The sequence below is a fragment of the Anabas testudineus genome, chromosome 22 (genome assembly GCF_900324465.2).
Source record: "Anabas testudineus chromosome 22, fAnaTes1.2, whole genome shotgun sequence".
Taxonomy (NCBI): Eukaryota; Metazoa; Chordata; class Actinopteri; order Anabantiformes; family Anabantidae; genus Anabas; species Anabas testudineus.
Window position 1 is genome coordinate 8,490,620 of NC_046630.1, and position 144,179 is coordinate 8,634,798.

Genomic DNA, 144,179 nt, shown 5'->3' on the forward strand with positions numbered 1-144,179 from the left:
TTGTTAAATAAATAAATAAATCAACAGGCCATATTTAAACAAACCGTGTTTGGAGAGAAAATAAATTCTACGAATTAATAATAATAATAATAATAATAATAATAATAATAATAATAATAATAATGATAATCTACGGTCTACTAATAATATTAAAGGGCAAATAAAGGCGTAGTTTATTTTTAGGCCGAGCTTAAAAATAAAAGAAAACAATAAGGCCACATGAGAATAAAAATTATATACTGTATATGTACAGTCGAATTTAAAGTACAATCCGAGCCAGGGTGATTCGTTCAGTGCATTAAATATAAATTATAAATGCGTTCTATAGCTCATTATTATTATTATTATTATTATTATTATTATTATTATTATTATTATTATTATGGAACCTTCCCCACATCTTTCGATTCTCAGATCAGATGTCAGCAGTGCACCTAATAAAAAAATAAAATAAAAAATAACACTGAATAAAAGTACATTTAAAGCCGCAAATCCAAACAGAGCCGAAGTTTCAAGTTGTACGTGAAGGCCAGAGAATATTTCAGCCGAAGCGATCTTGTCATTTCTGGTTTAAGGCTATGACTGGGATGGCCGCGGGCAAACACAGGCAAAGAGATAGAGAAGAGAGAGAGAGGGGAGATAGCCTATCAAAGCCCCTGTGTGTGTGTGTGTGTGTGTGTGTGTGTGTGTGTGTGTGTGTGTGTGTGTGTGTGTGTGTGTGTGTGTGTGCGTGCTCCTGCACGGCGCTTCCACGGGAGACCGACAGGCGGCGCTGCAAAACGGCAGAAGCGAGCAGCTCAGTCACGCAGAGGGCCAGACATGGTTCTCACTGCAGGAGCAATTACACTGGGGACAAATCCATGCTCTATTGTTTGAACGCCAGGGACAGAGTGAGGGGTGAATCTACCTTAACTGTAACTAACTCTCTGTCCACTTATTCCCTTATTTATTTATTAATTTATTTACAGAGGCGGAAATGTCAGAAAAAAATAATTCACATTTTATTGTTACTTTTAAAAAATAGCAACTTGGAAGATTGTTAAGAAACCTAAAAATAAAATAAGTGTTAATCAGAAAGTGCAATTTATGTTGTTTTTATTCTGCTATTTTTTATCTTCAGTGTTTCAAACCTGAAGGCCACAGCTACACCCTCCTTTTATTTACCATCACTTCACTGCTGATAGTTTATGCTAATAATCTAATCTAAAACTAAGATGGCCTGGTGTTGAATTTACTGTGCAATTTGTACTCTTCTTTTTTTTTTTTTTATCATTTGGAGGACACATTTGTGTGCCCAAATAAATTGCAGTAGGAAGATATTTCAACCATAATTTGTAATTGTCATTTTAAGAGAGTAGTCAATAACCAACGGTCTGTTGAAAACAAGCTATTGCAAACACAGTACTGGAAAAAGTAAGAAGTTAGCTCTCAATTCAATAAAATCCTAAAAAAGAGCATGCAGCACCTTACCAAAACAATGATTTGATAATAGTAATAATAAAGGTAATAATGGTATTGATATTAAAATAGGAACATGAATAAAAACAGATTGTAACACACTTAATCACACAAAAATCTAACAAAAATCAAAAATGAAATATTTATTACAGCATTTGTGACTGAACACCTTTTAAACATTACGTCACAGTCCTCATACAAGTATTTAATGTATTTTTGACAAAGCTTAAGGGAGACGGCATCTTATCATCTAGTGAGGAACACGTGCTGAAAAAGGAAGGAATTCATGGACATACAATATCAATGCCACAGCAGATCTGAAACTAGCAAAAACATTCTTTTTCAATTGAGGTAAACACATAGAATATCTAACATGAAACAATTAATAGACTGAACTCTGTACGAAGTTTGTTACAATATTCTCTCAGCTTTTTTTTTCCCCAAAAGCATGAGTTCATAATTTAAGTTTTTTTTTTTTCATTTTTTTTTTGTTGTCATTATTTATTTTTTTTAGTTTTAGGGTTTTTTGGTGCATCAACCATCAAATGCTTCTCCAGTGCCACAGAATCAACGTTTGTGTCAGTATCGTCCATATGGCAAGTGTGTTGATCCGCAGGTAAAGAAGCGGCGCAGGATGTTGCTTTTCCACTGTTAAGCTTCCTTCAACAGGCTCTTACCAATGAGAGTCCAGGGTACAAAAAAATAAAATAATATTAAAATAAAAATGTATAAAACCAACACAATCCAGTGCTTGGGCAATTCAAACGAAGAACTTTTTTTTTTCCTTTAAAACCTACAGGGCAACATTCATTCATGAACCAAAAACAAAAAAAAAGAAGAAGAGGGGCATGACAAATGTTCAAACTGAATCTTCTGGAGAGATCCGGTGTCATTTAGCAGCCTTTTCCCATCATGCCCTGTTCTTATGTGGGGGGACATGACCTGATTGCCCTCTATGGTTTGGAGCCTTTTTGAGATGTTCCATCTTCTTATTGTTTTTTTATCCTTTTTTTTTCTTTTGTAGTGCTGTGCTGCGAGACAGTTTCTCCTCCAGGAAGGAGCACACACAGTGTGAGAGAGAAAATGTTAACCTTTAATTCTAAAACTAGTTCAGGAAACATAAACCATGTGATCAACAAAAACAAAAAAACAAAAACAAAAACAAAAACAAAAACAAAAAAAAAATGCACAAGTTTTAACTTGTCTATACTTTTTATACTACAGTAGTTATAACTCTTGGAGTCTTTCTGTTGTTTCTTTTTTAAATCTTCCAGAGTGATTTTTATTTTCGAAGCGTTTGTCACATGAAAGTGTACTGAGTGTGTTTATGATGATGTATGAGCATGAGTGTGTGTGTGTGTGTGTGTGTGTGTGTTCGTCGAGCGTGTGCGTCAGTCCGTTCTTTGCACACATGTACTGTACGTCAAAACATCCTCTGTTGATCTATACCAAAAGCCCAAGACTTTACTAAGTGTTCTTGTCAGCTTGGTCCTCCGTTTGGATGAAAGTAACAAAATTGACAAGTAAAAAAAAAGCATCACAGCTCATCTGGAATTCTGTTTCTTTAGTGTCAAATTCTGGTCAAAAGGGTTCACTATTTATTCTTAAAAATAGTCTCAAAATAGGATTTATTGTGGGCTGCTATTTTCTTTTTTTATTGTTTTCTCGTAGTAGCTGCTGTTGTCGTGGTAGCAAAGTTCCCTTATACTATTGGGCATGGATGTCCAGGCCTTGTCCTCCAGTACTTGGGTCAATGGGAGTGAGCAAAGGGGGTCTCTGTGCAGACATGGCCATTCCTGGGTGCGACGAGGGTCCTCCGTGCATCAGCATGGCGTGGTGAGGGTGGTGGCTGTGGGGGTAATTGGGAAGGTACGCGTGGAGCGGGGGTCCGTGACGAAGCTGGGAGGGGTGAGAGGTCATCTGATGAGGGTTGTAAGTGGGTGGGGCCATGCTCATGCCCATAGGACCACTCTGAGGTACGTACTCCCCTGGCACGCCTGGCAGACCTGAGAGAAATACAGAACGGGAGAAGCCAGTCAATAAAACAATGTCTGGCTCTGGCTTTGACAAGCCCCTTTCTTCATTAACGGGCCTTAATTTAATTTAAACTGAACATCAGCAACAATGAGCCGAGTGGGTTTTATGACACTGTGCCTGTGACTGCAGCACCTTCAGCTTTTACATGTAAAGAGAGACATTATTACACCGGGTTATTTTAGGCTATGGTGAGTGGTTTACAATGCCCAGTAGCGTTGTGGTCAGGTCTCAGGTTGGAAAATGATCCTCAGTCATCCACAGACGCTCTTGTCCTGGAGGATGTGAGGCAAACCAAGCAGCCATATTGATGCGCAGAAGTGCTAATACTTTTACAAGTGGAACAGTCAATTCCCCTGCTGACTTTAGTGACAAACTGAATAGGCATTCTCTCATGGGGACATGCTCCTGTGAACATATTTGATTTAGAATCCCTTAAAGAAGTTATTAAATATTTTAGGACTCAGCTGTATCAGCAAGACAGCGGGTATTAAAGGCTCGGTTCCACCCCTGAATGAAAGCGTTTTAAGAAAAACAAAGTACTGTTTTTTGATGCATAGAGTGGGGATTTCGGAGCTAAAGTAGAAAAGATTAGGAAACAGCAGCAAGACAGGGTAACAAAGATAAAAGGAAGTAGAGAAAGAAAGGAAAGGAAAAGGAGGTGGGGTAGGTTGATGTCCCTTAAGGTGGACTCCACTTTATATGTGTAGAGACCTCAGCATGCTGGCATGTCTCATACTGTGACAGGACCCAGGTCACAGAGCTGGCTCAGCAGTGCCACTGTTTAGCTTTTCACACAGCTGTTTGTTGTAATCAGAAAGAAAAAAAGCAAGATGTGGGGGGTTGTTACTGGAGCCTGGGCCTGAAGTATAGGAACATGGCTGGTGTGGAGGCTTGGACCTTAGGGAGATACAAGTGAGAGCAGGGGGTCCTGCTGGAGCCAGGGGGCCTGGTTCTGGGATTGGGTCTGGGCTGGCCTGCTTTGTAATGTGAACCCCTGGGGGATTAGAAGCTGTAATAGGAGGGGAGAGGTCACTGCAAGGTCACTAGGCCTGCTAACTCTCTGCATTCCTGCACCTTAGTACATTGCAATTAAGAAATTACACTGGAGGGCCCCGGTGAGGGGGAAAAGGAGGAGGACAGAAAGGAGAGAGGAAAAGAGAGACAGCAAAGGCCGAGATTAATGACCGGTCTCATTGGTTGAAAGCTGTGCAATTTTCTAATACTCCATTTCCATGTCAGTTCATTTGAAATGCACATGTTTGTCAGAACAGGTCTCTTAAAACCTCACTACTGGGGTCATAAAATAAATAAATCATTCGGGGTTATGATGGGTGCCCTCACCTCCACGTAACCTAGAGCAGCCCCCTGTTAAAAAGGCCCAGCAGATGTTTTTGACACTGTAAGCTGCTAATCTCCAGTCTCGTAAGCTGCAGTCATTCTGTTAAGTAGATCTGAGACCCCCCCTCCTTTATTAACAAGAGTGGTAAAACCATCTGAAGACAATAACCGAGGACAGACTGGGCCTCTCTCTCTCTCTCTCTCTCTCTCTCTCTCTCTTTCTCCATCACTGCATGCCTGCCTCCCTGGCTGTCTGTGCACTTGTGTTATGGCACAGCAGTCCTGCTCAATGGCTGGCCATAATTAAGTACCAAATATACCATATTGTGTGGCTGTGTAATCAAATCAAGAGAGGATAATATTCCTCTGTATTAAGCTATTAATGTAATTGGTCATGAAGCATAAAGTATGTTACGTAATTAAATAGTCTCAAAATTATATAGCCCTATATTAAGAATTAGCCAACCTGAGCAAATGTTGTCTCTGTGTGGCTGTTTTAGGGAACATTGCTTCCTGATTTTTCTTTTTTTTTTTTTTTTCTGCTGCCATTAGCAAAGACGGAAGAGGATGGCAGAAAACGAGTGAGAGACAGAGGGAAGCAGAGGAAGAGCGAGAGAGAGAGAGAGAGGGGAAGCAAGGGCTAGAGGGGTGAAATGATCTCTGTCGGCAGAATTGCTGCTGTGACCCTTTGGAAAATCCAGTCTCCATTTCCATATAAAGGGTTCTTTTAATCAAGGTAAGTGTTATTATACTGTGCCTCATTGGGCAAGGGAGTTTAGGTGTTAAATAAAATCTCTTCTGCCCTGCTGCCTTTGGGATGTGATATGTCTTGATTTTTCAAATGTCAGCACTGTGGCACTAGCAGGAGGCGGAATGACCAGCTTAATCAGGCTGCTGCCATTTAGCTGTATAGAGATTGTGTGTGTGTGTGTGTGTGAGAAAGAGAGGCAACCAGAAAGCCAGTGACACAGAGGCGCTGCATCTGTATGTGTGAAAGAGATCCCCTCCTTTTAGAGGCAGCCATGCTTCTGTCTACAACCTTATAAATTTAAGTCAATGTCTCCCTGCTCTTGTCTGCGAGTCTTAGGTCAGGCTAGTCGGCGGCGGCCCCCACCCCACCTTAAATCGTCTCCCTCCAGTAAAAAATAATCAAAACACACAGCCCCCCCACGCTCATTCCTCCCTTTACACAGCTCAAACCAAACCCCCAGTGAAGGATTGGCCATGTCACCCATGGCCCGTATATCTCGCTCAGGGACTGTAATGTACTGCAGTGTTCCCGTCTTTGCATATAAGATAATTTGGGCATCAATCCTTCCGCAGACAGATTTATGTCACTCGGAGGACAGTTTCACTTCTCCTTCTTTATCGCTTCACTGGAGCCTGCTTAATTTCTCCCCGTCAGCCCCTTCCCCAGGAGATGTTATTTTTTCCCTAAATGTCCAACATTTGCATTGGCTGTCCAGGATGGGGAGAGCGATGGCACTGTTGTGATAAATAAATTTGTGCATGCCATGCCAGGTTGTTTCTTCCCCTCCTTCTTCTGTTGTCGTTCCTGTTGTCTGGCGCCACAAGTCGGGTCCTCTCTGTCCCAGGACAGTTCCCCATTTTTCCCAAGACTTCAATTCATCCAACCGGCCGCCCCCATTTGCCTTAAAGCATATTGCTAAACCATCTCTGCATGCAAGCCCATAGTTGTTGATGGTCGGGAGTGGGAGCTTGTTGTTAAATTATGGTCAGGGTAAGATGGTGTAGAGGTGGTGTAAGGGAATTGTGGGTAAAAAAAAATAAACCCCACAGTCCCAAAGTGTAAAATAAAAGGAAAATAGCCCAGTACTTACTTCCCCCTTTTTCTTTTGCTTTACAAGATGGAGGTTACATGTAGTGCCATTGCCCATCCATGCCCATATTCATCCCCATTCCACTCATAGGCCCTAGAAAGAAGAGATAAATGCCAGAAAAGGGTCAGCAGGAGTATGAAATCACAGAGTCCAGAGGAGAGCCACTAATAGAGAAGATGAATTTGGTTAGCTTTAGATGGGGAAATGACAAGAGTGGGAGAAAAAGAAGATGTGAAGAAGTGTCATGTTTTTACAGTATTGTGAATTGCATTCCACAAATCCACAAATCCCTTTTTTATGGTCGCTTGTGAGGGATTTTCCAGATGCACTAGATTAGGAAAAAACAAGCAAGGCAGGCAGCAGACAGTCTGGGGAACGGTGAGAGGGTTTTTAAAGAGAAGTGATTTTGTGGTTGTGCAGCACTTGTTAGTATTAGGTTTAGGTGACAGACTTGGGGACCTGCTCCATGCTGAGCAGACCAAATCTCATGCTATAGGTAAAAGGATCAGTGTCGATCATCTCTGCAGAATCTGAGGATGAAACTGGTGTCTAATAAAGAAGGCATGACGGAGAGACAGGAGGCCGACAGACTTACCAGCTGGTCGGATCCCCATGTGTTGCTGACCATCCAGAACGAAGCTGCCCATTGGCTGGCCCTCTGGACTGTATGCTGCTCCTTGGCTCACTGAAGGATCAAGAAGAAAACCTGATTGTAGTCAAAACGTGGACATGAAAAAGGGAGGGAAGGGGAGAAGAAGAGAAAACACACCAGACAATCAGCAATTGTCCCAGCTCCAGCCCAAACATACTGTAAGACATTGTGCTCATGTTTGTGGACCGCATTGACTGACGCGTGGCATGCAAACACGCATACAGTAGGTCTTCATGCATTGCATGCAAGCACACACACACACGCGCGCACACGAGCATCCAGTGTCATTCAAAGCCGTACTCACAGGAGATACATTGTTCTCTGACTGAGACAAGAAAGCATGCAGTCTGACAGGATGAGAGGAATTTTAGCCATAGCAGGCGATTTACCCAGTCAGTTCTGTAGACAGCGTAGTTCCCCTTAAACACAGCATACTATGCTAAACACGCTGATTATCTAAACCTGCCAAATCCTTCAATATTATGAACGATTTATCTGAACAACTGTCTTGATATAGAAGATAAAGTAGCGATTGATTTGCTCAGTTGTATCTCATTCTGTTTATTATTAGCCCTAATGAACTGATGCATTTCAGAGCAGTGTATTCTAGCAATAAAACAGTATTATCTTGGATAATCTGTAATTCGGAAGAATTAGGAAGAGCTTTTAGTCATGCTATTTTTGAGACTGTTGATTGGCACACATTGGTTGCATGCTGTCAAATATCCCACACAAAAGCGCTGCAACTGTAGAAAGAGTCGCCCACATTTGAAAGTGCATCTAATTTTAATCATGGCTCATGTTCGTTTGAACAATCTCCACCCCGGTGTGTAGAGACCTTTTCAAGACATGGAGCTTGCTAATCAACAAAAACAGCTTTTCCCTCCCTGAGACAAATTACTTGGCTTCTTTTCCGTAATGCCATAGTCAATGAAGCTTAGGGTGACTGAATCATTCCACGGGATCGCACAGGCATGTTTACTACTCAGGTTCTGCTGCTTATAATCTGACCACAATACATATGGAAAATGAATGTGTTATCAATTAATCTTATTTATAATGCTATGAAGCTTTCGATAATCAGTTTTAAAGAAATGCAAATCTCTCCCTGCATAAACATCAGATCTAATTTAATCAAGGCATCATGAAAAACCCATTCTCCCTCTTAAGTGCTGATTTTAATGACTGAAAATATTCCTTTTAGGACTGTTAAACTGAAAATTTGACTATGTAGCAGTCATGAAATTTGAAATGCACCAAATGACTATTTAAGATAAAACCTCTGAACAGTGATAAAGTAAAAGCACAACAGAAAAACAAAGGGGAACCCCCCCCCCCCAACACTGTACTGTGAAAAAATTAAAAACTAAACGGTCTTAAAAAAAAAAAAAAAAAAGGAGATAACTCATAAACTGCTGCTAGCATTTCTGGCACTCCTTTTGTGTCCAATTAGTAATTCACAGAGAGAGTGCTAATATACCTCTCTCTCCACTTAGAATGGGAAATCTCCTATTAGAGTCAATCAGCAAACGGCCCGCACGACTGCTGAACACATCTCATTGAGAAAATGGAAAGAGGGGAAGAAGGGAGGGAGAGGAAGAGGAAGAGGAGGCAGTAGAAAGCAATTTTGGGGGGAGTGTATGTAAGGCAGACCTTTAGGCATGATGTGCATGCCAGTAAAGAATCTGGAAAAGGGTGCCTTCATGCTGAGGAAGTAAAGGAAGAGAAGCAGGACTCTACTGTATGCCGGCTGGGTCATACTTTTATGTATTCATTTTTTTTTACCTGCTCGATTTGACTGGTCAATCATGGGCTGTACTATTCTTCTCCTGGCGTTAATGAACCTGGCAGAGAGAGAGAGAGAAAAGAGAGAGAGAGAGACAGAGGGAAGAGAAAAACAAACGTTAAATCACCCTGCATTCACACACAGTAAAGATTCATCACAAGCAACCACAAAGACAAAACAGTTTTGCATGACTTAATGGCAACATTAGCCACTGAGTCCTTGAGAGAGGCGCTCACAACAAAAACAGCAACAAACAAAAGGGCAATTGTGTGCTGACTTGGGAACCCAGTGAGGGATACTTTTAATGTTCCTTATGATCTATTCCCCCCTCTTTTAATAAAGCTTTTGATTATGTTTGGTTGCTATGGGCACCAGGGAGACATTCCTCAAGTATTAAGTGCAGCTTGGTCACAGAAGAACCCTCATCGTGGCACATCTCTTTCTCCCGCTCTCCTTCTGTCTTTCTTAGCTGCACGTAGCGCGCACCGACTTTATGTAGTGTACATTATCCCGTCAGCTCTTTCTCCAAAACAATGCTGTTTTTTGCAGCGTTATCAGCCATTGGAATTTCAAAGTAGGCTTTAAGTTAGCAAAGTGCAGGATACAAATGGTTCCTTTCAGTACTCGCCACCGCTCCACCCCCACCTCCACCATTCCCCTCTGTGGGACCCCTACTCTGGCTGCATTGTAGGGGGTTCTGCTCCCCTTCCAGCTGTCTAGAAATGAGGACCAGGCATGGGCCACTCCGTGCTTTCACAAGGTATTGTTATGTCAGCGAGCCCATCAATTAGGCTGTCTGAAGTTTTATCACCACCACAGCAGCAAATAAGTGCAGCTCCACAAAGCCTCCCCAGCCGGCCTCGGCCCTGTGGCTTTTCCAGTGTAGAGCCGGAGGTCATCTGGAGGTGACTGCCAGCCAGGGGCAACCTTTTTAACCTGGAATGGGATGCCTTGTAGGCTGTGTCAAACGCAAGCTGGACACTCAGGCCAAGCAAGCTCTTTACCCTTCTCTCTCTCTTCCTCCTTTAACCCTCTTGCTCTCGTGCTCCGTCTTTCTCTCGTTCACTTTCACATACTAAAAATGTAATGTGGACTTAGCACTACAGGTACTACCATGTGGTTTATATTAAAGAGAGGTTTCAAATCACACTGGAGCTGTCCAGCATGGAGTCCTTTGCTGGTACCAAAAAAGCACAGAAAGGGGAAAAAAAGGCTCCACCGCCCTCTTCTAACATACAGGCCACAGCACCATCAGTACGGCTAAAGAACTGGTCATTAGAAGGAAGGGAGAGCTGGAACCAATTTGGCCTCCTAATCCCCCATGAAGCCCTGATACCTGCCCTTACCTTCTCCAATGAATTTAAACGCCTGTAATCTGCCCGGCTCAAAGTGACATGGTTAAACATACAAAATGCACGGTTGGGAAAAGAGAGATGCGGTGCTCATTTGCCAGAGGGCATCCAGAGTGCAGGTACGCTGGGGTGCCGTAGGCCCCTGAGAGAAAAAGATGAAACACATCCATATGAGACTAAGAAAGAGTGAAAGAGGAGGAAGGACGGTGGGGTACGTGAACTGGAGTGTTGGATTGGAAATTATAAGATTGCAATGCATGATTTGAGATTTAAAGGACGACTGAGGATAAAGTTTTATTACCTGTGAACGCATTTTTTTGGTAGAACAAAGGGGACAAAGCACTCACTTAAATAGCTATGTTGTGAGAAATGCCTGCAGTGTTTGAGAGGGAAAGACGCTTCCAGCATCAAAACCAGCTGAGCAGGTAAACAGTAAGACATTCCTGATATTACACTCCGTCTTTATGCTCAAAGTTCAAGACTGCTAAAATATACGTCCTCCCTTTCTAGATGCACCAAGGGGCTCAAAATCACAACCATGTGAATTCTTACCTATTTTGGGACATAACCATAAACACATAATATTAGGAATGTTCTTCTGCAGGTGCTAAATTTGCCCATATGGTTTCCAGTGACTGAAGCGAGTGCTGAGGATTATGTTGTATGATCAAAGTGCGGTCTTTTTCTCTGAATGTTTCTTTTGAAACAATGTTCTCCTGCCTGTGTTTTGCAGGTTTTTAAAGGAAATGTATAAGATAAAGTATATAGGAAAATGTTCAGCTATCAGTGTGTTTGCGCTCTTTGAAATAACAATTTTTAGCATGAAAGCAGCTCATTGTTGTATAAACAAACATATGGATATTCAAATATTTTCCCTTCAAGCGGCTCCTGAGATGGACCTGCTTTTTGTCAACATCCCCTATTGGCTAACCACCGCCATATCACACACTCACCCACACACACACAAAGGATCTGTTTTTGTACGCTACACAAGTTGCCACAGTAACCGAGAGGCGATGCGGTGCACTGAAGAGAGTGGGGGGTGACCAAGGGCACCTCTTGTGGCCTTAGAGCACCTTTTATCAGTCTGAGTAAAGCCAATTGAGATTATCAGAGCCATGCCTGATAACACTGTTTTCCCTCGACCCGTGAGCTGCTAATGGTGTGTGCTCAGAACAACACAGCTAGGAATCCTCCAGAGATGAAGGCGAGTCAGCTTGGATAGACAGATAGATGGATGGATCTAAGGACCCAAGGATCTGAGAGAGGCACAGAGGTTGACCACAGGGATTCAGAATTCCCAACCACTCGCTAAAACATACATGTGTGCTGTAAATCCACACACACATCGACACCATGGACACGACCACAACCACCGTCAGTGTGTGTCTGTAGGTTAACCAGAACACAGGAGACTCACAGGGGACACTAGCTAAAAACCTCCAACCCAAAGCCCATGTTTTATTATCTACATCTGGAGGTCTAGCTTATTATGGCCTGCCTCTGCTCAGTGTAAGAGCACAGAAACACCAACACACACACACACACACACACACACAGTACACAGGGTACCTCTCAGCATGGGAACTCTATGCTGTCTTCAAACAAATAATTAAAGGGAAGGTTAGAGGGTCGTGTAGAGGTCATTCCTTGGGATACAGTTCAGAATGTGCGGGCTTTAGCTCAGGAGAAAGTGGACTGGGGAGCAGTTTTCCACCACTGTTCAAGTAATTTGTTCTAGCCAATAACTCTTAAACACATTTTCAAGTTGCATATCAAAAACTGCTCTTGCACCTATACACATGCTTTGGAGCCTGCATGTGAACATGTATGCACGTGTCAGTCAATATGTGTGTATGTGCATGTCAGTGAATTCTTCACACTCTACTGCCAATTGGCATACAGTAGCACTTCCTGCGGACATGCCCTGAAAAAGGTGTCACACGTGCACACAAACACCTGTGTATGCACAGACACAGCATGCAGCTAAGAAGGCAGCTCCGTTATTATATAGAGTGATAAGTTTACTAGTGCTCCGAGTGTCGTGGTTGTGCATGTTGCAGAGAACAATAACAGACACATATGAACGCTGGAGCCAGGACAGCAGGAGTTCACTTGACATGGAGTCTCTGCAAGGCTGGATCCACAGTGCATCCCACAGTCTACTCTTATTTGTTGACAAATTCTATGAAAGGTTACTAAAGTTTTGGCAATGAAATCATAGTGAACCAGTCTGTCTGACTCAGTGCCTGTAGTTACTTTTCTTTTCTTGCTTCCTCATCTCAATCTGTCATAAAGGCCTTGTTTCTGGTTAACTGACTTGCAGCCACACCTGGTAACTTGCTCCTGTTGTCAGCATTCCTTCCCTGACAAATAGTCATGCCAAACCACCCTAGCCTGGAGCACAGCCAAGAGAGAGTGCGAGAGAGTACGAGGGACTTAAGACGAGACAGAGAGCGAGCTTCGCTTCATGGCGGGTCAGGTGCTGTTGAGATTGGAGGGAACCCGAGCCAATCAGGAGTGGGGTCACTTGTTTGACGAGTTTGTGATGAAAGAAAGAAACTGAGCCTGAGCCAGAGTGAGACACGAGAAAAATGCTAAAGAAATACTTATCATGTCGTCTCCAAGAAATGAGCACCAAACTGTGCCAAATGTAGATTCGTGCAGAGAGACTGTGGCTTTGAGATTGTGAGACAGAAATCGTTGACAGCTTATTGTTTCCGTGGCTGACCTACACGTTCCCATTTTGACAACTCATATGCCAAGGACAGGAGTGGAAGTTTCCATTTGTCAGTCCAATTTGTGGCCCCTTGTCTGTCTTTGCAGGAAGATTAGATGCAACACAATCTGAACAAGAACGTGCTAAAGTCAGTCCCTGATCACTGCAAACATGACTGTCCTCTGGTTCCTATTAAAACTCATTGCTTCCATACTTCCACTTCAGACAGAAATAAAGATTCCAAACCCCCAGCGACTGAGTCACAACTTACTAGAATCAAAGGAGGAAGGCTTTAGTTTGCTCCTCTCCGCCAAGAATGGAATGATACATAGAAAGGAGTAAAAACACTCAATGTCCTTTGACTGGGAAGTGCATGCAAATTAACCCCATGAGGAAGGGTGTTTAGTATAAGCAAACACTCATTATGGTCTGGTCGCACACTGGTCACACAGTGGGGCAGTCTGCTACTGAATCTCAACACTGATCTACTGTAGTGTCAGCAACATTGACTGAATCAGATCACAGGGGTCTTAACTGCCCACCGTAACCATTTACACATAGCTTGCCATCCGACTGAAACTACAGTATCAGTGGATTTTTTATAAACTACCACAAAGGGGTTTTTGACAAGCTCCACTCGTCCAGAATGGTGATAAAAGAGCGAGGAACCTTCCTCAAGCTCATCGTATAAGAGAGTTTCCCTATTTCTTTTCCTCATTCCCTTCTTTAAGTTAAAACAGGAGTCAAGAGACATAAGCCGGGCGAACATTACCTCAGCCCCGTGTTTGATTTACTGCAGATGTGAAACGGAGCGAGGCAAGATCGTTTTTTAGGAACGTCAGAGAGGGCCCACGTTTAGGGCAGCCACTGTGTTTACATAGTTTTACCTCTGTCTCTCTCTCCCTCATCCACAGTGCTTCCATTCCCCCCTCCACACTCCTTTGTCTGCCTCTCAAAGGGGAACTGTTTCACCTCTCCTCCATGGACTTTCACTGACCTGTTTTTCTTTCCCTTTTTATTACTCCGCTCATTGCCCTTTTGTGGCACCCCCCCCCCCCCCCCCCCAGCCCTATATGAGTAACATTTGCATTGCTCTGTCAGTCTAGCTGCAGAAGTCATTCCTCTCTGAAACCCAGGGAGTACGAGTCATTAAGACTCGAGTGGAAAATCAGACAAAGAATTATATATTTGTGTTGCAAACTGACACGATTTAACGAGCAGCTAATTAAAATAAATCAATAGCACTGCGGCATGCTTGCTCTGTGTCTGTCTCTCTTTTTTCGACCTGATTTTCTGGCAGCACCAAAGAGGTGGAATACTGCAGTGTGAAGCGTAATGCTATGCTAGTGATGGTTTTATCCTTAAAATGAGGCTTTAGCTACCGCCTGTGCATTATGATGAATATGCGAGAACTCAATGGCTCATCACAAAACAGTAAAGCCCTATAATTAAGCCCTATCATTTGAATGATATAAATATAATAGCAATAACCCCAGATATAACTGTACAAACAGCATAAGAAACAAACACTGACATCTCTCCCACTATTTACCCTTCAACTAATACTTTTTGCCTCTCTCTCCTGTCCAGCGAGGGCATGTCACCCTTGGGCCTTGCAGTCCAGCAGCCTGACCCCTACATGGCGGGCTGTGCGGCCCCAGCTGTTGACTGTCCATCAAACACCTCCAGAGCAACGTTGGGCCAGGAAGACCACGCTTGTTGCCCCTTTGATCTGGCAAGCAGCAGCTGCTGCTCCACACAGCAGCACTTTGTTCCCCTGTCTCCTCACCACACTCTGTCCTGCAGCACAAAAACACCAGATCCGATGCAGAAGTGGAGGGGAGAGAAAGGAGAAGAGGGAAATTTGTGGGGGTTATGGAGGGGGAGAGATAAAAACAAAAAACTTGCCCATTCTTTCCTTCCTACAACATCAACAAGCTCTGACAACGGCAGCGGGGGTTTTTCTTGGCCCGGACACAGCTTTCAGGCATCTCCTTCTTGACGCTTCACCCTCCCTTCTTTTTTAGAGATATGATAGTTATTGTTCAAATCAGCCAGGGTGAATGGAATGGACCGAGGCCAAGCCTGCCCCAGGCGTCAACACACCTGTATGAAAGAGACCTTATTGTAGCAACCCAGCATGGCTAACCTGCCTAGCTCTACCAGTTTTCTGATGTTTAAGAGGTAGGGTGGAATAATCTCTTCTTTCTCTTTCTTTCTCTTTCTCCCAGACAGTCTCGTAATTTTTCCCATCATTAGCCTCTCTTTCCTCAGAGGCTGGCACCTTTGCCCTGGAATGTTTTTTACTTACTTAACACTATTATTTTTGATTATCACCATTAGACAGGGGGATTAAGGAAAGAGGTGATCCACACCTCCCTTGTTAGCAAGACCTCGCTTCTCTTACTCTTGCACCCTCTCCCTTAAGACAACACCTTATTAACGTGCATAGGTGCACAAAAGGTATTCTCTGCCTGCCCGGGAGCTAGGGGACCAACAACTGTGTTTTCTGTTTTCCAAAAAAAAAAAAAAAAAAAAAAAAACACCTGAAAACATTCAACATGTGTCAGCATTAGCCCTCGTCAAAAGGTCCGGCACACAGCGCACGACAGAGGTTGTCAGCGCTGGAAGGTAACGCTCATTTCTCATAAGCCAGCTTCTCACCTTTTGGGTGGGTGAGCGGTTCCTGCTTTCATGCAGGGCCAGGAAGAAATAGAACAGAGATGTGCTGGCAGGCTGGCGTACACACACAGACGCTCAGGAGATGCACAGAGGAGAGAGGGGAAGAATAGAAGCAAATAAAAGCAGGGATGAATCCAGCACTATCATTACTGTGGTCTACCCATCACCTCTCCTGAGATGAGAGGGTGTGCTTACAAGATCACCCCATTTTCTCAGTTGGGAAGAATGCCACCCCCATTGCCCAGGCTTCCCATTTTCCCACAATGCCAGGCTTGTTGGGCTCCTTTGTGTGTCTCAGCAGGAAAGGCAGGTATAATCTTCGTTTCCATCCACTTCTCACTGCTATCATATAAATGTGTGACTTTTTAGCCTCTGTGTCTCACTCCTGCACTATCTTTCCATCTCTATTTCTTTCACCCTCTCTTTGTCTCTTGCTCTATCGTCTTCTGCTCCCTTTCATTCTCAATCCTTTTTTCCCTCTCTGCCTGGTAATCGAGTGAGAGATTCCGCGACTCTGTGACTCCCCCTTATTGTCAGATATCAAACAGGGCGGCTTTGTGGATTACCAGGGGAAGCTGATAATGACATGATAGAGGCGTGATATTTCAAACAAAATTGAGTGTCAATTGCCTGCATCGTCTAGGCAATACGAGTGTCTGCATTGCAGCAGCCAGGCAGGAAATAAGGCCAATCTATTTCCTTTGCTTTGTATCAAACGTTTCTCTGCTCCCTCCCTTATAACAATATAATGGGTTCAGCTCAAAGAGAAGAAGAAGGAGCCTGCCAACAGGGGCTTCAACAGTTATGTCTTTAAGCAACACACATAACATGCTTGGATACATCACATGCATGTTCCGTACATGTACACACACTCAGAAAGCTTTGCCAATAGGAGGCTGAACGGAGAAAGTGCCCTCGTTTTATAACCCTGCCCCCCTAAAAGATATGCACATGCCCACTGTTCTTCCCACTTTTTCTGTTCACACACTGCTGTAATATTCACTAGGAATTGAGGCCAATGGAAATACAGCAGCTCGGGTGATTTAAATGTGACATCTAAACCTAGTGAGTTTAGGAGACACTGCACTACTGGGGAGTACAGAAGTCATTGTGAGTGTGACTGTAGCTGTGTGTGTGCGTTTGAAACAGGGTCCTCGCTCGTTTTTTACGTCCCACTCGGATGTTACCATCTTCCTATCATTGTGTCTCTGGCTTGTAAGTCAGTCTTTCCACCGAGCGCGTTTCCATGATGTCTGAGTGAGTGTGTTTGTGTTTTGGCACAAGTTAGTGACTGCGAGAGTCATTGGTCAAATGCTGTCAGTTCGCCTCTAACTTCCCTATTTAATAATTAATCTGAGTTTCAATTGCACATAATCGCTTTGACATACATAAGTGCAAACACACAGGCATACAAACACACATGTGTAGGCACGGTCAGAAGCAGAGTTTAGGGCTAAGAAAAAAAACAGCAGCAGGCTGGAGATATAAATAGCCGCTGTTTGTGGAAGGGACTGCTGGCAGAAGCTGCAGTGACACTGTGGAGCAGACCACAGGGACTCTGATGTGTCTGGTGGCCTGAAGCGTGCCCATTGCCTCTCAGATCAGCTCTACCACTGACTGTGTACAGCTTCAACTGGCCTCCTTTATATGTGACAGCCTGAAACAAATACAACAATTTCTGTGTCTCAAAGAAGCCACAATCAATTTAGTCTAAACTGTAGAATACTGCCCTTCAATTTAAATCTGTGAACTGAACTCATAAACAGTTCTTCCCATGGAGGGTCAAGCAACAAATCCTTTAAATACAAACAAACATTTTTTAAAGATTAAGGTAAAACATCTCTTATTATTTATTATTGCAGCTCTCACGTCATACCTTTTGCACAAGCTGGAGAAAGTCTCCCATCCGGTATAACAATAAAAAGATATTTCTTCGGTGAGGGTGTGGGGGTGGTAGGTTGGGGGGCACCCTCTGTTCCCGCCAGAGAAAAGGCATTCCCACCACACATGCTCACAGAAATTCCCAATTGAAACATCACCATCAGTAATGGGAGGGATAAATATTCATAAGGCTGAGAAAAGAGGAACCCCAGATTAGGATAATATACTCCTCATTGTTCTCCAGCTCTTCTTCTGTATCTCTGCATCTTGTTATGCATGTAATAGCGCTGGCTAATAGTGGTTAATTCCTCCAGGTACCTCTGATAACTTCATCAAAGAGCGTGTGTGTTTCTGTGAGCTTAGAGAGAATGTGGCAACAAGCTCAACCATTTATTTCTCACCTCTCCCAAATTGCAAATTACCAGGTTTAAAATCTGCAAGATTTTGGGCCATGTTCCAATTAAGATTGGATTGTTTTTGTGGAAAGGGCCTGTGACTCCCTCCCCCTCATCATCCTGTCTCTTTTCTGTTGGCACAACTATACCGATATCTCATCCATAACAGGCCTGAACTAGGGCACCGCATGGCTTAAACAAACAAAGGGCTATATTGATTTATAGTGTCTTCCATGATGGGCTTATTGGCCTGCACCTCAAAGCCACAGAGGGCGCCAGGCCATGAATCATAGCTCCAGAAAACACACACACACAACAGGTAAGAGTAATACATTGGACTGTTAAGGATGTGATTAGATCATATTTAACAGTCACTCGGGGTGTGTTGTGTCTTAATAGAGTGAGTGGGAGGGAGGTCAGTGAATGTGACTGTGACCCCACAAAAACAAAGTAAAGACAGAAGAGCATGCTTATTTACATGATGTTACTGTATATAAACAGGACAGAGGGAATTCAAAGTGTGAAAGAAGGAGGTAAATAAAGACAGGGAGTAAGAGAAAGACTGAGAGAACGAGCATGCCTGGACAGAGAGAAAATACCTTGTAGAGGTTCACAGGGTTTAAAGAGCTCAGCTAAAGAAGGAGTTCTGTCTTCTCTGGCTTCAACACACACAGGCACACACACCCTCAAGGCCATTCTGTTACACCTGGTCACCTTTATCCTTTTTTAGTCCCCCACACCCCTCATTCCAAACACATACACCGTGCACACAAACACACAACATTCAGCCATTCAAAACGCAGCACCACCTAGACACACACAGCAGCCACCCTGTGGCTAACGCACAGCTCCTCTGGCTATCTCCCTCAGCAGATAAAACTCATTATTCCAAATCTACTCTGTCAGGTTGTCTGATCCTCTGGGGCCTCAGTTCAAATCTCCCCCTCTTCCCTTTTTTTTCCTCTCGTTCTCCCTCTTTCTCTCTGTGTATCTGTCTCGCTGCCGCTCTTTTTGGTCACAAGCCACAAAAAGACCAAGAATTTGTGCCAACTGACCTCCAGAGCAAAAACTGTAGTGACTGTCCATAAAGACACATATAGCGCAGCAGCAGCAGCTGAAGCACGTGGCTTTTTCCTTTGAGAACACGACAATTCCAAACAATTACCAGACCTAAAGTTAGATTTGTCTTTAAAGGCACCACTACAATACAAATGAAACACATAAAAATGCAGTGTTCAAGCCTGGTACTTGAAAAACTTTGGAAAATCACAAAGAAATGCATGACATCATCTATCATACAATCCAAAGGACTTTTGCACCGATTCAAATGCCTAGTCCCTACGTTGGCACTTGGCACTGGCACCAATGTTGGGGTTTAGAGCTAAATAACATGCCAATATCCCAGGCTTTCCAGCCTCACACCATGAAAGCCCATGCAGAACCCATTCGCCCCAATGAGCTCTAAAGGCAAATGGAAGCTCATAAACAGAGGCTTGACTGTATAGACTTTGCATTTTATATTTCAGCACTTTCCTCTTTTATGAGCCAGACACCCCAATAACAAGGGGAGAAAAGGAGGGATGAGCAAGGTGGGAGGAAGGCAGGGAGAGAGAGCAAGAGAGTAAGGATGTTAGGAAAGAAGACGATGGCAAAAAAGAGCAGAAGAAGAATAAGCATGAGGTACAGGTTGGGAGAGGAGACAGAAGAGAACTGGGGACACAAATCTTGCTGCTATTCTAGTATGTGACATCTTCGCTCGTTTGTGGCTGCTCATTAACAAACAATACTGCTGTGAAATTGGTTTAATGACAAAGTAATAAAATTGCTATTCTGCTCACAGATGGCCTCAGGCACAGGGAGATTCTGGCAGGCTTACTGCGGCTGCCCATGTGCATTAAGCTGCTTGTTCATGAAAACAGCATCCTACGCTTTCTTTCTCACTATCACCAACCCCTTTTTTTTTTTCTTTTTAACTTCTTTCTCTTCCTGCAAATGAAATAAAATTAACCTACTTTCCTCCCTTGTATTCTCCTTGAATTCTCAATCTCTCACATTCTCACCCTCTTGCTCTTCCTCCAAGGGTCTCTCTCTAGTGTATTCTCTTTCTCGCTCTCTCTCTCTCCATCTCTCTCCAGTTCTCACCCCTAGTACAGAAATTACCATCTTAAAATAAAAAAAAGGAGGCTCGCCCACGCAAACGCGGCTCGACTTCATTTCAAACGCAGAGCCCTTGTTATTAAACGACCCACCAATAAAACCATGCCATTGAGGAATAAAAGAGCCAAAAGGAGCAGAGAAGTACAAAGACCTCCCTCCTCCCATCTCTCTGCATCTCTCCTCTAATGCTTTCTCTGTAATGCCTCTTTCAGCTCTTTGCCTCTCTATCTTGCCATGTCTGGCTTCGTTCTCCTTGCGTGCCTCCTGTGCTGGGAGAATTCCACAGCCTTGGAGAGTCTTGAGTCTGTAATGGGAAAACAAGTAAAAAAGCATTCATTTTTGGTGCGAGATGGCCCAGCAGTGCCAGTTTTATTAAAGCACTACCTGGTTTTCCATAACTCGAGACTCACACAGAGGTGGGCACTGGAGTGCTCCATGGACACGGTGGGTGTCCATGCCATGCCAGGACCCAATGTTCCCCCAGTGCCTGATAACGTGGGAGTGGGCCCTGTTAATCACACTGAGCATTTCAACAGGGCTCATGTACTCACACACAGCACATATACTGCGAGTGCACACATAAACACATTAGCATCAGCTGTTTAAGACTCCCATGGCTTTGCCTGTGAGTACAGCATGTGTCTAGATTGCACCGTGAACAGATATTTGGATCTGTAACAACTGCAGAACAAAATGAAAAAAAAGGAACCTACTACAACGGGGAGTCTCTTCTATTTTACTCTGCCAATAATGAAAATATGCTTTTCCAAATGTGTTTTTGCCTCCAAAACAGATAAAATAACAATATTATTACAGCACTCAGAAAGCAGCCAGATCAAATGAACTTAGCGGGTAGGGGGTGTTGGTAGGGGGGCTGGCACTTGGGATCTGACAACAGAGTCAATTCTGCTAATTAACTGCCAATTAGCGGTCCCTAAATGAGAGGGATCATGATGTGTGTGTTGGCAGTGCCCTGATAGTCTCTCTCTCCCTCTCTCGCTCTCTCTCTCACTCAGAACTACATATACACTAATGCAGGCACACAAAGACACACCAGAGAGATACGTACACAAGCACACACACACACACACACACACACACAGCCGCAACCTCTCCACACCCCAGCTGTATATCTAGAAAGCTAGGGGCGTAAGATGGCCACTGCTGGGACTCCCTGGTTGCAGCCAAAAAAAGGCCTGACATTTCCATCTGGGTCAAAGTTAGACAGATAACCAGCAACTTCAGTCAACAAGCCCACCAATGTGGCAGAGAGGGAGACACAGACACGTATGGAAGAGGCAGTGATTTAGATTTAGAGGAGAGTAAAAGAGGGAAAAGAGACCCCAAAACCCTTTGTGTGAGATTCATGAGACTTAAATACGTTGGAAGAAAGTGGAAAAAAGACAGGCTGTGCCAGTTTCATAACTTTATGTTACATTTGGAAAATATTAGTTATTAGTTTGCATTTCACAATGGCTTTGCCCGCCAAACCAAGAGATCATAAAAATCATAAAAACACAATGTTTCTGAGTGTCTCGCTGGACAGAGAAAAGGGGGGCGGAAAACGCAGCGTTAAGTGGAGGAACAAATTTGGCTTTGGGTTTTTCCTTTCTTGTTCTCGTATGCTACAAATAAATGTGCTTTACTGTTCAGAAAATTCTGCATGTGAACCTGCAGTGCGGCTTCTAAGCACCTCTGTTGGGTGATTTAAACTCTGAGAAGTCCGGAGGCATCCACAAAGGCGAGCGATAGAGGAAAAGTAAAGGATATGAATTGCAATGGGGAGCATGCTGTGAAGAGAACGGCAGCGCAGTCATAGAGAATATGCCAGGTGAACTCGGTTTATCTGTATGCTGTGCTAAAGCAGAATGTAATCTGGGAGTAGAAGCTGGATTCTAAGTAGAAATACAAGTTGTTAAGCTACACTAGTGTAATGACTGATGAAAACATTTACATATAGTAAGATGAAGAAATACAAATTGAATGGAATCATTGTCTGTTATCAGTGGGATTTTCAAAATAAGAGATAAAACAAAATCAATTAGTGTGCCATGCCCTGCCCCTGCATGGCTGGAGAGACTGAGCCTATTTCATCTCTTCAGTGGGCACAGGCCGTTTGGCGCCGTCGTCTGGCGGATATCCTTCCCTTATCATGTGACCTGTGCTCCGACTAGGGGCAAAGGTTGGCTGCGATCCGCCCTGGTGTCTTAATAACTCACTCATTGTATTCCTTTCTGCCCCTAATTAGAGCCTCTCCCCTGTGTGTGCACGTGTGTGTATTTGTCTGTGCATGTATTCCCCCCTGGGCTGTAGAGAGGAGGCAGAGAAGTAAAAAATAGAGTGTGGCTTAGTGCCCTCTTTATTGTTATTAGTGCTCCAGTGGCACAGCAGTCAGTCATCATAGATGCCAAGTCCTGACATATTCGCTCTCCGACTTGCTCTGCCTCTGTGCTCTCTCTCTGCCATGGAAATGACCAACTGGCTGCCTGTGAGATGAGGGAATAATGAGGGGACAATTTCCTTCCTTTTTTTTTTTTAGATGCTGTTTCTCTCAGTCATCTGTCATCGGCATCATCTCTCAAGCCCATGTAATAGCTCTGCGTGCATGTGGTTATATGCTTGAATGTGTGTGTGTGTGTGTGTGTGTGTGTGTGCATTACTGCGGTGGTAAATAACGGCAGGATAGTTGCTGTGTGTGTTTATGGCAGTGAGCGAGGGCACATCATGCTGGGTCTGACACAGAGACATGAAAGGATTCGGTCAGGCCCCATTTAGCCCAGACTGATAGCAGGACACCAGAAGCTGCTGAGACAGGCAAATAAACCGCTAGATACTGTAAACTGTAAATGCTTTTCTAGCGTATATATAGATTGGAGTCTGCCTTTTCACCTACTTCACTATCCCTGAATGTCATGTCTGACATGGCCCTCACCTTTTCCCACAATCTTAAACAAATGTAATTACATGTCAGACCACTCCCCGATTCTGTTAGTATGACGCCACTTGTCTGAAATGGGAGCAGAGCAAACACGCTACCTAAATGAGAACCAAGAGTGCCCTGACACCCTCTCCACACATGCTCCCTGACACATCTCTGAGAGAGCATAGTGCCCGATAAGCAATAATATACATAATGTGTATGTGCATATATACACAGAGGGTAATATTAACATTAGGTCTGTGGCACCGTCTGCTCAACACCAGCACACAGAGTTAGTGGACTTTAACCTTTTCCTTTGTTCTTTATTAACATCTGACAGCTAATTGGGTGCAGGCTACAAACAGGTGAGGCTGCTAGCAAATGATACAAACAACACATAGAACCTGCAGTGTCTCCTGAGAGACAAACCGTTTCTGCGCAGCTGAAAGTGGCCCACTATCGGTTTTGTTTTCTGTATGTACAGGTGAGCCGCAGGTAAACATAAAGGAGGTGTCTGTTGAAGGATATCGCTTGGCAAGTTGCGATGGGGCAAAAGGGGAGAGAGCAAGATGCACTGTCTATTGACTATCACACAGAGCACCCTTGTGCCCTCGCTGGGCTGCGATTGTGCCGGCGGACAAAGCCCTGATTCAGCACATCCTTTCCCCGAGGGAGAGGTCTGGAAATCGAAGACGGCGACCATCCCCTCCATTTCCCCCCACTTATCCTCTGCTTCTGTCTCGCCCTCCCTCTGTCTCTATCTCCCTCTCTTTGCCCAGTAACGTGGTTGCGGCCATGCATCAAAGGGAAACTACAGAACAATGCAAGGGGCCAGCCAGGAATTTGAAGAGCTTTTTATAAAAACAGGATTTTTATATGGCAGAGGTCTGTCATATCCTGGGTGGACTACCTCAGTAGCCAGAGGAAACAGAAACTAACAAGTGAATTAAAAAAAAATCATTTAACTGTAACTGTCTCACCTGGTTAAGAACTACAGGGAGAAAGAGCTTTCAATTTCAGCATCCTCTCTCTCTCTCTCTCTCTCTCTCTCTCTCTCTCTCTCTCTCTCTCTCACTGTAAAATAGCCAAAGCGGCAGCATCCAAAAGGCAAGTTGACAACACTCCGAATGTACCAGAGATAGACCAGCAGAGTGTAAGCCTCTCTAATGACTTTATTTGTGAAAATCGATTCCTGGTGTTTTTGTTAACACAGCTGGTGTAACATTAATACACAGCTCCATGACCACCTACGTGTATGTGTGTGTGTGTGGAAACAGGGTTCAGGAGGATAAGATTCTTTCAGACCCCTTTATAAATGGATCTGAGGCATTTCAGTGCCGGTCTTGGATTTCATGGCCTCTGAGAAGGCAGGGACTCTTCCTCTATCTATCTCTGTCTCAGTCTCTGCCTATTTCACTTGCTCCCTCTTCTCCCAGGTTTGCAGACTATTTCTGCATTAATCACCATGACACAGGCAAGGCAACTCAATTTTCTGCTCCTGTAGGTAAGGTGCATGGCGTCCCGAAACGGTGGCACGAGGCATGAAACAGGCAAGCGGGGGCTAATCTTTGGTTACTGGTGTAATTGAAATGCTATCCACACTGTAGGGTGCATTAAAGTCTGATAACAGTGGTTCCTGTGGCCAATTTAAGTAGCTTGACTTCCCTTGGCTAGAAGGAAATAAAGCAAAGGGTGAGAGACACAGAGAGACAGAGAGACAGAGAGAGAGAGTATGTCAGGATGGAGGGGAGGGCGGGGGGGGGGGGGGGGGGGGGACTGATAGATAAGGCCAACAAACCAGGCTAATTCTCCAGGCATGTTTCTCATTGTGATCCAGGAAAAATGAGAAAAAAATGAATCATGGAACCAAAAAATCAATTGACCCTCGGGTGGCTTGTCAGGCTGCGAGCCTGATAAACCTAAAAGCTTCGTTAATGTCGGCCTGCCTGTACCCAACAGATAGAGCACTTTGTAAATGAACCCGCTTTGATAAATATATTAAGGAAAGCTGTGAATAAAAGGCACAGACTTGTCATTTGTAAATAGAACCCCCGCTACATGGAATTAGAATGATAAAATGGGGTTCCATATAATTAAGTTTGTGTAAGACCTGAAATCCGTGCAAATACCTTCCCTGAATTTTGAAAGGAAGCTGTCAGTTCAATTAATCTGAACATCACCCTGAGAATGTACTGAACAAAATTAAGCTGCAGATAAAACCTGGGCTAGTATTTTGATAAGTAATTCCTGTATCATTTCTTTGCTTCTGTGATCATTTTATTTAATCCACCACCCCCAGTTATGTGCTAAGCCATCTACAAAGGCCCTGCTGGCCAGACCACCAAAACCTTAATCCACCATATAGCTTGTGTAAAACGGGGAGGGGGTGGAAGGCAGTTTTGCCTTTTGTGGGGGCACCGGTGGCGCTGCTAGGTATGGTTTTGGATGAAGGGGTGGGGTGGGTGTGGGGGCTGTAGGGGTAGCTTATGATCTCTGCCTTTCTCCCTTAAATATATCCCACTGAATACATGTGCATCAAACCACAAAGACCACTGACTTAGCCGCGGAACACTTTGCCGATAACACTGGCACATCCCACTAGCTTAAATATAATAATGTTACAAAGGTTGTCTGTGTGCATCTCTGCGTGTTTACCTCTGTGTGTGTGTCTGTTTGTGATGGGGGTGGGGGGGGGCTGTACATAAACGGTTTTCACACTTTAGGAGCATTAGTTGTCTTGCTTAGCGAGGAGAGGCGGGCGAAGGCTTTTGAAAATGAAAGTCAGAGCGATGCTGGTGGCGGAGATTGGACGAGCAGAAATCTTGACTCACCAGTTGTTTACTTGTAAGATGGTGAGACCTGTGTCTTGGGCTAGCTGCTTCTTCTGCTCTTCAGAAGGATATGGGTGCTGAAGGAGCAAACAGAGAGAGAAACACACACATGAGCATCTTGTTGAATACGTACAGATAAACACAAATATTCACACTTGTACATTTCATTAATAGACGCACTGAAAAGGCAACCCATGTTCCAAGTCATGTTCCTGGCTGCTGCCTATTACTGTATGTATCCAATATGTTCCCGTGCTTGTTGTATTGTGCAACCCAAGACTGCACCTTTTCATGACCTCCACCCCACCCTGCCCCTCCCCTGCACAGTATAGACATTCAGAGCAAGTACCATGTATCCATGTATCCACCCACCCAGCCACACACACACACACACACACACACACACACACAACCCAGAAACCTGTCAGAGCAAGCCAAACAAGTTTTCAAAACTGTCAACTGTGATAAACCCCCCTCCCTCCCTATTCCCAACTCACCTACGCACAAACAACATATAGTCTACACACCGAACATATGCACTGCACACTTTAAACCACACACACAAAAAGACAAAACAAAACAAAAACAAAACATGAGCACTGGGCGAACAAGACTTTCCAGTAGACCCAATGCAGATATTGTGGTGTCTGAGGATCCTTTTATAACACCAAGCAATAGAATCAGTGGGTGAAGATTTGTAGTGAATACATTTATCCTTCCTTGAATGTCTGACATATATCCTGGTGGTGGCTCTTTCATAGAGAGCAGCTGAATACACACTAATGCTAAAAGAACAGAATGCTGTGAAATCTCCTCAACAGCTTTGCCAAGATTTTTACCTGAAAATGTAATTCTGCGACCGGGGCTGCAATGATACTATTTGTGTCAGGTCCAATCTAGAGAACATGGGCTGATATAAATGGCAGACCTTGGGCTGCCTTGCTCCCCCTGGGCCTTGCTATGAAGCATGACAAAACAACAGTGATCGCTGGTGACAGATGTCTTTAAGGGCCAGATTAGGAGTCGGAGCGCACGCAAACGAAACAAATGAGACACTATGTGTTTCATTCAGCCGCTGCAGACAGAGAGCATGCATGCACACAGAGCTGCACATACACCTGCACACAAGTATGTGCAAACAGAGAATGCACACAGAGACATACAAATATTCGCAGACATGACACCTACAAATCAAAACACACAAGAATTCCTTTTAAAGGCTGACACTTAAATCCTCCTCTACTTTCAGGTGGTTTCAAGCTCCATTAACAAACATTTTCCCCCTTCAAGAAAAGCACCTCTAGCATCACACCATATACCTCTTTTATTCTGCCATGGTAAGCGAGAAAGCACAATTCATGGAGCTGGTGAAGCCTTGGTTTGGTTTGAGTTAATTAAATTCAATTTTAACTTGAAACGATAACAGTTGCTCAAGAACTATTTTCTCATTTACTGCTGAAATAATTAATACGAGTGAGGTTTCATATCAGCAGAGAGGAGGACTTGTCCTTTCAGGTAGTATTGTCTGTCTAAATGCAGCCTATTTTAATTAAAGGAGAGATGGAAAAGATGGTTTGAGGAATGTGCTTAGTTAATAACAAACAAGGCTGAGATTGAACAAATAATGTGTCCTGGGTGCAGAGAAGGATTAATCTCATTTGTACTTCTGTATGTAGCCCCTTTTAATATGCTAAAATCATTAACAAAGGAAAGATGATAATGCTTGCATAGAAATAAATTTTTTGATTGCCAGGTGCTGACATTTTCTTGGCTAGCATTGACAGACTATCTCTGTGTGTATAAGTGTGCGCTTATGAATGTGTGTGTAAACATGCACAAAGGAATGCACAGTGTGCCCTAAGAACAGATATACATGTCTATACTTCATGTATGTTTGTGTATGCCTGCTTTGGATAATAACATGTAAAAAGAGTGCAAAATCCTTTCCCTCCCCCTTAAACACCTGGGCTTCCTCATTAGCTGTGACCTCGGTCGTGATCAAAACATGCTCGCAAATGTATCAGAACACAAACTCCCTCCTACTCTACTTTTTTTTTTGAACACACACTAGACAACCATATACACAAATGCGCAAGCACATACACAAATCGAGATGTAGCTAAAGATAATGTTGTGGTGGTGTGGGGAGAGGAGCGGCCTAGATTGGAAATGGGAGTGGGTCATTTACATTGTATTAAGGCTTCCTCAGCCTCTCAGGCCCAGACCTGGTCATCAATCGCCTACTGTCAGCCAGAGTGCGCTCTAGTCTGGTGATGAATACGCCGGCCAGCGGCATAGCTTGTCCAGCAGCCACTGCGTAATGAATGGTTTGAACAAACAAGAAAGATGTCTCATCAAGGAGAGTGGGGACGTTAAAACCCTTCTCGCGCACAAAATCCCTGAGTAAGGAGATTTACTTTGACCACATAGACACGGCACAAAAAAATCCTATTTTGCTCAGCACATACCCCACTCAGCTCTTGCTCATTCCTCTGCTCCTTGCCTCCCTGTGTCAGACTACATCCTTGAGACTTGCACGCACTTGTATATATGCAGAGCCAAACACACACATGTAAACATATACAATGTATGTCATGACATTTCTTCATTCTCTTGTCAACTTTATATTGCACTTTTCTTGGTAAGCCCCCTTCCTCACACACACACACACACACACACACACACCTACACTCACACACGTTTTTATGGCTGCAACTGCAGACCACCCACACTTTACATTGTGCCAGCTTTCCTTTAAGCATGCTGCTCTGCTACACAGTATAGCCTGTGGTGGCAATGTTAACACACACATGTACACAGACATGAGAAGTGAGCCAGTATGGTGGGCCTGGTGGTTACAAGGCTACAGCAGCCGTGAAATTGGAGAACAGCTATTTAGACCTCTGTATAACCTTTTGAAGTTAATTGCCTCAGTAAAAAAATATATGTTCATAAATCACCTAATGGACAAATGTGAGATAAATAGTTGAATAAATATCAAAGAAAAAATATAATGTCAGTTTGAATGTCTTTTCATCCTGGAGATGTCCTTCTGTAATCTCAGGAGACTGTATGACATGGTTATTTAATGGGTGAAACACAAACACAGAGAAGGATCAAACACAGTATTGATAATCTCCCTACCAGCTTTGGATCAGCTCAATATGTTCAGTAACAAACACCATGCAGGGCCAATATCCTTAAAAGAGGATTGACCACAAAACGTAAAACAGCCAGTCTATAAATAATTAGAGCCAGAAATGAGCTGCTTCAATTTGCTGTCTGGGCAGCGTGCATCTCCGATCGAAAACAGCTCTGTTAATTATGCTACAGCCTGTTAATAGCAGTGCACTATGCTGACGCACGTATGTCGTCCAATTCCTGCAGTCTGACCTGAAAAAGCACAAACATCAACACAAACAGAGGCACACACACATACAGGTGGATCAGATTCTGTCAGTTGTTCAGAAAGGAACTGTGTGTGTATGTGTGTGTGTGTGTGTGTGTGTGTGTGTGTAACCGACTGCTGGCTAAATTACAGGGTGTGATGTGCTCGGTGCTCTCTGATAGTGCTGGATGTAATGGCCCCTGTGGTTGTTGAACATTACAAGCTGAGGTAGCTCCATCATCTGCTGTGCATGGTCCTTAAACCCCCCCTGAGCCTAGCTTGGCATTTCACCATATACAATAACCACATCTATTGCTGGGCCACTCTGACATCACACCACATCTCTTGCCCACACTAGCTCCTATCTAATCATTCAACATCCAGTTTGCTATATATCAGCTGTGTCAGCAGCTCCTGACACTTATTTGTTGTCAAATCCCACAGCCCGATCATTATCCCAGCTGCTCTGTTCGACCCCCACCGTTTTTCCCACTCTGCCCCTTTCCCCTTCACCCACTAAACGTGCAGCCCCCTGGCCTGAGACTGAGCCTGGTAGACCTCATTGATGAATGACATCATCAGTGCCTGACATGAGTTATCATGGCAGGTCACAAGGTTGCAGTGGGTTGCAAATCTACTTCCACGCTAACGATTTCCAGGAAATTACAGACCACTGGCTGTTTACCCACCAAGGATTTGGTGATGATGATTGGTGTGATGTAGCCTCATCTGTGTTGTCTGTTGGACGTGGTAATTATATACTCTGCACCTAAACTTTTCATACATTAAAAGTGTTTGTTTATTAATTTCTAGGGTAATGTCATAAAAGTATTGATAGATAAACAGAAGTAATTCCATGTAATGATTTTTCACAGTGATTTATTAATGGTTGACAGCATTTGATGGGGGTTATTGTGAGTTTGTGTCTAGTTTTACAGCAACAATGTAACCCAGTATTACCTTTCATATATGAATACCTCACATTGATTGGAATCTGATTTGTTTTTAATCAAGTGACAGGAGGGTGATAATAATATTCACTGTCAGAAATAAATGCAATCAAATATAGGAATGACATTTTAATATGGATTCTGCATTGAGCTCGGGTGAGATTGGCACATTTTAAATATCAAGTTGCTGTTGTTAATAATGTTACAATTGGCTTCTTTGACAAATGACAATGAGATTGAATGCATATCGGCATTACTGGGAGATCAAACAGATATGCCAAACAAATCCAAATCCAGTTTTTGAATCTATCACAAATGTTTACTATGCATAGAGACACATCAGGCTTTTTAGTTGCAGTTTTTCTGACAGATTTTGTGATTTAAATTGAAGGATACAGTTAATTAATTCCTTACATCTGTAGACATCAAAAAGATCTGTATTTGACATTTTCAAAAATAGCTCAAATGTATTAGATTAATGATAACCAAGTTAATTTTGACTGAATTATATTACTGATCATGACTGAATGCCTGCTTTATTCTCATAACTAAGTGAGCTCAAACTAAGGTTTGCCAGCAATGTTCTTTGGAAGCGTGTGTGTAAACAAAAGTTACAAGGAATGTTGTTCTTCTTCTGTTGTTATCTTCAGTTCTTTCTCCATTTTTATTTCTATGCTCAACTGTATCTCTATGGCCATTGCTCTATCCTTCCCTCTACCCCTCTTTCTTTGTGTGTTTTGGGCAGGTGGAGGTGGGAGGAAGAAGTGGGTGTTTAGGATCTTTGTTTTATTTCACTAGAAACTGCACTGCTTCCTGACAACAGTCTGAAACAGGCAAAAGCACCACATGACTCAATGACTCAACCACGCTGCTCTGTCTCTCTCTCTCAATTGCACACACACACGTACACACAGACACGCTTCCACACACACTCAGATACAGCCAACTTATAAACAGAACTCACATGATGCCAACCTACAAACCGCACGCACTGCATGCCAACCTCTGATAACAGCAAATGAAAATACATCCATATCTACACCTCACACAATCTGCATTCAGAACATACCACTACACTTCTGTCTCTCACTTCAGAGGCCAGAGCTTCCACAATAACTGTGAGGGCTCTCATCGCTCTGCCCTCTGACAATAAAACAGTGATGACTGCAAATACAAGGTGGAGTGGCGAGGCCCGCGGCATCTATTATAGCGCAAAAGGGCCCCCAGTCTGTCTGTCTGCTTGCCTTTCTGACTGGCTGGTTGGTTGGCAATGCATCAGTACCACTGTTGCTGCTGCTGCCATGGCCCCCCACAACAATTGCTGGCTGGGCTCCTGAAGCCAGCTCCTGGACCCCAGCCAGCAGCCTGTTTGCTCTACACCATTAATTTATGTTCACTGGAGATGGTGCAAGGTTGTAGAGAAGCTCTACAGTATAACTGCCCTATTCGTCTGCCAAGCTACAGTAACAATAAAGTGGGTGAGGGGAGTCAGAAGGAGGGAGAGGGTGAAAAGGAGCCCTGGAGGATATGCACGATATAGGCATCTGATTGTACCAATCTCCATGAGGCTAAATAGCAATCACTCCCACACAATCCCAATGCACCTCTAGACTTAGCGCATCGACCTAGGAAAAGAGAAAGATATTTTAGGGGATCGTTTCCAAATGCTATCATGCATAATGAAGTGATAAGATATCACTTTCATCCAATAAAGAAAATAATACAGACAAATTGTGTTCTTTATCTAAGCTGTAATCTACAAAAGATGCTCAAACAAGGTTAAACTGAGCTCAACCCATAGATCTATCGGAGTTTGCCAATAGTTATATACACAAACTGCATGTGTGCTGTGAACCTGGTCTAATTTGTGGCCCGCAGCCATTGAGATGTGCCTATTTAATCATCAGATCCAGTTCATGGCTTCTTTTTCCACCACACAGCTACCCCTCCATGTTTAAGAGGAGGAATACGATCCCTCTATCCTTACGGAGGGGGTTTGGCCTCCTCTCAGTTTCTTCTTCTTTTTTGGTTTCCACTGATCTATCCTTCTCCCGCCATACTCCATAGACCCCAGCAGCTATCCCTTTCTCGCTATCTCACTACAAACTAACCCGTCTGGCCTCGTCTTGCATCCTCTTCACTCCACCTCTCCTCTTCTCCTCTCCTCTCATCTCATCCCCCACTTTCAAAGTTTCCGCTCAAGCTTTAAGCCAGGTCCTAGAGGGCAAGAATTTGGCCTGGTTTTTCAGACCAGTCTGCTGACTTTGTTGTGGTAACTGCCTGCTCAGGGGCACCCAGCTCTGTTCTGCTCTGCTCTCCAGTTTGCCTGATGTCAACACACAGTCATGCTCAGTACTTGCTCTCAAGAAATCTTTAAAACATCTTGTAGCAGTGATTACAGCTAAGTCGAACGATCATCCTCCTACAGAGAATTTTGTTCCTATAAAATTTCAATAACTTTAAATTTAATAAAATCTTTGGTAGCTAAGCAATCTTCTGTTTTTTAATCCTCTATGTAACTAGAATCTTACCGTTGCAAGGGAACCTACACTTATTTTTTTAATCTCTATTATTTAAATGATTGCTGGAAATTAATTACTAAAACTACCTGCTTAATCCTAGAACAAATACACATGTTCCATATGAAACAGGTCTAAATTATTAGATTATCCAGGAATGTTGAGCTACTGTAAAGAAATGCAGGGAAATCACACAGGCCAGTGACAAGACAGTAAAGCACTTACAACCTAGAGCCTGTTGATAAAGTCTGCTGGGCAAAGAACTTAATATTAACATACAGGGTCTCTAAGTTTATCCCCTTTCTCTATTGTGTTCTTTCAACTTTGTTTAACTTCCTAAGTCAAAGTAAAGTGGGGCTGATCTTAAATTGAAATACTAACAGATTAATTTGTGAAGAAAGGACAGAGTGAGTGAGAGAAAACGGGTGTTTGTTCGCTCCTTAAATAGGAGCTTCTGAGAGTTTCCACTTGACGGTTATCCCTTTCATTGTGCATTAACTTAATGAGCATAAGTATTCAAATACACAACCAGGACCTCTTTTAGCTCTCTCCCTCTCTCTCTCTCTAGTCTTTCCCTCTGTCTCTTTAAGACTCCACATTCTCGAGAGAAAGGCCAGTATGTTCTAATAGCAAGCCTCAGGACACAACAACAAGAGCAGAACCACTTACAGAGGACAAACAAGAAACCCTCGGGGCCAGCTATGGAATGTCAAGCCAATTTAGAAGATATCATAGGACATTTGTAATGTCAATTTTTGTTTTCAGGTCAAAAATCAAAGGCAAACATGGTTGGTAACATTTGTCCATTACAGTGCAGGCAGGAACACCCCCTCCCCCGCCGAAAAACAGCTGCAGGGGACACTTCCTGTTTGCTAATGATGCTAAATGTGTCCAAGTCAACCATGTCAAATGTTCTCTCTCTCTGAATGGACAGCTGGGGTGGAAAGAAACATTTTCTCTGCTCTCCTCTACTTCCTCCCTTTTTCACTATCCCCAGCCAGTCTTGGGCCAATGGCACACTTCAGATCCTGACCATGTCAGAATGAGCAGAGTTGATTGTAACCATGGGTGCATTCATCCGAGATCACAAGTACATCAATGGAACAAAGCCAACCAAGCCCTGATCAGTCACCGCCCTATCCCTACCTGTTGTGTCTGATCTCTCTTTCCGAATACTGCTTTTACGTCTCAGTAATGCACATCTTCTGAGCTCTCCTTTCATCTATGGGTTTATGAGTCAAGAAGATATCTCCTGTCATTGCTCAACACCCAAGGGCGGCTGGCTGCATGAGGATGTGTGGACAGACGAATGCCCTGAGGATCTTTCACTTTCTTAATGTTCCTCAAAGGAGAGTCGACATGTGATTGGAGTTAAAATGTCTTTATGAAGTGCTGCCAAAAGGAAGCGAGAAGAGAAGAGAAGAGAAGAGAAGAGAAGAGAAGAGAAGAGAAGAGAAGAGAAGAGAAGAGAAGAGAAGAGAAGAGAAGACACAACCAGCTTTTAGGTTCATAGCAGCAACCCTTTAAGTGCATTCTTCCATCCACTCCCTCTCTCTCCTTGTAGTGCTCTTAGGCTCAATCCTGCCCGGGGGCCGAGGTGACCTTTGACCTGGCTGGCCTGCCTAGCTACAGCCCTCTCGTTTGTTAGGAGCTTTATCCACTGACAAAGCAGGCAGGAAGTTGGCAGCCACCCAGCAGCCCCATGGGAGGATGACCATCAGCTAGCTCAGCTTACCGCTTATTACAGGATAGTGGGGAGCATGTGTGTTTGTGTGTGTGTCTGTCTGCGCATTGGCGTGTGTGCCCTTGCCCTTGCATATACTGTATATGTGCATGCATCAGTGTTTGTAAACATGCCCGTGCATGTGCATCTGCAGGCTGGTTTGGCTCTAGCTGCATATGTGCGTTTGAAGCACGTGCAGAAGAGCGACAAAATCAGAAATGTGACCGACCCCATTTGGTGCCAGCAATTTTTACTGTGCTAGCTAATGACACGCAAAGAAATAGCCTGGAAGCTACAAACGCCCCTGTCTCCAAGCTAACCCGATCAGCTACGCATGTTAGCAACAATCAGGCAACCTTCCAGCCACTGGACTCAGGGGACCCCAGCACACTTTACTCTCGCTCTCTCTGTCTCTCTGCTCTTTTTTCTCCTCCTCCTCTCTACAGCCTGCTCATCAGAGCGCTCAGAACAGCTCACTAAAACATTATATCATAAGACACTCCAGTTTCATTCTCGCCACTCCATAAAAGTCAGGTAATTCATACTTCATTTATATACCTTCCCATTAATAAAGCTGATGAACTTTTACTCCTTAAATCTAATGGGCCATTTTGCCGTGACTGCCAGCGCTTGCCGTTTTCTGTGTAAGCCTCTCCTCTTCCTTCTACTCGAGTACGAGTGCTTTGGAGACGGCTAATCCACAGTCACTCAGCCACCGCTCACGTACAGTGTTTTATGGGTGAAGAGAGCAAGAGAGGGTTTTGGGAGATTTTCGAGGCTTTTGACTGACCCCCTGCCACAGACAAGCAGTGACATGTACCGTATGCTGGATTTGTCGTTCTCTCTCTCACTTTTTTTTTCCTCTTTCCCTCTACCTCTCTCTATCTGGGTGCAACACAAGGTTATTGACCTCTGGGCCTAAAGCAAGGCATGATGGCTCCCCAGCTTGGAGGCTGTTGACAAGCGTCTGTGTTCTTTTCAACAACTCGTTGAACCGCCCCCCCACCCCTTCCCTTCTCAGGAATGTAACACAACCGCTCACTGAGGTAACCCAAGCTCCTCCCCTCTCCCATCCTTCATTTACAGAAAGAAAAAGAGACAGAGAAAAAGAGTGAGAGCTAGACCAACTGGGGGTGTTATACAGCTGTCCCCCATCTTCCCATCTAACGCTCGCTCCCTCTCTCATTCTCTTGCTCTCCTTAGATTTGCTTCAAGCTCACTGCCTTCAGAATAATTAATGATGCAATTGAGCCGAAGAGAGGACTCTGACCAGCAGGGGCTGTTCCTGAATGCCTGCATAGCCTTTCTATGGAGAACCGGAAAATAGAAATAGAGAGAGACAAGGAGAGATAGATCGGCAGAGGAAGAGAAAGACATAAAACAGTCAGACAGTGAGAGAAAAAGATTGTTAATAGTCTGTTCCCTTACAAGCCTTAACCCAGTCTTGCTCGCATCCCCTCTAGTCTAATCCTCCACCCCCATCCCCCTCTTCTCTTCTCCATCCTGATGGTGGGATTGGGGGGCCTGACCTGTCTGGTGATTGATGGTAATGTCTCAGGAAGTCATTTTCCCCGACAGCACCCCGCCGCCTTTCACCAGGCCTGGTGCAGAGGTGAGCCCATCACATGGATGCTTTTAACTCTTTGTTCACTTTCCGCCAGGTCTCTCCGTACCGTCTATCTCACACTCTCCCATCCCATCTCTTCACCACCTTCTATGCTCCACACCGATGAGCCCTCCACCTCTCCACTCTACTCTATGAGAAAGTTGATTGTGCAACAGACAAAGCAAGGATAAAAAAAACAGTGACAACAAGTATATAGAAAAAAAACTTCAAGTGGATCTGCCAAGTGGCCTCTAATTCAGGTTGCTGGGGATGTATCCACACAACTCCATTACTGTCAGCGCTTACCACCTCCATTATGGCAATTAGGACATGATTCCAACACAAGGAATGCTTTGCTATGCTCTAGAATTGCTAACATCTGCCGTGTCTCTGCTCCATGTGTCAGTGTGGAGTTGTCTTTTCTTAAACACACATCTTCTTACAGTCACACTGTCTCCTGTTTTTTCCTCCTGTTTTTTCAACACTGCTCTCCACATTTATTTTCTTAATTCGACTCAAACTGTGCCTTAAAGAGATCCCTCTCTGTTTGAGTCCAAATAACCTAAAATGATCCGTGAAGAGCCTCGCGGTTCCCGTTTTCAATAGGCTTCATTAGTTTTTAATATCTAGCCAAGAAAAGGAGGGGAAAATGGCATGGAGATAATCAATGGAAAGGGGCTGGTAGCCTATTAATCTCCCCCAAAGGATTGTGGGTTAATACACGCTCTTGCATAGGCAAACATGGCTGTGTGATGAACACATCTGTCTGCCTGGATGGGCTACTTAATGAAACAGCCAGCGTTTGGCTGCTGAGATGGATGTTGTTCCCCCAGTGAAAAATGAGTTCTCTCTCCCACTATGCTGAGGCAGAGCTACACATGATAGAGCTCCATTCAATTCACTGGAGACCTGGCTGTGTCCCCATGAGAGGGAAACCTAAACAATGAGGGTGCAGGGCAGGACAAGCAACGCATGGCCACTAGAGCAAGTTGTCATGGAGATCATATCAGGGAATCCTAATGTGAACAAGAGTCTGTCTGATCTGGGAAGGAGAGACGACAGAGACAGACTAAAGAGGAGCAGTACAGTGGATAGATAAAGAAGACCAAAGGAGGCTAGGGATGAAGACTAAGCCACTTGGGATAGATAAGCAGGCTCAATATGTTTGAATGACAGTGTTTGTTAGACTGTCTGTGTGTGAAAACTTTGGTGTGTATATATATCAGGTTGTATGTATGTGTGTCCATGCATGTGCAAGTGTTTTTGCCTATGTGCCAAGACACGTATACATATTTCTGTGTCTGTGTGTTTGTGGTCTGACAGTGTCAGAGGTGACCCCTGGTCAGGGAGTCCTGTAACAGGAGCTCACCTCCGGTTCTCTGAGCTCTCCTCTCACTGTGCTAAACAGCCACCTGAAGACAGGATTAGCCATTGTGACCCAGCCCCAGAGGTAACCGAGATACACCTCCGGGGACAGACATGAAACACACACTGTCACGTGTTTTAGAGATACAGCCAGGTGGAGATAGACACAGGGAAAGACAGAGGGGTTTCTTTTAAAAAGAAAAAAGCTGTAAAATGGAAAAAAGGACAGGACAGGTGGTGGGGGGATTGAGAGTGCAAACAGGACACTTATAAGAGGATGACTGCAAGCAGGATACAGTATAATGTTGAGCGAGCTAAGGTGAAGATGTCAGCGGTGTTTACTGTTGTCTAGTGAAAACAAAGTATAGGAGCATAAGAGGATTGGACGACCTAACCCTGCGCCTTGGGGTAGCTGAGATTTGTGCCTATATAGAAATTGATGCCTGTCATCCTGTCTATGACTCAACTCTGACAGTATGCAGGCATGTGTGTTTCTGTGTGCACTTACAAGTGCGTGTGCTGTGACAAATGAGCAGTGCTTAATTTGCAGCTGATTATGCGGGCTGTGGGTGCCCTAAACCCCTTTGAACTTGTAATTGCCCCTGGTTTCAGTAATGAACATTAAGGAGGATTCAGAAATGTGTGGCTAATTACACATTTCCCCCCCTCTCCCTTTTCATTTTTTCATCTTTATGCGAGATGAGAAAGAGGAAAAGGAGGAGCAGGAGTAGTAGTAGGAGGATGAGAGCCAAGGAGGAGGTTCTGGGTTGGGAGGCATACACTGCTGTTGTCGCCCTCTTTATCTAAATAATTGTACAAGCTGGTTTATGGGCTTTAGAGAGGTGCTTTGTGTGTCAGTTGCTGCAGCCCTGGGGATATGGGGGACTAGCTTTCCCAGCGATCAATATTCAGAGAGATTCACATCTGGAGCCAACGTCTGCTCTGCTTAGATTTGGATTTATATATTTATTTTTCCTTTTATTTGATTTCTTCCCCTTTGGTTCTCCTTTTCCTATATCCATCTGCTTTTTCTTATTGGGGTATGGTGATGCTATTTTCGATACAGGGTTTGTTATCTATCTCACATGCTCATATGTGTAGCCTTGGATGATCTTTGGTTGATGTGGCTGCGCTGAAATTCAGAGGTCTGAAGCAAACTAGGTCTTCTCTATGTGGACAGCAGGCCCTAACAACACACGGCTCAATATATACTGTATGCTAGGCAGAACTGCTTGAGCAATGGAGCATCTTGCGTAAATGGCTGCAGTGCAGGGAGGGTCCACTGTGGCTACTGGAGGGGGAGAGTGGGGGAAAGGAACAACAAATTGACCCGCTCAGCCTCTGTCTTTGATGTGGACTCGGCTCTCACTTGAAAATCAGTCCATATGTTTCAACAGGGAAAGGGAGAGGATATCAATCGGGGAAAAAAGAAAAGGTGAGGAAGTGGGGGGAAGAGGTGAGAACAAGAGACATGGCTCCCAGTTATAAGGACCCCACTGTGAAGAAATCCCACTGCATGCCCCTGCACTGAGCGCTGGGCAAAACAAAAAGCATGCATTTGAGAAGAGTATGGGGAGGGAGGGGAGAAAAATCACACAAAATGGCAGCAGTGGGATTTGATGCAGTCAGGGTCCCATGACAAACCAAACAGTGAAACACAAGGTCTGTTTTTGATTTCTACTCCATCCCTCAACCTTTTCTCTTTCCTTGCCTCCCTCCCTTCTTTAGCTTGGTTTGCTGTTTCCACGCTCGTGCTGCTCCTTTTCCCTTTCGCATTTTCTTCTCTTGGTGTGAGATGAATATCAAAGCAATGCTGGGGCAGCTTGGAGGCCTGCAGCAGAATCTCATTGGCCTCCATGGTCCCCTGCATGCAGCAGCCACCATTCTAGCAGCTCTTGCCACAACCCCACAATCAGCTGTGGGGGGATGAGGCTAGCCTGGTGGGTGGAACCCCTGGAAGGGTAAGGGGTAATTTAAGAAAACTAGCTTTAGGAGTTGAAACCAAAATCTAAATCTCTTATACATTTTGTTATAAGTAAGATAACCCCTAAAAGTGTAGAAAAGGGAATACGGAACAGAATCAGCAGCAAAGATCTTAATAGCCCTGGTTTTCCACCAGGGGCATGTATGCTATCACAGACAACCTTGGGGGGATCCTTATTACACATGATGTCATTCAGCCCTATGTCCCATAGAGTCACCTCTCCAAGTCGTACCCAGTGGATCAGTGTTATGACTATACCAGCTGTGGATTACACTGCTGTGCTGAATGCAGGGAAATGTGCTGGGGCTGGAGCCTACTCTCAGTGGAGCATGAGTCTCCTCAGTTTTGTGCATTTGTGATCTGTGAGTTTATAAATCTAACTGCCCTCCAAAGACCTCACTATGTTTGTAGTCTGCTATGGTCAGAGCATGTGCAATTACCTCTGCAGGGGTCAGTCAAACTGCACTGCTGCACTCTTTCTCTTCCACAAGGACACCTATGTGATAAAACCTAATTTAAAACATTTTAGGGAAAACTCTCCTATGTTATTCCTTTGTTGTTGTCCTGCTAGAGAATATGTTGTGCGGTTCTTTTGCAGCTTAATCACCTCCGTGCAGTGGGAACGTCTCATAAACAGTCTCTAACCAAACAAACTTTAAACAACCTGCATTAAAATGCAAACAGTAGGACTGAAAATGTAAAAATGGGGAAACAGGTAGAGGGAAATGTGCTGGGGTTATGCAGGTATTCCTGCATTTAAATTTAAACTATAACATTGTGCTTATGTTAAGGTTAATCAAGTCTAATGAAAAGTAAAAACAACACATCTGCATAGCGCTTTGTGTACACAAGGTTAATATGCCCTGATTTATATGTGAGAAGATTCAACATGAAGTTGAAACTTGGATGTATAACTATGACAGATCAGGATTAGGGGGCAAAGTATAAAGGTCTGATGTCGGAGCATGAAACGAATTAGGGCTTATTAAATTCTGATGCAGCACTAAAGCTCTGCTGTCAATTACAACTATGCCAAAGCTCACTGTAAATATGTAAACAAGAGTTTTGTCACTACTGTGAATGCTTTTTCATTTCAATGGCATGGCTAATTTGATGCATCCAGTCATAAAATTATACAACCTGTGAAAATAGGAAGCCACTCAAACTCAAGCAAGTTTTCTGCTCTCTGCTTCTACCACGTTGACATGTAGGGAAGGAGGTGAAATCCTTGAGTAAAATTAAATCATTGAATGAGTTCTCACTGTACTGTCTTTGCTCGTGTGACTGTCCATGCTGTTTTATCTCCTTTGCAGTGGCCTGGCTGGGTACGAACAGATGGCAGACTGAGGTGGCTTGTGTCTGTTTACCAGGGTCACTGAGCAGCCAACATTAGAACACAGTGACTAGACAATAGCTAGGCAGCAAACCTCAACACCCCCCCTCCCTCCCCAAAAGATCTAATTCACAGTCATTATCAGTGACTTTCAAAAACTCCTGTGCTTAACGTCACCAAACTACCCTGTCATATTGTCACTAATGTATGTTTTGTAAACACACACAAAGCAATGGGTATTGTCCCAAAAGTAACATGATGACTCTTTTTCCTGTGTCTCCCACTAATAGTCACGCATGTGGGCAGCGGCAGTGAACCAAACTGTCGCCTGGGTTGCTACGGGTGACTGAGGAGCTGACTTTTGGGCTCCGAGGCAAACGAGCACATGACAGATTAGTGTGTGGGCCTCCTCCAGGCTTCCACCTCTGTGACCCTTAGGAGCCCCCACCATACCCCCCTTTACCCTCGCTTTTGCCCCTAAACCCACTCCCAGTTTCTCCTTTGTCTCCCTTTCTTCATGCAAACTTACACAACAACCCTAGGAGGTGAAAAGCAAACAGATTTTGAATCTGCATCACAGAAACACAAATGTTACTTCTTTATAATATTTCTGGTTTCTGTTTTTTTTTTTTTTTTAATTTTGTTATATGCAATGTTAATTCTGAACACAAATACGCGAAGAAGCCAAACAAATCAACAATGTGATTACAGTAGGTAAACAGTGAGTTAACAAAGCATCAGTACTTTTTTTTTTTTTTACAAAGTAGCGTGTATACTAAAAAGATAATGTAGGCACTTGCAAATATGGAATAAACAGCTTTCAGCAGTTCAATGTAAAAGGAGGAAGGGCTTGGTATTTCAAACTGTTTGCAGATGTGTGTCTCCACCAGTTAAATGCAGCTTGTACTAGAACAACACACAAGGATTAGAAGGACTAGAGAAGCTTAAACAAAACTGGGGATACTACAGGACTGACTGTTTAGTCTACGCAAACAACATGCCCTCTCTTTTTTGAGGGATGGACTTGTATGTACATTTGTTTATCATATGGGACAAACATCCGTTGCCAAGGTTTGGCCTTGCTTGCGCCCATGTCTTGTGAATGACCCTCGCTGGTCGCTTTTATTTGCGTCTATAAAGAGCAGTTGAGAGAGCAGCTCCCATAGGAGGACTCGACCTGACGATGACACCCTGTTGTCATGGAGACTAATGCTATGTTGGGTTTGGATTGGGAGTGGAGGGGGGATAGCCACTGTCACTAGTGTATCTAATGATGTTTATCCTCACAAAGTGTGACGTGCCCTCACTCTTGTTAACGCCTGTATTAACAGGGTTCATGTAGCCATATTGGCATCGACTGAGTTCTGCTGTGATACAATACTCAAGCTGTTATGTTTTGTACTATATTTAAATATCACCAATCACACATAATCATTTTTCATCTGAACACTTTGCTACTGCTCACAGTCAAAGGACTTTCCAAATGACCAAGGGATATATTACTTCCTTTTCAAGGAACCCAGGGGACCAATACACCTGGCTTAGCAGCTTAACAGCATTTCCCGAAACACACAAGCCAAAGGGTGGCCCAGCACAAAACCTGAGACGCTTGATGCTTGAGAGGACTACCTACTTACTCATCTGACTAACTACTCTCCTTCACTCAATCCCTCATTCCTTGTAGCTCACACATTTACACGTGCACAAACTCAACTGGGCTGGTTTGCTCCTGAGGTCCCCTATTTATTTTCATAGGTGTTTGAGGGTTTACACTAGTCAAAAGACAAGGCCGGAGCCCAGAGTGGTATCTTTGTATCTGAGTGCTTCCTGTTTTCATTGCAAGGCCGACCCTTGTCTTTACAGGGGTGAGTAAAGGCTAGCAGGGGGATAGCAGGGGTTGAGAGGGAAGGAAAGCCAGGGGCGCCAAGGGGCTAATTGTAGATTTTAGAGTTTACTTTTGCCAAACAAAAGGGCATCACCTTTTGCGACAATAATAAGAAAAAAAAAACTCCTCTTTCTTTCCACTACGATACATTTCTAATCAACTTTATCTTTGTCCTCTGAATTCTGTAATCCACGCTACTAAAGTGCAGTAGAACATTTTACCCCTAACAGTGAAGTTTACCTTTCTGATAACATAATCTCCCCGTAGTATTGAAAAGCTTATACCAACAGTCTGGGATTTCCCTTCCCCTAATATGGCTGGAAGACATCCAGAAACTCATGGTAGGGAGACGGGTATTAGAGAGAGAAAGAGTAGGAGGGAGATAGGCGTGAGTGGAGAGATGGTCTGACCCTCTCCTGCCAGCTAACACCAGCTGATCTGTGTAGCTATTTGCCAATTGCATATGTGGCATTTCAGGTTGCCGGCTCACATTCTCTCTTGTGCATGTGCGTATGGTGTCAACATAAATAGGGCAATGCTGTCATTGCTTCACAACAGATTACCAGTGGAACCTTTGTATATTTTGCGAGATTGTCAGGGTACCAAAAACTGTGTCTTCTGCACACTGGAAACATTGTGTGGCTGATGGGACTGAATGAAATGAGATTACTTTAAGATGGTCCTGAAGAAAACCACCTTGTGATTTCTCCCAAGAGAGTGTGAGGCCAGGGCAAAGCCAGGGAGGGTGTGAGGGGAGAAAGAGAGGGCAATTTTGTTATACTGAATCCAAAAGCCAACAGTTGTTACTATTGGCCTGTGTTGTTTTTCTGTGTGTGAAGGGGGGTCCTATCCTTTTGAGCCTTTCAGAAGATGTGACAATGGCTGGATGTTGAGAACATATGTAGAGAGACCCCTGTGGCTCATGGAAGAGGAGCTCCATGCTGGCCCCGCAGTTTGAGAAAATACAAGGCCGCTCCTTTCACTCCTCACCCCTCAGTTAATGAATGCGTGAATGGCAGAATGCCGCTATAGGCCATTCAGGGGCCAAAGTCCCCAAGAATTCACCCTTGCACAAATGCATCCAGCAATGGCAAATACATTTGCTTAACAAATTAAAAGAAAGGAGAATGGCTATTGGGTGTGTGTGTGTGTGTGTGTGTGTGTGTGTGTGTGTGTGTGTGTGTGTGTGTGTCAGAGAGAGAGAGAGACAGAGAGAGTGAGAGAGTTTATGGGTGGGAGAATTGGATGGTGAGAAGAGAAGGGGGGATAATTAAATTAGTCCTCTTCCTCAGTAGAGCAATGAAGGCAGGTTAAAAGGGAGGGATTATTATTTGTACAAGACTAGCTAGGGTTTTATACAAAAGAAACAAATAAAGATTAGAGAGAACATCTACAAGCAGGGGATGTGATAAAGAAGAGGGTCGGAGAAAAAGAGGGCCTTGAAAGCTCCTCTGTGTCTGAATTAACCAGCTTTTTGAAAAATGTCCCTATGTCGAACGCTGGGCTTTGCCCCACCACTTCTCCTCCACTCTTTCAATTCATTTAGAAAACAACTCTAAAAGAAAATTGTTGGCAACTATTCCAAAAGTTCTGTATATATAATTCAATCTTTCTCTCTGCGTGTGGTGCCAAAGGGCTGAAGCTGAGGTTTTCACTGAGAAACCAAATGCCAAACTATGGGGACATTTTGAGTCTGAACTTGCATACGGTATGTTTATGTATTTTTATACATGCATATATGAACATACAGTAAATTCCACTTAAATTAAACATTATGGCTTCTTTGTTTGTCTGCTTCATACACAAACATTCTAATCCAAGAAAAGACTCCAAAAAGGAAAAAGACCTAAAGCAGAAAAATGATTTACCTAAGTTTTGCCATGCTCCCGCCCTCAGTGTGAGAGTAAAGCTTGGTTTGTACCATTTGTTGAGAGGTCTCCAGTCAGAAAGTGATGGAGCTGTGAACAGCTGTGAAGTCATTTTGATAATGATGAGAATAATAAGCATGCAGAGTGGCGTGGTGGAGCCGCTAAGGCCTGCGAGGCTCAGGGCTTTGCTGTTGCAGCTTCACTGCTCCTGAATAGATAAAAGTGATTAAAGCACTCCTGATTATCCCTGACCAATATGTAATGGATTTACAGCCCTTTCAATTAGGTCGTATTTGCTGGCCACTCATTACTTGGGCTTTTGGTTAGATAATCAGGGTACAGGGGCTTTGGGCAGGGAGTGGGCACTGTTAGGTGGAGGGGGAAGGGAGGGAAAAAGGGTGTGCGGGGGCACCTGACCCTCTTCTCAAATGTTCAGAGGCTTCATGAGGCTGAAGCTCGGAACTAAGTCTCTCTACTTTCTCTTTTTATTCTTTTACTTCTCCCTTCCCCCTACATTGTCCCTTCATCTCTGGGACAGGGAGCCACATGCTCAGGGAGCAGCTTATGTGTCCTAGCGTGGACATCTATTTCTGAAATCTGACCTGTGTAACAAAAATCAATACAGCCTGATGTTCTGATAATGTCTTGACATTAGTGAAGGTGGGGGGACATGTATTCACTTCGGTCTACTTGACACACACACACAGAAAGGCAGAAATCAGCTAATTAATAAAAAAGTACTCTGAAAAATGTAGTTTGAATTACGGTGTCATTTGAATATTTCATTATTTTCTTTTATCCATATAGCATCAAAGTAAAATGAATTAGCCAGTGTCAGAGTTGTTTAACAATTTCCTCTCACATACGGAGAAATGCTTTTGAGTAATCAGGTACAACCATATAAAGATGTGTTTTACACCAAACCTTTTGCACACCTTTCTAGTTCTCCAGTAACTGCCACTACTTCTCTCAATTTGCTCCAGAAAAGCATTCTTCTTCAGGCCAAACAAACAGTGCATCTCATATCGGAGTGAATGTCATTATTACTGTGGCATGTCCCTCTTGCTCACAGTGTGCTGAGTAGAGTAAACAGTCCAAATTGATTAGATTGACCTGGTCACTGTGTCCCCCTGACAGGTGGCTGACAGGTGAGCATCACAATGCTGCCATCACTCACGACCTCAACAACAACTGTGTGACAGCTGAGTGTGTGTGTGTGCGTTCGCATGGCTATCATTGTGAGGACCAGCCTGAATTTTAAACCTTTGGAGTGAGGACATTTTTACAAAGTGACAACATTTTAGCTGGTCCTCACAAAGAGAAGGGTGTTTAAGGAGCCTATTACGGGGTTAGGACTAGGTTTCAGGGTTAGGGATTCAGGTGTGTCCTCACACTGACTGCCGTACAAAAATGTATGTGTGTGTGTGTTTGTGTGTGTGTGTGCAAAAAGCATATGCATGGTGTTTCTGTGTTTGTATCTGACTTGTTTTCATATGTCTGTATCTCTGAAAAGTAATGGCTGTGCTTACTGTGAGATGCTGGAACAGCCACGCCCTCATGATGTTAGTGGCCACCTTGGGGAAAATGCCACGCTTTTTCTGCCTCTTCTTATCCTTGTCTGGATCATCGTCATCCCCTGTTCCAGGCGATGCAACGCTGTTGTCTAAGCCATCTCCTAGACGGAAACCAAACCCAGGGTTAAATAACATCCCAGAGCAGACCACTGACTCAGAATACGATAAAACAAGAGTCGAAACACAAGTACAGACAGTGAGAGCTGAGTTTAGGGCTTATGAAACATGGATAAATGGTCAAATACCACAGATAACCATGAAGAAATTTAAAAGGACTGCACTAAGACAGAAAGAACTGCAACAGCAAAGCTAGAGCTGTGGAGTGAAGATATGGAGGTAGAGGATATAAATGGCCTTAGATGAAGGCCTGTGCAGATAGTGAGGGGTTCATAGAGATTTAGCAGGGTAGTTTTATACCCCACAGCAATAGAGAAGAGAATGATGGTTAATGACTCCAAAGTTAGAGCTGGACACTGAAACACTGGCTTCCAATTCTATAGTAGGAGAAAAGAACAGGAAAGGAAAAAGTGGAGCAAAATGACAACAAAAGGGCATGAAGCCTTTAAGTACAGTAGAGGCTTGGACTCACGTCATTAATTCAATTAAATGTGCATGCTTGATATAATGCAGGGGAGTGCCAAAGGGGACAGGAAGAGTTATGCAGAAATGTACAGTAATATGCCGACAGTCATGAATTCTTGTTGCGTGTACAGAAACATACTCACATACAAACAAAACTCAAAGTACTTGATAATTCACAGCATCCAGTTGAGACTCGTGAGTATTAAAGTAGGGATGTAATTTAGGGATGTTGCACGTTCGTGCAATCATAATGGACTCATCTGCTCCCCCACCCCACCACAAACCCTGACTCTCTTAGTCCTCCCACTCCCTTCCCTCAGAGCAACCCCCCCCCCCCCTCCCATCCCAATGTCCATCAGCGTTTGATTTCAAGAGGAAAACATGCACACACTGAGGCATAATTTCTCCTTTAAATCGAAGTTTCCATCGTTGTCCCTTGCCTTTTTCTTGTTCCTCTTCCCCGGCATTAATTGTGCATTAGCAAAAATGATTTACTTTTAACAGTCATAGTTATTTTTTCTTGCCCCGGGGCACAAATGCCTTGAAAGCCTTCCTTGAGGGCATCTAAATTATGTATCTGAAAAACTCCTCCACTAAGGCAGAGAAGGACCCTGACGTTCTCAAAATTCAGACTTGCATGTCCTCTTGTTTTTGGGGAGGCATCAATCACAAGCACCTTTACAAGCCTTAATCTTGCATAAATATTTGAACTAATAACATTAAAAAGGGGGAAAGAAAAAGGATCCGACTGGAGGCGTAATCAAATGCAAAATAAATGAAGAATACAAGGACAGCAGGGGCCTCCACTTCTAACTATTTTCTGCACTTTCTTTTTCCTCACCCTTTTTCCCCCTCTCTCTTTTTTTCTCCTCTCTCTGTCTTTCTCTTCTGTCTGTGCACAGTGTTTTCCTTCCACATCATTAGTGCAGAGCCACACGAAAGACGAAAACAGAGAAGTGCCGACTTTGCGCTCCCTGTGTGAAGTTGAAGAAGCAACAACCCTCCTGAAGGACATATGGGAATGGGGATGCAGACTAGGGGTGTTGTAATTGTAGAATGGGCATTCATTAGTGGCAAAAGCCGTAAATCCCAGGCTAAGTACGAATCCTTGTTCAGGAAAGCCTAAAACAATAAACTTTGGCCTAGCATAGCCTACCCTGACTGTGAGGGGCTTCCTGAGAAATGCGACCCAGACGGAAGTCGAGTCTAACTCCCCCAGTTTGTTTTCCAAACTTCAATAACAACACAACCAGTGAGCTGTGAATCTTAACCACCCTGCCCTTGTTTCTCTGCTTTTGAGCTTCACTGAATAATGTTGATACGCAGTTTGGTTGTTTATTTGTGTACCGCTAGGTTTTGTGTTGATTTTCCAGCTACTCTCCAAATCCCTCTCCTGCTGTGAGCAGTCAGGCTCATCCAATGGAACCACACAGTGGCCAAAAGGCTGGCAGATTAATTTTATTGACGTTTCCATTTTCACTGCAATGCGATAGCCTCCCCCCTGGCCAGGGCTAGAGCGACCCGTGCGTATTTACAGACTGACCTGTCACTTCATTACCCAGCATGCTTGCTGCCTCATGCCCCAGCCCACAAGGGTGAAACCGGACTCCGAGGCTTTCAGCTCCTCTCTCTCACATGCATGTGGACAGCATCATTTACCGATCAGATTGTGGCTTTAAGCATTCATTTTAATACAGTATGGTTAATAGTTGTTTTTGGCTTACTATATACAGAAGATGAGGAAATATGTGTTTTCTAATTTTAGAATCAAAGAAAATCAAGCACGGACAAGAGGTGAAAAGACAGACAGAAACAAAGAAAGAAGAAGAGGAACGCGAAGAAGCAGGCGGGAGGAAAAAAAAAAAAAGAATAAAGAAGACTCAACTTGCACAACCTCATTACATCTAAAGGAGAGCTGGTGCTTTGCATCCACCCCCACTCCTTTCTTATGAGTGAGAGAAGGAACGCTGCAGGGCAAATTGTCCCAAACGCTAATGGCTTCTGACTGTTCCCTGGCAACTCTGCCATTCTAACCTGTGTGGATGTGCACTCTGAAAAAAATATGAGGAAAGAAAAAAAAAAGTGCAGGGCAGAGCGAGGGAAGCGTCCCATCATCTGGCCATGTGACACAGATGGGGGTTGGCTATTAGGAGGCAGCCGAAAGGCCTAGGGGAGACGAGGTGCTGGAGTGTAGCCCCAGGCACTTTTGGAAAAGCAGCGCCCTTGGAGACAGAAAAAAGACAGCCCCCTACTCCCCCCACCCTCTTTCTGTCTTCCCTCACTCTTTCTTCCTCTCTCCTTCTCCCTCTTCCACTCTATCAATATCTTGACTCAAAGTGCTTGCAACGAAAGTTTTGCATATGTTTTTATGCACACGGAAACTGACAAATCAGCCAAGATGGAAGACAATGACCAGATGCAACGAGGGGGAGAGAGTTAACAAACACGCAAGCAAACAAACGAGCAAGTCCAACAGCACAATATGCTCACACATTCCTTCTCTCATCACCAGTGGGTGGTTATTAAAAATGCATTCAGATATATCTCCCTGTGAGTAAATTGGTCTCAGGGCTGAGCTCATTAACGTGTTGGGAAAGGACTGTAAACACACTGCAACTCTACTTATCTAATGTTGGCACATTCAGGGTCGCTCCAGGATTTCTTACACAAAAAAAAGCTTTAGCACAAAGTGTCCCACAGTCTCTGCCGAGCATAAGCCATATTTCAGGGGAGTCCAAATGACTGAGATCATGCTTCATGTCTGGAAGGCACCATGCCCCTCAGGGAACCACTAAGGTCTAGTCAGCCCTGGAAGAATTATGGATATCATCACATTCTGATATATCCATGCATAAACAAACGACTTGTCAATAGCTAGAATAAAATTCAAACCCAGTCATGGTTAGTTATAAAATAAGACTCCAGATGTTTTGGTCCCTGTACTAATAATACACATACTGAGATTTCAGATGTATGTGTTTTATTCTAAAGGCTGTGCAGTGATTTTACACTGGGAGGCCCCGGCATTTGTTTCAGGGTAATGAAGCAAGAGTGTAGAGGCAGTGGCTTATGGAAGCTATGGTTAAAGTGACTAATTACAACAGACCCCCCACGCCCCTTGTCAGCCCAAACTAGTCAGGCATGTTCACCCAAGCTTACCCAAATGAAGAGAGGCAAGAAACTCATGAGAGTTAGAAGAGGAGTAGAATTAGAACAGAAGCTAAGAGGTTTATTGTAGCAGGAGATTCTTTGGCCTTCTTTACCTCAGCACACCATAGTGACTGGACCCTCCAACCTTCCCTCCAACACCCTCCTATTACACCACCGCTAGCCCTGCAGGCTTGGCCGCAGAGAATGAAGAGAAAAGAAGAGGGGGATTTAGAGCCTTCCTTTTCCCCCTTTTTCTCTTCAACTTTTCAGCCAGCATAAGCGGCGTTTAGCACATTCAGTACCCCAAATGGTAGCGAATGAGAGAAGCAGTGGGGGCTCCTCTTTTGTCCGTCTGGTTACCCCTTTTATTTACTCTGGATTTAGGAAGGGGTCTTTGCCGGCTCCGGGACCACATGCTCTTGAAGCACACACAATCTCCCCCATATACACACATACTCAAACACGTAGAGGCTCTATTCACACTATTGGAATGGCCGGCCCTCTGTTGCTCTATACTAACTGGGGATTACAGGTCTTCTGGCTATAACCGCATGCTAGCAATATGCTCCACAGTCACATAACATAGAACACAGATGAGTGCTAACAAGTGGAACATAATCCCTTTAATGATAAAACACAAGCTCAAGCATCCAATTTCTAACAGTAAGTAACCGATCAGTGATTACGTGTGTTTGGGAAACTGGATGTGTGGCTATACACCATATGGTTTACTGTGCTTGTTTAGAACCATACAGTAGATGAGGGTTTTTTTTTTACCATGGCTGCACCACTGCAGCCAGTATTTTCACGCTGATTATTTCCTGATCTGTGCTTAAACAAGCAGCAGCCCCTTGCACTGGACCATAAAACAACAGCTTAGTAAACAGAAAGCATGCTGACAAATTGGTAGCACTCAGGCCAGAGTCATTAACAGCCCTAAAATCTGTCAGAGCAATTACAACAAACTCTCTCCTTCGGCAAGTCTCTCTGCCAAACTCAGATGTCACTACCTGCCTCCTGTTTACTACCTCCTGTTACCACCAGGACACTGGCTAAAGGTGAAGAAGAAAAGACTACTACTTTTCCCTCACTCCTCCAACAGCCATGACACCCCAGAGACATGAGGACAAACCTCCATCTCAAACACAGCTGTATCTGCATCCTGGGTGCTACGACTGAGTGGTTCCTTTTGCATGAGAAGTAATGTGTAGTTGTCTCCCCCCAAAAACACATCATTAAGTGTTCCCTTAAATGAAGTGGAATAAGAGCTTCTAATTAGATGGGTTTTTTCTATGTGTGGGGAAGCGAGGCAGTCAGGCAGTAAGAAAAACAGGGAGTGAAGGAAGGAAGGAGGTGGGGGGTGGTTGCTCAACAACTCCTGTACCTCTTCTTCTTCCTCCCTTCTCCGCCCCTTCTCCAAGCCCCCTAACCCTGCCATCAGGCAGATATCTCTCTGTCATCCATGGAATGCTGGAGATAACTATCGCCTCTCCACCGATACAAGGCCTCTCTCCTCTAACAGGCTCAGCGTTGACCCCACTGTGCACATCTCTACCATAGAGGGTGAGGTTGAAGTGGAAGGAGCACAGTCAAAGAGAGGGGAGGGGTAAGGGTGTAGGGTTGGAAGTAAAACTTGTTTTTAAGAGCCAGTTAGGCTATTTTACCTTTTAACTCAAAATAGGGGCTGGAGCACAGCCACCCTCCCCTTTCAGCTTCTCCCCTGGAGCCAAAGGTCCAGAAGGGAGAGGGAGGAATGGGGCAGGCTGGCTGGTTACTGCCTTTTCTCCAGAGTCACTGCCTAGAACACTTTTGATGTTTTCAAGATTATCATCTGCCAAGAATCTATAATTTAGCACTGGGTGCACAAAGTATGGACATTATCAAAAGCTTTGGACTGAACTAATTACTAAAGCAATTAACCCGCTACCTGCAACAACAATGATCTTGTTACATCATAAATTGAGACTTTGAAAGTCACAAAATGATTGCACAAACCTCCTGGGATCTTGAGTTTTCGAACACCTTCCCCCAGTTTCATACATATCTATGTGAACCAAAGTGCTTTTACACATATGTGGAGTATGTTTAAAAGAATGTGCGCGGAGACAAGACACTGTCATCTAAAGGGGGCTTCATTTGAATAGGAAAAAAAGAGCAGGAGAAAAGAGATGGAATTAAGATGTATAAAAGAAAGGAGGGAGGCTGTTGCAGATGTCAGGACCCAATTTGCATTAATGGCAAAGGGCTAAATTGCAGGGGATGGGGGAGCTACCCTCCACCCCCCTCGCCCCGCTCTTTTTTTGGGGGGAACTAAAAGAGAGTTGTGATGCCCATGACTGCCCCTCACTCAGCAGACAGGGATCAGTGGCTAATGAAGGGCTTTTGGTCTCCACCAGACATTTCACACTCTCTGCCTCCCTGACAACTCCACCCCGCTCCCCCTGCACTCCAACACCGCAGTAGAAACTGCTGCTGCTCTTCCCTGAGATTCCAAGTCCAATAGAGTTAATTGGTCTCACAGGTAATTTCAGGTTCATCTCGTTTCTTAATAAACAAATGTATGTACCTGCCAATGTAACAGTTAAAACCTTGTCTCTCTATATTAAGTCTTTGTTCTTCTTTCTTTCCTTAGTAGATTTAGTACAATGAAGCTATTTGTAGTGATTATGTGTGTGCTTATTGACACTATTCCCTCCAAATTCTCAGGCTTGATGCTGCACACTTGCACACTTCCTGCTCTAAATATTATTAAGTACTTGGAATAATATTGTAGAGAATGCAGAAACTAAAGAGACAGGATAGTGTAAAAGAAAACAAAGAGATGAAAGGTATGCATAGGCATCATATGGATTTATGTGCTAGTGAAGAAATAAAATAATCCCTGCCAGGAAGTATAGAATATCAAAGTAGCAGCTGTATGCAGGTTGCCAGTGTGTTATCAGTGATTCAGAACAGTTTATGCTGTTTGAGGCAATGTATGATAACAACATCAGCAGTGATTCCTCACATTCAATTACAACGTAAAACCAAACAAACATCTTTCAATAGAAAGAGAGAAAGATGACTTGGATTCATTACAGGCATTTTTGCCACACCTGATGGACAGTAGCATCAAAGTAGAGTTGAATAGCAATGTGGGTTTCTACGGAGAGCTGGAAGGTTGGTACAGTAAATGCATTAAAAGGTTTATAAATCAACAAGTCAACCATCAGATTGTAGCCTCTGCTCAGCAGCTCTCTCATCAGCCAAATGCCATGAAGTTTTTTTTTTTGCTCCTCACTCGCTTTTTTTTTTTTTTTCCACACAAATGTCCTGGAGGCAGGGAACAAAGCGAGCAGAACTGATTACTGCGCCGTTGCCCCGCTCCGCCAGTCTAAACTCTGTTTGGCTTCCTAATGAGCTCACTAAAAACCCAATTCATCACCCATAACCCCTTCTCAACCTGCCTTGAAATCCCCCATTATGGGGAGTCAAGGATAGTCCGTTTACAGGCTTTGGGTTGGGGTCAGGGGCTGTGAGAGGTGCATGGCAGTGGTCGTGCGGCCAAGGTTACTTTGACACGAGGGATATGTCCTATGTGGCTTGTCAATTCGGGAGTATCTGAAGGTGCTCAGTATACAATATAAATCTTCTTTTGGCCAGCATTTCTCTTTGATTGTCCTACTCCATTGAGTTTATAAACAAAAAAATTGTTTTTACTGTTTGGTGGGCTGATTTTTATGCCCCACACCAAGCTCCCCGATCCCATCTATGCCCCCCTATTTCACAACACCAGCGGTGTCCCAGCCTGAGCACAGGAATGTCCGGCTTGATGGCTGCAGCAGCGGGAATGTCCCGTTCCAGTCAGCCTTCGCACCAGAGATTTCAAGTTTTAATACCCCTTCGTCCCATCCCCGCAAAGACAGGAATTTGGTGGGAAGGGAATGTAGCAGGATGGGGGAGGAGGGTGGGTGTGAGTGAAATACAGTTGGTGTATTAAGAATGGTGTACAGGGCAAGGGTAGAGGGAAATATAAAAAGCAGAGAATATTGTAGATACATGACAAACAGCTCAGGTGGAAAACTGGAGGGAGAAAAGAAAAAGAAAATATCATGACAAGGATGTAGAAGGTAGGATTTTAAGGGTCAGAAATGGAGAGGCGGTGGAGGATGACAGCAAACTCCCACAGTTCCTCATTACATGGAATTGAAATGATCCTCCTGACACCTGAGCTGTAACCAAGAGATTACAGAATTGATGAATCCTTGGTTTAAAATGCAGCTGTTTTATTCTGCTTTAGTAATTAATTCTTTTTCCGATAGTGTATTGATTAAGCGTAGCCCCTGATAAAGTTCAAACTGAGAGAGATCCCTCCAGGGCTTTGGCTTGGCCTGCTCTAGAGAGTCAATGAAAACTTCCTCCCTGCACCTGCATCTCTCTCTGTCAGCGCAGTTTACCCTCATAAATTAGTCAGATCTGTGAGGAGTGTGGATCTTGCTTAGATGATACTTGCTATGTCTACCCACTTGCTGCTATTTTCTATCACTAAATGCAGACGCCTCAAATGACAAGTCTACGTTACACTAAACATTCATTTGAGAATTTGTTTTGTGTCCATTCTAAAATAATACATGTGGATGCAGCTCTCTCACCTTGCAGCTGATTCCTTCACTTCCTCCTCCCTCCTCCCTCACTCCCATGGCATACAGATTGAGAGCATCTCTTTTCACAAAACCATTCTTTCATTCTTTTTTACTGCTACATTTTTCCATAAACCTGTGAGTGAGAGTCTGATCAACAGAGGGTAGAGCAGGTCTCTCCGGGGAGCCAACTAGCAGAGAAATCAGATACAGCTTTACAAGAGAGTCAGACGCTCATGTCTTGTCAAGACCCCTCACCTACCAGCTTCTTTACAAGTCAATAACCAGGCCCTGGTGTCCTCCACTGGGCCTTGGCACACATTCGGCTCTTTCTATAGGAATCAGAGGCAAGGGGAGCTCACAGCTGATTCCATAGTTAGGGCTACATTATTCTGTCTGATATCATAAGGCATATCTCTGTTGCTATAAAGATCCAAACCCATAAACAAATATGTTTCCACAGGACACTACAATTATTCCCAGTATACAACCTGGACTCCTCTGACATTCATGTAATGCAAAGTGACAAATAACTGGTGACCCCGTCAAGACAGAAGAGCCAGTTAAAAGCCTTTTTCAATATTAAGAACTAATGAAAGATTGAATGGATTATGAAGGTAGAAGGGAAAAATATAATTAGAAGGTGGAAGTAGTACTTAATACATTTACTCGAGACTATTTCCTTTCGTTAATGGGAGTGCAGTATGCAGAGAGAGGGTTTTGACGAGGCTAGTATTGACTGTCCGCCCTGCTCCTTAAGGTAAATCCAGCAGGTCATTTCATTAAAGCCCAATTCCATGGCGCTAATTTTGATTTTAGGAGCTTGACAGCTGTTGGCAGTGGAAATTGCTATGGCAGGAACATTGGGAGAGGAGCCTATTACTGCTGTGAAAAATACAAATTGCACAGCCTGGGTTCAAATTACTGCCACTCTGCCTCGCTGACCCACCAACATTCGTATTTCATCACACTCGTGGACCTTATCTTTTGATCAGCTGCATGAAAAGGGATGAAAAGAACATCAAGAGCAATCTATTTTAGAATAAGGATACAATTTCACAAAATACAGAGAAACATATACATATACAGTAATTCGATTCAAACGTTTCCTAAAGGTCCAGCTGAATGATGACATACAGTTGTTTCTATTTACTGGCCAGTCATTAACATTGTTGCTGTTAGTTGGGCTAGGAGTGCGATGGACCTCACTCCCAGTGTGAACGCTTAATCGGCTCATCTTGCAAATTAATATGCAGCATTAAACTTCTAGAAGGAAGAAAAAAGCTCATCCTCTGATGCTATTAATTAGGAGTGCTCTATAGCTCTCAGCTTTTTGAAGCTCTCCATCTCTCCATCTCCTTTTGTTTCTCTCTCTCTTTCTTTCTCTCTCTCTTTTTTTTTTTTTTTTTTTTTTTTTGTAGGCCTTCATTATTGACTTTTCAATTTTCCTCTCACATCCACCCCCTGCACTAGCAGTAGCTCCAGTATCTCTGCAGCAGTGCCCAGCCCAACAATACCCCCAAGCCCACTCTTCGAGACGCTGGCTGGGGAGCCCTGAGAGCTGGGCCAGCCCTACAGCTCCCACTAGCCCACCACTCACTCCCCACGAGACCAAAATCAAAGAGAGAGGCCCTTAAAATATAACCATGGGTATAATGAGGGTGCTCTAAAGAACAATAAGCATATACACCAAAGGAAAGAAGAGTGTGGGAGTACAAAAGAAAGAAAGAGAAAACTATAGGAATGCTGGTCTAAAAGTGGTCTTGAGAAGTGCACAACAGAGAATGGATACTGAATGATACTGTGCTGTGGGAGAGGGGCCAAAGGGCCACAGCCAGTGGTGATGGTAGCCGGGGCCACGCATCTATCGAACCATGTATCTGAACCCAAAACAACCAGGGGGTCTGCCGCATGCCTCTAGAGCCAAAGGGAGCACGACTAATTTCTGCACAACAATAGGCTTGGATGGGCGCCCACACAATGGCAGGTGCTTTGAATAGCAACAGGGCCCTTGCAGCTGGGATCTTCTCCTCTCTCACTCCGAGGGCTTGGGCTGTGGCTTGTGTAACCTTTGATTTTCAACTGGGCTTCCTTTTGACTCGTAAAGGATGAAAATGATCTCATGGGCCAAAAATGGCCAAAAGAGTAAAAGACAGCCAGTCCTGTGAGGCACAATTCAATTCTTTGTTTTTTACATGTTATTTACCTCTAATGTCTACTTCTCCCTTGGTCTCTCTCCTATTCCTTTGCTTTCCCCAGTCTTTTCACTCCTTAAATCCTCACTCTCTTTCCATTTACCAGCTCTCCTCCGCTCTCTTTAGCTCGCCTCATTTTTTTTCCACCTCATTCTCATTTTTTTCATTGACTGTTGTTATTTTCTGTGGTGGTTGTGTTTGTTGTGCTGCTGCTAGGCTGTCCTGTAGGCCATGAGGCAGTATTAAAGGCAGTTTTCCCCACACCTTAAGAGCATTCTTTCCAGGGTCACAAGGTCAGGCTTCACAGATGTCTCCTGCAGACACTCAGTTGTCTAAGGACTGGATCCCTGGGAGTAAGCATTTGTACTAAACAATGAAGCTTTTCCCCCTCACTTTGGAAATTGTTAAATGTTTTTTTATTCCTTTTTTGTCTTGCTTTTTTCTATCTCTCTGATTTCATTGTTTTATTTTTGAATGAAGATATAAAGTAAGTGCAATTTTTCCAAGGTGGAGGTTTTTGTGTTTAGATAATGAAAGAAAGCACTGGTTATCGCAAGATGGTGATAAGTGGTGTTTTCTGGCTGCTTTCATTCTTTTAAACACTCCCTGTCTCCCTAAGTTTCCTCCAATTGTTCTAATGGGGCCTTAGTCATCCTTGCCTGATGGCAGAGGGAAAGATGCTTTAAAAGGTCTTTTTCTTTGCTTACTATGTGTTGCCAGGAGAAAAAAATGAAAACATGTAGAAACTGTCCTGAAATCCACTAAGAGATTGATAGAAAATACCACTGAGTAAGCAGGACAGAGGCCAAACAGAGTAAACCTAAATGAACATAAAGACAATATTTGAACTAGAACTTCTCTGTGTAGCCTCAATCTTAACACAAAATGTGGAGAAGAGAATTCCTGAGCCAAACAGCTTTCATTAAAGGGAAATCAGCTTCTGCTTTTTTAGGGGGCGGAGCGTGACACTGGTAAAAGGGGAAACGATTGCAGCATTTAACATGCAAGTTCTGCCTCAGAACATGGAAAAATGTGTAATTGGAACAACATTTTCAAAATCCAGGCACTGAGCTATCCTTGAATATCTTACTCCTTTTCATCTTGCTTTCCCTTGTTCCTTTTTCTCTTCCTGCGTTTGATATGGTGTTCTTGCTTCCCACTCCAAACATCTCCTCTGTATTCTGCAAATTGATAACCCTCTAAATGAATTATGGTAAATGCATAATGAAGGTTTTCTCAGCTTCAGCCCTGCAGCCAGCCAGGATGGAGCATCTCGTTTGGCATGTTTGATTCGTTTTGTTGCGCATTTAGCCCCAGTGTTCCTTCAGAGTGTTCACTGCTTGGGGCATGTAAATAAGAAATTATCCTTGCTGACTAACATGGCTAATACCTCCTCTGGGGTAATCAAAAATTATTAGACGCTTGCTTCCAATAAACATTAGGGCTTATGGCACAAACCACTGTCAAATCACTCACCTCCGCCTGCTCCCTAAAAAGCCATAAAATGGGTGAACAAAAGTGATCAGGTGTGGAAAAAGCACTCTGGCTACATGGAAACTGAGAGACCACGGGACTGCTATGCCTAAAAAAGCAGCCCTTGGCTTTAAGAGTCATTAAAGCATGTACTAGAGTGGGAATCAGACTAGAAAATAAGCTTATCTTGCATAATGCCCTCAAAAGCTTTGCATAAACGTGAAAGATGTGCGCGTGAAAATCAACAGCAGAGAGCAAGAACTTGGATTGTAACACACTTCCTTTATCATCCTCCCACTCTCTTGGACGGTGGCAGCATGGTTAAAGCACTACCTGTAGGGTATTGTTGCTCTGCTCTGTTCCAAATATGCTTCAGTGTGTAAACCCCAGTTAACACAAGAGAAAAACCACACAGCAAGTGAACAAGCTACGGCTGGCCTTGCTAAGCCACTCTACTCAACCATGTGCTGTCTTTTGGGAGGGACCGTTGCTGTGATGTGGGGTTCGGACATTAGGGGGAGGAGTATTGGGAGGGTGGGGGTGGTAGAAGAGATTAAAGAGCCAGGGGAGGCAGAAGAAAGGAAAGAAAGTAAAAGAGCACAAGGCCCATTGGTCAAACACAAAGGGGGAGAGAGGGAAAGGACATTTGAAGTCAGGGTTAAACTCCAAATAAGCACACCTTAAACGGGCCTGTGTAAGCTGGCAGTCAGGGTTTTTGGAGTTTCCCTGCAGGTGTGCCTTTGACAGACTTGGCCTCCATAACCTCTCTCTGATCTAAAATGGGGCCCGGGGTTGGACACAGAAGAAACTGGTGGCATCTTGCTGCCTCTGCCTTCCATTCGATGTCTATTACATTCGCACACACGCGCGCACGCTTACACTCTCTGTAAACACACACAAACACCCTGCCAGACAAGGGGAAAACAAATCTGGTGAGGACTAGAGCAATTGGATTATCACCTCTTAAGGGTGACTTCTTGGCTGACCCCCTTCAGGCTAGCCTGTTGAAACAAGACAGAAAATTTCCTGGGAAAACATTCTCCTTTAAAGAACCAAAGCACTGTCATCCTTGTGAAAATACAGCAGCAGCAGCATTAATGGACGTGGAAATGCCCTTTGGGGCACGCGCTCAAATCCCTTTTAACCATATTACATCAGACCCCTGTGCACTCCTCATCATCACCACATGCACTGGAGTAATCAGAAATGGAACATGGGTGTGTAAACCCACTGTATAATGAACTGATACAAAAGCGCTGCACTCTGTCTTTGTTTTTGGTCCCAAGCATTTGGGTATAAAGAGTAAAAGTCACTCCCCTCCTTTTCTGTAGTTCTATCTTGATTGCCTCCATGCAACAGTTTCCTTTCTGCTTTTTAATAACGCACAACTAACTCCTGCTAAACTGTCCTTCATCTCCTTCTCAGAAAAAGAAAAGAAGGAGAAAAGCTTTCCCTCAAGCTTTCCCTTAATGGCGAAAATGACATTCTCCTCAGCTGCTGTCAGAATAATCTGGGTAATATGTTCCCTATGTTCTCCAAACATTAGTTTGCACATTATGCCGATCCAGTTAATGCGTCTTTCCTGCTATGTAGGGACCCAATTCCTGGCCAAGCTAGGCCAGGCTGCATTGGGCCAGGTCACACTAAGGGGCCTGTTCATGATTATAGACCAGAGGGACCAGGCCCCAGCCAGGGCCTGAGGCAGAGGGGAAAGGGAGAAAGAGAGAAGGAGTAGAAAGGAGACAACAGAGTGAAGACAGCTTAGTGTGGATAGAGGGACAGAGTGGTGGTGATGTTGTGGGTAGAGGATTGTCACAGGAAGTGGGGCAGACCCTACTGACTGTCCGCATCCTTTTACAGTTCCTTTTCTTTTACTGTTTTCATGTGTTTTTTCCTCTCATGATCTGTAGACTCTAAGAACATAACACAGGGGCCAGAAGAAAGACAGAGACAGAAAATAGGAAGAGAGAGCGCAAAGGAGGAAGGAAGGAGGGAGCTGAGGGAGCTAATCATTCTCTTTAATCACATTTTGGATGAGGTCCAGGTAGTCTGCGGTACTGAGAGCGAGACAGAGAGGGATGAGTGAGGACAGGAGTGTGAGGGAGACAGCAAGAGTGGGAGGGGGGGGCGGCAGAAAGAGAGAGATGGAGGAATAAATGGAAAGAGAGGGAGAGAGAAGATGAGAAGGGGACTTATGGAGAGAGGGAGAGAGGAGATGAGCCTGAGAGCAGAGCCCCTTGAAACAGCTCGAAGTGCAGCAGCGCTTAAGCAAGTGTGCACGTATGCCAATTCGTACTATGTCTATGTGTGTGTACGCAGGGGAGAGTGACAGCCGTTCCCGTAAATGCCCGCGAATGCTGAATCCAGCAAGAATCTGGTGTTAGAGCAGAGGCAGGGGGAGATCCATTTTAAAACTATGTGCATTAACTATACTTTTCCCCATAGATAAAGCACTCCACATGAATAATTTAGCCTCTCTTATGCTAATGGGATCATGAAAGTATCCCCTCCGTACCGTGTTTTCTCCCCCTCCACAACTCTTCTCGGCTTTCAACAATGGCCCTACCCCTTCCCAACAAACCATCAGACAGACATACTGCACTGTTTTCACAACAGACACGTGACTAACATGAAGCTGACATGTAGTGACAAGGCTAAAATGCACACAGAAGCTTACTAACAAACTCTGTAGCATTGTTATCCTCATTAAACAGGTATATCGTCGGCTTGTTTTCCTTTTTGAGGTATTGCCACTAGGATTTTACAAGTTATACGTTGTGTACACATCATGACTGCACTTGGTTTTAATGTTTATGTGATTGAAGTTTTGTAAGTGGCTGCAGATCCAGACTGCTCCTCGTCCACTTTTTTATTGCTTCACTGTCTGTCGAATAGAGAACACAAAAGGCAAAAGCATCGTTTCTGTATTCTTTTGCCTTTTTGTTCAGCCTCCGTTATCTATCACACGCTGAAATATCCCAGTTCACACATTTACAACATACACACACACACACACACACACACCTTTGTTGCTTCGCCGTTGTGCTGTGGTGCGGTGGGGGCACTGTGTAAAAATTATCAGTGCTCCAACAGCTGGGAGTGAGAGCCATGAAACAGCAGGGCTTGGGTCTGCTTTATTGTTTATCTGTTGTTTATGGGCCAGTGTTCAGCTTTAATTACTACACTAAATTAAACTCTAACAGGCACTTAGAGGGAACCAGCTAACACATGCACATGTATGCCCACATACACACACATACACACCATATAGTTTATATACACAGACACACCTCACTTATCACTCCAGAGCTGGAGTATAGCCTACTAAAATGCATCAGGACTTCCATCTTACATTTAGTAAATAAATCCTGTGGTGTTTTTGCTGTTTGTGGTCACATCTTTAATTCTTTGTTTCCATTCTCTAAATTTTTGCTCTTCTTGCGCATTAGGCGTAGCTCTAAAGAAAAGGCATAGCCAAAAGGCAAATGGAATCTGACAAATGCCAGATTCAACAGGCTTTGTTCACACTGGCACTCTCTTGGTGGACACAGTGAGTCGTGTCCCCAGCAGGAATAACCCCCACCCCCCACTTTGGTGAGTTCAGCCACAAAGACTATGCTGAGTGAAGCCCCTGGCCAGGGCCAATGGAGCTCATCACACTCCCTGGGCATACAAATACACAAACACACACACAAATGTACCACAACACCATCAAGTGCAGCATGCTCCCTTGGAGTCAAACACTCAAGCTCTCCCTCTCTTCCTCCCTCCCTCATCTTTGCCTCTCTCAGTCTCTCTGGGGAGTCTGTCTATCCGCTGAGTGTGGGGATTGTTCAATTGCTGAGAAAATGTACAAAATGCTTTCTCCTCTCTTCTGCTGAACCTTTTCCATCTACAGTAGAATTGTACAAAAAGCCCTTTTGCTCACCACTCAAGATGTCAAGGTGGATTTGGTCTACATGCAAAGCTAATAATTATGAGTGTGGACTGGAGCTAAGGCATGTAAATGCACACACACACACACATACGCACACTTATGCAAATACAGCAATTGTGAAAAACGTTATCTACCGTGCTGAATCAGTGTTGAGGATTTACAGTTCATGATTGAGTGCATTTGACTCCACTGTGTTTGGTGTGGGCAAATGTGCAGAGTATTTCATCACACTGCTCCATTGCACTTTGGGTGTTTAGCATATTACGGACACCTGCTTGGAAACGAGTGCTATCTTAAGGCACGCACATTCATCAAGTTTAACTCCCTGCAACTGATGTCTCTGATGTTTCTAGATAAGCTTGGAGGAGTTCCAGGGCACTGTTAATCAAAATGATGTGCAAGCAGAGCCAATGAAGTTATTGTGTGTTACCTTCTGAACCGTCTCACTTTAACTGCTGATGTTTGTTTATCTAGCCAGAACATAGGGAGTCACTCTTTAAGAGTCAGTAAGTGCAAGTGCAAAATGTGCCCTGAGGGTGATAATTGATATTTGCTTTTTTGCAGGGAAATTCTGAGAAAAGGAAAAATAAATGTCTGTTAGGAGCAGGGTTGGGGAGAGCGCAGAGCTGAGTATCGTGCTGAAACTTTCTTCATGTGTGTCAGAACCTTAACTGCCAATTTCACTGACAGCTATGAGCATGCTTCGCCTTGGTTTACTGCTTGACAATAAATTATTCCACAAGAGGGGCAATACATATCTGTGCACTTGTTAAATTGTTTTTTGGCACAAGTTCAGAGCAATGCTCAGTGCTGAGATACAAGCCAGAGATAGCGGAAGTAAATTATGTTCACAGAGATGGTCTTGAGTCCTGTATGATATGCACATATAATGTTTTTTGGGAAAAAAAGGGATACTGAACTTTTCTCTACTGCTGATCCCTAACACTGGTTAAAGGCACAGGGAAAGAACAAACAACAACTAAAAACTTTTTGTTCTTTGGGACAGTTTGACTCGGCCACTTAAAAAAATGCTTCATGATTTCTGGGAGAAATGAACTGGAGCAATAGATTCAATTCATCGATGCTTCTGCATCAATTTTCAAGGTAAATGTTTTTCACAGCACACAAACAACACACCTTTCAACAGGGGAGATGTTGATGTTTTTCTTGGCAGCTGAAGCCACAAGCACAGTGGGTCTTATGCACTCTTTCTGCCTCTCCTCCTCTCTCTCACTCTCTCCCATCTATTCTGTCTTCCTCAACTGATCCACATTGTCACCCCTTTTAACAGGGGCCAAGCTGTTAAAGACCCCATTACTGAAGTGAAGCACACATTTCATATTTTCTCTGCGGACTTGAGAGTGTGGACTACAAATTTTATGTGGAAATGTATTGAGATAGGAGGCGAGTTCATGCGTGGAGTGAAGTTGGAGGAGAGGAGGGAAAGGTGGAGAGGCTGGGGAGGGAAGGCTCTGTCAGAATGGAAGGGCCAGAGTCGGGAGTCAGCGAGCGCTTCAAGCGTTAACGTAATTGCAAGAATGTGAAAAATGAGGCGGCGGGGCTCCCGAGCGGAGCGAAAGGTCAGAGCATGCCTCACACAAAACAACTGGCTGGAGGACGGCCTCATTAGACCATTAAATCAGCTGCCCTCTCTCTCTTTTCCCTTTTTCTCGCTTTGCCTTCTTTTTCACCTTCTCTACTCTTTTACCTCTGTACTTCCGTGTCTCCTCTTTTGAACTCTTTTAAATCCCTTCGTTTGTTAAATGCAGTCTACTTTGTTTTTACTATGAAGCTTTTGAGCCGGTGGATCGAGCATTTAGCGCTCTTCAGTGTAGGTCAGACTCTGGCCTCGATCTAGTCCAAGTCTGTCTTGGCCCAGTGCATGGTCCTATACCGTAACTGTCTTTGGCCCATATTGATCCGCTGTTACTGGATACGGTGGGGAGAGGAGTCGATAAGTGCTCTGTGGATTACAGGTCACTTGTACTTATGTGTGTAAGATAATCAATAGGCAGTGCATTTCTTTCTCTCATCTCCCCTCTCTCTCTATTGTTCCTGCAGTCCTCATCTAACAGTGCAGTTTAAAAGTGAGCACAGAAACTCCTCTCTGTCTACGTTGTCTCTGACCTGCTATGAAGCACTGTGCCAACTAATATCATTACACCTACAACTAATTCTTTTTTTTTTTTTTTTACAATACAAAAAGGCAATTATCCCTATTGAGATCAACTATACGTCACATTAATATTAACAATTCCTTCAACATGTTTAGGCAGACACATCCTGTTGTTTAGGGAAAGCCTATCCATCAGTGTGTTCCCTTCTTCAACTACCCTGACAACAACCTGTGATCCAACTAGTGCTGACACAGGCAACCACAGAGGTCTGCTGTGGCCCTCAGCCTGTGGTCAGTAATGGTTAAGAAGCTGCAACTACTGCTTCTGTCTAAAGAGGAGAAGATGATTTAAGCAGTCCCACCACAGGCACACATCCCATCGATACATTTGATTGCTTATTGGCAAAGCGATAGCCTTGAACGGACACAGCAAGCTGCGGCACTCTGTGAGAGAGCCGGTGTAAGTGTGCGTCTGAGCGTCTGAGCGTGTTTGTGTGTGTGTAGACGATGTGATGAAATTTCATGCAAAACCCCGGACGCTGCTAGAGTGCTCACACAAATACAGAAAAAGACCCACAAAGATACACACCCACACTACTGACACTGAAAGGAAATCTTGCTGTATTCAAACCAAAGAGGACAAGAAAAAAAAGGCAGATAGCTCATCAGAGGATGCCTTAGTTCACGCAGCAGCTGCATTTGATAAACAATTTAATCTCCACAATGTATTGATATTTGGTGTCAACTTTAATTTCAACTAGTAGCTCGTGCTTTGATTAGTTGTCAAAATTGTACCATGACAAAAATAAAAGGTGGATAAGTGTGACTTACACACACTATCTTTAATAAATTCCAATACATTTGTTTTGAAATGTATTATTATTGTTTGGCAGGTCGAGAACAAGATAAAACAAGGCTCACTGAGACGTTATAAGGGGCTGTTGTGTGAGCAAAGTTAATATGGTTTGAATGCAAGCAAGAACTGGCAGAAATATACCATTAATCACCCGCTTTTGTTCAGCTCTCTAAATAGCAACATTTTGGAAACCCTTTTTACTGGATGTGGTATTACAGTGGCTGTTGCTTTTATATGCATGTGTGTGTAACAGTGGATAAGCGGGTTCATTTTTAGGTGTGATTACATGGACGCCAGTCAAAAAACAGGATAATCCAATGTGGAAAAGGTGAGGCTCAAATGTATGTGTAAAGAGAGAGGTGCCATCTATTCACTGCACATCTCACATTAGACAGGGTTAAATTGAAGTGTTGGCAAGTCGACCCATGCATAATGATTAATACTATATGTCCTACATGGATCTGTGCCTTTATCTATCTATGTTTACATATTACTGTTTGAGCGCACAAGTGGATGCATGTGTGTGTCAGCTTGCGTGCATGTGCATGCCCATTTTTTGTGCTGGCTCACCTTGTTCACTGCTATTGTCACCGCTCTGTGAAGCATGTCCCCCGCTGGAGGGCCCCGGTGTGCCGGCTGAGTGTGTGGAGGTGGCGTCATCGTGGTCTCTCCAGGAAGCTGGGTTCTGAGGTTTGAAAAGAGAGAAAGTGAGCGTGGGATCCATCCGTGCATCCATCCACAATCCCCAGTCCAAACCACAAAACAGGAGCAGAGAGAGCAGGAAGGAGGAGAAGGGGAGGAGGAAGAGAAACAGAAAGAGAGAGAGACTGCATGAGTATGATGGAAATGTGAGAGTGACATCTATAAGAGTTTACAGGCGCTGTGAGGGCCCTTGGCGTGCTTACATTCTCCTGGCAAGGAGAAGAGCTCCACTGCCTATTTTCCAGCTAGCAGACAATGAACGATGCCACTATTATCATAGATGAATAGAAAGAAACTAATGCACTAAAGCAGCTGGCAATAAGTCAAAACACTGTAATCAAAGTGCTTCATTAATGCATGAGAGCAAAACACAGCACTGTTAATGTGGCGTTTGATTTTGAATGTTGCAAGTGAAGTACTTGTGAGTAATTGTCTAAACACATATGGCAGAGCCCAGTGGAGTTCGTTTATGCCATAACGAATTGAGACTTCCGTGTCAAGTGAGAAATATAGAGGTAAAAGGTCCAAACACACCACAGCCACCATTAATCATTACCACTGTCAGAAATGAAAATAAGATATGACAGTGATTCTCCTGCTAATCTGCCAAAAATGTGTCCACGCCCACGCTGACATACACACACGCCCACTGAGGCTTGCAGAATTACACTTATGCACACATGCTAATGACATAATAGAGCAAGAAGCATAAACACACATGCGCACATACTCAGTTTTATATATACAAACATGCTGGAAAAAAAGTGTTAAGGCTCAGCTGGCTAACTTCAAAGAAACGTCCATAAACAAATTCATAGCTTTCAAGATGACTTTTTTCTTCTTCCCTCCGACTACGTTTCATTTTCTCTTTCCTGATCATTCCCACTGCCTGTCGGGGCACACAGGGAAACAGGATTTTCTACTGTACAGGAAAGGCTTTATCAGTTCCACATGAAGGCAGGCTAGAGGTGGAATTTCCTCTGTCATTCAGGCAAGAGAGGGACAAACCAATCACGTCATTTACTACACCGAGGCCTGCAAACACACAGCCAATCAAATATACACTCCACACAGTGTCTCACACACAGAGTTAATACAGCTTCAGAGCTCGCACAACCCTTAGCAAGTCTTTCCCAATTTAACATGTCACCTTAACACGATGACAAAATGTTGGCAAATATAAGCCCAGTGTTGTCTGGGGCCCGAGAAGAGCAGTGCCTTGAGCAGAACCCAAGCCAAACAAACACAGGCCTGCACCAAGGCTTCCCACAAACCTCAACCCACTTCTCAGTTCCCGCTATGGGTTTCTTCTTTTCCTTGCCCAAACACACACAAGCACACGTGTATACATACGAAAGGAACATGTACATGCCACAGAATATTCCAAGAAAGAGACCGTTTTTACCATTTTGTATTACTTCAGTAGTGTTCCTGATGTTCGTTTCCCTCAGCTCCCGCCAGACAGGAGCCTGCCTGCTTTGGTGCCCCAGTCAGAGTGAGCTGTACTGGAGGAGGATAGACAGGATAGAGCCTGGAGACTAGTGGAAGTTTGCAGGGAAACAGGGGCTATAAGACAAGCGGCTGCTAAGCTCCCCTGGGTGCGCAGTCCTGATGTGCTACTGCTTGTTCTGCTGCAGAGGCGAGGCTGCTGCTATGCCTGTAAGCGGGGCCCTTTTATCTGCTAAGTTTTGGGGGGAAGGAGGGCTGTTTTCTCAAACAGCTCTGAGCTGAAAACAGCAGACAGAAACACACAAGGCCCTTCAGACCCTCCGCTCCACTCAAGGCCCTCTCAGCGTCAGCTGTTCACCGGATGGCAATCAGATAAAGAGCTCGGAGAATTACTCCGAAGAGGGGTAAGAAGACAGGGGGAACAATAGCCCACGCATTGGTTTTAGTCCGCCAGAATACGCGGATGCAAAGTGTCCCTGCTCTGAGAGGGCTGGGTGATTGTGATGTGTGCATTCTGTGAGCCACTGATCAACACATGGTATACTTCACACGAACAAGCTCTGTTGTTATAGTAATTTTCTGTTTTACTCAACACAGCCTGCGCCAGCACCAGTGTGCAAAAACCTATCAACCTCCTCACACACTTTAATTTAGTCTTTGTCTCGTGGAACATGGAGGTAATGAACACAGAGGGGTAAAAATCCTAGATTCCCAGAGCACATAATGTCCTTAAACAGAGCTGGGATCAGTGCACTCCAAACGGGCTGTTGTTGTTCCAAGAGAAGAAAATGACTGGGTTCTACTTCCTCACAACGAGACACCCACTGCTGGCGAGATGCGAGACAGACTTGAAAAAACTATGCTCGCTGCTCTCACACTCTCCCTTGTCCTCTCTCTCTCTAACACTTGCCAGCTATGGCCACAGCACGATTTTAATGCAACAGCTGAATCGATAGGACTTAATTTAGCTATCATTGCAGAGTAATGTGTCATTTTTAATGGTACTGGCACTAAATTAAATTCAAAGACACCTCAGCTAATGGTGTTAAAGGGAATGATATTTTGCTTTGATTTGCTACCCTATGGGTTTAATGGGCCTGCATGCTAGGTTATAGATAAAGCTTTGTTAGTTCGGTTCTTGTAGGGCAAAAAGCAGACTGCAGCACTTTAAATGACCTGATAATAATAATACAGTGGCTACTAGGACAAGTGCATATGCAGTAGATATTTTTAATGAAGCGCACACTTGTCTTTTTTAACACCTGAAAGTCGCCTCTCATTCATAACCCTGCCTGCAAAACGAGACAACAAATATCCAAGCAGGAGTGTTAACTTTCCACGTTCAGCAAGGCGACAAAGGCAACAGCCTTTCCTCCCCATGAATAATTTAGTGGGCCTTTCTGAGCCGCGGAGGGTGCATCATCAGACACTGCGCAACACAAACACAAACACACAAAACCATTCTGTCACAACCCCCTAGGGTCTGATAAAGTTCAAACAACTTATAAAAAAAAATCATGTCACCCAAACACTCTTCTTCAACCTACACAGGGAATGCTCAAAAAAAACAACAACAGCGGATGAAGCGAAAGAAGAAAGAAAGGCCTCGAGCCCGTGTGACTATTCCCTAAAGCTGGGCGTAATTAGGAGTCAAACATGGTTCACTCCATGCTCTTCACTAATTGTGTTAAAGAGCAGTGTTACCAGGAGGAGGAGGAGAACGCCAGCAAGCAAACACACATACATGTGCAGGAACACACACACACACACACACACAAACACAACAGGACAAGATAGAGAATAAGATACAAAAGCGTAGTCTCTAGGGGCTGCCTTTTCTATTTGCTGGGGTTAGCAACTGGCGACTGATAATACAAGTTGTAATTAATATAAAACCAGGAGACAATATGGGGAGAAAGGCTTGTAGGGCAGCCAGACCACAGGAGAGCAGGAGAATGCTGTCGTCTCCTCTGCTCCCGTCCCCTGTTTCTCATTTACAAACACCTGCCTGGCACAATCTCACTTCCCTCCCTGCACTCTGCCTACATCCCTAGGAATTTCAAATAAAATTGATTTAGAAGCATCATTGAATTTCCCTCAAATTCCCCAGGAACCTGGAGGGGAAAGGCAAGAAATCTGTTGGCGTAGTAGCAGCGTAAGGTACACAGAGAACCATTAGGCGTGTGTGTTTACGTGTATGTCGTACTGCCACTGCGAGGAGCAGCTACAGGGATCCCATGCTGTACAGAATCGCTGACACACCAGGAACACGCAGAACCGTAAATCATAAAGCAGGCTGATATTTCAAGACACATCTTGCCACATGGCGTAAACAGAGAAAAACTGCTCACACATTTTTGTTGGGTTGAGTGCGTAATTATATACAGAAGCTTTTGAAAAGAGTAGGTGCACCTTCACTGAACAGCTGAGTATTTACAACACCCTCAATTATCCTAAATATAAAAACTCCTTAATTTACCAGCTAATAATTCACCGCAGCATGTTTAAACAGACATGAAGGATTGACTGATTGTATTTATGCTTGAAAACTTTCTCTGAGGCGAAAGCATTTTTTTATGTGGTGAATGGCACATGGCGTGTACAAATGCGTCTTCAAAAAGAAGAGATTAAATACAAAATATGTCACCGCTATTGTTATTCATCTGTTTGGCAGATGTGAAAATGACACATCCAAAATATGAAATGACATAAATATAAAACAGACAAGTCATTATAGATAATTCTGCTTTCATTTATTCCTCATAACAAATAACTTAAAATGGGCTTTCCAATCAGTATGCAAGTATATTTCTGCACTGTCATTAACTGTATATGTTGTATTTATCCCAATATAAATATATAGTGCATGAATCTTGTGATTCTTAAATGACTGCTGAGTAACTGTTTATCATTGCCGTCATTTACAGCTTTCATGCAGTTAGTGGAAAGGGAGTGTGGGAGATGCAACAAGTGAGCCTCTCTCCAGCCACGGTAGCTATGATTAGATATGCCTGCCAACAGGAGCCTGCTTCTGAACACTAATCAAATAGGAAATGTAAGGCCAGACATCCCACCATCACAAAACAATTGTGTGAAACAGGCAGAGTGGTCCAAGTCAACGATGCACTGTTTTCACGAGAAAAAAGGGGGGGGGGGGGATTCAAACATCGTCAGTCCCTGAGGAGAACAATGCTAGTTGAATTAGAACACCTCCAAAACGGAGAAATTCCACGGTTCAGCAGGCCGGCTCGGCCCGAGGGCTCGCTGTCCACAGGCAAAGTGAAGGCAGAGGACTGTATACGGGCTGCAGTGTGCACAGTGGCATACAGAAACAGGATATTACTGAGCTCCCAGCTCCACTCATACACACAGTAAATCACTGCATGGGTACAACATGAACTATTGCTTTACTTTACTGAACCTGTGACATCACCCTATCTGACCAATGGTCTACTCCAAGAGCCTGCACCAGAGAATCTAATGTAAACAGAAAGGTCTTTTTTTTTTCCCGTTTTGCCTTCCTAGCCATGCAGAGTCAAGATAAGCTACACCATAACCCCTATGGGAATTACTATCACTCCCTGAGGAAAGCTCTCTAAAATGAAGCGCTGAGTCCTGCAAATCCTACCAAATTTCTATATAACCAATCTTGAACTATGCAAAAATGGAAAAAAGACCAAAGCGTGCAATGCACATGCATAGAGGAAGTGAAAAGCCTTCTGTTAATAAGTAAGCTTGAATGAAGAAGCGGCACAATAGCAAGAGAAGACACAAAAGCTAATTCATTAGAACAGATAATATTCAGACACTGTTAATTCTATTTGCCTCCCTAATTGGATGTAGCACAGAAGAGACAGAAATTTTATTCATTAATTAAAAGACATAAAAAAAAACACTGGCAAGCACTCATACACGCACAAATACGCACAACACACTGCAGCCACCGCTTACAAATCTACAGCCCTCTGTTTTCGCCCTTTATATGTAATACAACTTTGTTTTCCTTTCTTTCTTTTCAATAGCATGGGGTTGATCTGACGAGGGGTACTGAGTTAGGAAGCCTTGGGTGGGCTACATGGTTGAGATGAAGGGAAGGAAGCAAAAAAAAGGAAATCAACAGTGTGAGCGAGGCCTCATCCCGCTCTCACTACACCGTAATCCAATCATCTCTAAGACAATGCTGCATTCAAGTGTAAATAAAACTGTGCTTATTATCCTCTACTGTCAGGTACAGAGAGGGGAGAAGGGGGAAAGAGAAAGAGGTCGAGAAGGAAGGAGACACACACACACACACACACATACACAAAGACAAGCTCAACGGTCTGCCTCCTTCACAGTGAAGAGCCTCATCAACTCCAGAAAAACCAACTTTCACCAAATGAGATGTAGCCCTGGGCTATATATTAAAAATGCATATCAAAGCAAAGAAAAATGGACGTGAGAAATCCTACCTAAATAAATTAGCATATCTAACTACCAAACTGCCTTCCTCTCCTGAATGAAAAGCGAGGACAGAAATTAATAATAAAATACAGCCAAGTACAAATGAATAAATAAAAGAAATAAAGCAAGACAAGTAGGGCAGGAGTTGCCATCCACACAGTGGAGCAGGTTTGCAGCCAAATGTATTTTTCTACATGTGTTCACCTGAATAGTTTGAGTAGATTTTATTTTCTAGCATCACGAGGAGCACACATGTTCACACACAGTGCACAAAGATTAAGCACTGGGATCTTATTTATACTGTAAAGTGGAGTGTGGATAGTTCGGGGGCCACTTTTTTTTTTTTTTTAAATCACTTCTCAGCTCAGACACAGCTCTAAAACCAAACAACGAAAAAAAACAAACTCCCTTCTGCTTTTGTCAGATTCAGCCCTGCAGTCAGGTTTTTGCTGTGAGCAAAAGTTCACTGGTGCCACAGAAGTGAAATAAATCCTTCAAAACTAAACACCTAATGAGGTGGTCAGTCCAAATGACTCCAAGATGAATGGCTTGTCATACAACCTCCCTTGTTTATTGCTGCTCCTGATTTGCTTTATTGGCATATCTAATTTTCTAATTATCAAAATATTTCTCACAAGTGGACTGATGACAAAGCTGGTGTCTGAGCAGTGGAGACACCATTGGAAATTGGCTTGAGTATCAACCATCTGCCACGAAACTAAACAGGCTAGTTTATCTAATCTCTGCAATATAAACAACAGCATGCCTCATTTCTACACTTGTGTTGGAGGACCATAATATTGCCGTTTTGACCGTTTCTCAAACCAACACCGGCATCTTCTGCCTAATTGCGTTTGAATTCAGCGTGTGCAGCGCGCTGCGTGTCCCCCGTGAAGGCGACGGGCTTTCAAAAGGGGAGAATCCACCGCTATTAGGCCTATAGCCAGACCCAACAGATGTCGCGCACTGACTTTGCATAACACTTAAATCTACTTTAATTCCTAATAGGCTTGGCCTTGTGCTGCGCAGATATTAACTAGTCACTTAGTTGCAATAGCCGCTGTTTTTTTTTTTTTTTTTTATTTCTCACCAAAACATTAGCTTCATCACAGACCTGAGTAAGGAGCAATCATCCCTAGATATCAACTCAATAATCCAACTGTCAGCTCAATCCATATAACAATGAGAGACTGTGTTTATTACACCGAAAATGCACGATTTAAACCAGGGAATCGATCTTCAAATTTAAAGCTACTGTACTTCAGGTGCATATAATTGAATTCAGCATTATGGAGCCTCCAGCCATAAAATGGGAGCAGAAGGGGGAAAGCCACTGCAGAGCAAACCACACGGCAATCAATACGAAACAATTAAACACATTAACATCAACAGCAATGGAAGGCCTCCAGACGAACCATCATATGCCTTGTGAACTTGACATTGATGGTAAGCCTTTAGCTCTGAGATCTATTTCAATAGGCTACCACTCTCCTCTCCACCTCTGCAGCAAAATTCACAGCTTTACGCACAGGCCACAGCCAGCTCCCACAGCCTCAAACATAAAGCCCTTTTTCTTTTCAAATATTGGCCTGAAGCTGCAGCTTACCGTTGATGCCCTGCTTTAATGTTAAACCTGCGTAACAGATAATTGCCACACGTTTTTTTTTTTTTTTTTTTTTTTTGTTCCAGCGTGCAACTCTCCGTAACGCACAGCAGCGATTTACACACACACACACACATACACGCACGCACACGCACACCCACTCAAACCTCCAGCACACACACACACACACACACACACAAGCAAGCACGGACGCATTATGCACACATGGCTGCCCCTAATCAAAAGACTAAAACAATAACTCAGTCTATTGTATCACATCTAGCTTATGACCTCAGAACATCGATCGGCAGATTTTCCTTGCAGAACAGAGCATGCTCTATTTACTGATGGCACAGCAGGGTCACACACACGCACGCACACACACACACACACACACACGCACACACGCACAGCAGAGGATAAGTAGCCTAAAAGTTATGAGAAGCAACAAACAAGCTCGACCATTACAAAAATGAACGCTTATTCATTTGCACTCTTTTTTTTTTTTTAACTTCTATCGACTCAGATATTCTATTACACCAGCAGACACGCACAAGAAGCAGCACATTGCATGTTATGAATACGATAAAGGTTGTGTTACTTACGTGATCTGCAAGGTTAGTCGATGATCCCGAGAGTTCTTCGTGATCTGATTTGGAGCTGCCATCCCGTTCGTCAATAACTAGATCTATTGGCATTTTTCCTTTCAAACAACTGATGTACCGATGGCAAAAATTGTCGCAGAGCTCGTGGACCTGGATAAGGGGGGGGGGGACAAAAAAGGAAGAAAATGGCTTTTTTCAGGATGGGGAAACGCTTCAGCCAGTCCAAGAATAACTCCAATTAAGGCGCATTATCGGCGGCGAGGAAACAATAGTGAAATTGTTGCAGTGCTTATTATTCTCCAGAGACTGAAGCAACAAGTTGAACGACCAAAAGAAAAATAAATAAATAAAATAAACAGCATTGCTGGCGAAATAATGACCAGCTGAAACCAAATCTGCGGATCAATAACAGTGAGCAACGTGAGCAAAAAAAAAAAACAAAAAAAAACAAAAAAGGCTCCAATAAGTGTCATCAATATTCACTAAATGAAGAAGCGTGTTTTAGGAAAATGGAAAAACGCTGAGCATGTCTCTCACTGCATTTAAATGTGCTCATAGCACAGTGTATTTAAAAAATATAAAATATAATTATAATAAAATACAAGCTGCACAGGTGAAAGGAACTTAAAACATCAAGATGTATAGGATAATATTTACCTTTTCTAATTCCAAGAGGTGAAACCGTAATACTTGTATGGCTTGTATCATCTGGAGCAGAAGAAAATGAGCACAATTTATATCACAATATTTATATATACCACAGATAATTTTACACTTGATCCGCCCGTCTTAACACTATGGAGTGCACTGTAGCCAAATGTGATTGTTTTTTTTTTTACTCATAAAGCAGAAAGCTGCATGTCAGTCTAACATGCTAAGTCATGACACACTGGTCACTTGGGTCAGTTAGATGAGAAAACGGAACAATGAGAGCGGCAACTGTGGTCGCACAGCTCCACTTCAGAACTCCTCTGACATCTGTGCGGAAGTTTAAATCATATGTTCGTGTATTTACTGTTTGATGAGGCGGACACTCCAGAGTATCCCAAGACAAGGCAGAGCGCAACCGCACCGAGGCGGTGAGTGGTGAGAGGCAGAGGTCAGAGTGCGCGCTTACCAAATTGTCCAACTCTGGATTTGATGAAAATAAAGGTTTTTCTGCTCGGACCTAAAATAATACAGCAAAATGTCAAAGTTAGTTTAGTAAAAAAAAAAAAACAAAATGGATTGAAACCTGATAGTGCAACTGGCAAATTTCATAAATGATCCAACATTTGTGTGCATGAGAAATTTAGCAGAGAACACACACTTTAACTTGATGGGAGCAAAAGGGGGGGAAGTTTGTGTTGGAGTAAATGATGAAGCAAGACAGCAAACTGTGTGCAACCTCCCAAAATTATATTTCTTTGAATGTTTAGAAAATTTTGACCTGTTTGGCAAAGACTGCAATGTCCTCATTGAAGGAGTCTGAGGAGCAGACATCGCCGCCTGCTACGCCGGGCTCCCTCGGAGTACACGTCGCCAGCTCGCACTTCTCAAAAACCAGTGCGAGCAGTGGGAATAAAGGGTGACTGCAAGAGGGGAAACACAGCCTGAGTACAAGCAGCACGGCGGCTCCACTAAGCCCACTGCAAAAAATATCTGTCTGTCATTTCTTTACGCACACTGGCTCCAAAAGTCTTGATTTTCTCAAAGCAAATAAAATATTATCACGTTTGCGTGAAACCATTTGACTTTATTCCAGCTGTGTAGCTTCTACACACAACTCTTACTGCAAGTGGGCCACATCTTAAAGGAAGGCAGACAGCGACTAAAACAATATATCAGGGTTTAAGATCAGTCTTTTAGCAGCTGGTTGAAGCTGTCAAGACTAAATAGGCATCTGGAACATTTCAGCTCTTCGATTTGAGGAAAACGAGCAACTTTCGAGTCGGTGTGATATTAATCGACTTGTTGAAACTGACATTTCTTGCAGTGCAAACTGGAAACGGCCGAGAAGTCGACAAAACTCCATAAAAACAAGACTGACACACGCAACACTGATGAGCAGCATTTTCTGGATTTTAATTATAGTGCCTGAAAAAATAACTTAAAAATAAATATAATAATTTTGTTGAGTTACATTAAAGCCACACTGAGGCACCAGCCACTTTCATATTTCCTCCCTAATAGATTATAGATTAAACAGAGGTGATTAAAAAAGCAGGTAAAATGTAACATCACGGTGAACATGAGCAACATAATTTTCATAAAACTAAATTACAATTTTGGAGGCGGCTATTTCAACACTTAACACCTGAAAACTGGCATCAGCTTCTTAATTGATATCATTTAGATTCATGTCAGCCTAAAAATAAAGGTGAACTCTCTGCTGCGGACATGAAAACCTGACTAAAAGAGATGAAGTGGATTTGGTCTACATCCCAGATTAGAATGATCCACTGTGGATTACAGCACGGGCTGTGTACGAGTATCAGGGAGGAAATATCTGAAAACATTTCTAAAGTTCTGTAATCATCACTAACGACGTCCAAACACGCTTTGTGCCATTGTTTGACCATAATCTGACAAAAAAGTAGAATTATAAAAACACGGGCTGCGTCGTGACGCGCTGTGTGTGTGTGTGTTACTGCAAACAACATTTGAAAACGTCCACGGGTTTGCAGGCAGCAATGAGGACGTTTAAACGAGTCGAGGCTGTGGGCTGTAATATTAAAGCAGCCTGCACAACGTAGAATAATTGTTAATTATGCTGAAACTACTTTTTTTATTGTGACTTTCAGGCTTGGACTCTGCACGGAGAGCTTCCATATTATTTCATAGCTCATATTTCAAGCTCAAGGCTTCTTCTCACTGCAGGCTTGACGATGCCTTCTACAATGCGTATAAAATTACACATCAACAAAACTCCCCTGACCAACAATAGAGCTCCAGAACCTGCGGTCGATCCTGCACAAAAACACCATTAAAACGTGGCCGCTTGGAGAGAAAACTCCAACAAAACCAACTTAAGAGAAAAGCTGAAAACTTTGGAAAACACATGCATGCACGCTGATCCGTGGAAACCTTACCCATAAATTTGATCTTTATCCCTCTTTAAAACGTCGTTGACAGCAGAGCCCATGCTGGTGGGCATAACGTTTGGATGGGGAGCGTGGGCTCCGTAGTGCTGGCTGGCGTGCAGCGGCGGTCCGTGGTTCAGGTGGTGGACCTGGGGAAGCGGCCGGGGAGCATGCGGGTCCCCGTACATCGACGTCGGGACACCGTCCATCCCACCGTAATGGGCCAGCTCATCGTACTGAGAATAAAATCAGAGCAAAAGTCAGCGGGCTGTCCGGCTACTTGTTAAACAAACGTGAAAAAGTACGAAAAACCATGCCGTCTCATTTTGAATACACGCAAATGAGAAACTAATAAGTTGTTGCTGTGCAAATGCGCCGCATCCAGGACAGAAAAGTGGCACATATTGAATCTGTTAAACGGGTTTGTCATTACCAGAAACATTCTAACTTAGGTGTGATCCCCGACAGAGAGTTTGGTTGGTGAAAAAGAGCGAATTAGTTTGGAGTCTCCTGTGAAACTGCTCCACGACTGTCGTGGAGGCTGTCGGTAAAAGCAGGGGCTGTCACTTTGCTTGAAGAGAAAGGGCGCTGCAAAAATGTCAAATATAGTGGCTTGGATAGGAATACTTTGTAAATTTGCCACCACACGACAAGAGGGTTACCAATTCGAGGGCCTCCCTACAGTGGATTTGAACAGGTACGTGTAGGAGATTTAAAACCTACCCTTTGCGCCATCAGGCTGCGCTCCAATAAACTCCTGAATCTGTCGTATATTTAATATCCCAGTCCCGGTTAGAAAGTGATTTAGTAGCAAGATTCCCTTTTCAACCAACTTTGCGAATTCTCCTATTCGCCAGTGTGGGTCAGTTGAAACCGTAGCATCAGGGAGTTTTGCAATTTTTCTTGTTTTCCCTCTTTCCTCGGAAAAAAAAAGAAAAAATGCGCCAAAGTGAAGGTTACAATCGGCCCATCAACAACCTGCATGTAACTAAACTGTCGTGTCTCATGGCTTTTTGCCACTCCAGCTGTCAATCAAAGCCAGAGGTTGTCAAGGTAATGAATGAATGACGGTTGGCGATGATGTTCAAGAGAAGGACGAATCTTTTTAGTCCGTTTTCATCCCGCAAGTCCGCGTCTCCTTTAATGCCTCCAGATCGCTATCTTGTTTTATTATCACTGTAAAAAAGAAAAAAAGAAAAAAAAAGCTGTAGAAATTAACAGACTGCGATTCAGATCTTCCCTTTCTTTCCCCTGTAGGTATTTCGTCTATCTGGCGAGACTGAGATGAGTGAGTGTCAGCGAGTGTTGGCAGGTTGGCTGCTAGCTTGCTTATAGAAACAGAGTCAGTTCGCAGCGCTGAGCGGTGGGCGAATGAAATGACGGATCCCGGAAGTAGTGGTGGCCATAGCCAGTCCTACAGCAGCTCCAGAAAAGAGAGAGGAGAGACCAAATCTTGTGATATGCAGAGTATATGCGAGGCAAAGGGACGGCTTCAAATCCACACTGGGGGTAAAACCAATCCAACGCAGCTCCAACTCCCACCCAATTCCTTTTCGCCGAGAAGAGTCCTAAGAAAAAGCAGAAACGGCTGAGTGAGGAGGGTTTATCAGCGCGAACACTTAGGCTGCACGGCTCTGAGTTAAATAAAACCCAACGCTAAAACTCCACTCTCAACTTAACCGCACAGATTATGATTTGGAATAAATAAAAAACAGTTACGCACGACACTTTTACGCACGGTTCAACAGTAGATTGACACAAGATAAATGTAAATATTGAAACTTTTATGCATCGTTGCAGTCATTGAATAGAAGCAAAAGATTATAGGGCATATTCACTGAAAGATACTAGAATATCTCGGGAATGCTGAGTTTAACATATGAGCATGACGCTTACTTGTTATCTGTTTTGTGGTTATAAGCCTGTGTGCCTACGTAATATCTCAGTAATACCTACTAATCTTACAGCTAATTATCGTTCTGGTCTTTTTAAGCGAATGAAGCGACATGCAGCACCCCTCTAAGTCCACAATGAACTTTTCCAAGAGGAAAAAAGCTTCTGTGGAGAAAGTAATTTTGTATGTTTCTTTCGTCCAATCGCCTCTCTTGATAGAAATCTGTGCCTTACCTCAGAGTAGTCAATTATCAAAGCTCCCCAAGATCATCAATCATGTGAGGAGATTGAAGTTTAGAGGAGGAGCAACGCTCCGGCCATCGATTGCAGTGGAGCCCTTTTTGGAGTCTGAACACTTTTACGCACAAAACAGAAGCAGGCCATCTATTCCCTCTAATATTAAGCTCCATCAATGCTAATATGGTATCATGGCTGTATTGATAGGTTCTCACATAAAGGCTCCATTTATGGCTCCGTGACATTTTTGATGGTGGAAATTAATTATTCACAGGTTAGGATTAAGGTAGACAAGCACAGGGAGATGGGCTGTGGCTACCGTTGGAGGGTCAATAAACTCTCCCAACAAACAAAACAGCAAGCAGAGTTGCTCGGAGTTGGTTTCAGAAATAGCTTTTTTGTTGTTGTTGTTTTTTTTTTTGTTTTTTTTTTTTTTGTTTTGTTTTTTAAGGAAAACAGATTTAATAAATGAAACCGTGACAACAGTTATGTTTGTTGGCATAAAGGGGGGTGGGAAGTGTAGGACTGCAGGGTTTGACAAACGGCTGTGTGGACATTTCAACGTGCTATACCCCGGGAAGGAGCTGCAGAGCGGTGCGCAGAGAGCCAAGGCATTCACCGTCTCCAAGTCTCTCCTGCACTCTGTAAACACAACCAGCCCGGCAGACTCTGCTATTGAAGACTGATATTTTCATAAGCTAAATACTATCTTTCACACTGCCTTGTTCACTAACGCTTGACTTTTTTTTTCATCCTCTTCCTTTGGACATCTATGGTAAGTAGCATAAACCTTATACTGTATGTATCGCTTTTGTTGTGAACGCGCGTCCTTACACGGCGCAATAAAGGGAAAGTTTTGAGGCTGGACCATTAAAAAAATCAAGATAAAATGCATATATTTTCATATGCACGCTTAATCTCCCATTAAAGCGCACAGTACAGGAAGTGCTAAGCTCCTGACGCTCGAATGAATTTTTAAATATACATTCTTCTAGAAGCTCGCGAGTTTACCGTCATTTTTGCGCATTTATTGTGGAAATATGTGATTTACCCCCGAGGAGAGTGATGTAAACACCCGAAGAGCGTGTGAAAATAACAGAGGCTAATTATGCGTGTCCAATGTACGGCTCCACAGAAACACATCCTTCCCTATAAAACTTCCAGCAACAACTCCCAACGACGGGAGAAGATTTGAAACCCGTTCTTTTGTGAACTCTTTATTTGAGTAATTAATGAAGCTATAAACACAACACATTATAATTAACAATATTTAAGTGGTGAAATAGGTTAATTTCGCTTAATGACACCGTTTGCTGCGACACTACACAAGTCGGTGTTTAATTTTCTAGTTTCATTTTAATCATAATTCACTCAATAGTTAATTAAAATAAATTTTCCTCATAAACAAGACCTGTGCCAACTTAAAACTCCCCTGCTTATAACCTAACCGCGTTTTACAAGCCAGATGATTCCAGGAGGATGATTCACAGACGATTACATTTTCTTAAGTACTTTTAATTTCTTGCAAGTGGCTTTTTCACGTTGCGGCTCCTTTCAGGTGCACTCGCAACTTTTACGCGTATGACAAAAATCAGGAGATGACATTAACGGGCGGTAAAATTTCATCAGGTGGTGTCAAATTGAGGTCAGTTTAGGGTTAAAGCTCTCGGTGTCCGTGTGGGACATTGCCAGCTGCGTTTGGATTCATTAGGGGGGAGAGGATCCATTTCAAGGAAAACACTAGTGGGACAATCACCAGGCTAAAGATCCACCGCGTGTCACATCCTGAAGGTGCAGCAGGACTGTCTGCATGAGACCGAGCACCAGCCCTGAACTTCCACTCGTCTGTTTACTCTTTGCAGGACTTACAATCCCCATCTCCCCCCTGTTTCTTACCCTGCAGGGCTCAGTTGTTCACGCACACAAGCCTGTTGCTAAATATGGAGAGAAACGCATTGTTGATTTAATTCCCTCAAAAAGATCACTGATATGAAACGAGCTTCAAATCCTCTTAGTGACCTTAAACACTCCTGGAGAAACAATTGACGCTGAACCGCAGGAACAAATAAAATTGCCCTAATCTTGTTTGTAACTTTGTTCTTCTTTGGCCCTCTTCAGTATTTGAGATTATGTAAATGAGCAGAGCTAATGTATAGAGGCGCTCAGATAAGACTGGATCATAGACTGACGACTGGAGAGGATCGGAAAGTGAGGACGATGCAGCTTGTGCGTTTCTGTTCCTAAAGAAATTCAGCTGCTGATGCATAATATCACTTTAATATTTATTATTTTGCGCTCAATCAAACTAATTCATTTTAGGTTGTGGTTCCCAGTGGTTTCCAACTGTAAAGAGGGCAACTAATTAAATCCTATTAATCGTCTCCGCGATTCACATTGAATTCTGCTCATTTGCTGACACATTTTAGATGACTTAATTTATGATTTGTATATAACAATTTGGATCCTAACTGTTTTCCCCTTGCAGAGAGCATTACCTCAGCCCTCTGCATGTGAACTCTTTCTGACCCCGGACTGAAATGTGACTATAGGGTTTCAGAAAGTGGAGTGAGCAACTCAAATACTTGTAAAAGTTTCGCGACTAACTGTAAATTCTTCAGCTCCAAAGCCTCATTTTCCCCTCCACCGATTCTCAGAGTCTGGTGTCAGAGGGTTAGTAAAGGGAGGAGGGAAAAGAGAGAAACACAGAGAGAGAGGAGGCCAAAGCAAAATGTAACTGTGGTTTTTTTTCCGTCGTGGACTGGCCAGAAAATATGCGGCCCTCTAGCGACACCTCGCGGCCACAGATGACGCCAAGCTGTCGATGGTGTTTGCAACAAATAAGAGAAGGCCATAAAATAACACCAAAGCAGATTTACACGAAAAAAAATATAAATATTAACAAAATCACGTTTAAAAATTCAAACAAAAATACCCTGCAATCAACTTATTTGGATTTTTTTGACATCGCAAAACTGTAACTCTAAAACAAGAAGATGATCGATCCTCTAACACACCTCTGTTGTTTTTATAAGTTTGTTTATTTCAGTCGTGCCACACATTTATTTTGTATATATTTTTTATTTATTTACTGGCACTTCTTGACCATTAATTCGGTTTTAAGTGTTCACACCAGGCTGCGACTGTCACCATCTCACACAAACTAGAAAAATGTGGTGGTTCGTCATTAATTTCTATCAACAAGATTCATTTTGAATGTATCGGATTCGTAAAGTATTTTTAAATATATGTCAGAATAATAATAAAAAAAAAAAACTATCAGCAGACAATTAGCAAATGTTTACTGCTCATATCTAATTCAAAACACACTGATGGTATTATTAGTATCATTTAGACGATTGGTAAAATGTGTTTTACAATTATTTGTTAGCGTTGTTGTATGTTAAAATAAATTTTAAAATCATTAAGAGTTGAATTATCACTGAAGCGGAGCTTCGTTCTTAAAGGAAACAAAATAAACGGATTTTTTATTGTGACAGCGCGTTGAAATAATGGTGCAATAAAAGAATTGCATAAAATACTTTTTAACGTGACGTCTTTTGAACGCCTCTTCAGGGCCACGGACACATTTTATTCACGTGTAAAACAAGAGTCCATTTTTCTAACATGCAAAAATAAATATTTTCCTCCCCAACTATTAAGTTGCTCACATTCACCGTGCGCCCTGCGTGCAGCCTCTGCGCGCAGCGTCAGCTCTGCTCGGCTGTGACACACTTTGAGCAGGTCACCGCCGAGATTAGAGCCCGTCGTTAACGCCTGCTCCGATCCACCAAATGCTGATTTAATGAGCTTGCTTTGGGTGTTTGTCCCAGAATACCTGGTGTGCATGTGTTAGTAACGCCACACACACACTGTAATCCCTGCGTTTGTCGTTATTAACACGTGGGTTTTGGGAACATCCACACAGGCGCTGCGCGCATTTCGCTATGATTTCTTTTTTATTTCGGTTAGATTGAACAGGTCGGAGCCTACAAGGCCCGTATGCAGCCACATTACCTCATGTAATTGAGAGAAGTTTAAGTGGAGGCCGGGAAACCGAGGAGTTAATAGCGGTGACCCTCTTGCTGTGCCTCTGTCGCTCATCATTTATCAGGCTTAAGGAGCTTAAACAGGCAGCACAGACTCACCTTTTATTACATATCAAACCCTCTCTCCCTTATCTACATTATAGGAAATACATGCACCGCTGCCTGTTATGCGGATTTGGAAATAGAAACATGTCCAATAAAGTCGCCCTCCTCCACTGATCAGACGAAATATGGCTTTAGGCGCTTCAGAGACCAGCCCAGCGCTTTAAGCCTTTATTAAATTGTCTTAATTCCCCTCTCCACTTTGAAATGAATACAAATTCCACTCTTGTGTTGTTTGTCTAGTCCGGAGGAAACGGAATGTGGGCTAAGTGCACAGAGACTTTCTTGGTCCCAGTAAGAAACTGAATAATATGGAGGCAGTTTTATATTGGTATAATGAATAAAAATACTTCCGCTGTTCTTCTTTTAATTACTCCACTTAATTAATGAAATTTTTGTGATGTAAAAAAAGCTTTTCTAACTAATGTTTTGAGCGCATGAATTCATTCTTATTTAATATTATTGGCACCAGTAGATTTAGTTTGCCTTCCTTTTTTTTTTTTTTTGTAAGAAAAAGTGACGCAGTCTTAAACTTCAAGGCCATGTTGTGTGCTGGTTTCCTCCACGGAGAGCTCAGTCAGTCAGCCTGAACGCAGCTGCACTCACATGGAGTGACGGATTTTGATATTCCAGTCACACAACAGAGTAAACACTGCTCTCCTATTCAATAAACATCATTGACAAGGTTCCACATCCACCCATTTGAAATGCTGAGCTTATCCCATCCACTATCAGCATTTTTTTTTTTTCTTTCAACATGTGTAAATAGAACAAAATTAAAGCAAGATTTCTTTTTGGGTTTTGTTTGGAATGAAAAGTTCTGGATGTTTTTAACAATACATCATGTGCAGAATGTAATAAACTGTTCTTCTATTCTATCGTTGAACTTTCTCTATTGATACTTTAATGCAAAGGAATAAAAATACATCAAACCATCATCTGGTTTCTTCTCTTTTATTTGTTTTATATATATAAAAAGAAAAAATGTGGGCTTCTACTTCACCACACGTACACGGGCTCATTAGTAAAAGCTTTCATGAGTTATTTCTCTCTGTCACACACACTGACTAGAGGCTAATCAAATGACTGGACCCCAGAGACAAAAACTATTCATTTGAGTTATAATAACCTTGCACTTTATCTCGTCTTTTGTTGCATTGCTGTAGTAACCCTCACTGTCCGACCGCCTTCACAGCATGGGACAGTCCCACTACAAGAAAAGAAATAAATAAAAAATGCTGCCAAATGTTTAAAAAAACACACACGACTTGCTTAACGCAGCACCGTACGTGTCGTACTCGTGACTCCACTTGTTAGAAATACTTGCAGAAAACAATGCAGGTAAACACATGCAGATGGTTTGTTTGTGTTTGGGTGTTTTGTTTTTGTCCCCATTTTTTCCCCCCATCTCCTCCTAGATACCCACAGCCCAGAACCCCTCCCTTCCTCCTTTCGCTCCGTCCCTCCCTCCCTCCACTCCGGTTCTGCAGGAGTTCACATGATCAAGCAAGGTACCCAGGTAATTACCTGGCATTGTCAAATAAAGCGACCACTGATTCAAATGAGGAGTGAAATATCAAAGACCAGCACTGCCTTTGCAGCTACTACTTATCCACACAGGAGACAGAGAGGAGATCTGAGAGCTCGGGGACCTGCAGGGAGGCAACAACAACATTCAGCCTTCCCTTCCTAGATAAATATCACCAATGGGAGCAACAGAGCCAAACATGCCCAGGTTCACTAGTAACAGCCTATTTATTTGTATTATATACTTGTCCATTATTAGCCTATGGTATCTTTTATGGTGGCTGCAGTGCAACTTAAACAAGAAAGACTTTGCTATTTTCCCAGACCTTCCTGGTGTGCGTCCCGTTGAGTCGCTCTCAAAGGTCAAAGGTTGGAAATTCATGAATCGCACTCGGGAGCTGTCACAGCCAGAGCGCTCAGGCAATGTCTCCTGTCCTCTGTTGCAACATTTATCAGATTAAATCAGATACAAACGGAGGAATAAAGAGAAGCTAGTTGCCAAGATTCGAGCTGAATGGTGCTTTAATATCTTGCAGAGCATAAATCCAAACTCCTCTACATAATTAGCTCAGATAGCCGCAGAGATCATTTACAATTTGTAAAAGTTTTTCTTTTACTCTCAGTGAAAGCTGCGCGGTCACAAATAAACATTTTAAATTAGCATTAACAAAGTTCTTCCACTCCATAATTCAGATGTTACTACATAACCAAATACACAGCATCGTTTCTTCTGCTTCATAGAGGCACTTTGATTCGAGCGGCACTGACAACAAGACCTTTGACACATTGACACAGTAAGTGGAAGGTGATCTCAATGAACAATGTCATCACTCTGGAAACAACACCTAAGAAACCTCGTTTCTGCTCCCTTCACGTTCAGACTAGACAAGCGGCGTCCTGGGATTTCAGTTCAGCACCGACAGAGTACCTGTAATTTGACTTGCCACGTCTTAATGGAAGTTGAATAGGTTACATTGTGCAACAACAAATAAAATGCTCGCAATGCTTTAGTGAGTGTTTTTCATGGTTGGAGGCGAAATAGGGTTTGTGACGATGTTTGAGTGTTTAATGCTGTAAACACACAGACTCCCCTCCCTCTGGCATATGGAAGGTTCCCAGGGACACTTTGCATGTAAATATTCATAGGGTGATGGGATGGGCCATTAATTATTAAGCACTGTAAAGAAGTGTAATACTTCAACATTTAGCACATGAATCTTGTCTTTTTTTTTTATTTGCTGCACCTTAGGATGAACATTTGGAGGAGAAACAAGATAATTCTCACCAAATGGTTGAGAGGCTGAAAAATAAGGATGTGCTCAATATTGTTGGCTTTCAAATAGGAAAAGTAATGATTCTCCAATAGAACGGGAGAACAGCTCACATTAAAATGTTACTGTTTAATTTGTTTCCTCCGCCCCACCACCACGAACCCAACGAAGCCTCTGCACATTTCAGTGAGCAGAGCACAGGTATGAGGTCCTTCCACAACACTCCAGCTGTCATCAGTCATTTCGAGGGTACGTGCACCTGATAGTTTGGTGAATGCTGCGTGTGACAAAAATGCATTTTGACCTTCTCTGCACAAGTAGACGCTGAAACATATCACAAACAGGATTCCATCTCATTCGGCAATGCTGCACCGACTTGTGCTCGGGCAAGTTCAGAAGTTGTTTTTGTTTCAGTTGCAGTTATGTGGTGATGGAAATGAGACACCAGGCAAGCGGCAGATGCAGCCACATGATTTATGCTTTGAAGCCCGAATCCGTCCATAACATCATGTTGTTCACTGCTGAGTTCCAGTCTAGCCGCTTCGTGCTGGTTAGCATCATATTGCTAGCACTGTCATGTCCACTCTTTGGTTCAATAGCAACAACATAGTTGCATGAAATGTTTAACTTGATTAAAATCCAATGACTATTTGAGCATTTGAAAATCTTTGCCCATCATGAGTTTAAAGTGGAACTCTTGTTGCTGTGTAACTGTAAGAGCAGCACACATTCCTGCAGTACTTTTACTTTGCACAGCTTCGCGGCCTGACAGACTGTCACACTGCGGTGAAGCTCGAATGAGGCCACCAGCGAGGTGGCTAGACGTCCATACCTGAGTTTCACACTCCAGACGTTTGACGACTGAGGATAACAGCGGCTCTATGCTACTGTAAAGTTAGATAAGGGGAAGAACAGCGAGTAATAAAGGAAGGTGTAATTCTATACTTAATATGGAGACTAACAGTGTAGTACTGGTGTGGTATCATGTTTAAAGACACTATGTTTGCCTCTGGAAATGATTCTCTGGATGTGGAAAGGCAATATTCAGTTTCTTCCACATTTGCTACAGTTCTGCCTCTGAAGCTGCAGATATGGAGCAGAAAGGGTGTTTCAATTATGAGCGGAAGAAAAGAGCGACCAAGATACAATCAGGTCTTTGAGAGTTCACGTCCTATTGTGCCATTGACAGAAATGAACCAGTGATCTACATCATTTGTGTTGACATGAGTCAAAATCAAAAAGGACACTGCCATTCTGTAAGATCCCTGCATCTCTGCAATTCAATTCATTTGTGCCCTGAAAAACTCGGTATCATCTGAGTGGAATTGAATTAACAATTTCCCTAGCTGATTTGGTCTTTTAAAACCCTCATTACACAAAAGCATTGTATATATTATCGAATCCCTTAGAGGAATATGGAACGAGGAGTCTGTGTTCATCCCATCATCACCGAGTTGTAATATTATAATCAATTAGCATGGATGAACTAATTGTCCAATCTCTCACTTGCTAATTAACCCAGGAAATATAAATGGGACAAACTAATGCACTTTTTTGTTTTAAAGGGGATGCACAAACTAAGCTCATGCTTTGGTTAACATGGTTGGTTTCTTCAGCAGGGTCGTCAATATGTATGAGCTACATCAAAGGGTAGAGACAGAAATGAGGCCTGCAAAAAAGCAGAACACATTTCAGATCCACAATATGCAAATGTACTAGTTCTTATTGAACTCTGGTGTTTGCATAACATCAGTTGACACAGTCTATGAGAGCTTTTCTGTGCCACTTGTGTACAGACTACAAAACACACTGTCCTTTGGGATATTCTATTTTAAAAGGCACTAGGAGATCTGCATAAATACACTGAATTTCAATGCATTTTGTAACAGTTCTTATTTCCAAATTGCAGCCTAAATGTGAGTGAAATTACATAATTCTATGTAGAGTAGGGTGTGGGTTTAAGGCGAGCTGATCATTATCGCTCAATCACACGAATGTCATACTGTGTTACTCCATTTAATGTGTGTGTCACAGTGTAGTTTTACATTTTGGACAGAAAATAAAGGGTGTCAACGCGGCAGCAATCCTGGTGCTGTTTCGCTGATGAATGCAGCCAAGCAAAAGTTCAGACTCAGTCCAGACAACAATGAAATACTGAATGTGACACTACAGGAAAATCAGTGACATTTTTGCCATGTAACAGTACACCTGAGTTTCCAGGGAGTTACCCTTAACTGACTTGCAGCATGATTCATCAGCAGAAGCCATGAAACAATAAGCCTACTTTAAAAGTAGCCGGCGATTAAATGTCTATTCATTTAAAAGTTAAAAGGAAACCAAATATTTAATGTTTTTTTTTTACTGTTGTTTGTTTTATCGACCGACAAATGTGATTAAAAATTTGTAACTTTTAGTTTACTCCTGAAATCCCAAATAAGAAATTCGTCCAAACAGCAGCCATTTTTTTTACACTCTTTGGTCCTTTGTTCTGTGCTGTTGTCAAATTTGAAATTTAATACTATTTTTCACCTGACTCCATCTCTAGAAAACATATCCTGCATTCTCCTTTAATATTCACTGGTTGTTAATTATTAAAGGTATGTATTTGAATTATACATATACTAGTTATACAGAAGTAGGCAAAGCAGGCGTATAGCCTCAGGCTAAATTCCTCCATTACCCATTATTTCCCCGTCTGCCATCTCCATATGCCTGCCTCCTATTCCTATGTCATCTCCAAAAACACTGAGGCATTCCTTTGTACTCACCTACCCCTCCCCATTTTGGCCACCCGAAAAAAAAAAAAAAATCTCCCCCTCCATACATATGTGTGCTGCTTCCTTGAAGTAGGATGTCACACTTGTCTTAAATATAATGAATCACTATCTTCAAGGCATCCCTGGATCCCAAACACTCCCCACAGAAACCTGCTTGGTCCTCCCCCGTTTCGAGCCTTCCTACATGTCACAAATCATCCACTAGTGGAGGGTTCTCCTCTAAATCATTAACATTGTCAGAAATGACTGGGCCAAGAATGGGAAGAGCGCGGAGATGCAGCAGCAGAGGCGTGCGTACGTGTGATGGGAATATAGAATGGTAAACAAAGAGACACAGCCTTATACCCGCTCTTCCCTTTTCCTCACCATTCCCCTTTGCCTCCCCTTTGTTTCTTTTTTTTTTTTTTTTTTTTTTATTTCTGTCTTCCATGGGATTTGGGAACAACAAGAAAGAAGTACAGTGTGAGGAAAAGTAAAGAAACTGTCAAAGAAGTTTAACAACTCACGAGAAAATCTGAACCACTATTCTCTAAACTGCTGTGGAGTTTTCTCCTTTTTTCCTTGGAGTTTTTCCTAAAAGCTCTTTGTTGTAAACACTGTAAATATCTGCAGTGCAATATATGAGATTATGCCTCCAGGCCGTTTTGATAACAAGTCTTTATAAGTCCACTGTTGAGAGGATAATCATAAATATAACTTCCTTCCATGCTCAGCCTAGATAAATCTGCGGTGGCTTTGTTGTCACACAATAATTCTCATGTCGTACAGCACTATTTTTTTTGTTCCATATATGCGGTGTGTCTAAAAATGCAAGCTCCTCATCTAATGCCACTTATCCGGCTATTTCCATTTAATGCAACAGCCACACTTATATCTTACGCATACACTCCTATCTGTGCTATCATCCATCAAGACGATTACTAATTTTCCTTCAATTTCCGTTGCTCTCTTAAGAATCTAAAGGATGATTGATAATAGATGAAGGAAAAGCACAGTGGTACTGTTTTTAACCTTGCTCAAGTCATTAATCCGCTTTATACCCATGAAGGTAGTAAAGGAGACAATGAATTAGTCATTATAGCACAGGTCAGTTTATTAGAATTCCTGATTGAACTGTAAAACGACTTCTCCCGGGCTGCTGGGCTCGACAGAGGAATCTGCAAAACCAGAGGGGGAAAAAAAAAGAGCTGAGGGAAGCAGGCAGAGGAATTCCTGCACGACTGCATTTCTCTTGAAGAAAATGGCAGAGGGGTGTATCGGTAGCCTTCATCCACCTGACAAAATAACAGCTAATTAGTGCTCTCTTTGTGTTGTCAGAACAATCACATGTCAAAGATTGTTTGAAAATGATCAAAGTACAGAAATGACGCTCGCATGATGCTTGTAAAGAGTATACACACATACATGTACATGTAAACACAAAAACCTGGAGTGACCATGTGTCCCTGTTACCATGTAGTGCCGATGCGAGTGTTGGTTTGCGTTTGTCACCATTTATTAGGTCACATGGTCGTTGGCTCCACTCCACAGGAAAAGTTCAGACGACCACAGATGTTTGCTGCTTTCTAAAGCAGCATAATGATCCCATGTCTGGTGGGGGGGGGGGGTCACGCAGGGACCCGACTGAGAGGATGTGATGGATGGGGCGAAGCCAAAACATGGTGCAAAAGTTGGCACTGTTAAACAATGGATTCAGCCTGTTGCAGTGGAGAACGGGCTCACAAAGTTTGTGTTAATTAAAACTGATGCATCAGCTCCTAAAACACCCAATTTCAGCTTCTAGTCAGTCGTTTTTAAAATCGACATCAAAACCTGCCAGGTGATTTTTATAGTACATTCATACCAAAATGACCCCGAACGCACACGTGTTACGACTCGTCGCAGCTTGTAAACACACTTCCATTCCTAAAAGCCTGTATAAACACACATCCCAGTTATGAGAGTGTGACAGCTGAGATATTCCATTATTAGCCAGCAGTCTAAGTCATGTAAACATCTTACTCCATTAAATGGTGATTGTGTGGCCTGTGTAAACTCTGTTTCCATGGCAGCAAACAGAATATTGTTTATTTATGTAAACAAGATTGTTTGTGAATGGGATATAAATATCAATATAAAGTCGTCCCAAATATGACCGTAGCAGGGATGTGTTGTTGTCGCATTCTGTTATCGCCGTGCATCACTTGCGGCGCAGGAAATGGGTTTTACATTCTTTCAAAAGTATTTATTTTATTCTCTATTCGAGCTGTGAGATTGTTTTAAATCCCATCACTGCCTGAGGGCTTTCAAGGGCTGATTGCGGAGTGTCATGCTTACCAGGAAGGCCACTTATCACAGTGGTGGACTTCAGAGGAGCTGGCAGGGCAGTGGGGCTCGCCTCCAAATGTTTTGTCTATACCACAACAATTGAACTGCTTCAGTTTAAGGAAATGCTTGAAACACGCACACCAGGTGCTTTTTTGCATGTGGGCACGCGGCCTTGACTTCGACTGTGGTGATTTCTTGTTTACAGTTTTGTCTACAGACTGTCAGGCAAGTCTGTCTTTTACTCCCTAACTAAATGGAACTTTAATTTCCTGGTTTGTAAATGAGTCTCTCCCTCTGCTTTTGTTTGATATTTATTTATTCATTTTATGTGACAGGAACAATGCACATTAATCAACATCTCAGCTTTCACATCACTGTAAATGTGTCAGATCCTCTCTCTCACTCCTGCTTTCCCCCTCTCCCTCCTCTTCCCTCGTCTCACTCCTGCTCTCCTCTCATTCCCTCGCAGTGTAGTAGCCTCAGCATAACTCCAATCAGCAAATCAGCACCGTAACTCTAATGAGTGAAATTGCTTATGAGGGGAATCTGTTTCCGATGGTGCACCAGATGATTAATGTGCACTGACAACATGTCTTTCCTCGAGGAGCTTTGCTGGGCCATGGCAGCTGTGTGACGCCATCTCCTCAAAGATGGCCCCCTCTTCCTCTGAGAGTCTGACATCCCGCAGGGAGAGGGATAAACTGGAGATGCTTCTGAGAATCTGCTGAGAAAATCATGGAAGCTCAAGCTTTTAGGAAAACCCAGCACTGAATGTTGATCATAATGGTAAAACATTATCTTTATTACCACTTTATGTTATGTGAGCATGTAACCAGGGAAATTCAGCTTTATATAATAGGAACAATTTATTAGCATGTGAATCCAGACACTATGTCCAGTTCCTCTTAAAATAGCAGAATAATTTTTATTAGTCGTTATATTGCTTTTTATTTAGATGTAACTGCAGTAGTTAGTTGACACTTCTATTGTTCACTTTACCAGGTGGGAGATAGAAGAATAGTATATTTTTGTTGCATGTAACTGTAAGGCATGTGTCTGTCTGTTGCAAATAATAAACATAAGGTGCATGCAACATTTCTTATAATTTAAACACAAGGGTGATATGGGTCGTGATAACACCATCCATGTTGTCAATCCTTGTTAAAGATAGCACTACCCCTAATCCAACTTTGGCTGCAAAAAGTTAATACAAAGCAGAAAAAAAAGCATTTCTAAAGTGCGATGCTGGTCTCACTGGGGACCGATGAAAAAGTACCTCACAGCAGATGATTTCATAGGAGGGGAATCTGGTGGCTGCAGGTCATCTCGTGCCTCAGCTGTTCAGCTGCTTCTGTTTCATCATGGGTGTACGTTTCATCAGGACCCTGTTAACGCTGAGAGATTGCTCGCAACTAATGGACATTTATGAATGTCTTATTAGTGCTACATGAAATTAGCCATTGTTTGGACAATGGTAAACAAGAGAGCTGACAGCGCTAACAATCGCTCCCCAGCACCAACCGTGTTAAATTTGCAGTTTGAAAAATAGTTTTAGCCATATATCATCTGCAATAAAAGTGTCTTTGAAACATATGAATCTATTGGAGTTCTAACTAGTGTGTCTTGGCTGCATAGCATGTGATGAGTCTGGATTAAAAAGGAACCATTCATCTCCATACTTCACACCTAAAGAGAATTTCTTATCTACCATAACCATTCTGTAAATTGCATTACACGGACTCTGAAACACTTATCCTTGGTTTGTAAGGCTCTAATATAACATGCACCATTATCAAAGAATTTCTACCTAACGATCCAACTAACCGAACACTCCTTTCCTCATTCCAAGCCTGCAGATGAGATGAGATGAGACCCCACTGAGCCAATGAGCTTCAACAAAACTGTCTTGATTGCCAAGGCTTTAGCGTCAATGATCCTAGAATAACAAGGAGCATATTGTACCATCAGCACAGGGCTGCACAGCCAGATGCCTGGGCTCACTGATGGAGGTAATGACATTCTCATGAACCAGCAATACAGGTGAATATGTGGCCATATGGCCAGATGGAGAGCAGAGCAGAAGAACTGGACAATTTATTAATTTAAATAATGTGGGAAATTAAACTAAATTGTAATTAGAAACAATGGAGGTAATAGAATCATAAAGCACAGTAAATGAAGGAAGTAATTTTAAAAGTAAATTCACTACCTGTTTATTTTTAAAGAGTCGCATATGACTATAATGTAAAATAAGATAAATAAATCACGAGGCATAACATTTAGGTTATGATAGACTAGAGATTAACACTCATCAACATGTTTTAGCATTGTGTCTATGAGGCACATGCTTAGTATCAGCTTCGGAGCAAGTCATTATCACAGTGAGACCGCTGACTTTGCTACGCATCCATGTCAATATTTTGAGTGGCGCTGCAGCACTTTGCACAACTCTATATGAAGTAGTTTGACACTCCCAGTAATTGTGTGTGACTTTTATCAAGCGTAGAAAATCCATTTCTTGTAATTTCAGCTGTAAAGACACCTCGTCAGCCTGCCCCTAACAGATGCCACAGTAGCAGCGAATGAGTGAGAGAAAGAAGAAAAAAAAAAAAAAAAGCTAATTTTGATTATTAAGATATGATTGACGCCAAAACAAAGAGCGAGTGTTTAATCACAACATACGACATCTGTCACAGGGGGGCCTCTCATGTGAGAGAGATGGAAAAAAAAGGAACATGTGACTAGTTGGGGTGTATGCACAACAGTATATGACTTCATGCATGTGTACATACATGGCTGTTTGAACATGCATGCAGACTATGCTATGAGTGTTATCCATGCATGTGTGGCAGGGATGTGAAATTACTCAATTATATCATTTATGCTTAATTATTTAAATAATTAAAAATATATGAATTGCCCCCCAAATGCTTTGCTTTGAGGATAGATGCATTTTTACTGAGTGCAGAAAATGATGAAAGATTTCTTAGACTTAAAGTTGGTATGACTTGTACATCCCCAGGACATCTGTCCCAGCTGAGCAGGTGTTTCCAGCAGCTGGACTAACATTAGCTACAATGAACAACACACTAGTTACTCCAATCAACTAGATAAGGTATGGGTATTATCTCATAAGTCTACTGTGGGGAGAATGGTTGATAATGTTATTTACTGCCCTACGGTACAAGCTCTTTTGATAAAGGAAAAACGGCTCCGACTTCATTTTAATTATGTTTTAATTAATACATGTGTTGAACACATTCAGTCTTATCTAATGTGTGTTCTCCAATGAAGTCTGCAAGTTGTGCAACGTTGTTCCCTGTGTTTACTTCTTTGCTGTGAATTTTGTCTGGCCTATTTTTAGCCAATTGATAAATCATCATTGTGTGTTAATTTATCATCATTGTGTGTTAATATATAATACAATGAACTGAGTGTTCTTTACATTCTTAATTTACTCTGACTTTGTTGCAAACATACACCATGTCAGTGGTTGCAAAGGTTTTATTACAGGAAAAGTACTATATTTCATAAATAGATAACAACTGAACAATTGTTAACATGGCTGACTATCATGATTGAGCAAGGAAATTGCTCAGAACTTGTGTGGCATAGTTTGTTTTCATATTGTTACTAGAGTATGTTGAGTAACACACACACATGCACAAAATAGACAAAAATAAGGTAGCATTATCATTGCTTTACATATCTGCCTGTCTGCTACCACCACTCATAAGCTTAGTCCCTGTCGCTAACCGCCTTGGGAGTTCAGATAATGTTCCTGGGCTGGCAGAAGACAGGTTGATAGCTGTCAGGGACAGAAACAGAATAAATGACAGGGTTTCATTGGGGCGCCTCTAAGGCGCATTAGGGACCTCAGGATCCCAATCCCCAAACACAGGATGAAGAATCATTTTGTCACAAAGGCACAGGGTCGCCCATCACTGTCTAATGCATGCCTTGATTAATCGTAGGGATGGATCAACATTATGTTCTATTCAGGGTGATGCTTAATTGCCTCCACCATCCAACTCATCCATTGCCCTAATGATTGTATGTCTGGTTCCCTGGACACATGGTAAGTCTGGTGGACTGTGGCTTAGCAGGACAGGACCCTCTTAGACACCATCACCAGCTGAGTGCTTACCCTTTGCGACACCTTTACCTCCCCCTTAACGTGAATATGTGGATAAATCGTGCCGGCTTCATTGCCCCAAAGCCCAGTGTTTATATTCACAGCAGAATGTCTGCGAGTGTTAATGTATGTAGATTTCATTTCTGATGACTGATTATTTGACTGCTCATTTTGCCTGAGATTTATGGCACTCTCTCTATCTCCTGACTGCAGTGCCACTCTTATCTTTAATAAAAGAGATGAGGACATTAATCAGGTTTTGTTGGCGGTCCTTACTAAGACATTAAATGTATTGTATAGGGTAAGTAAACACGCTTCACATCCTTCTCCCTCACAGTTCAGAGAGGGAGAGTGAGAGGGAGAGAGGGAGAAGCAGCATAAAGGAAAAAAAAACCCTCATTATATTTATCATAATTTCACATCTGCTGTTTTTGAAGCAATGTACCATGAGGCCATAAAGTGTAATACAACTGTGCATAAATTCAACTGATTTGTGGCTGGAGTAGCTAATTCCTTGAGTACATTTTAGAAAAACAAGCACTGAGCCCTGAAATTGCAATTCCATAAAGGCTTTAAATTACTGAGTACAGAATCAAGAACTTGCCTGATGTGCCGCGCATGGCGACTGTGTTACAGGGAAAAGCAGCGCTCCCCGAGATAGAGACAATAAAACCTGAATGAGTGAGCCATATAGTCAAACAAAATAAAGCAAGAGAGAATGGGCTGGCTATGTGATTAGGGGGAGTGACTATTGTACCCCTTGCATCTCATTTTACAGTTCAATCCACGAGGATGCTTTTGAAAGGATGCATTCAGTTCTTTTCCCAAATAATATCCATCTCTCTCTGCTTCATCCTTGTGGATGAGTTAGTGGATGGATGCCAACGCTGCATGCAAAGCCTCCATATTCAGGATGTGTAAAAATGATATGAATCTCATCATTAGCAGAAAGGAGAGGATGTGAAGAACACCTACTACTAAAAAGAAAAAGACAACACACTTTCACAGATACACAATAAGCTTGTGCACACACATAGTCGGCCACGCACAGTCATGATTCATTCATTCATTTTCCAGAATCTCTAAAATACAAACACATTAAAATCTATGGGAAATTACTTTTCTCCACTTCAACAGAATCCATATCTTGGCAAAATTGTCTCCACAAATCAATAAAAATCCTGGGCCCACAGTTAAAGCTTTATTTTGTTATCATGCAAACTTTAGGTGTCACATTGGCTCAGACCATATTAATATTTCATGTCATATTTCAAGATACTCTCTCCCCTCTCTCATGTACTCCCAACCCATCGCCTCCTCTATCCCCCCCTTCACCGTCTCTCACCTCCCCACTTTCTTCCTTTTCTATCTAGAGTCATTTGGGATCGGCATGAACAAGATTTTCATATCAGGTAAATGAATATCTTTATCACAGAGGCAGGAGCCAGGATGCTCAGGGAGCTGGAGAGAATAATCACACAGAACAAACAGTCTTGGGGAAACAGAGAGGCACTCAGTAATAACAACCTCTCTCAGTATCCCACACTGCTCTCTGTGTACATCTAAATAGCCTGCTTACTGCGGTGTGTGTTGCACGATCAATGGCCTTGCTGTGGCTCAGTGCTGACTTTTAACCTTTGATGAGGCTGCAGGAAATAAACGGGAATGAGTGGAGTTACAAGACGACAAGCCTTGACACTGTTTTGCATCATCAAATAAAACCTGTTAATGTTGTTAGAATTGTGCCATGCATGCGAGAAGCACGGCTTAAGGAGTGATTGGGATTGTCTGTGTGTCCATCCAGACTGAAATATCACCATAAATGTGAGATGGATCACTGTGAAATTATGTACGAACAATTATGTTCCCCAAATGATAAAATGTACTGTTTAAAGTGATTCAGTTGCTGGTAAATACAAAATATCCATGCTCAGGTACACTTTTAGTAAGTTGGTAAAAACAAAAAGGATAAATATTACACCTGATGAGCTTGATCATGTTAGTACAGTGAGCTTGTTGTGCTAATATATCACAGTGAGACATTAGCATCCAGCTAACTGGAGCTTCTCCCTAAAAATAAAGCATATTGTTAAAAGTAAATTAAAAGTATGATACCAGTCAAACACATTAGATGCTGAAATATGCTATTGATATTGTGTGTGAAGTTAGTAAGTATTATAGATGTTTAATAAATACACTCAATCAATTTGTTTATATTTTAAAAAAGTAGGTGCAACTCATTCTTCTGTGAACAGAAGAAAAAGCAGCCATATCTCTTCATTATAATGCCCAATAATAGTTGATTTAGAGGCTATAAAATGTGTTCATTAGAAGGTTATAGTTAAGAAATATTGAAAGTATACCTAAAAGTGTCACTTTTATAGTGAATGAACAGGATAATATAATCTAAAAAGGGTGTGATTATATTCAAGTCTTGTCCTCCAGCATTATCTCTGAGCTCATAAAGAAATGAAATTTAATATGATGCTTTCAGTCAGTTTAATTGAATTTTAATTGCCACTTTGGACAGAAGGTTTAGATCTAATCAATAAAATATTAAACTTTTGGGGCTTTGACGAAGAATGGTCTTCCCGTCACCCCCTGGTGCAAAGCATCCTGGGACTGGCGGGTATAAAAATGCCTGTTTATGAGCTGAGGTAGCTGAGCCAACATCTTGCTGTTTTCCATAGTGTTTCAGCAGACTAGAGTGGATAAATAACACAAGGTGAACAAGCTGAGATTCCATTAATTACCCTTGTGTGAAAGAGTGGTCGGTCACCTTCAAAGGAAGGCCTTTAATGTGCAAGAGCTATAAATATTTTGAAATGTCACACCTTGGGAAGACAGCATCAGGCCAGAGCTGAGGTGATAAATCAGAGCCTGAGAAGAACCAGGAAAGAAAAGATGGCTCTTTGGTATTTTAGAAATAATTACTAATATAAAAGGGGTAATGAATGAAGTCATAAATTATGTTAAAACAGACCATTAGGAGAGCATTAGTTTATAAAACTCGTTGCTGCTCCTTAAAATTATCTCAGAATATCACCTATTTTACTCCATTCATAACTCAAGGAAATAAAAAACATGTATGCATAATATCACTAACTCTGTTGATTAATGCTAAATTAATTGGTTTTATTCTGCTGCTTTTAAATGAGAATAGGACAAAGTATGACGTCATCATTTCAGTATTTTCTTCCTGATATGATGCCAGTGTAATGATTTCCAACTTTTACGGCAACTTTTAATATATGCAATGAATCATGTGCATCGTTTGCATACTTTTGTCCATGTTGGAGAAAGTGTGACCTGGACATAGACCGGGTGTTAGATCTTGTATATGAGCCATTGTCCGCCACCATCATCCACAGTACCACAGACTGCACAGCTGTAAATCTGAGGCAGCCTTGCTTAGGTTGCCTCACGGATGGAAGGAATTTATCCTCCATCCCTATAGAGAGCCTAGCAGAGAAAAATGACATGGCTCATCCTCTAAGGCTCATAAAAGTCTAAATTAAATATCAAATGGAACCACTGATGGATAGCGTCCCCTCCATGGATCCCCAGCACCGCCTCAGCTCCGACTCCCTGACACGACAGGTGCTGCTCACATGACTGGAGAGGCAGACAACTTTGTTAGCAGGGCTGTACTCAGTTCAGTGTAAAGCTGCTGTGTATAAAATGAGGGAGTTTGGTGAGTGAATGCAACAAGACGCCATTATTCCTCGCTAGTTTATGCTATAGTTAGATCCTCCCTTTCAGAGGATTCTTAAATATTACACTGTGCATGGGACTGAAAGGGGATGTTTTTTCACAAGACTTAAAAGTGCAATTTGTCACATATCTGAATTACAGAATATACCATTCTCTGTATCCACATGTATAAACTCTCATAATTCTCCCATCCTCAGCAGAAGAACACTTCCACAGATTGCTGTCAGACAGGCACACCTCATTGGTAGATACTGTAATACTAATGCCAACCCCACCACAATAGCTGCCGCTATCGCCAGGCTAAAACTGTACATTATGAATCATCAATTGTCGCACTGCTTTGTATTATCCCCAGAGAAAATCCCAATCTGGGCTTGAGCCCATGGGTGATGGACACCCCATTATTCACTCTCACTTCTTCAGCTCAGAGACAGGAGTGGGGATAGGCAGTAAAACGACGGCCTTAAGATTAATCCTCCGCTCTTTCTCCTTCCCGAATCAGAATGAAATAGAACATTCCCTTCACTTAATCAAAAAGTTTTTATCATCTTCCCCCCCTCCAACTCAGGAAGAGGGGATAATGCTCGTTCCATTACTCGTCCTGTGAATTGACATTGGGGAGGGTGATGAGAGGGATCTGTTCTTGCTGCCTTTTGTACTGTAACAAGTGAGCACAATTTAGATGAGCTGGTGGTCGTCGATCAATATGTGTATTATCTCCAGCACGATGCACCATGCAAGCCTTAATAATGGGGTTAGCAATCCCTACAAAGCTCGCATCACACCCACACCACTAAATGGACTTCACAATTAAGATAATAATGCGGTGAAAGTCAAACAGAGCAGAAGTTCATGGTTAGTGGTGCAATAGGGCTGAGGGGTGGGGGGTGGGGGGGTGGCACAGAGTTTAAAATAAAGCTTTTTGCCTCTATGTTACATAAGCACGCTCGCAGTCAATTATGTTAACTAAATAGGAAGTTCACACTCTCTTTTTTCCTCCTATTCAAAAGGTGGAGGGTGTGTAGCACAAAGTGAGATGTGATTTGCTTCTCAGTGAGTTCACAGGCATCAGGTGAGCCGTGAAGTTGTGGTTGTAGTCACCTGAGTCTCACCTCACCCAGCCAGCCAGCCTCCGTGAGGCTCAGATGCCATCGCGCCTCACCCCACATCACTTAGCAGTGGGGTGTCAATTTGTTTTCACCCAGGCAGTAATGAACTGTGGGCTTGGTAGACATAATGAGAGTTTAGCTTCTACAGAGCAATGGTCCCTAGCACAATAAGAGGGCCAAAAAAAAAAAAATTCAGAGACTTCTCTCCTTCCACAGTTTAAGAGATGTCTTAACAAGAGGGCTGTTGATGGCCTCTGCAGCAGTTCATCTCTGACCCTGTCAAATCAGCTGCACGAGGAAACAAGACTCCGGGAGCATTCGTCATCCATCAAGAACATACAGATTTGTGCCACAGCTCCTGGCTTCCAGCCAAGTCCAAAGCGACTCATTGTACAGCAGCCAAAAGACAAAGGCAGCTCCCCCTCTGCTCTGTGAGAGCAGTGTGTGGAGGTGTGGGTGGTTATGCAGATCACTAATTGTACAGGCCACCGGGAGAAGAGAGAACGGAATGGCAGCCTCTCTGCAAGACATGGTGAGGGCGGGGAGGGACGGACTGGTGTGAGTCTCCCTCCTTTCTCTCTCTCTCTCCCTCTCTTTCTCCTTCTTTTTCACTCTCTCTACCCTAAATTGGCAGCTGGCAGGCAAATGAATGCAGTGTGAAGTGAGCCCACTGAAGTGCAGGGTCCTGCTGTTCAGGCAACAAAGGAGCTCCATGCGAGACATCTGCTGTTCAGTTATCAGAATACATTTAGTCACGTGCCTCCCTTCCCTCGCTCTTTCTCCATTCCTCTTCCACCACGGCCCCGCAACATCCATTCTGTCAACTGAGAACCGAGCCTTTCTTTCACCTCCCTTCTCTTCAACAGCATTCTTCTTCAGATCACTCCTCCGCTGACACTCCCCCTCCATCCCTTTCTCATTCCCTCATCTGCCACCATAATCCCTCTCTCCACCTCTTCTTTTGCTGCCTTTATTTAAACAGTTTAGGTCTGGCAGATAACCCTGGAGTGCTTCCTATCTGGTTGAAAATGCGTGAACCCTGTGTGAATGATCACAAGACGGCCTGAGGAAACAGCAGACTGAATCTTAATGAGCCACACTCGCACAAGCAAAAGTAAATTGAGCTTACCACCATGATAAATTAACCTAATGAGTGCAATTGTTTTGTAGCACGCTAGCTTGGTCTGGAGCCAGATGGTCAATACTACAACTAGAGTTTTGTGGCTCCCGTCCATCTTCTTTTTCACCTTTCGGTCTTTGCTTTCATTCTTTTAGTTCAACACAAAGACACAAAAACTCCTACAAATGACTTCCTGAACTTAATCTAGTATTTTGTGCTAAATTTGAAAATATTTTTTATCTCGTCTAATTTAATATCTCTAAATCAGTTTTGCAAATCTAAGGGCAGGGCCTTTGCAGCTGTGCAACGCAAGCAACTGTGGTCACCTGATAGGGGTCCACAGAGGAGATGGCAGTGTGTATTTCTCCCCATTTCCTGTCCTAACTCACGATATCCGTGTTTACTTTCACACCTAATCCCTCTAAAGTGTGTCATTTGGTTTGCACACTCTTCACTCTCCGCTTGTCCTCCATCCTCTCCCAGCGGTGCAGGTTAGCATGAAGGTTGCACATCCAGGAAGGGACAAACCCCCTCCTGTACTGCATGTAAACTAGATGACTTCCTCTAGGCAGGTGGCACATATCCAGATGTTCTGTCAGTTTCCTGAGTGTGTGTATGCCTGCTTATGTGTGTGCGTGCATGTATTGCTTGACACACCCCAAGCTGGTGACCTCTCTACTCTCCCCAAAACATCACCACTGGAGCAGTTTACACCATAATGACTTGTATTGCCCGAGGCCCCACCACATCTGCAGCTCCCTTCCTCAATCTCAGTCTCCCATCTCTCCCTCTTTCTGTCTATGTCTTTCAACCTCTCTCACAAACAACCTGTCCATATTTCTCCTGCTTATCCTTTATCCCATGCATTTTTTTCCCCAGTTTGTTTAGTTTGTCATACAGTTTCTCCATCATCCCATATTCAAGCAAGAGCTTTCTCGCTTTGGTCTACGACACTATAACCAGAGGAGAAAAAAAACTGTGTTGCTCACTTGGCAAGGACTTAATGCATGTCTGACATGACACCTATCCGCCATAATAAACAAACACATCATTCAATATCAGCAAGCTCGAGACGCTAGTTGCAATCCCTCATTGGTAGGTCCTAGTAAAGATAAAGCACAGGGTAGGATACAGCAGCACTGAGCAAGTCTAATGTCACATAGCGTGTGCACCACCAATAACAATTCAGCTCATTACCCACTCAAGAGGGGAGGGAGGGGAACATTGTGTGTCCAAAATGTGACCATGTGCTGACCAGGCATTCTGTCCCATTTCCCCCCCTCGGGTGTCTATGGAGAGCAGTGACCTCTCACTGAGGCAGCGCAGCATTCAATCGATCACACGTGACGTTTGTGACATTGCATGCATCCTAGATATGCATCTCAGTGGTGTCAACTTATCAGTCAAACCGTCTCACCGGCAGGACATACATATTGCATTACATGTTCAGCAGCGCTTGTGCTCCAGCAGGTTTTACTTGGATTCTTCCACTTTTCACACAAGTTGTGTTTGTCTTTGTGAATGTTGTGAAGTAAACAAATACAAAACACAAATAAAAATAATTGATTTCGTCATGATAACACAGAGTGCCTATTTCCCAATGGAGGTGCACAATTTTTTTTTTAAATGCATTATACTGCCAGCACTGAGGTACCATACAGTACCCATCTGGATCCACAGACACACACGTGCGCACACACACACTCCCCACCACACACAGTGTCTTGTTTTCAGGTTCATTAAGCCCCAGTGTTACCCAGAGTGGCTGACAGGATGAGGAACAGTGCAGAAATCTCCCCCTGCAGGTATCCATTCACATTATCATTGGGAAAAAGCCTCTCTCGTCAGTGCCCTTGTTACGGCTCGAGGGGGGACCACTAATTAGAGAGACAAGAACTGCTTGAGAATAAGTCCATTACACCCATGTGGACCTAAAAGCTTAAAATACCTGGGATATCAGCAAACTCCCAGCATTGCCTCCAATCACTTCCCTTGTGCCGTGGGCATCTCTTAAAACAAGGAAAAATACAGTGGGAAAAGTTGTAGAGACAGACAGGGATGGAGGACAGAAGCCGTCAGCTATTTGAAAGACTTTATGAAAATGATCTTCCAATTAGAAGCGATGATCAAATCAGGCATGAACCCCCATTCTTGAGTTCCTGATGATTTCCCTGTCTCTCACTCTGCATGTGAATGAGCGTGTGTGGTGGAGCTGCAGCTCAGTTGAACTCATGAAAGGAAATTTGGTTAGTTTTCTCATCACTGGTAATTACACTAATACATCGGAAATGCCTCCTTCAACGTGCATGAGCCATGTGGGGCACCTCATTAGAGAAATATGATTTTGGTTGAAATATTTATCAAACTGATTATCAGCTCTCAGTGTATTCTTAGATACACAGCCACAGAAACAGCAAAAGAGGGAACTGAGAGAAAGACAAGAGATACTTAAAGATAAAGTATTTTACCCCTTGGTTCAAGTAAAACAATGAGAAGTACTGTACTTAACAGTTTCCAGGTACTTTACTTGAGTGTTTCCATTTATAAATTGTAATGTTATCGTGTATTCACGTGCAACTGACACCTATACAGTTGCTCCTAAAAGTGTGCAATCCCCCTCACTTTTTGCACATTTTGCTGTGTTTAAAAGTACCTCTAGTATATTTTCCCACTAGTCTACACACAATAGCTCATGATAACCTAGTAAACATCTGTTAGAAATGTTTGCTAAACTAAATACTTTTTTTTAACTGAAATCGCTCATGTACAAAAGTTCACATTCTTAAATGTGACAGTTCAAATTGTGGTTAGGTGCATCTTTCCTCAATTGAAAGGCACACACCTGTTAATATAAAATCCCACAATTTATACTGCATGTCAGGACAAAAAGCAAGTTATGAAGACCACGAAACTCCCTGTAGCCCTCCACAATAACATTTTGCAGTAAGGAATACACCAGGGCAAGGGTATAAATATTCTGCAGAGATGGGACAACTAGTCTCAGTAGCTCTCTATGAAAGAAGCCTTTACAGCACTGCTCATCACCTGGATAAAACAGTCCTTAAGGTGAAGCATGGTCAGTGCAGCATCAGGCTATAAAGGTACAAGACTGGTCAGAATTGAAGTAACACTGAATTAAGCCAAATACAGAGAAGCCTTGGACAAAAACCCCACCTCAAAAATGGGTTTTTACTTTGTTGTTATACATTATTGTGTGCAGATTGATGGGAAAATAGCATTTATCTATTTCAAAATAAAGAGGTACAAATACACAAGGGAAAAAGGGGAATGGTATGAATGCTTTCTGAAGAAGCTTCTTTTCTCCTACTATAAGATTATCAGTCTAATCATTCACAGCATGCAGTTAACAACAGATTTCTACCTAAATACCTGAATATATGTGCTCATTTGGAAACCCGTGCACAGGCAAAGATGCCAATTTCTATTCATGTCCATCCCTTTGCATTTTGATTACAGTATGATCCAACAGATGATCCATTACTTTGAATGCAGGCTCTAAGTAGGCAGGTGAATACAGTCAGCAGTTGGCAGTATTTATGCGAGTTGGTTTAAATGCTGGATAGGGCCCTCTTGTGAAACATGAGTCAGTTCCAGCATTTAACCTCACCATACTAATTTATGCACCGTGGCATAGAGTACTTTATCATCTGCTCTTTGGGGAGAGACAGTCATCTCATTAGGCAGGATTTAATGAAATGCAAGGATACACTTCTTAATTCCATAGATGGCTGAAACTAAAATCTAGTGTAAATCCTGTTCTCCTCTGTGGCTGTATGAATTGTAGCAGCCAGAGAAAGAAAACTAAAGGAGGCAGGGTCAATAGGAGCAGAGGATTTTGGTGAGGGGGAAAAGGAAGAGGAGAAATCAAGTAAATGATTCTGCACGTCCATAGTAAAAGTAAAAACCTGACTCAAAAGTTGTGCTGTCCCATGTCTTGGAACTGAAATGTATTACTTTAGAAGGCATTTTGCAATTGTCATTGTCCACACATCCACAATGGATGTTAGCCAAAAAAATCCCAAATGTAGATCTATCTATACTGACAGCAATAGGCCTGAGCATCTTAATCACCCTCGTCTCTATTCGTACTGCTGTTCCACCCTCAAGCCAACTAAGACACATTAAACCCCTATAAATGTACAGACAGTAGAGAGGGAAAAAAAAATTAGGGCAAACTGTTGACTGTTCTTGGCAAATGTACACCTTCATTTCCATCCCGTGACTGCCGGGCACAGACACGAGAGCCATCGGAGGAGGAGTACACCAGCTCGTCAGCGGCAGCACAATGCGGAACATTAACACGATTATTTACATAAAATTACTTATACACTGGTGCAGTAGTTTAATTTGTTTGACCAGTACAGTGCAACTGCAAGGAACAGATTTGTACAGGCACTATTTACTCTTCCACATGGCAAATTCTTTCATACAATATTATGGGAAGAAAAAAAGAGATGCTATAGAAACTAATTTCATTTACACCACTTCATCCCAACCTAAACACACATTAACACAAAGATGCATAATCTCACATTAGTGGTTGACCAGATTTTTCAAGGGCTGATGCCACTACTGATCTTTAGAGAATGGGGAGGGAAATGGCTGATATATAATGCCAGTATTTAGTTGTTGTTGTTTTCTCTTTTTGTATCGTATAAATTACAGCAGTTTAATAGACGCAAACTTGCTGAATTATTCCAAGCAAGTCAATATGAAAATGTCCTACACTCCATACTGTCATACTTTGTGCAGCATGTTACCACAAAATCCATAAGACATGGAGACTCCACTGTCGACTGGACAGTTTGCATTTAAATAAAACTAATGGTTTATATTTGTTGATTATTTACCAAATGCAAAGACAGTTGTAGTTAAGAAAGACTTAAGATCACAGAGACATGCATTTCGATTGTTTACAGAATTGGTGCAGCCAACAGTGTTCAAAGAATGTGTAACTTGGAGATTTGAAGTCTCAGTTTCACAGGTGGCCTATATTAAGTTGAATGTCAGGTATAAAGGAGTCTGACAATTACTTTGATTTACACATTTTCAAAGCAACACAAGGCTGATGCATCAGTCACAAAAAACTGCAAAATGACTTGACTGTGACACAAGCAGCAGCCTCAGGAATTATGATGAAATATGCTAACAAAAACAGCAGGCATAGCCTAAAACCATGTGTACCGTATCCACACCCAATAGAGGGTATGGTAGAAATATTCGGTGGTGTGAGAAGCACAAACCCTGGAGTCACAGAAAAAGTAATAAGTGTTGATTTTCAGTCATCTCTCACACCTTCGGCTAAATTCAGCTGGTTTAGGCTCAGGGTAAAATGTCTGTTGTCATCTGTTAAACAAGGTGCAGAAGTGGAACAGTATGGTCAGCCAACTTTTCAGAGTCATTAGGTGCAGTGATCACTCTGCAGGGCACAATAACTGCAAAGCAATTGGAGGCCATTTTACCAGTGGGTGCCAACACTGTTCACTCATTATGTTTCCAAAATTGTTAAAGACCTCTTACACGTTGTTGAATAGATCTGAAAGTGGTTTCATGAAACAGGATGAAAAACATCATTCAACGTTAGTGGAAATTTCTGGAGGCAAGAATTGTGTTATTTTAGGCTCTACTCTCTCCCCAAAGACACAGTCAAAGAACAAAATAGATTCTCAAAGCTTTTAAATCCAGCATTCCTGTCTTAATTTTTTAATTACGTTTTAGTATACATCAAAGCGTGCCCGTGATTTATATTCTGTCTCTCTTTTATCTAACCTCGCCTATCATTAGCTAATGTCCAGCTAAGTGAAATCATGAGTCAGAGAAGTGTTTTGTTATTTGTCCAGTCATATCCACTTTAGTGTGATCAAATTAAATTTTAAACATCTCTTGTAACTGTACCCACGCCCACAAATTTCTAATATATTTCTAATAATATGGTAGTTATTTCATTTAATTCTGGACTAATAGGGACGTTAAAGATGCTCTAACTGTTGACGTCTAACTTGACTTGTTTTAAACAAACCCTGAGGTGAGCCAGACTCATTTAAAGTAGTAAAAGAACATGTTCAATAGTAAAATTATTACCCAATCCATCACAGTTTACTCACTGATGCCCTAGCTTAACTTTCCTGTACTTCCTCTCGAGTCATCTGTGCATGTTGGTCTCAGATCTCAGCAATTACTAAGACAACATCCTATCACATACATCCCTCAACTCCTCTCTTCTCTCCTTAACATGTTGGACTTCCGCCACACTTTGTGACAGAATTAAGTGCTACTGTAAAATGAGGAAAAGTACGAGCCAACGTAATGGATTCACAGCCTGTTTTCTCACTGGATTCTTTGAACTACAGCAGAATTACAGCACTTCTTATTCCGCAGCAGCTATGGCTGACCTGACAGGAGAGCTGTCACCTTACTGTGTGCTCTGTCGCTGTTAGCTTCAACGTCAGACCTCGTCAGCGTGACAGGAAAAAAATACCCACCACCACTTCCAGAGAAAAGAACTTAATGTCCTATTCACTCTCTGCCGTTTTGAAAATTGCCCAGTCTTTTTTCCCCCTGTCCCTGTGACATATTATTATACATTGTTTCTGAGGAAAAGCATTTTCTATTATTGCCATTAGAAATATGAAAGTTTAGGGAAAAAAAGAACAGAGAACGTAGGATGTAGAGGAACATTTGGGGAAGAGAGGTGAGGGTAAAAAGCAATTGAAAGGCTGTAATTATTTGAAATAGTCTGCTAATGTGTATGATCATGTCATTAAATGTAAATGAGATGGAGCTAAAAGACCGAACGCAGAGGAGTTTGCTGCAGAAACAGACAAGGGAAGAGAAAAAAAAAAAAAAGAATATCTGGGATTAATAAAAACAGAAAAGTGTCACGGCTATGTTCATTTGTGCGAACATAAACATTTAATAAGCTGACCAACCTATGACAATGAACCGGCACATCATCACATGACTCTGTGATACATTTACAAACAGCTACTTCAACTTACCAAGCCTCTGAGGCTGCTCCTGACACACAGATAAAGAGAGGGCGGATAGTGGGAGCAATTTAGTGGGAAGATCCTGATGCTGTCTGAAGTCCCGAAGACAATTGTCTTGACTGCAAGCGGGTGTGTATATGTGCCTGTGCGTGCATATGTGTTTACTCTTGCATTTGATCTCCGACGTGAGCGAGCATCATTCCACTTCAGCTGCTTAATAAGGCTGTCTGGGCCAGCGGCTCGTCGTGGCCCCCAGCCCTGTTATCAGAAACATTAAGCTGAATATTAATGGCCTGGCCTGAGATGCATGCCATTAAGCTTGGTTGGCCATTTCTCTCTGTCCTTTCCTTACCACTGTACAGGAATTAATGAATCGTGGGTAAAGCAGGGAACACAAAAGAAGAAGACAGAGATAGAGAAAGTGAAAGAGAAATGGGAGGCTTGGTCGGTGGCTATTTCTCACAAGCAAAAGATAAATACGAGCAGAAATGCAGCATGTCATGTGTGGACAAAGTAGAAGAAGGAGGAAAAAAAAAAGATTTAGGTGGCAACATATCTAAAAATAAACCCGTGGTTGTAGTTCTCCTTCTCCCACTACATTAATCATACACCTTTGACAGGGCATTGTGTCTTGCTCAAAGAAAGAAACAACGAAAAAATTATTTGGTAATGATTTGTTCGTCTCTATTTCCCGTGGCTGAGCAGGCGCAGAGGTTTACATTTGAAATGCAACCGAAAGAGGGGAAAGCACTTATTACTCCCTAAGTGCTGTGCTGTTGCAGCCTAAGCAAAGTGAGCTGTTAACGGATATAATTTGTGCAGAATAGCCAGAGGAGAGCTTTTGATATGCAGAAGAGCTGACCTCTGGACTGCCACTTTAATTGGGTTTTTAATTTTCCAGGCCATCTGACAGTATCAAACATGATCCCTGAGCTTTGCCCCACTGATTGGTACCACCGTGACAAGAGGAGCCCGGCGTTCCTTCTGCTTTTCACACAAGGGAGGACAGCAGAAAGAAAAAGCAAAAAGGAGCAAGAAGAGGGAAATGAAAGCATGAGCATGAGATTGGAGGGCTTGGAATGGAAATTTTCCTTAATAGTGAGGACCTGAGTGTAGTATTGTACAGGGCTGCGCTGTTGATGGGATACCACCCTCAGAGACAGGGAGGAAAAGTGCAGGCTGCTGAAATATAGGCTGTCACTTCTGACTAGCGACAGCACACAAAAGACCAAACCAGACTTCACCACTATAGAGAGGTGCAGCAGTTGTATACAGTACAAGAAAGAGACCGGGCTAGTTAATAGAAACAGAATGTGGCACAGAACTCAAACATAACTATACAATCATTTCTAGTGTGTGTTGCTAAAAAAAAAAAATCTGAGTCATTAGGTGTAATGTGCATGTACCATGAGCACAGTTGTCCAAATATTCATCTTTGCTCTACAAGAAAACGTCAGCTCTCATATCTGGTAAAGTAATAGCGCCGAGCAGAATGGCTTTCAAATGAGGAAACATCGTCAAATCCTTACATGGCCCATCATCACGCCAACCACCACAATTATCACCTGCGCCAGTCCATCTGGCTCACTATCGTCACACAGACAAGAGTCTGTCTTGTGGTTTTTGGACAGAGGTTCCTACTGGTGCCTGTTTGTTCAATCTGCAAGACCACACAAAGAGTTTCAGCCCTCTAATCTCCTAACCAAACAAGACAGCAATTACACAGGCAGATAACTAGGGGACATTTTCATCTGCGGTGACAGTACTGGCACAGAAGTGTGTCTGTAGTAGACAGAAGAAGAGAGAGAGACAAACAGAGAGAGGGGGGAGAGAAGGAGACTGTTGTCCTGTTTGAAGAAAAGAGAGGTTCACCTGCCAGTCAGAATACACAGAGACAACTGTGACACCCACTGTAGTCATTACAAATGGACAGGGTTATCCCAAGGACCACTGGAGGAGGGTGAGCAGGCTCCGAAGCTGCCAACAGCATGTGACAGTTATTGACTAAGTGACATACAGTATTTATCCATCTTATTAATGTAATGGAATTTATTTGTCGCAACACGTGAAACTCAGAGAGCCTATTAGAGTCGCAGCCTAAACATCTGTGTTAAACTCTTTACATACACAGAACCATGAATATAAAAGTCTACCTATTAAAGCTGAGAGAAAATGACTCATGTCCTTGGAAAACGTGAGAATGTGAATGAAATCGGCGGACAGGATCATCTTTCAGAATTAAGTCAGTTCCATGACATGCATTAGACAAATGTAGCTATTTTTCACAAGTAGTGGAATACATTACAGTTGAGATTGAGAGTAATGTACCTTTCTTGGCACCACAGAGATTCTTCAACCTTTAGCCATTAAAAAGTGGGAACTTTTCCACCTTTTCCCTTAAAGTTCATGTTCTCGTCGAGGCTGAATTACTCCGTCCTAAGACACTCATAAAGAACGTATGGTGACAAAACCCTTTTAACGTGTCATGAAATGCAGAACTGCTGTACGCTTGTGCGTGCGAGGTGCGTGCCTGCTTAACCCACACTATATACAGCCAAATCTGCATGCATAAGCACTCGCGCACGGGCACGGGCACGCAATCAAACAAGGCCACATAAAGTCACGCTCACATACACAACCGTGCATGCTCGGAAAATCTCATCAGAGCCTTTGTTAATTGCACCAGACAAATGCTAATGATTTAGGCAACAAAGCAGCTGTGTGTATGAAAAATGAGAATCCACAAAGTAATTATTACATCCAATATTAATTTAATTATACCGTTTTGTGTGATACAGTAATTTAGGAGGGTTTTTCTAATCACACACACTCTTGAAATAAATTAGGAGTTACGGAGGCGCAGGGGAGCTGAGGGTTTCTCCAAAGACACGCTGGGGGGGAAATAGCGTCATTCTCCTTCAGAGAGCTGGGATTTTCACATTTAAATTAAAACACCACTGCTGCTCTCTCATCAAATGTGAGACACTTATGTGTTTTTGAGATGCTTTGCCAAAAAAATACAGCCAGTTTATTTTGTTTTGTTTTGTTTTTTTGTCTTTTTCCCAGTGACCGTGCTTGCATTTGGCTGATGAGGGAACCAGTGAAACAGTGTGGCTGTCAGTACATTGGCTGCGTCTGAATAGAAATACGAATATTAATCATCTCTCCTGGGCCTGGTTTTGCCTCTTCGCCTCTCTCTTGTGAGCCCAGATATGTAATTGCAGTTGTTTTCTATATAATCAGTAGCCAGAGAGTCGGTGCTATTACAGACATTCGACGAGGGAGCTTTTGTTTTAATCTTTTGATTCCAAAGTCAGGTTCTTTTTTATCTGCTGTGGTGTACACAAAAGCAAGTTTGATTGGCGGGAAGTTTGCATCTTTTTTTCTCCCCCTACACTCTCTCTCTCTCTGTTTCTCTCTCTCTCTCTGTCATGTAAATTGTTTTTGCCTTTACCTCAAATTGCCTGAGAAATTTGTCAGATAAATGGATCCACAACAGCACCCTTTTCCTCTATGGATTTGTAAGCCACAGAACGTGCACGCTGGCCAGTTATAATTCAAACAAACACGCCTCGGCCCCAGCTAGTGCAAGGCCACATCTCTGCATGTACAAATTGGACAGATGTATGTTAACAGTCTCTGCCATTGTACCTCTTTTTCTGTGTGCATGTCTCACTCTCTTTCCCTTGCTCCCATTTTTTTTTTTTTTTTTTTTTTTATATTCACACTTTTTAATAAAGCAGAACATCTCGCCTCTGGACGTCACATGGATGGACAGCTGTGCCGGTGGTCGAGGTGAAAATCAACCCCAGGACATGTCAAAGAGTGAGATTTCCAGTCTTAAAATTAGATGAGAAACCTGGGTGTCTGTGAAGGGTGGGAAGGAGAAGCAGACAGAGGGGTGAAATAAAGTGTTAGAGAAGCACGTCCACCCCTGGCCAGTTACTGTAAATCAGGTCCCTGAATGACTAAGGGTTACACCTCAGGAAGTAGCTTCCTGGAGTCAAAAGTGCAATGGTATTTATATAATAACACTGTTTCATTCCAACATCCCCCAGTAACAGTGTAATGGGGCCTCTGCCAGCAGCGCCTTTAATGCTCTAATGGCAGAATTAAAACCAGGGGATGGCAATGAGCGGATGTAAATTAACAATCACCTCGCTATCACAAACTTGTACACACACACACACACACACACACACACTCAGGAAGACAGCACACCACCTTGCTCCTTTCTTTATCAAGTCAATAGGGAATAAAAGAAGCATCTGACGAAATTGGCCCATTGTTTTCTTATGTGCCTGGTAGACCTTTTAATTTAGCACCACTTGGAAAGAGCTTACTACACCCGTAACCATACATCCAGTGTTAGAAGAAGATCTTTTACTAAAAGGTGCCTATCTTGGCACCTTGCTATGCCTCTTCAGTGAAACTGCATGAAAGCAGTGTAGGAATGTGTATCTTTTTGCCCATGTGCTTGTATGTGTACAAACTGTATGGTACTGTAGAGTCAAAAGGTATCTTTCAAAGGATTAGAGTCCTTGTTAAACGATCTGGTCCAGTAAAATTGAGGATGTGAAGTCTGATTTAGTTTATATTTCTATATATTTATTTTCTGTGGTTTTGTATTTGATTCATTCTAGTTGTCTCCATGCTTGCCCTTAAGTACTTCATGACACAAAAGGACAGGCAACCTGGTCTGTTAGAATACTTTGTACATAATTAACTGCAAATGTTACTGTAATTGAAGGAAATCCACACATGGGGATTTTACCCTCCTTTCAACACAGATGCTTATGTTCTCTTCTGGGACAGGAAATGTTCAAGGGATCAAACTCAGTTCACGTTACAGGTGGTTAAGATATAGCTACAATTCAAATGATATTCCTCTGAGGAAACAGAAGCCTTTGAGTATTTAGAGTAACAATGGGTCTGGCATGGTGCCCATGTTACTGCCACATGGCCATTTGTGAGGAGGGTGATATGGGGCCAGCGTGGTGCAGGAGTAGCTGGCACAACCATACCGTACATAAGACCTTTTTTGTAAAGGTTTAAAAATAAAATCTAGGTCCCTACTGAAACAAACGATGTCATTTTTTTTTATGAACTCCCCAGTGCTCCTTCCATGACTGATATTGCACCATTATTCACCATCCTAAGTAGAAGTAAATTGACGGATTATCATTTGAGTTTATTCAATGGCTCAAACCTTATGGAAGGAGAAAAGAACAGTCCTTGCCATTTAGGATAATGGTTAAAAATGTGTATGAGTGTTTAATGTGCCTGCAGTGTTTGCTCTGTAGGGGTCTCGTGGGGAGATGAAGATGGCTGTTCTGGGTCACTGGGGTGGGGACGGCAAGAGCTTAGTCGATTAGCCAAACTCTTTTAACCACATCAGGGCCGACTGGCAGGCGGGCAGGCAAGCTGGTAGGTTTGGGCACACTCAGGCTTTTTGTTGTCCTATTATTCCGCTCGATGATTGAGATAATAAGCAAGGCTTTCTTTTTTACCCTTTATGACCCACCCCCCTCCCAACTCTTTCTGTCTCATTTCTCCTTTAAATGTCCTGTTGTTCCACTCTGTCATTTCCCATTGCTATTTGCATTTTTTTCCTTCTCCTATTTCACAGACAAGGTCATATATGGATTTGAAGTCGCTATTTTTAGTTTTCTGTATCAATCCTTATCAGTCTGTTTTTATATTTATCGTATTGATCAATAAAAGAGTATTGTCTTAATCTTAAATTAGAGTGCAATTACAACCCCAGAGAAACATGGTAAACCAGGTTAGTAAAGTATCCTGCCTGACCTCAGAGAGCCTTCCCTTTAAGGAACAAAAACAGTCAAACATGCCAGCACGTGTCCACAGACTCACATATGCACTCAGACATTGTAGTGACAGATGCACAGTGAAACCCATACTGTAATTAAAATGTGTTTCTGTTGGAGCATTACTCATGTTTTTCTCTAAACCTATCCAACTTTTAAGGCTTTGCTAAAGTCATTAACCCTCAGATGGCTTCATATGGATTTGTACCACCTGGGGTCCCAAACCTCTCTACCCTTTAACAGTCAACACAGTAATGCTGAGCTAATAACATTACAAACAAGATATCCAGTTAAACACATTTAAACAAACTTTGACACAGATCTGAGGTCCAGACTACATATGTTGAGGGATTTAAATACAAGGTTCTTTAAGGCTAAGTGGTGGTAGTCGTGACCTACCCCCTCTTCCACCCCCTGTCATGTCTAATTCTCTATTTGCTTTTGTCTTAACTCAAATAAGGAGATTTGGGGAGATAAAAGTAAAGGGCACTGAAACTGCTGACACACTTATGGTACTGGGCAGTCTGGTAGAGTCCAGTGGATCTAGAGTTTTTTTAGTTTTAACTTCCTTCCTCACTTTAGATAAATGTATTCCTTAATATATAGGTGAAGCTATAATGCGCGTAGGCTAGATTATTTGGGTTCATGGATCCCAAAAGCTTTGAATATTTCATATTTTCTAGCTCATTGTCAATAAACGTTTGATAGCTCTATTCCAATAGAAATGCATCCCCATATTTGTATTGATTCAGATATTACTGTATTTAACCTAACAACAAAATAACAGACACACCAGTCAATATAACACACCAAAAATCATTCAGCAGTATTAAAACTGCAGCCTCCAAAATGACCACGTAGTTGAAACAGCAACTCTCTAAAACGATTGTGAAGTCAACTAAGCATCAAAGCACTTCTTCATCTTATTACAAAGTGCAGTTTTGTTAGAGTAGAGGTCTGACTTTGGAGCAGTTTTATGTCCTTTCTTTTCAAAAGCTGTTTAAATGTACTGTTTAAAGCAATTTTGTAGAGCACTTACAGATACATTTAAGGGTCTCAAAAAGGCATTGGAGAATTAAGGCACAGCACCCTCTGCCCCTAGTTTGGCTCAAGCTCTAAAGACACGGGGTCATACGCTTGGCTACTTCTTCTGAACTTCACATGTTCTTAGAAGTTTGGCTAAAGGGTAAGGCCTGTTCCCACATGAAAACACATTGCTCATTTCAAAACTCTTCACTTTATTTCATCGATGCACGTATGTGTATTTATTTAATAACTGATAATGCAGATTGATCACGATGAGTGGTGAGGGTCAGGTAGGGTCTAAAGGTCAGCCGAGGACAGGTGTTGTTGTAGGAGTAAATCCAGGCCTACTAGATACAGATATCATCATCACAGGGGACCTTCACGTGACCCCATCCTGCCATTAGGGACTACGCAGATAGATGTCCTTATCTTTCCCTGGAGCTCCCCCACAGCTAGCTGACAGAACTGGGAACTGTCAATCACTGCTGACATGTGATGGCTTACTCAACGAGGAGATGGGACAGCACCAGACGAATCGCTTCTAAATGACAAATCACTGTCGTGGTGGTGGTTTATCACCGTTTTGTCTTGGTACCGAGTTACTTCTATCACTGATTGAGGATAAATATGTGTTTGGTTAGGAGTGATATCTGTGTGATCGTCGGGCTTAACATTTCTCCACAGAAAGGAACTTTAAAGCACACGTTAGCTGAGAGAAGTAAAAGGACAAGTAGTACGCTTCTGCACGCTGCACTACAGGATCAAAAAGGTGACTTCACAAACAGGTGGCATGAATAAGAAGGAAGATTTTCTGTTAAGTGGTGATAATTGAGTGCTGATCTTTGTTCTTCCTTTTCCTCTGAAACTGACAATCTCGGTGACCTCCTCTTTCTTTCCCTTTCTCATCACAGTCGCTCCCTTATATGGTGAGCTATAATGATACACGTTGTAAAGTCTGTGTAAGCACCACCTTCAGACACTAAAAGTGACCCTCAAGAGTGTAATGGGGCTATATCCCTCCTGGCATTGTGAAAAGGTAAAAAAAAAAAAAAAAAAAAACAATTTATAACTCTTTGTACTGCCACTTAAGGACTCCCATCACCAGTTTATTTGCAGTGAATGAGGAAGCTTGTAATGTTCAGTGTTTCTCAAGGAAAATGGGTATGTGTAAGAAGGTGAACAGCAGGTTAAGCCCGCAGCTCTTGAGAACACGGTTGTGTTTGATTAGGGCAGGAAATAAAGCTGAGCACAATGAAAACATAATGATAACCTGACTGTACGTGCGTCGCACAGGTCAACATAGATGCATTGTTAGCTGCGGATGCTGACGTGTCTGGTGATATTCTAGATGTCACCATACTGGGATTACCAGGACCAAACAAGACAACAAAAACTCTGTGAACACCCATTAAAAATGAAAAGAAAAGAGAATTAGTTTAGTTTCTGCCTAATCCAAAAAGAAAAATGTAGACTCACATTGCAAGGAGCAACATTTCTAAAAACATGCCATCCAGTATTGTTGTTGCTTTGTTATGCTTAGTGCTAACATTGTTGGGAATGCAGAGATCTATACAGATGCATACAGTGATGTGATGGCAGTGTGGTACCTCTCTGCCCATGGTAAAGCTAACTGGTTCTGAGAAAGTTGATTATGGCCTTAACCTGCTAACCTGAAGAACTGTAATATATTAAAAACTTTCAAAGTTAGTTTAAAATAAAAATTATTTAGATTAATGGATCTTGCAGTCTTTGGTCTGCCTAATTCCTGTACAGTGCTCAACACTGGAATGAGTCAACCTGAGTAAGCTTTTAGTTTGAATATTAGCTGTAAAAACTACAGTTGTAACGCTGTTTTACACGTGGCCGTTTTTATACTCAGAAGCTTCCTCATCTCCAGAGCAGGTTTAATTCTTCATAAAGCCACCGTATCTTACTCCCGTGCTCATAAAGATTACATTGAAAGTAAGAAACCCAGGAGATGCTGGTATTAGAGCAGGCCTGGGAAATTTCATCTTCCTTGTTCAATGTTAATCGGCCAGAGTATAAGCCTATGGACCACAAGTAAAGCAAAAGCCTCTGAAAGCCTAGTCCACATGTGAGGGAGGAAAAAAGAAGATGAGAATGTGAGCAAGCTAGAAAGAGAAATGCTCTTTGCCGCAATATCAGCTGAGTTTTCCATGTATTTATATGAAAGATATTTATTCAATTTCTGAACTCAGGGGACGGCGGATGATAATCCATTAAACGTCTGCACACACCTTCCCTGCTACTGGCACCTTATTAAAATATGTAGATTAATTTGCAACCGGTTCTGTATGTGATTAGAGCGGGTGGATTGGGTGCTCGAGATTCAGCTCATATTTGTAATCTTCTAAATTTAACTGAGAATGAGAGCTTGTCAATTAAATGGGACGAAATGATGGGGAAGAGAAAAATTCATCTTCATCTCCTTGTTTTACGCTTGAGTGGCCACAGAGTTATCATTTGCAGGGCTTCAGATAATTGGCAGCAGTTTTGTTGAGCACTTCCGATTCCGGATGAATTTGTATTCTTCAACCAGACAGCAGCTCAATACACTTTGGCAAAGTGCAGCCAGGCTTTGTCAATTATAGTGTGTCACATGGAAAAAATATCATGCCACTCCAGATGAGAGAAAGGTATTAAGGGGTAAAATAAGATCTTATGGAATTTAATGGTATTTATGTCATTTTGTTTGAAGGTGATTGATTTGAACTTTTCATTCTTTACAAGTCAGGGTTTTCTCTCGTTTAATTTGACTTGACTTGACAGAAACTTGATTTCAAACATAGGAGGCTTCTGTGACTTGCCAGGAGGAACAGTTCAAACTGCATTGCACTAATTCTTAGTACAGCATCATCAGGAGGAGGAAGGTCAGGAGAGTGCAAAAGTTGAATGTGAAATACCTGCGATCTCTTCCTGCTTTCCTAGCAGCAATCTCTCTGTCCAGGCATCCAGTGCCCATCCTCTAGTAACAACAATGTAAGACCTCTGTTTCCCTCTGTAGTCCATGTTGGTACCTGGTCGTCCTTTGTCAACCTTTGACTGAGCAGAATGAGACAACAGAACAATGATCTGACAATGAGGTTCCCTCGCAGAAACCTCTTTGTCATCAAACACAATAACACGATTTGGGTTAATTAAATCTAAGCTAATAGGCAGTGACTGAGCCCCACATTTGACTCAAATCAAATTAGCTGAGCCTTCAGACAATGCCGATCCTGCTGTGGTATGGAGAGGTTGCATAGGTCATCGAAACAGGTCTGGATTGATCTGTCTGGAGGAAATTATCTCCTGCTCAAGCCTCAATCAATGTGGCAAAAGTACATTACAACAACATACATGACATTCTACCAGTGCTATTCCTCTTCAATCACATTTATTAATATTAAATAATTTTATATTGTGTTCCTAACTTTATCCATGTAAGATCTAACTATGGAAAACTCGTCTGCACTGTGCGAAGTTTTCAGGGGAAGTTGAAGTTGACCTGTTGTGCTCTGTGACAGATATAGCCATAGGGCTCTCCCTCTCTTTGACCAAACCTCAGTAAAGACCCCAGGGCTCAGGAAAGACAGAGGTGAAACACACACACAGAGACACACACACACAGAGCTGTCTTGACAGTATCTAGTTTCACCTCCCCTCAGCACTTTTCCATCCCTGCGGCAGGATTTTGCAATCCCACTTTTCACCCACTTTGACGGTCAAAAGTTTCAGCTCAAAACTAAAATTCTTTAGCTGCATCATTTTGTTGGTGCTATAAAAAAAGATTCAGTTTGTCGACCAAGTATTCAAGTGGAGTAAGTTGAAGATCGTCTCTCTTTACAGGAGATCCTGAAGCAGAGTTGAGCCCCGGTTGGTATGTAGGTAGATTGGCCTGGACAGGAAAGTCGGTGCTGAGTGGCCAACCAGACAGCGAGACAGGATTAGAGGCAGCTCCTGACATTTGGCACAACACCCAACTGGGGGTAGAGTTAATTTAACGGTGAGAGGTCAGGGGGTCATGGGCCTGACCCAACCACTCCTGGCAGGCTGAGAGGGATATAAGGCATGCTTGAGCACCACTATTCTGTTAGAAAAATAAAGGTCTCTAAAGAAATCCTTTTTATTAGCATATTATGTGTTGCAAAAAAAAGTGAAGATGTGAATTCTTCACATATTTTTTCAAGTACAGTAGATGAGTAAAGTGAATCCTTTCTGCACGTCTGTGAAAATGGGTGTGTCTAGAAAAAAGAGAACTTGCGTGTATGCGGGTGCAGAGTGTGCATATTAGCTTGCAAACGCGTGTCTATGCATGTATGTCTCACAGTTGGGTGTGTGATGGGTTCAGATCAAGAGCGGCAGGGCCTCCTTGGTCCTTCAGTCCTACAGTCAGTCACTTCCTCTTGCCTGACTGCTTTGCTCAGCCAGGCTGAAAGCTGCTCTGTTGTCAGGTTGGAGTGCGCTAATTAGGCTCCAGTTTAATTTTCCAGGATGCTCTACTGCCCTTTAAATGGCCATTTCAAATTCAAAGTGATGGTAATTGTACCACGGCATGCTGATCTTGTAATCACCCTTTTTTTTTTTCTTTTTGACTTGGTATTTCCTCAATTTTCTCCATCATGTTGTCTCTCTCTGTATTTGTTTCACCGTTTTTTTCTGGACCTTTATTGCCTTTATTGGTTTACTGAAACCTTAAGTGGGATGCACAAACAGTATTTTCTATAATAGTATACCTCAACAGGCTCTGCAGTATGTGGGTCAGTGCTACCAGGGGTAAACAGTGGGTAAATTAAAGGCTGGTTACATGCAGCAAGCTAAAGCAATAAAATCCCTGACAGCTCCTTGGTTCCGTGTTATTTGCACAGTAAATGTAACTCCCATAAGTCAATGGGTTACAAACTGTACTAATCTGCAATGGCCAACTTTTAATGACACATTCAGCGGGGTGGGTGATGTGCGCAAACTAAGAGAAAAAGCAGAAAATGGATAAATTACTTTACTTGGAGAATGTATTAGGGGTGATTAACCTCATGTTACAGTTTTTCATTTGGCTTACATCCCACTCTAACTCGCCCAGATTAAACCGGTTGATGAGGAGAGCAGCTGGAGTTATTAGAACACTGGAAAAAAGAGAGTAATTTTTATAGCCTCCTGGAAGAATAATTGGGGTTAATGAGTGGTGTACTGTATTGGAGGAAATTATTACATTTGGTGAAACTATGAAAAATCCAAGCTGACTCTGCTTAATGTTAGAAGATTTGTAAAATGCATCAACATGCATCGGCTTCGACAGAAAATGCTTTTCATTTCTATTTTTGCCATTGAAATCACCTCAGCGTTTCAATGAGAGTCCCTCTCTTTGGAGCCAAGCACAATTCCTCTTGTCCGTTCTTATTCATGAAAAACCTCATGCACGATAGAGCACATGCAACTTAATCAAAATTCCTTTAGCAAAACAAAACTTTCCGAACATAATCAATTTCACTTCCCGAATCTTAATTGATTCCAGCGGGAGCATTTCCTTTTGTTAAAAGTGGAAATACCCTTGCTGTTTGATGCTATTTACTCTTGTCCTGGGCTAGCTTTGCTTTGTCAGGTGAGGTTTTATTTCTTCTTGAAAGGGATTCCTTGAAGTGACTCGGGTGTCAGGTTTGTGACGCTTCCTCTTTTCAATTGTCTTTGCACTCTGAGGAGATGTGAGGACGGGCGGCTCCTCAGCCGTCACAATATTGATACTGTACGATGGCTGTCGAGGCACAAGTCCCTGCTTCTAATCTGCCCTGACAGTCCATGCAGCACATGAATGATAGCAGGTGTGACATCACAAATAAGAGAGAAATCAAAGGAAGTGAATAAAAAGAAAACAGAATAAAAACAAGCAAAAGTTTTCGAGAAGTTTTTAATTCTGTTTAATTTATTCTCTCATAGATATCACGAGTTGATAGAAAAAGATGGAGGTCTATTGTCAGATAATGTATACATTTTATGTATACGTCACATTTTCTTTATTTCGCTTTCCTCTCATCCAAAATCCATTATCTTTTTTTCTCTATCTTTGCTGAGGTGGAAGAGACGGTTGATGGGACGATGGCCCGGGCCATTCATTGTGACAGTGTCAGCACTGGATTTATTTTCCCTTTAGTGTTCAGAGGGAGATGCAGGACAGGATGCTTAAGACTGTAGAACAAAGGCATACAATAGACTTCTTCAAAGACACCTTGAAGACATGGATTCATCAGTCAGACAAGGAGCCTGTGGGCAGGTGTCTGGCCACAATGGGTCACTCACAGACACGCACACAGGCACATATATACACACAAACAAAAGGCACACAGAGAAAACACGCATGCCAGCTACATCAGCTCTTTGCTTTCATTGTGATCCTGTAAGATAGATGAGTCCAGGATGGCACCTTTGTCCCAGAATGCAATAGGCCCAGCAGCATGAGGCTCTTTGTTAAGTTGTGGATCTCAGTTACAACACAGCCAGTACGCTCACTGTCTCCAGAGCGGGACACAAGTGATTAAACACCGTGAACACCAGGCAGATGAGTATTGAGGTTATTTACTTGTCAGTTAATCACATATTAACATATTACACACACCCACACATATGTGAGGCTGAATTTCCTTAGTGGTTCTGTATTGTAATAGTTTTGTGAATATTAAATGTGATAGTAAAACTATCTGCCTTTTAGAAAATGTTTAAAAGCCTGTAAGAGAAAAAAATCCAACTTTAGCAATAAATTATAGATGTCTCTCTGCTGTCACTTTTGTTGTTTGAAATTGTGAAGGCTAAAAAATTATGTTGGAGCAGGTGGGTAAATATAGTGCAGGTCTGTATCCCAGCGCTGTCAGAGTTTGATTTGACAATAAGAGGTTTGCTTACTCATATTGTGTGTGTCCAAGGCTTTTGTAGGGCTATGTAGAGCTCAGTGTGAGTGACAAGGTGAAAATAGGGGAGCAAATGTCTGATCAGGCACCAATTTCAATTTCAGTCCACAACAAACATGATGCCATTTCTATTTTCAAAAGTGTCTTCACTGCCAACTCTAGAGTAGGTCTCTTATTTTGCTGTAGACTCTTTTTCTGGAAATCTATAAAATGCAAAAAATATTTTGTATTCATTGTTTGTACATGGAGCCAGAAAACCCCCAAAAGTTTGATATTGAAGTACATTAGTTGTGTTATGTTTGTGAATAATTGCTTCTCGGTTAATTGACTACGCTGCTCTACGCTTACACATTAATCGCCCACATTTGCTGCTGAAATACTGACATACAGTAGAAACTATATAGCTTCAGTAATAGTTGCCAAGCATGCTCCTGAGAAAATGATGTTGTTTTTCTCTCGCTTTTCTGTCTCGTTGCCAATGCTAAATCTTTTTCCCCCCTATCCCACAGGAAAGACTCTTGAAATTGTTCATTTACCGAGAGGAAGAAGTTGAAGGCCAGGACATTCTTTTTTTTTTCTGTCAGATTTGTAAAGATTATTCCCATCATGATCCTATTAGCCACAGGGAGAATGTGACTACTTAAGATGGATTTATGGAAAAACAGTTCTCCCCAAAAAAACATTGGTCAGTGGATGAATCCAACCCCCACACCCCCTATTTAACAGAACTTATTCCCTCTGCAAATTCGATTCAAGAGGCTACATTTGTGTTTCTCAAGGCCAACAAGTCTGAAAGTCATAATCCCAGACCACAAGTACCACTTCATGTTCCCAGCAGGCTCCTTTCCTGGAACTTTGAGATTGCTGAGGTGGAGCTGATTTGGCAAGGGATTAATCTGCCCAGCACCTGCAGCCTCTACCCAGCCTCTGCCCGGCCCATAGAGAACACACAACAGAGGGTCACCAAAGGTAAAGAGGTACTGCCAAAATCTAGGATAATGGAATTTCTCCACTTTATCATTTTGTTTAATGGAAGTAAAAAGTTATGATGGTTTAACCTTTTAGCGTTCTCTACGTGAACAATCTCATCCACACCTCGCTGGATACAAAGTTCGTTCATGGTTTATTAATAAATGGATTCCTTCCCCTGCCCTTCCACTGTTTATTTTCCTCAGGTCAGACTCCAGCTCAAGGCCCCCATGGTTGGCACCATATGTGAGCGAAGCAGGGGGTGGTGCAGTGGAAGCCTGCTGGTCATGCCACTGAGCTCAGGTAGGTTCCCCAAGCCGGATCCCCCCCACCCGGGCACCCAGGGGAGAGGAGGTGTTAAAACCTGAAGGGTCTTTGCCTGGTCCCCCCGAGCATGCAACCATCTGCTCCCCACCCCCGCCCAGCTGGCCACCTTTGATCCCACCAAATTTGAGCTAAAACGAGGATGATGACTGAGGTCTTCCAGTTTGCTCTAGAGAAGAGGGGGAGAGGAGAGGGGAAGAGCAGGGGTTCACGGACTCGAGACGGAGAAAAACTTGGTGGTGATGACACGCCATTTAACAGGAAATGCACCTCTTTCACGGATGTGTTTCTGGCTAAAAATGACATATTGTTGTGAATATGCATAGAAATGTCAAGGGACATAAAGATTTTACAACATTCAGCCAAACTGTAATAAGGGCTGAAAAAAAAACTTATGTATCAGCCTGTCATTAACATAACGTACATGCTGCACAATGAGAAAATTACAGGTAGATTGTCCATTAATACATGAAAATATATGGAATCCTACCATTTATCTTCACTAATGGCCAGAAACACATTGCAACCATGACGATGTAATTGCAACATCTCATACCTATAATTAAAACATGTCTCAGAAGCAGATGTAAAACGTGACCCAGGGTCAATTAAAATTGATATCAAAATGATCAGAATGACTCTCCTATGCAAAAATGTATGGATCTGTGCCAAATGGCTTATATTGTCTGTGATTAAAAGAGGATTTTGAACTGAATGACCAATTCAGTGATGAATCACTGAGGGAGCACACAATCAGCATTTTGCTCCTGCGACCCAGGGCCAAATTGATTCCACAGAAAATATCATGTGAATAATTAAACACATTGATTAAACAGTGAGATAATATTTAATTAAGGTGGCTCATTAGAATTCCTTGTGCACCACCATTAATGGGTCATTAACACAATTAATTAATTAAGCACCCTCTAACTGCAAAAAGAAATTCGATCCATAATGAGTACATGTTTTTGAAGAAGTTAATTAGGTAATCCCCGCTCCAACAAAGTCTTGTGTACGGAGTCTAATATGAACTACAATTACTGTGAAAAAAACTAGATGAAGTTCTTGACAAGGATGTGGCCTGAATAGTTCTTAATGTGGAAAAAACGAAGAAGTACAACAGAGGAGCCGCTGCTACTTAACTTTAAGGATTCGCAAATGTGACAGCAAAAACAGAGAGGAGGTTGAGATCACGAAGATAGTTCTGCAAGCGTCTGCATCTTCTGAGAGTCCTCCAGAAAGTTACTTGGCTCTGTAAAAAGATTTGTGTTCACTAAGTAGCAGAGCTGCAGTGGATAATCAAATAATCAGTTTAATGTTTTGGGGTATTGCGATGTTGATTAGGAATATTTAAAAGAAGAAAAAACAGATTCATTGAAGAATTAAATAACAGTGAAAACTCAATACTAGGAGACCATATTTAAGGTTGACAATAAAAGTTCCACTGTAAAATCTACAATTTCTAACTTGTTTTCATAGCAGCAAAAGAAAAAAAAAAGAAAAAGAAAATGGGGGGGTCGGTGGCATTGCACATTTCTATTTTGAATCTCTGACATGAAATATTTTGGGAATGCTTGATCCATATTCAGAAGGAAGAAGGCAAGGTGGGAAAGTGACAGCTAAAGCAGCCCTGTGTGTGATCAGGGGTGAGCTCCCCTGGTGCGATCCCTCACCCCTGTAGCGTGAACAATCCTCATACGTGATCTGCCAGGCTAGCCGGCTTGCATAAATAAAAACGGTTATCTCCCCATCCCTTTTCCTCCCTGTCCACACTCAGGCTGTATTTAATCACATGGGGGCTGATGGGATTGGGCCGTTTTTCTACTGGAATAATCAGAGGACCTCCATGTGTCCTGGTCATGTGTATTAATCCTGCCTTCCTATGGCTGGCCTTATCAGCTCACAAAGCCCACCTCTCACGGGATCTAGGCTGCTGTCTCAGCGCCCTCTAATCTGCCCAGAGAAATTGTTAACAGGATGTAAATGCGTCCAGGGATGATATATGGCTTCTTGTATAACATACATGTTATTGTTATGCATTTTGCATGCAGGCTCTGAGATTATGCACACAGAGAATAGAAGAGATGGTATTGATTGATGGAATAACAAATGTCGAATATCGTTTTAGATGCAAATGATCAAATGGGGTTAGGGGACAAATCATTTTCGCCGCTTATGGATATGAACAAGGATGAAATAGTGGAGGGATTGCAGGACTTATCTCAGGTAGCTATTTTAGTTTAATGGAATGTACTGTACATGGAGGTAGGAAGAAAGTGGAGGATTGTACCATCAAGATTATTTTATTATACAAATGTGTGTATCATGGGGCCTGGTAGAAATTTGGATTTCATGAACTGACTGAGTTTAAATTATGAATCGGTTTCATTTTTAAAAACAAGTGTCATTTGTAGTTAGTGTTTGAGACACTGAAGCTTTGTTTTTGTGTCACCTATTCAAAGATGTATTCACTTCTTCTGTAACGTTTGAGTGTTTTTTTCACAAGAATCTTGTTTTAGTCAGAATCAGGTTTGAGTCAAATTAAACTTCAGCTTCAAATTCTGATGCATTTTTGTTTTGATGTGCACTGTTTCATCTTCACTCTGTCAGCAAGAAGGGGCATATCACTGATATGCATTGGAAATGTTCACACAAACCTGTCAAGAACTGCATTTTTAAAACGTCAGTGAAGTTGATGCTATATGCTGTCAACTGTAAGCAATACATTATATCTTACACATATAGTTTATCTATATTTCCAAAGAAAAGCTCAAATACAAATCTCTGTACTGCCACTCTGAAAATGACAAGGGTTCATTCATGTAAGTCCAATAAAAAAAATGTCTTGAGTTTTGTTGTCTTGTACTTTTTGTGTTTCTGCAGTGTTCATAACAGAGACAGTGTTTGTAGTCATTTCCTGTCAAGGCTGGTTAGGACTTTACATCAGTTCCGATGGACAGGAAGCTGTGTGATTTTTTTTTTATACAGTAATTAGATCCCCCCCACCCCCTTCTCTTCCCTGCAAATGCGATGCAAAGCATCTCAAAGTATTGTCTCCCATGATTAAAGACAGCTCATTATCTGTGGCTAGTCTCTGTCTGATTTAAGCCCCCACAGAGGAATGCATGCAACCCAAAGAGAAGACGCAATTTTCCTTGTCACCCAAATGAGAATCTGCTTTTTTTCATCTTATTTCGAAACCCACCCACATTTGGTCAGGGTGAAGTAATGTTGGATTTCATTGTTAATTTTCAGCTAAATATTTTATTTTATTTTCTGAACTTATACCACGATAAACTTTCATGATCAAAGGATTTTTTGTTGCTTAGAAAACAAGATAACAGAGAACATGATAAAAAAGTGTTTTTTGATTACTTGATCACTTAATTGACTTAATCGTGTCAGCTCTATGTTTGCTATAAGAACATACTGTGGAAAGAAATGTACATAAAACCGCCACAAAGCCCAGGATGACATCTTCAAATTTCTTGTTTTGTCACACTTAAAGTCCAGAATCTTAACTGCAATGAACACTGGCGTAATTTCTGCTTAGAAAACTCAGTGATTGACAACATTTTTCCCATCTTCAGCCTAAAAAAATGTTCAAGTCCCAGGATGCCATGCTCCACTGGGAGACACTGACAGCATCCTAGGACAGCTTACCTGAATGAACTGACAAAAGCTGGCAGGACAGAGGACTCCTAACGAGGTCCCACACCTGAAGGGTCTTCATAGAGAAACGGGAAACACACAGAGAGGCAACTGACCTGAAAAGACTGAACATTACATTTGTCCAGCAACTATAATTATGAAAAATCAAATGTGTCTGCATGGTGGCAACTTTTAATGGAAATGTTACAAATGAGGCCCTCAAATAATGAATAATGTCTGACCACTCTCAGCAGTGTCTCCCAGCAAGAGGGTGCCAAAATGTGGACATTTTTCAAGCTGGGGACTGATTAGGCCGAGGATGGGACTCGGCTGGAAGACGGACATCGCCGTGCTTCCCCAGAGAATAAATTTGCACCTGCCCCATCCAGAACAACGACCCTCTGCCTTTGCCGTATGCGCTGGACTTAATTAGAAAACATGGCTAATTTGCACACTCTACTTTCCTTCAAAATTGGAACCTAGTTCACCACTGAGTCTGTTAATTTACACAGGAAACCACAGACTGCTACCGACTGAGAGGGGATTGAACTGTGATGGGTTTGACAGCGAACTGGACAAAGAGCAGACACAGTGAAAACATTCACACTCTCCTTATCTCTGATAGACGCAGTGTTCAGGGAGGGAAAACTAACTTTGATTCAACATACCAGAGGAATAATCCGAACTGCTTCATAGTGTGGGATAATCTCCATAAAGTGAAATCACAGAGGGGCGGATGGGGGAACGGGAATCCTGACAAGTCTTTTCTGACAGGTGACCGAATTGATGATTCCACAAGAAAATACATATTTCCGTAAAGGCGGATGAATTATGACAGTTTTCATATTAAGCAGACTTATCTGCAGCAAAGAGCATTAAGAGTGCCAAGTACATCGAGCGATACTATCACAAATTGACCTGCCAATCACCTCGCCCTGGCTTCAAAGGTGCCGATAAGGTATTTAAGGTCATTGAAAGCAGATTCCACTGACTGTTGGCCTTCCTTTTTACTATTATCACAGCCATGTTCCCTTCCCAATGCGGAAGCTTATTGGTCTCTCTGCAACATGAAAAAGATCTTGGATAATTCACCCAGGCTCAAAAATGGAGGCTATTTCACAGCTGGGATTTTACACAGTAACTGAAATAGTCCTTTAATACTTCCTCCATGTCTGAGGAGACTTTGTAGCCGTGGGGTTGCAGGGGGAACTTCGCAAGGCTTATGAGGTAATCTCATTGATATTTATTCATCTAATGATGAGTAAGAATGTAAACTGATGGCAGCATTCATTCCAAGATGACCCCAATGAGACTTTCAAATTAAAGTAATGAATTGTACATAAAAGCAGCTCCAAATCTTCACGTCAGACACAGAATAAGCTCTAATGCAGAGAAATCCCAGCAAGGTATTAAAGTTAGCAAATGGTAGATAATACCACAAGATTCAAAGATGTATGTCCTACAATGATCCTGTAAGGGTAAATTAAAGCCCCTGGCAAATTGGATGTAACTAGGACTTAAATAAAGACTCTGATATTGTAGACTGAAATTTATACTGCTATCCCTGATGCTCCTTATTTGAAAACCCTCACATGGAATTTGGATGTAGACTAAAAAGAAATTCCATCTTCAAACAGCTTAGTGTACTTGTGATAATTACATATTTACTCTGCTCAACTGTGGTTTAGAGAAAGGAAAAGACATCAGAACTGAGGCCTGAGTAGCTCCTCAGAGACAGATGAGTCAAAGGGAGGAGAGACAGAGCGCTGGAGACAGAAAGTCGAGGACAGGGAGAGTGTTACTTTTTGGGGGGGGGAGATCACTCCTCACGTCGAGTTGGAGCTGTCGTACCTGTCGCTGTGGTGCTGACAGGCAGTTTGTTTGGACGGGGGGGTCAAGCAAGGAGCAGGGGAAGTGAAAGAATGCTAAGGACACTCAAAGTTAGTGATAGCAAGAGGGGATTGGGCAGCAGAGGTGACATCGTGATTTATTGACTCCTCGGGGGGTCATCTTGACCTGAGTTTGAGATCACTGTAACACCCACGGGTAATGGGAATTTTTGTGCCCTTATCTTCACTTTACAAAAACTGTAGCAAAGTGTTATGCAAATACACATCCAGGCCTCTCATGGCGTATATTTTATTTCACAGCTGGGCTGTTTTTTTTCTACATATCTCAAACTAATAAATGAAAAATTAATACAGCATATTGTTGCAAGCTTGCGTGAGTAAACAATAGGCTGAGCTGCTAATCTTGTGTTTAAACGGTTACAAAGCAGCAGTCCCTCTCACTTCATCTGAGTTCTGCTCGGCTTCAGCTGTTGTTTTTGTCTTGTTTACTCAACATTCACTGGTGTCCATGTTGTCATCACCTGTGAAATGACTAAGCTCAGAGTATAAAGCTCTAATGAGAAAACACACAAAGGCGCTCATTTGGTATGGCAGCATTACGCACAGATACAGTATGAACCAAATCCCCACAGCTATCCAAACATGTAGCTTTTCATACGGCCTCTTGTTGCCGGCAGTTTGTCTTGCGTGGCCATGGGGGCAGCTGTTGACACTGTTACCGTTGCATTTCCTGTTAAGCCTAGCAGCTGCCTCTGCTCTATTCTCCACGGCCCCCTGGAAGGGTGGGTGAAACAAGTGTTACCAGCCGTCTCGACGACAGACAGCTCCTTTCTGCCTCTGGCTGTTACTGTATCGCCGGGCTTTCATAGCACAAAGAAAGCCAGTGAGCGTGGAGACCACAATGGCCTCAAAATGCACCTCACCAAGCCCTCTCTTATTAACACACACCCTTCGTGCCGCAGGTTCAACCTACAACTGGAGAGGGGTGTATGGACGACAGAGTGTGTGCCACGTGCACAATGACAGCATGGCTGCAGATGAGTGTATGTCTGTTTAAAACCTGAACACAACTGACATGCAGCTGAATACACAGAGATTCTTTTAAAATAAGATGTTAAGCACCACTAATGACAACACGCATATTATATCTTTGTAGAAGCATCATCCACCATGTTTGACTGCAAAAATAATAAACTCCCAGCAATGGGAGAAAAGAAACAACCACCTTATTTGTGAATAATTATCAAGCAACAAGCATATGATACCATTGTTCACATATCTCTGATGAATACCTACTCTTCTTACTGGCAGCACTGCAAAGAATGTGTGTATGTTTGTGACTGTGTATTAGGGCCACTCCATCCGACTCCAACTTCAAATATTGACTGTCAGAAAGAGTGAGGCGTATTCAAGTAATTAGTTTATATGCATAAGAAAGATAGCGGAGGACTTGTCATATAAACATATTATCGCCATGTAAGGAATGTACGTTTGGCTTCTCCGAGCAAAGCCAAAACAACGATTGCCTAATGTTTTTCATAGAGCAAAACTGATAATGAAATCTGACCATTTTGATGGGACAGGGGCTTTTAAGAGCAGACTTTGAAAAAGTTATTGTTGTTATTGATAGAGGCAATTTTCTCTTGTGGATGCAGGAGCAGTAGGGGGAGGGTTGCTGAAAAGGTGTCACATGATTAAAGCTGTGATTGGAGATAGCAGCATCGGTAGGGTATGGGAAGAGATAAGAGGAGTGTAACCATGTTTAAAGTGTGCTGTGATCAGCCATTGCATGAGGGAAGGCAATGACAGGTGTACTGTAGATAGGCTTGCTGCGAGGAAAACAGGGATGGGTGACTCCTCCAAAACTCTGGCGCTAAAATTAGAATATTTTAGAAGATGTGTGAACAAATGGACTGTTAGATCAGAAGAAAAAGGATTCAAGAAAGTATTTTTATTCCAACTGATAATAACCCTAACTGCTTGTACATATTGTTAATTCAGCAACGATGGAACACATGGCTCTACTAAGATAAAGGAGCTGTTCTGTCTTCCTTAGGAATGACAAAAGTAAGGCCATGCAGCACAGGAGGACAAGGCCAGCCCTGAGGTGGAGGAGGTGTATTTTGTACCTTGCAGACCTGCCTTGTCAGCATATCACGCTCCAAGCCGGCATCTCAAACATGAAGCTACAGCAAGTGAGACACCTCAACCGCTTCAACATTCAATAAATATAATAAACATCCCTGTGAAACAAATTGCTCATAAGCTACCTGTTTAATTTTTCAAGTCTCCTTGAACTATATATTTTCTTATTAGTTTGGAGACATTTGCTTGGCTTGAGTGGATAGATGATACTGTCAGGGGCCTGGGCATTATGGCGGCTCTGTGTGAGTGATTTCTACCAAGGAAAGCCTATTAGGCCTGACAGGGGGATGATGATATTAGGCCATCATCATTCAGGAGACACCGCCCCCACCAACCCCACTACACCCTCATCCATCAGACAGCCCAAAACACCAAGCCAGGCTCCCTCCTTTCCTCACTCCCCCGACTCCCTTACCCCCATACTCTCCCCACTGTCTTAATTCCTTCCCTTGTTTTTTTGCCCTCCCTCCCATTCCTTTCCTCCCCAGACTCTCCCTTACTCTTGCAGTATTCCACTCGCATTCTGTCTCACCCCATCATTTCTTATTTTCATTGTTTTATATCTTTGTCTATAATGTTCCACCTCTTCACTTTTCCCTCTCTCTCTCTCTCTCTCTCTGATGGCAAACACAAAGACAAATTTTGCCCTTTTCTTAGCCCATGAAACATTTAACATTTCATTCCAGATCTTGGCAGACGCAAGTAAAAAATGACCTAATGAATCTTACTTATTGTCTAGCCTGAGTGCAATCACGAGCTAAATATGAGATCCCTGTCCCCTGGCCTGTATCCATTGTCTTCTTGGCTTCCCATGTTCCAACACATCCACTGCGAATAGAGATCTTTACCTTAAAGCTACAAAAAATATGCAAGTCAGAAAAATCTGTACATTCAAAAAGCTCTAGGGTAAGCATTCAGTTTTGTTATTATGAAGAAAATACTTTCCTAAAATACTCAAGAAGACAGGAAATTAGTCTAAATCACACCTTGGATTTTGATGAACAAATTGATCAAGTTAAAAATCTTAAATCTTTTCTAATGCACACTGTATAATTTGCTCAGAACAAAATGACACAACAACAGTCAATGGAAACCGAAATTACCAACCCATGGAAGGCTTCAAGGTTTTCAAAATCACACTGACTCAGAAGTGTGTATCGCCCCCATGTGCCATTGATGGTGTTGGATGCACCAATACATAATGTCCCATACGGACAGAATTATATTTACTGTCTCTCCACATGAGGCCGGGTATTATGCTGCACAAGGAGGAATCCAGGGCCCCTGTACCAAGGTCTGACAATCACTGAGGATCTCAACCTAGTACCTCACGGCAGTCAGTGTAGTGTTAGTTGGTGACATGGAGGTCTCCAAAGATATGCCTTCCCACAGTGTCTCCAGGCTCTTTCATGCCTGTCATATGCATTTAGTGTGAACTTGCTGTCATTTGTGAAGACAACGGACCTGTAGTGGACCTGCCAACCTGTTTTTTTGTTTTGTTTTTTTGTTGGACCTGTACTCACAGCTGATGGGCTGTGAGTACAGGTCCTACTAAAAGTTTTTTGAGCTCTTGTGCCACCAAAGATGTTCAGGACAGTCTCCATTTGCTGTTTCTGATCATCTTTCTTATTAGAAATATGCACACCAGTAACATTGCACAAAGGAACATATACCATTCCTGCTATGTAACCTGACTACAGGTACCAGTAGTGATCAGGACTCTAGCAAAAACCATAACTTAAGAAGAATCAGTCAGGAAGGATAAGGAGAGAGCATTTGTCTGTGGTACCACATACAAAACCATTGCACCTTTGCACCATTGTGTACATTTCATTCATGACAGCAGGTGAAGCTGATTCACACACACACTTCCTAAATAGATGGATATCTCTGAAGTTGAATTGGCTTGGTGTTATACTGTAGTGATGATGAAGTGTTTCCCTAATTTGTATTTTGCTTCTCTAAAAAACACAAGCTAAAAAAAAATCTGGATTTTTTTTCTTGTCATAGCAGTCGTAGCAGTCTTCACAGAACTAAAGATTGTGGACTTTTCCTCTTAAGGTTATCATTAACATCTTAGCCGAAACACATGTAGTCTTAGCTACAGCATAGACACACTACATACTTGATAATGGTTGACTGCAAGAACTGCAGTTATTCAACATTTGGCTGGTTCAGATGGCACTGGAGATTGTTGATAGTGTAGATAACATTAATCAAGTTGAATAAACAGAGATACTGATCAAATTGATACTGATGAATGATGCTGATGAAGTCTGGCTATCTGATGTTGCAGTGATGCTTTAAGTGGTTAAAATCCAACTGTCACTAAACCCTGTACCAAAAATAAAGCCTGCTCAAGCATTTGGACTCCTACATACTGGTCGACAACTTTGATCACCTTTAACACAGTTGCACGGCGCATTCACTCACTCCTTTTCTGACCGCTTCCATACCCAGAGGATTAGACAACAAACAACAAATGGAAGGACCTCGCTTTCATAATCCATCTGACCCCTAAGTCTCACTCACTGCGTCCTCGCCCTTTTGTTGGACTATAAACCAGAGTCGGCCCAGCTGACCTCATCTTTGGACTAGGGTGCCCATATCTGTGACCCCAGAGACCCCAAGTCCTGCAGGGACCAGTTGAGTTTCATTGATGCGGAAGCTTGGCTGAACCTCTAAGCTTGTTTCACATGGTGATCAGTGTGGCCGCTGGACGCCTGTTGGCCTTGACAATGGATGGTTTAGGTGCCAATGGTGTCAACAAGCCGTTGCTCTTCACAATGCTGTCTGTCAGCCTTTTCTGTTTTGGTATTGTCTAATGCATTGATCAATCAAGCTTTTGTCTTCTATTTTTGTCTTTAATTGGAGCTCATTATGCACCACATACGCATACATTTAAAAAGCTGATGAATCCAAAGCATTCAGGCCAATTTAAGTCTCTCCAAATGATGTTAAGAAAGAAAGGTCCACCACTAAGACAGCCTTCTCCCAGGAGAGCATTGCACATCTTCAAACAGCATTCATGGTTTACTGCTTTCCATCATGTCCTCTTTGAATATTGTCAAAACTTTCATTATGACATGACAGGGTTTTCTATGCAGATGCAGGTCATATGCTTTTGAAGACGCTCCGCCCATAGATTCCTTGTTTTTGTCAGTCATCCTTAGAAAAATGGCTGCTCTGTAAAGCTACACTCCAAGCATTAGTCAATAGGTTTCCTGATGTCTTCATGTATTCTCAATCTCCCTCAGGCAAATGACAAGCAAATCACATTCCTATAGGGAATATTTTAAAACACCCATAAACATCTATACTGAACAAAGACTGCAGCGTTGTTGCAGTAATCACAACCAGCTGCTACATATTTACTTCATGAATCATATGTGAAATTGTTATATTATTATATTTTTTAATGCAAGTAGTTAGTGTAAAAATATGCATTTCAACATAATAATTATAAAATATGTCAGATTTTATTTTGATAAAACATGAATAATTTCTAAATTAGTTTAATTTCTGTTAAACATGTTATAGTTCAGTTATGAGCAAGAAATTATTGCTTTCTTTAAACTAATCTACTGCCCAACTATGCAATACTTTCATAAACATAATGTGATTGTAATAGTAGTAACATGCAGTAGCCTCATCATCCACAGTGCAAAATATATAGGGGATTACCTTGGATGTTAATATGTCAGGGTGATCAAAATGAGAGAAGCAGACCACGTTGTGAAGGAGTAGTTTTAAAGGCTTTATGCAAAACATGATATCTCTCCCTGCCTTTCCATTAACTGGCTGTACTGAATTACTTAATATGGTACAGACATTTTGCCATGAACCAATTAAAGGATTACTCTAATATAAATCACACTGACTGTTTGCTGTTGTGCACACCCTGTCTAGTTCAGAGCTCCAGCTGAGAATGGTAGACACACATGCGACGTGGAAGAGGGAAAAAAAAAGTTCATACTGATGATAGCTGGTTACTATAACAAAGAACCGCACATCCATCTATCAGTGAATGAATGCTGGTGTGTTTCCATGCAAAGTGACAACAGAATCTGGTCAGCTCCATGTAAAACAGTCAAATGAGGTGGGGGGGTGGAGGGGCAATGAGAAGATTAATTGCAAATGTTTACAGTGGAATTTGTACTGTGTGTTCAACACGATAATCCAGCCAGGAACCAGACAGAGAAGGAATAACAAATTAATAACAATGAAGCCATTGCTTATCACATGCTGCTGTCTGTTTAGTGTGTGAGGAATCCAGACGTCTGCCAGTCCCGAACACTTGCACGTACAATGTAATGTTTATTTAAAACCCAACTATGGTTACTAGCCTCTTCCAAGAAGTCTGCCACTCGTTACTGACTGCAGCGGTTTTCTTATTGCCCCCTCTGTTTGTCTCACTGGTATCATTAACTTCCTAAGGATGCTGCTCAGGTAAAATTCTGTGGCACAAGACACAATCATCGCCGGCCAAAGTCAGACAAAGCCAAATACATTCACATTTTCTGCCATCACATATTGCTAATGATGAGTGAGGAAATATAAGTCTTGCTGTCATGTGGTAATCAGCTGTGTCTTCACTTGGAGGACATAATTAGCCAGAGCTATATGGAGAGTAAACAGCTCATCGAGCATTAAACCAACAAACAATTACCATCACTAACCTCTGCACTGACTTTTTATCCATGTTCCATTAGTGCACACAAGGAAAAGTAGTGTAGTCTTAAACTCTTACTTCTCCAACTTCAGCTACACTAATTACGAATGAGTTGAGAAAGAGCTTTGCACTGGTATTTCACACTTATATTTTTTTTTTGGTAGTCACACCAAATTGTGTTGATGCCTTAGGTGTGTGAGTAACCATTAGCTGAAATACTTTTGTTGGTATTGCAGATCCTTTCAGTCACTGAAACAAAGAATAAAAAGGATGCACGCAAACACACACACACACATATTTAAATTTTTGTACCTCGACCCTTGATTGAATCTGTGTGTGTGTGTGTGCTCATGTCACAGGCAGAAGATGGTGTCACTCCTTAACCAACCCCCACCTCTTTAGCTACTCCTAATGCCCCTTTTACCTCCCCATTTTCTCCAGCCTATTCAAACCCTGTCACTCACCACTATGAATTCCATTAAACCTAAAGAGTGCCGTGCATTCACCTGAAAGAAAGGAAAAATATAGACCAGCAGTGCATTTGCAATACACTCTTTAAACATGTAAATAAAAGTAACAACCGTCTCTGAGTTTAGGCTGAGAGAAAAACCCAAACCAGACTGCTCCGTTTGTCAGCCATCTCAGTTTTCCTCCACCTGAGCAGGGAAACTAAAATCCTAGCATAAGGTCACATATTAAACAGGGGCAGAAATGAGGAGTCAGCAGAGCTGGCTGGGAGAGTAATGTGTGTCTGGGTCTGAATGTGCTGAATGAATGAATGCAGGTCATGATTTATCGGGCCCAGAGAGCCACTCTCTGCCTGTCCTGCTGAGTCCTGATGGTTGCACCCTTTATGTAAAACAAACCCAGTCTTTTCATTCTGCTGCTCCCATCACACCACTTTGCAGCGGCTAGAAAGCCAGACTGTGCATTCCCCCAAGAAGCCCAGCAGCCACAAAATGACCATGGGTTTCTGTTTTATTGAAGTATGAGCTGAAAATCCGCTCCACATGAGAGACAGTTATCACACAGTGAAGAACAGTTTGGATTATGGAGAAGCCAAGAAGATTAAAAACAAAGGTATGCTTCATCCTGAGCTCTGTCTAACTGGAGGGGGGTGGAGAATTTAGCTGACTGCACTAATATTAAGCAGGTATCTGTCATTGACCATGGTTCTTGTAACATATTAATACTTTCCCTACAGCTCAACATTTGTAAAGTTGACTTTATGTGAGATATAATTGGCGACTACTGAAATCTTAATGGTTTGATCATCATCTCAGCACCATTAATCAAAAACAGCGTTGTGCAAGGATGAGCGGTAACCTGTGGTGAGGAATGTATATTGTTCTAAAGATTCTCTACCAACTCATGTGTCCCTCCAGAAACTTAAGCTGCAGAGTCTGCTTACTCAGACTGGTCGGGTCGTGTGTGCAGAGGCCAGCACCCCACAACCAAACAGCTTCAGTTTGCTGAAAATGACCCCTTTCAGTTTAATTACAGAGAATCTCATTGACCCGACATGTCCTTTTATTGTCCACCAAGTGGAGGGAGTGACTTCCATGGCGAGAATCTGAGAGACACCGGGTGTCTGTGCTAACTCTTGTGGTGGTGGCGTGTGTGTCTCCACTGACCAGCAGCATTTAAGGAACTGACAAGTGGCCAGGACAAGAGCACTCAGTCAACAAGCTGCTTAATATCCATTATTATGGAGTGAACATTGTGCCCCTAGACAGGTAAACACATCTCCATTGATCCATTGATGGCAAGATAGAAATATTTTCTCTCACCACTCACCTCTGTAAAGTGTCCCCTTTCACAAAGGCAGGGGGCAAACAATACAGAGAGAAAAGCAAAGAGGTATATAGGGAGGGCTGACATTCTGCTCCACTAGTAAATAATAGTGTAAGCAAGCTGGTCTATCTATAACCTCTGCAACTGCTGTCTGCCAAGATAAAATGTTGGACCCGTTTCTCCAGAGCCTTCGAAAAGATCAGCGCGGCTGATGCGGTTTTATTTGTCTTTAATGTCACATTCAGTCCGGGCTCTCTAAAAAACAGTCTTGAGTAAACACTAATGACAAGCATGCTCTTAGACACTTCAAATTGGACGTAAAGCATGGTGCTGAAAAGCCATTGCACCCCAGTGGATCACTAATCTGTTGAACCTCTGAAGTGGATAAGACCTTGATGAAAAAAAACCTCAGAAGCTCTTCACAATACAGACTGATGATGCATAGTGCAGCCTTGTGCCTGCTCACACAGACTCAAAAGAGAACCAAACTCTTTTTTTTTTTTTTTTTTTTTACAATCCACGCTTTGTTTCATAATTGAATTTAAAATCTCGCATCTGTGCCATTTCTCAGTTGAAAAATATCAAATTGCATGCTTTGCCATTGTAATTGTGCATTTTTATGTACTGTTGACAACCTCTCTTCCTCTGCTATCTTTTAACTGTGCGCTATTATGACTTCTCTCTTGTGAGCTGTGAATTAGACGCCTGCTTTTAAGTTTAAATGGAGGCGTATCCTTTTCCACGGGCTCTTCATATGAGCCCTCTGTCAAAGAGAGGGGGATAGACACTTGCTATGCTGTTATTTTGTGCACCACTCCGCTTAGTGTGAAAGCAGAGGGCATCTCTTCCCAGCAGGAAGTGGACAGCTCTTCCCCCTGTAATGATGCATAACTAGTACACTTCCATTCACCCTTGCGAGCCTCAATGAGGATGGCCTCTCAAACCTGACTATTATAGTCTACCTAATGTCACAGAGTCAGCTGCATTCAATATTATATTTTGGTCTTTTTTGCAGTTTGATTACTCTCTTTTACAAACACTCAGCCCCCCCTCAACCACGCCTACAATCTCATCCATTCCCTCTGTCTCCTCCAGATAGACTTTCTCAGTCTGTCCGTCTCTCTACCATCTTTAATTTCAACTAGGCTTGCTGCTGATTTTCTGTCCTGCTCGGGTGGTATAAACAAGCACAGTGGGTAATTCACACTATATTAAAAACTGTTGGTGCAACAAAGAAGTCTAATCAGTGGAGACCTGCATAAGCAAATTATCACTGCTAAATTAAAACCCTATGCACAGACTAGATGGTAATAATATTGAAGATCTCTAGAGCAACAATCACAACCTGGGTGCTTAACTTTATTTATTTTTTTCTAGGAAGGCCATCTGACTGTTTCAGGAGCCCTAACAGCATCATCAAAATCTGTTTATTACACCATATTACAGGTAATGTAAATTAGTATCTGTTGAGCCATGTGGATGGGTGCAAATGTGGAGCAGTGTTATGGCCTCGATTCTAAAGAGCAACCATATTATTTGGCAGATGTATGACAGCAAAACTAGTTGTGATTTCCTGGATTATTAAATGTTAAGATTTTTACGGTCCAAGTCACCTCCTTAGCTGTTATTCAGAAAATTCGCTGTCTCCTGGTGCAACATTAAAACACCATTACTAGGGGTCTCATTTAGTGCATAATAGAGTTCATATTTCAAAAACACTTCTTTGTTCCCTCAACTGTTGATTGTTATTCATGCACTGCAAAATATCATCTCCATATTCCTTGCCAGTCCTACACTGATGCATATCGCTAACTCTTGTCTGCCTCGCACCTTTCATATCCCAGCTTAATGTGATAGCGTCAGGATTATTTCTTGTTTAAACGTATGGTATCACAAATGTGCAGAAACAGGAAATTTGCATAAGCGTCACAAAACTCCATTTTAGCATCGGCTCACGGGTTCACGGGATTTAAATGATATACAGTGTTCTTTACTCATCTTATACTTTATACTGTCAGAAACTGTACAAACATCCGCATTTTGACTTTTACTAAATTTTACATGTTTTTATGAATGCATGTTTTCGGGTACTTCGCAAATAGGGGCTTTCAGGGTGTTTTGTTTTGGTCGCAGCAGGCAAGGGTGGCACATTTTAATGGAAGACAGTCGCATTTTAATGTTTCACAAGAACATGTTACCACTGTTCTTCTTTCAGCCGTGGCCCTCCTGAATTCAAGCCGATTACGGATAACAACCACATTACAGCACGATACATCAAAGACCTAGCTTACTGCTCAGTGGGGAGCCACTCTGGCACATTTCAAAAATCTACCCATTCAAGAGCTCTCACTGGAAGCATGTCGTGCATTAAATGTGTCACACAGGAAAGTGTTTTCTGATCCATCTGATTCCATATCTTGCTGCTACTGCCATGTAGTTATGCTGGTTTCATTAAAGAAACAATGAGCAGCAGAGCAAACAACAGCATAAATAGTCTAAAAAATGGAAAGATCTTACAGAGCTTGGATAGAAAATGCGTCACATTGACTTTTACCGTCTTACTGTTTTCACCTACACTGAAAGAAATACAGATGTTCACTACACGCCTCACTAAACAGCAAGTTGATGCTATTTTAAATTTTATAATAATACACTTTGTTAAAGAAAAGAAGGAGGAAAAAAAAGTCTCAAGTTTTTTTACAGTACCAACAGAGGAGTAAGCACTACTGCAACACTGCTGGGTACCCATTTCCTATTTTGCGTAATTTGGCCACTTTATTTTTCCATTCAACTTTTATGAATGTTCACATGCATCTGGACATTTACACACAGATTATGGTCCATTTTAATTGAATCTGATTCTTCCAAACTAATTGCAGGGTTGCTGCGCTAATAAGCAGCCGTTTTTCCTTGTGCAGGTGTGAGGCCAGTGGGCTACCAGGGTGTGTTTATGTATTTGCATAGCTTCACACCTGTTAATGAAAGTGCTTGTTTTTCCAATGAATCTCCATGCTCCTCTAATAAGACTCCGTTTCCTCCCACGGCTACCCTAATGACTGTTATCACACCACCTTCGCAGAGACCAGCGCAGGAGTTATAATAACCTGCATACTGTAGCTCCGCTGTGTGTGTGTGTGTGTGTGTGTGCTTACACAGTCGAACAGGTGACACATGATCCATGCGAGGGGTGAGGGAAAACCAGCTGATCTGTCTGTTGAACGAGGGGAGAAACCATGACAAATATAACATGCACTATTCTGATTAACCAGACTGTTCTTTCCCCATTTTAAATGTAACACACACAAAAACTGATGATGTTTTCTTGCATATTTTTCCTTATTAACCTACAAAAACTTAATACCGTACCAAAACTTACACCATACATACATTCTTAACTTCAATTCTTCCCCTTCTTCATGTCTTGGTTCTGCTCCATAAAAATCCAGCACTCAGCCTGACACTGACACATTTTGAGGACAAGAGGAGGTAAGAACCTGCCAAACCTTTGCCTAAACCCATCAACAGTCCTGAGAGCTGAAAACATGCCAAGACTGCCTCCGATAACAAGCAGAAGATGTGGAGATCCTCCTCTGGGCAGCAACAGAAGTCTCTGAATAGTATACGAATTTTCACCTTTCCCTCAAAAAGCCCCTCAGCCTCTTGCCAGAGACTTACACGCCTGCAACTGTAGATATTTCCTATAAGCTAGCTTCTCCATTACAGGAAGCTAAATTAACAGCATTTAAGTGTCTATTAAAACACCAATGCTTTGCTGCCTCTGTCTGACCTCGCGTTGCCCTTATTCCATCCGCTGTTGCTCATTAAAATGGCATAATTGCAGGTAAGCATCCTGCAGTATCAACACGCTTAATTACCAAAGTGAGAGAGGTTCGTGCTGCCACATTGGGCCAAATAAACCTCGGTAGCCATAGAATAAATAACAGTTATCATTAGCAGTCCAAGCCTGCTTCATTACTGAGGGCAGGGCCTCTGTTGATGTGTCCTTATTAACAAAAGAGAAATGTTTTTTCTGTATTTTTTAATCAATGAATTGCCAATTAAATGATGATAGCATTTCTGACAGCGCTAATAATTCTGTCTTTGTTATTTTGTTACTATGTTAACAATTACTTAATCATGCATGAGTTCTAATCAAAGAACAATTTCTTTTTTCCATCACGGCAAAGCAAAAGCTCGTGCTAACGTAATGTAGGAAAAAAAGGTTAATTAAAATGTAATTTTAGATTGGTGCTATATGGATTTAGTAGCCTGTAAGCCCTGTTTATTTGGCTTTATTTTATTTATTTAGTTATTGTGCTGCACTTATCATACGGAATTGTCTTCCACAGGTTCACACGTGTCTCCTCCTCACACGGCAACATGCTTTGTGATTTAGTGAAGGATGTAGGGCACAGCTAAACATCATACATATTTACTTATCTCCCCTCATAAATAGGCCTCAAACACAGGAGTGCAGCGTGTGAAGCTGCATTTACCCCATGTGAGCATGGGTTTAACAACAGCGCTAATCGCCTCTTAGATTCTACTTTTGTCATCTGCCATTCGCTAATATGCGTGAACTAGATATACGCTGTATGGGAATGGCCTTACTTTTTTAACCTGCCTCTGAACCGTCAAATTTCTGCTTGCTCTTGATCCGTTCATTTTATACATTTTAGGTCCTTTAAACCCCCTTAAAGCTTCTTAGTAACAGTTGGTCGATCAAAGCCACCATCCCCTCCTGAACTGAAGTACAAGTTTAAGATTGTCTGAAAAGGGGACTTGGGGCAAAATAAAATGGCATTGTTTGCCGCTGACCTGACTCAGTAAACCAAAATGTCCTACTCTTAAGCTGGAGCACATCGTGCTGGAGCTTTCATTTATTACACTAAAAGGTTTAGTTTAGAAACCACTGGACGTCATCCAAAATCCTCAGGTATGATAGTGTCAAATTGTACAAAACACTGCAGCAGAGCATAGTAGTGGCATAATAACCCCATATTAATTAAAGTATTTATTCTTTATAAAGAAAAGATTTGTGTTTTCACCTAATGTGTTTCATTACACCTATATATACAAAGTTGTATGTTGCGAAGGTAATGACACTATAAATAATACATTAACATACTGACCCCGAATGACTGCTCGTATTTTGCAGAAGAGGATCGTGTGTGTGTGTGTGCATGGAAGTGCTTGTGCGTGCACATGTGTAAAACTGCATATGTCCCTTCAGCATAAAATCATGTATGCTGTGTGTGCGCGAGAGAGGGTGCATGTGTAAGCTGTGTTAGAATATGTGTGTGCACGTGTTTCCGCGCTTCTCTGTGAATGTGTCCCTGTGTGTGCGCGTGTGTAGCCAGGTATTATTTGGCGGTGTGGGTCAGAGGAGGGGCAAGGTATCAAAGATCACAAAAAGTGTATGACAGCTGACAATTTCAGGCTTTTGATTAAGATTTGTTGATATGACCAGTCTCTGGGTCTCTCCCAAACTCACTCCAGGGATTCTGGGCTGCCTGGCTGTGCCGCAGACAGAACAACCCATCAGTTGACAGAATCAGGCGGCACAGGCGCCTTCTCCTCATTGCCTGCCTTGCCTCCCCGCTGAAACCCCAGTAATTAGAGTCTGGGCAACATGCAGAAAAAACACCTACAGAGAGCACAGTGTCATGGACATCACCAATTATGCAGCCATTTTGCTCATGGATGCAACCAGCTCTTGTTGTAATGACACACACATACACAACCATGGGCAGGCACAGCCAAGTGTGCACACGTACACACTCACTCACAAACACAGGATGCACATGTGGATGCAATGAGATCATTACAGGACTAAATCAGGTTTAATCCTGACATATGCTTATTATTTACCAGAGTGTCATGTCAGCAGTAACACCAAGAACACTTGATGCTGCTTATTATTGCTATTTTGATCATGAATCCTTATCAAGGTCCTCGCCCATAAAACTTTTGTGCACCTGAGATTCATTTCACCATTCACTAAGCCTTAGTCTATTGCTGTATTGAAACGGGAAAGGAATGGAGCAATGGTGCATGTTAAAGAAAGTTGCATATGCATATCAACTGATTATTACTGACAGTAATAATGTCTAATGACTATCTTTCTTTATTTTTTTCCATTAAATCATCCTTGAATAATATAACTTAATGGGCTATTATCTTGCACTGTAACATTAAATACCACAAAGAAAAAACAGCTTTAATTTAGCACTAGCCAGAAGATGCTGTTGACTGTAGGCTAATGTCTTTAAAACACATTCTCTCCCTAGAAGTGAGGAAAAGTTAATTGCAGCATTTGCTCATCAGGGAGACAGAGGGCCACTCAAAACGTCCCCTCATTTGTGAATTAGAGACACGCATTTAGCCACAGGAAACGTAAAGTGGGACTGCTCACCATAAAGAGGAGGTTAAGTGCACTAATGGAAAGCAGGTAAGTGTTTGTTATTGTTGCTGTGTTATTTCTTTTCTCTTCTATATTTATACTATGTAAATTCTTTGAATGTTTTCATGGCTGTTCTTTAATTCATCTGACCAATAATAAACGGTGCTGGAGCCAGAAGTTAAATTGATCTCATTGTGTTGTAGTAGTTTGATTATACTGTGATGTGAAGATAGAACAGGTAACAGTACATCAAGTTCAGTCAAGTTGTGTTTGACAGAAGCTATTTTAATTTAAAGGTGTAAAATATAACAAGAGCACATAAAAAAGCTATGGCATA

The 144,179-nt window shown here is 42.4% G+C and overlaps 1 protein-coding gene across 5 annotated transcripts; it reads right to left on the bottom strand.

The window, feature by feature from the left end:
* Window positions 1-1,577: 1,577 nt before the first annotated feature.
* On the bottom strand, window positions 1,578-78,614 carry meis2a (Meis homeobox 2a). Of its 5 annotated transcripts, none has more exons than XM_026339920.1 (13): window positions 77,760-78,614; window positions 77,046-77,272; window positions 75,404-75,545; window positions 75,092-75,142; window positions 74,632-74,682; window positions 73,975-74,124; window positions 65,743-65,857; window positions 46,200-46,345; window positions 26,050-26,126; window positions 9,112-9,170; window positions 7,270-7,380; window positions 6,675-6,767; window positions 3,326-3,464 (listed from the first exon to the last, which is right to left on the bottom strand). In XM_026339920.1, exons 1-12 carry the CDS (start codon window positions 77,769-77,771, stop codon window positions 6,709-6,711), a joined length of 1,200 nt encoding a protein of 399 aa, XP_026195705.1. In that variant the 5' UTR covers window positions 77,772-78,614; the 3' UTR covers window positions 3,326-3,464; window positions 6,675-6,708. The 5 variants fall into 5 exon arrangements, with proteins under 5 accessions (XP_026195703.1, XP_026195702.1, XP_026195704.1 ...); XM_026339921.1 differs by having other exon boundaries at window positions 7,270-7,359; window positions 77,760-78,613; XM_026339918.1 differs by lacking the exon at window positions 6,675-6,767 and having other exon boundaries at window positions 1,578-3,464; window positions 46,200-46,342.
* Window positions 78,615-144,179: the final 65,565 nt, after the last annotated feature.

Bases quoted from the DNA above. Each gene is read 5' to 3' on its own strand.
- meis2a (XM_026339917.1), bottom strand. The intron at 75,546-77,045 runs GTAAGGTTTCCA...CCCCTCTTGCAG, and splicing joins GATAAAGATCAAATTTATGG to TCACCCTTTATTCCCACTGC. The intron at 74,125-74,631 runs GTAAATATTATC...CCCCTTATCCAG, and splicing joins ACCTCTTGGAATTAGAAAAG to GTCCACGAGCTCTGCGACAA.